This window comes from Manacus candei, unplaced genomic scaffold (genome assembly GCF_025592945.1).
Source record: "Manacus candei isolate 608988 ecotype Guabito, Panama unplaced genomic scaffold, ASM2559294v1 h1tg000019l, whole genome shotgun sequence".
NCBI classification, from domain to species: Eukaryota; Metazoa; Chordata; class Aves; order Passeriformes; family Pipridae; genus Manacus; species Manacus candei.
In genome coordinates, this window is record NW_026138067.1 from 8191423 (window position 1) to 8335601 (window position 144179).

General features: G+C 39.2%; 4 protein-coding genes and 1 long non-coding RNA gene across 10 annotated transcripts; 2 read left to right on the forward strand and 3 right to left on the reverse strand.

The window, feature by feature from the left end:
* Positions 1-15002: 15002 nt before the first annotated feature.
* On the reverse strand, positions 15003-52499 carry NUDCD1 (NudC domain containing 1). Of its 3 annotated transcripts, XM_051785410.1 has the most exons (12): positions 52273-52388; positions 47224-47312; positions 43429-43583; positions 39422-39639; positions 35027-35212; positions 32586-32769; positions 28132-28317; positions 25684-25891; positions 23583-23727; positions 22172-22297; positions 19882-20041; positions 15003-18714 (listed from the first exon to the last, which is right to left on the reverse strand). In XM_051785410.1, exons 4-12 carry the CDS (start codon positions 39452-39454, stop codon positions 18422-18424), a joined length of 1521 nt encoding a protein of 506 aa, XP_051641370.1. In that variant the 5' UTR covers positions 39455-39639; positions 43429-43583; positions 47224-47312; positions 52273-52388; the 3' UTR covers positions 15003-18421. The 3 variants fall into 3 exon arrangements, with proteins under 3 accessions (XP_051641370.1, XP_051641368.1, XP_051641367.1); XM_051785408.1 differs by lacking the exon at positions 39422-39639 and having other exon boundaries at positions 15005-18714; positions 52273-52381; XM_051785407.1 differs by lacking the exons at positions 39422-39639; positions 47224-47312 and having other exon boundaries at positions 15005-18714; positions 52273-52499.
* Positions 52500-52589: 90 nt separating this feature from the next.
* On the forward strand, positions 52590-58395 carry ENY2 (ENY2 transcription and export complex 2 subunit). The gene is made up of 5 exons (XM_051785418.1): positions 52590-52684; positions 53018-53111; positions 54762-54832; positions 57159-57233; positions 58134-58395. Exons 2-5 carry the CDS (start codon positions 53044-53046, stop codon positions 58208-58210), a joined length of 291 nt encoding a protein of 96 aa, XP_051641378.1. The 5' UTR covers positions 52590-52684; positions 53018-53043; the 3' UTR covers positions 58211-58395.
* Positions 58396-63185: 4790 nt separating this feature from the next.
* On the reverse strand, positions 63186-68133 carry LOC127470189 (uncharacterized). 2 transcript variants are annotated; one of them, XR_007904200.1, is made up of 3 exons: positions 67974-68133; positions 65339-65451; positions 63186-63754 (listed from the first exon to the last, which is right to left on the reverse strand). It is a non-coding gene; the product is annotated as an uncharacterized LOC127470189 (long non-coding RNA). The 2 variants fall into 2 exon arrangements; XR_007904201.1 differs by having other exon boundaries at positions 67835-68133.
* Positions 68134-68279: 146 nt separating this feature from the next.
* EBAG9 (estrogen receptor binding site associated antigen 9) lies at positions 68280-88303 on the forward strand. 3 transcript variants are annotated; one of them, XM_051785416.1, is made up of 8 exons: positions 68285-68425; positions 74375-74550; positions 75473-75570; positions 78904-78982; positions 79191-79349; positions 81764-81871; positions 82915-83006; positions 87775-88303. In XM_051785416.1, exons 3-8 carry the CDS (start codon positions 75488-75490, stop codon positions 87893-87895), a joined length of 642 nt encoding a protein of 213 aa, XP_051641376.1. In that variant the 5' UTR covers positions 68285-68425; positions 74375-74550; positions 75473-75487; the 3' UTR covers positions 87896-88303. The 3 variants fall into 3 exon arrangements, with proteins under 3 accessions (XP_051641375.1, XP_051641376.1, XP_051641377.1); XM_051785415.1 differs by lacking the exon at positions 74375-74550 and having other exon boundaries at positions 68280-68425; XM_051785417.1 differs by lacking the exon at positions 74375-74550 and having other exon boundaries at positions 68375-68425; positions 78858-78982.
* A 4391-nt stretch (positions 88304-92694) lies between these two features.
* On the reverse strand, positions 92695-132977 carry SYBU (syntabulin). The gene is made up of 7 exons (XM_051785406.1): positions 132832-132977; positions 132443-132629; positions 118988-119185; positions 99667-99769; positions 97018-97221; positions 95898-96047; positions 92695-94759 (listed from the first exon to the last, which is right to left on the reverse strand). Exons 1-7 carry the CDS (start codon positions 132856-132858, stop codon positions 93658-93660), a joined length of 1971 nt encoding a protein of 656 aa, XP_051641366.1. The 5' UTR covers positions 132859-132977; the 3' UTR covers positions 92695-93657.
* Positions 132978-144179: the final 11202 nt, after the last annotated feature.

Consider the following 144179-nt stretch of genomic DNA (forward strand, 5'->3'; position numbering starts at 1 on the left):
AAATATTTTGGTGCTCGGGAACACTATTCTGCAGGTGATAATTGTATGTAGTGAATAGCAGTGAATTCAGCGGCAGCTCAGGATGGGCTCTGTTCTGCTGCTACCAACACTTAAGCTGTTGCACAGTCTCTGGAGCACATCTAGCCCCTGGCAAGTTACACTTTCACAGGGAAAGGATGGGAGTTAGGCTGGCCTGGCAATATTCCACATAAGAACTTTGTGTGTTGCCACCCCCTTGTTGAAGGTAAAAGAATTTATATGGTACAGGCATGGACCATGTGGTGCCTGTTGGGTCTGAAGCTAGTGAGCAGATGGTGGTCCAGTTCGAGCCTTAGCACAGGCACAGCCACTCTCCCTCGTGGAACTAAATGACTTTACTATTTTTTATTTATGATTTCTCTTCTCCAAAACAAAGTTAAACTTAAAGCAGTTGTTTTGTTCTCTGCCAGCAGCTTCACCCTTTACATCCAGATCTGAAATTGGACTTGTGTTCTAGAAAATTTGGAATTTTATTTTTCATAGAATAAGCGTTTTATACTGTTTTCAGATTGTGCTGTTCACCAGAAGCTAGTAAAAGGACAAGAGAAATGAGCTGTATAGAGCAAAGAAAGAAGACCAACTGGACATGGTTAAAAAGCACTATAGAAGGGTATATGGCGTGTAATTATGGCACTAAATAACTTCAATTTTGTAAGTGCCTTTCTCAAAGATTCTAAGTTTGTGATGAAGTGTTATTTAAGTTCTTTGTACCACCAAATTGAGTAAACACAAGCATATGCTTAGTGACCTCTTTGTGCTTAAAAGCTTTGAGGAATAGCATTGGCTAATTACAAATTTATTTTTAAAATCGTATTCCAGTGTCATTAATCCCCTTGGCTTTCCACTCTGTAGGTCAAGCTCACAACTCCAGTTGCTGCCTCTGGCACAAAAAGCCTACCACTGGTGCCCTGTTTTCTGCCACAGAAAGCACAGAACAACTCCACCTTGATCACACACATCAGCTCTGGAGAACATGACCCCTTCCTGAGATCCCTCACTGCACACAGGGAAGCATCACCACTGCCTACATGGAGACAGCACCTTTGCAGACAATGCCTCCCCCTTCCTCCCACTCTCCCATGTTGGTGTCATGAGCATGCTACAGTGTACCTGGATAAAACAGGAGTTGTGACCCTACCAGCAATGGCAGCACCATTTGTCACATGCCTATAGCAAGCGATAGATGAACTCTGTCTTTTGTTAAAATTTAAGACTAAATCTGGAAATGGGCGTTATTTTCTCCCTTTACCCCTGTAATAAGACATGTCAAACTTTTCAAGGCTGATGGAATCTTAGTCCTAAACACTAATCTCATTCTGGGGACAATAAGAGAAGACACTGGAATGAATTTTCCCACTTAATGAGAGATGTCTGAAGTCAGATTTTTCTGATTATGATTTCAGTAAAATAGCTGGACTTCTGTCAGTATTTCAGAAATCTAATCTCTATGACTGTGCCAGAAGCAGCAAGTCTACATGAGTGTATTAGATGCACAGTAGGGGAACAAAAGACTGCATCGAAAAATATCTCAAATGGGAAATAAATGCTTTTAATTCCTTCTATTTCAATACTCAAAAGACACTCTTTGAAGGGATATCTCTCAGTAAACCAAGTGAACACACTGGATATGTAGGACACTTGCCATCAGTGAGGTAGCTAAAAGTAAATTTATATTGTATATCTGGTAAGGCTATTCACTAAAATATGTGTTTATTAATAGTGGGTGTAATCCACATTGGCATCAGTAATAGAAATGAACAACAGGTAATCTCTGAAGCAGGGATTCAATCTCCAGACTTTTGAGTGAAGATGTTTTTCTCTCTAGTCTGTTCAGAAGGATTTATTTTTTATTTTTCCCCCAAAGGAAGCTAACTCATTCATCCTTTCCTTTTTGCTCTAGGCCACTTATCATCCCTAACTGTGCTGTTCATGCTGCAAACCCCGTTTGATGGTTTGTGGCTAGGAGGGAGTTGAAGTTTGATTTTTGACTTAATTTTGTTCCCTTTGTTCACTAACACAAAACAGTGAAACTCTTCGGGCACATAAACCTAGCACAAGTCCCCACAAGCCAAGTGTCCCTTCTGCTCTCCAGAATATCCTCTTTGTGGAGCTACTTACATTTGACAGGTACATGTAAATCATATGCCTCAGTTTCATGAATGATGCTACCCTCTCGATTTTGGCATCAGTAAGGACATTGCAAGGACACTGTCCTGTGATCTGTGCTCTCTATCACTATGGTTGTAAGAATCAGTGAGTCTTTGTGGGAATACCCATGCAAAAATGTCTTTGAGCATTTATTTCCATGCATGCTACTCTGATGTTTTGTAATCTGGTTATCTCAGTCTCTGAGAAGCTCATGGTCTTGGCTGCACTTATTGCCACAGCACAGGCAGAGAGAGGCTGAGATTGTGTCTGTGATGAAGGCACAACACATTTATAACCAGATACACAGGCAGCTTGCAGCAAGTTGCTCACATCCCTCGGTCCCATGGCACAGGGCAGAGCCTGCTGCTGAGGCATTGACACAGCTCCCCATGGTGGGGTGCCCTATCTGTGCAAAGATTCTGAAGAAATCAGCTTCTTGGAGAGTTTTCCTGATGCCAAATGAGGAGTTGTATTTGGATGCAAATTCTTCTTGCAGTTAAAATTTCCAATCATCTCAGTGTCTTTGGATTATTTCCAACAGAAAATTTCTCCCAGTTTGTTCATTCATTTTCAGGACAGTTTCCACTACTTAGAGAGGCTGTATAGAGCATTTCTTGATGTCCTGTGTTCTATTTAACTTATTTTCTTCAGTTGTTTAATTGTTGTTTGCCCAATAACATGTCTGGAACAGGCTAGTATATCAATTGCAAAGTGTATAGCTAAATAACAGATGCTTTGCATTAACAGGGACTGTGTTTTTATGAGGTTTGAGTACTTAAAGTTTGCAAAGCTCCCTTGGGAAAGAAGTAGTAGAAAACTGATCAACAGTACAGCCACCCTGCTGCTTGTTTCCCCAGGTAACAAGTCTGCAAAAGAGAAATGAGGACTGAGGGGGAAAGGGGTAAATTTTCTTATTAATTAAATTATAAACCACTGTAGTGGTCGAAGTGCTGTGTTACTGTGGCATCTTTTGCAGAATGACTAAGGGGTTTGAAACCTAATTTTTGTGACATGAAGAGAGAATATCACATGAATCATTCCCTGCCAGCAGAAGCAGGAGCTGTACCAAACTAATCCATCATTGCTCCAATCTTTAGAACGTCATTTTCATAGTCCCTCTTTTGAGGAAATTATTTGAAAATTAATTAAAATTAATTAAAATTAAAAAAGGGCAGAAACACCTTCTGCTTCTACATCTGTTACCATGAATCCCACCAGTAAACAGGAGTAGGTCAAAAATTGGTTTAAGATTTTTTTTAAGTTTCGGAAGTTGGTTGAAACAGGCAGTATTAATTACTGTCTCTTGTAGAACAGCATTTGTAGAACAGAATTTGCCTTTTGGAATGAGTAGTTTCAGAAATGCAAAGTACTGGAGCAAGGGAAACAACAAGATTGCAATACGCTATATGTCCTTTAATAATACCACATGAAACTGAAGGATAAAGTTTGGTAAGAAATATTTTTAATCTGAATTTTATATCAAGAACATGGTTCAGAATTTGCAAACTGAGGAGATGAGTGTCTGGACCTAACTCCCCAAGATCTTAAAGATGCCAGAATCCTTCACAACATGTACCACTTCCATCTCCCTTCAGCTTCCTCCTTTCAGCAGCCACTGCTTCTCGAATAGCACAGCATGAGGACTAGTCAAGGAGCATCCTTGATTATACATAGACTGTTTCTATTGCAGGTTCTTTCACATCAGAGAAACAGCAGATACACTCTGAACAAAACATCTGTATAATTCAGAAATTGCTTTCAAGTAACACATTTTAGCATCTCCCTGATATAGCACCAAATGGGCCAGAGCATGTCAGGTCTCTTGAGAAGAAGAAATAAGCCTCCATTTCTGTTGTTTTCAGATCAAATATTTGCTTTAAGTTTGCTACAAATATAATCTTTCTGTATTAAAACTAGAAACTCTTCCTAATGGATGAGTAATCAAAGCTGCAAAATGCTTATATTTGGGTAGCTAATCAGAGCTGCAGAGTGCCTGGTTGCTTAGAGCTAGACATGCTTTCATGTTCAACAAAATAATTAAAATGGAATGTTTTTCTGTGCAAAATGAGATACTCAGGGCCTAATTTGCAAAATATTTAAGTATTAGCAGCTTGAATCCTCTAACAAGATAAAGAGGAAGAACCAAAGAGCTTTGTAAGTACCTAGGCTTTGAATTAGGATTTGTTTTCTGCCAGTAGAAGTTTAACTTTTCAAAGTAATCAAAGCTGGGGGAAGATGTCTCTTAAAAAGTGCCCGTGTGTCTCAGAGATTCCATCTGTTTCAGCTAGGAAAGATTAAAAAAAAAATTCACGCAATCAGGTGCACTGCTTCAGTCACAGTAAATATCAAAGTAGACTTGGCAATTTTTGTCACCAATGCCTGGTTCTTGTGGGCGTGCTTTTCAGTTTTGGGCCCTTTGCAAGACTCATTTTTCATCACTGGGAGGTTCTGCTATAGACTGGGCCATAAAATCGTCTTCCTTTTGGAGTTTGAGAATACGTGACTCCAGAGTGACTTCCCTCTGATTCTCCAGCTCAAAGTACAAGGATTTTGACTGACATGTTCAGATCCAAAAATAAAGTGAAAATTAAAGACAGAAGCAGATACTCAAAATATTTGAATCCCAATTCTACATATGGAAATTTATACATCTACAATTTAAAATTTTCATAGAATCTCGACAACTTCATAGGTTGCATGGAGGCAAATTCTACTGGGGTACAGAGCTAAAATACCCAAACTGGAGGCAATTGCTATTCAGACACAGGAATTTCAGGCAAGTTCTTTTGGCAGAATTGCATATAGCCTAACCAAGCATTGTCAAAGCCAAATTTATGGAGCTTGAGACACAAGAAGGGGGAGTAAAACACTCACATATGTGGCAGAATCCCCACAGACGTCAATGGAACAAGGACTTTCCTCATTTCAGTGTCACCTTACTTTCACTGGAGTGAGAGTGACAGGCTTTACAGATTTATGAATGAACACCAATGTAGAATTTACAACTGTGAATGAAAATTTTAATCAAATGCATTTGTAAACGTTCCTCTATAGAAAACTCTACTTTGCAACAGTTCAGTACTTTCAAAAGACAAAAATTTCCTATCACCTCTGGATATGTCAAGGCAGCCCTCTGATTTGTAGTTGCCCTGTGACTCTTAGTCACTTCAGACACAAAACAGGGTCACAGGCAGGGTGGATGAGCGTGGGGGAGGAGACCTTTAAAGCAGTTCGATGCATCATCCAAGTCCTGTAGGAGAAAGCAGACAACATCCAGAACTGAACTGAGGAAAAACAGATATGAACAGCAGGGGAGGAAAAAAACCCAAACAAAACCACCAACAGGCATCTGGGTCAGGACCTGAAAAGGCAGAAATTTAATTAATTTCAGACCTGGATAATTAGCTAGATTTTTAGCCATGATAATTTAGAGTGTAATTTGTGATGTCTTCCTGTCATCACTGCTGAAAGTGAGCCTGAACAAACCCACTCTCTCTCAGAAAATAAAAGCAAGCCATCTGAATGAACAAAGAGCACTCAGGTGCTGCAGTGTTTCCTCTTTAGCCAAGCACTAATCAAAGCAGAGGTACTCTTGTTTTCTACTCCTTATCTCATCTGAAAATCCTCCTGCATTTCAGATGTACCAGCACATACAGAATTCCATCTGTATGATGGTGTTTCTGCCCATGTAAGTTATTCACCTGCCTCAGGGTATCCTATCAAATGTTGAGTTTCTAAGATTTCCACATACAGGCTGATCCAAGGCCAGTTAGAGCTAATATGCACCATCATCCTGTTTAAAAACTTTCCTCCAGTATAGGTCCATATTGTCCAGGAGCCCAGTATCCTTTTCATCCTCATGCACTTTCATGCTGTCTCTGCAATTCAGTCGGGCTCCAGACTGGCACAGACTGTGCCTGTTTGTTTTTAAGTATTTAGCTAATGATATACACATGTTTGGAACAAATTGTTCCACAGGTATTAAGAACAGAGAAATAATTTCTGTTTCATAGAAATTTCTTTGAGGGACTTTCTGGCACTGGAATGAAAGAAAAGTAGCTATGACTGATGCCTTTGCCTAAGCTGTGGCATTTCTAGGATTTCTTTCTTCTTCCTAGCAGCTTACTTTATTAAAAGTTATAAAAATCTTATTTTGCAGAGTTCTTCATGTCTCTGATGAACTGGGTAGAAATCAGTCAACATAGAAAACCAGGCAAAAAATAAACTATTTTTTCATTTAGTTAGAGTGTACATCTTTCAATTTAGCTGAGAGCATAATCAAGCTGAAAGCATCTTTACATTTGATGAAAAGATATTTATCTCCCAAAAATTAAGTGAGTGACAATTGTAAATGGCACTTGAAAGCTACGACATATCAAAGGATTAAAGATTTATGTCATAGTGAATGAATGGCTTGTGTACAACACACTAGATGTAGTCTTTGTGTCACCGAGAATACCACAGAAAACACACCAATTTCCTTCTGGGGATAAAAAGATGAAAAAAAGAGAGAGAGGATAAACCAGGCTGCTGAGATTCACCTTTTTTGATGTAGCAAAAATAAAAAAACTGTCAACTTGAGTCCTTCCAAGAGTCACAGAAAAAAAGGTAATAGGTTTTATTACTACAGAGGTGATAATTCTAGGATATGAAAGATCTCCTATGTTTTGTCCTCATTCTCAGGTTTGGATCGATCTTTTTTCCCTTTTCCCCTCCAGTCTTTCTAGTAGCCCACTGCAGGTGCCAGCCTCCTCAGGCAGACAAAAAGCGAGCTCTCATGGGCTGTTTTGCTGCCAGTAAAGACATATGAAAACCACAAAAAATTATGTCTCAGTTTTGAGTGTCTTCAATATTGTGTTATGCTGTGGCAGCAGAAAGGGAATATTCTCTACTAACAGAGAATTATCCCTTGGAATGAATCCACACCTGAAGGTCTCTGAGTGAGGGTCTCAGAGTGCAGGATAGAGCTGGGAGGAACTTCCCTGACTCCACAGCAAATGGCAGCAGGGACAGGTCCATGCACAGAACCCAACACACTGAAAAGGAGAGCTTTCCAGAATAAGCATTTTCAGATTTAAAAAAAAATGCACACCAAAAAAAAGGTCTAAGAGCGCTGTCAACTCATCTCAAAACAAACCTTTGCTGTGAGTTTCCAGGGCTTTCTAGAAGAACACAACAATCTTTTTTCAGCTACTTAACTGAGGAGCTATTATAAAGAAACACCTAAAACTCAACTGGAGAACCAATTGGAATAAAGAGTCTCCAGCCTCCATTCATGGCATAAGTTTTAGCACATCTTCAGTTATGGTGGAGCTGAGTATTCACCAGAAGAACAACTGCTTCACTAAGAAATGTTTCATACTGTAAATCAAATGCTTTTAAAAATATAATTTATTGAGAAAGCAGACCACTAATTTATTTCTCAAACATTTTGCAAACAGCCCTTCATCTTTCTTTCATACACACCCGCAGTGAGGAACTCCAGAACTCATTTGTTAATGATACTGACCTATATCCAGTTCCTTATTTCTCCTTTGGCCTCATCCTAGAAAGACTGACTGTAAATGAGTAAGTATGAATCCTTTCCAGGAAGGAGAAATCCTAGCAGCTGCAAAGTGCCATAAACTGGCATGAGACACTGTGCTAGGTGTGTCCGAGTCAACACATGTCAGGGAACAGGCAACCCATGCATGCATTTCTCCATCTAACTCACAAGCACCTTCACATTGTTCATCTCAGTCAATGCCAGAGCAGACTGAAAAAAGCAAGTTTTAGCATTTCCCCTTGGGATAACTTTTTAATCCTGCATCAATAACATTTGAGCCCAAGGGAAAATCCAGCCCAACACAATTTAGCATGAGAGCTATGGCCTAATAAAACTGGTGCCACCCCTGCCACCAGAGAAGACCTGTCGTGGTTTCACATACCTGTTTTTTAAACCTAAAATGAGAAGAAAAATAACAAGCTCTGCCAAGTAAGACACCGATTTCATATTTATCAGAAGACACCATAAATAAATGCCTCTGCATAAATAAGAATCACTAGATCCTCTAGTTTAAACTGCCAATTGGAAAACAGTGTGAGGCTGTAGCTCATCCTACATATTAATCCTCAGTAAGTGGTAGCTAAGCATTTCTATTTGTATATACAGCTGAGTGTACAGAGTATCTTACAAATACATGGATCGTAAACAGCTCATGATGTTAAGGTCTGAACTTGCCAATATTTACTTTTTGGCATGCAAGTGAAAACCAGACAAAGCCCCAGAAGCAAAAAGAAGTGACATCCATATAGAGAATATGAACTGAACCGAGTAGTTGATGATTTATGTCATATCCTTACCAGAAACATCTTTCTACCCATATTGAATCTTGACCTATGTTTTCACACTGTTACCCTGAAGGCTTCTAGGGATTTTGAGCCTTTACAGTTTGTTGAGGAGACTACTGAGTTATTGAGTTCCTGGGCTTCGGCATCAACAAAGCAGTTCAAAAAATTAATCTGTCTAGTAATGTCACAGGCAGACAAATTAAAGTTGCAGCAGTGAAGAAGCTGTTTCAGCATCCCTATGCTCATTTAAACTTTTATTAACTCACCAAAGCCCCTTGAATTTTGATGGCATCACATCAAACTGTGGGATTTTTTTCCCTTGACTTGCTGCCATCCCTGTTCGATGATTTGCAAGAAGTGGCTGCCCTTTGGCTGAAGCTAGACACATCCTTCTCTCTTGATTACAGTGAAATTCAGAACTCTGTGTAGATCCACGCTGTGACACTCAGCCTGACTAGGAACTCCTCAGCCCACCATTCATGTTTCTAAACAGCTAGAATGGTTATTAAAAAAAGAAAAAAAAACCAAACAAATCAAAACCAACCAACCAACCAAAACAAGAAAACCACAAACAAACACGAAAACCTCAGAAGATGGCATCTGGACAGAATGACCACAGAGTATGTTTTTGTAGACAGGACAACTAAGAACTTGATGTAAAAGAATATAGGCAGAGAAGGAAGTTATAATGGATATGCACAGCTATTTCATCTGCAGATAAATGCATCCTGTATCCCCCTCCCCAAGAAAAACAAAATAAATTAAAATGCCAGATGATGTACATAGGTAAAAAAGTGCTTGTGAACAGAAGTTATTGACAGTCACATCAGCAGAGGGTTTGAGCAATGGTTTGAGACTAGAACACATTCTTCATATTCACCACTCAGACACACACAAGTCTATGGGGCCAAATGGGACCTGGCAGAAGTGCTCAGCAAGTCATTTTCCATCATTTACCAGCAGTCCTGGAGAACCAGGGAGGTCCCAGTTGACTGGAGGTTGGCAAATTGACACCCATAGATAAGAAGGGGCAGAAGGAGGACTCGGGGAACTACAGACCTGTCAGCCCGACCTCAGTGGTGGGGAAGGCCATGGAGCAGATCATCTTGAGTGCCATCACATGGCACATGCAGGACAACCAAGGGATCAGACCCAGCCAGAGTGTGTTTGTGAAAGACAGGTCCTGCTTGGCTAATCTGATCTCCTGTGACAGGGTGATCTGCTTAGTAGATGAGGGAAAGGCTGTGGATGTCGTCTACATGGAATTTAGCAGCCTTTTGACACCACTTCCCATAGCGTTCCCCTGGAAAAACAGGCTGCTCATGCCTTGGACTTGCTGGAGACACTGAATGCTGATGATTGTCAGTCAATTAAGATCTGATTACATTTCCTTATAAGTTTAGTGATACCACTCTCCACTCTCACATGAATATGATGTGATTTTTAACATTCCTTCAGAGTAGACCTAAACAAACAATGCAATGCACTATTGGTGTTTACCATGCCTGTTTGTTTTCTTTCCAGGAAAGCACAACATTAAGAAGTCCAGTTCACGTGGGGTTTGGACACAAAGGCCTTGCAAAGTCTTAGTTGAAGTGCAAAGACCTCACTACGGAGGAGCTTTGCTGGGCTGTTTGTTTCTGCTGGGGGGATAGCTGAAATATTCTCCATACAGCTCTCACCCTCGTGCTGTAACAGTTTCAACATATTCCCCCAGGGAGAATATTATCCCCAACAACAAAGTAAAACGTCCCTCATAAGATGGATATGTGTCCTGAAGAAAGAACTCCAAATATGTTTGCTTTGAACTTACCTTTGTGCAGTTTCCAGTGCATTTTTTTCCTGATAAAAGTTTGTGTTTTTGACAAAAACACAGGAGAAAGGAAGGAATCTTGTATAAAAACCTTTATGGTTTTTATGAAAGGGGAAAGCATGTATTTTGAGTAAAAGTGACTGATGTGTCTAAAGGATTTTTTTAATTACTCTGATTCAGTACTTAAACATGTTAATATTGATTTAATAAAATATTTTTACAGGGTAAGACAAAAAAATTGTAAACATAGGAAACATACTTTGCAGCTACAGGGCAGCACAAATATATAAAGATAAACAAGCTCATTTTAATCTTACTTGTATTTCAGTCTTAGCTGAAGCTCAGACCTTTTTGGTAAGTCGTTTTTAAGGACTTCTTCTCTGAATTTTTAAACTTGGTGCTGGCTTAGCGTTTTTTTTTTTAAATGTTTATTGATTCAGCTGGTTTCTTAAAGCACAAGCATGAGAACATGTGAACCCCAGCAGGCCCATATATATCATTGCTTAGAGTATTAATTTTCCTAAGCAGTACAGCCATTTGTAACCCACTACCATATGGCTGTCTTCTCTCCTCATCTTCTGTGCACATTTTCATATATATAAATACATATGATACTCAATTTATTTAAAATATATGCTTATTTTTCTCTGAATAATTTCCTCAGTTGGCAGCAATCATATACCCTGTTTCCACTCAAGTATTTTAATGTGAAAAAATCAAAACATTTTAAAAAACAACACACCTTCCTTGGCCTGACTTTTGAAAATTTCTCTGAATCTGGGCTCTGTGCTGCCATCACAGGAACTCTAACCCACACCACATCTGAAGGCACAAAAGTTTCCTCCATAAAAATGAAGACAGAATAACCAACTGAAAATGAAATACTAATGAGAACAGCTAATTATCTCCAGTTCTGAATTCATGTTCTCATATGTTAATCTACAAGTCTGTGAATAATTCCACTAGAAAATTTGAGTTCTGGGAAGTCATTAATTATAAACATTAAACAACCTGAAGTCAAAATCATGTAACTGATTTGTCATGGTATAAATTGCATTTGATATAGAAATGTATCTCCAAGAATCTAATGTGTGCTCTTTCCTTCCAAAGTAGTTAGCAAATCAGTTAGCAAGTTAACTTACTTCTGCTATCATAGAAAATAGATTTGTGATGTCGAGTAACTGAGTAAGAGCACCAAAATCTGCATGGACACATCGGATGGGTTCACACGGTGAAACATTGTGCTAACTAGCCCACAGCTCCCCCTTTGGGTATCTGAGACCTTCCAGTATGTTGAATCACATGGACTTCAGAGACTGCAGCCATGCAAACAGATACAGTGGACCCGGTAAAAATAAGCTGACCTCACTTTTCCCCCACTTCCCAATGGAACAGCTAGCAGTTTAAGCAACTTGCACACTAATTTTTCTCTGAAACACAACTGAGTCAGTCACAGGTACACTGCTGTGCCCATGGCATTAAGACACACCAGGATCAAACTTTGAGGATTATTGCATCTGTTTTTTACAGCACAGGACAAAGATTTCTAAAAACAGAAAGAAAAAGGTATTTGTGTACTTCCCAGAAAAAACAGTGAAACAACAATAAAGCAACCTGAGTTTTAGGTGTTTTGGGGTGTTTTTTATATGGTTTTTGTTTCTTTGCTTGTTCAAGGGTTTTTTTTTTGTTCATTTGTTTTATGAGAAAACTGTGAAAAGGCAGATTTTATCAGATGTCACGTTGGATTCAAAGAGGTTCAGAACTGTGCTGCTAACAGTAGCAAATACTTTTTGCTTAAATATCTTGTTAACTACTATCCTTGTGAATTTTTCAAACAGCAGCAACCATCTGGAGCTGCATCAGGCAAGAAACAGCACAAAAGGAGTGACTCCAATCATGCCAGCATCCTGGCAGTTTTGCTGATGACTTATCCTTGCCAAATCCATAAAAATGGCAACAGAGCAAGACTTGATCACAAACGTTCTCTTTCTGATTGATCCAACTGCTTTGAATGCAGTGTAAGATTTTAAAAGGGAGCCTGTGTATATCATATCTTGCCTAAGCAGGCTTATTCTCCTGTGAAGACAGGTAGAGAACGTTGGGGTTGTACAGCCTGGAGAAGAGACGGTTCCTGGGAGACTTTACAGCATCTTCCAGTACCTAAAAGGGGCCTAAAAGAAAGTTGGAGAGGGACTTTTACAAGGGCATGTACCTATAGGACAAGGGCTTTAAACTGAGAGTTGGTTTAGATTAGATAATAAGAAGAAATTCTTTACTGTGAGGGTAGTGAAGCACTAGGACAAGTTGCCCAGAGAATTTGTGGATGTTGGTCCAGTGAAGTTGGTCCAGTGAAAGGTGTCCCTGCCCGTGGCAGGAGTGTTGTAACTGCATGATTCTTAAGGTCCTTTCCAACCCAAACCATTCTATGATTCTATGATGATTCTGGACAGATTCCCATATTTTTACTCTTTTTAGAATCTGACATTGCAAATCACAAAAATGCCTTCAAAGCATCAGTTTTTATTTTTCTTTAGATGGTCACCAGCCCTTGATCAAATCAAGAGCCTGAGTTCCTAGTCTCTTTTTGACTAGATGTATCCATCTTGTACCTCATGCCTGCATGTTAGATAGTCCACATGCAAGTCTAATTCAGTTACTCAGAACATTCTCATAAATTGTTAAAACTAAAATTACCATAAGGTACTCTATATTTATTAGAGGGGAATACATGAAACAGGGAGAACTAATAGCTTCAAAGAGAAAAATCATTAAAGGCCAATCAGCTCCAATTTTCGTGCCTGAAGTGACTGAATTAGTATTCAGTGGATCTTATTTCTTCTCCCGCTAAACATCACTTGTTTTGATAAAAATAAATGCTTATTATTCCTGCATCATTTCTGCCAACTTGAGTCTTCTACTCAGTACTTGGCCTCTGAGCTGTTTAAGTTTGGGTATAATGAAATATTGAGATATATCATATTTAATCCTCAGCAGAAAGAAAACACCACAAGATTGATGTTTTCACATAAAGCAGTTACTATGACGTTGCAATATATTTATGTCAGACTTACAGGTGTTTGCATTTTGATGTGGGGCAACACGCACAGGAAAACCTAAACAGTAAAAAAGATAAACCAAAACCATTGCAATGCAGATTCCAAGGGCCTTTGAACTAATAATCAGCATTTATTCACATTCGAGAACTTATTCCCAAGTGTAAATCCATGTTTTAGAATACAGCAAAGTATTTATATTTAAGCTTCACAACAGAGTCATGAACAGGTTAATAAAGAATCTGTGCTTTGCTGTCAGTAATGTTAAAAGATTCTCCTCTCTGGAAGTGTGTGCATATACAGATGTAGATGAAAATACCAATGAACATACACACACAACTCTGGCACATTCAGAATGTAATTAATAGATTAAGAAATGTATTAGTGGAATACACTAGTAGTTAGGGTCTATTCATCATAGCATAATGACGAATTATGTGACAGTCTAAAATGATTAATTTTTAAAAAAATTATGTTCCCCTGTTGTTCTTGACAATTCTTTGCAACTGCCAATTGATTTGTCAAATCATACTGAAATATAAAGGATATTTTGCCTAGAGCACTAGATTAGTAAAGATTACAACAAGTATTTTCCAGGTCTGCTTCTGAAATTGTTAATTATATCTATCATCATACTTTGATACTCAGCTACCACTTCATGATAAATATCTTTATGTAAAAAAAAGTAATTTTTTCAGGGGTAGTTTAAACCTTTTATAAAGCAAAAAAAAAAAAATATTACTCCAGCAAATACTTCTCCAAGCAAAAGGGACTAAGCTTTGAGTTTGAAATGCTTGCAATAGTCTTTGAGGTAGAAGAGCCAAGCATCAGCTAAGCCTTTTGGTCAAGACCAGTTATCTTTTGACCTTGCTGATCTTTATCCATAGCACAGATAAAAACGGGGAGGAGAAACAAATCCCACCAGACTTCCAGAAATGTGTTACAAATGGCACATAGGACTGGTAGCACAAATTTTTAAACCGAAATTAATGTGTGATTGACTGCAGGCTTCAAGTTCATCTGGGCTGCATAATGAGAAGTGAAAGCAAATCGACAGAAGGCAAGGAAATTACAAAGTTCTAGCGGTGCATTATTGAAACAAAGTACAGAAAACTGAAATAAAATATAAGCTTCAACCTTATTTCTACTCTCACAGGGTCGACTGCTTCATTAATGAAGAGCCACTTTCTGACACAGGACATACACACAGATCAAATCCTTCTTCTTTAGTTTCCTGCAAAAAAGGAAGTGCTGAGGTGGGGGAGAGGAAGGAAGGGCAGATCTCCCTCTTCCACCTAGAAGGGTTTGCCCAGATCATTTGGGTCTTGCACACAAAAAAAGACACAGGATAAGAGGTGCAATGTGCACTTTAAAACAAGAATATACCTGAATACTTATCAACCCCCTCCAGTAACTACCTCTGTAAATTTGTATGTTGGCAGAAATTAAACATTAACAAGATTTCACAGAGATAAGTGAGGAGTGCAATAGTGCCACAGTCCTGCAGCAGACACCCTTTAGAACTTTGCCCTAACAGAAAGCTCCTTAACGTAAGTCTTACTTTAAGGATTTATTTCTATTTTTCTATTTTATTTCAGTAGCATAGGAAGGATACAGATTTGAAATTAACATAAATCCTTTAAAATAATTAAAAACTCCTTTATTAATAAATTTTACATTTTTTCCATTTATTTAAAGTTGTAGAAGAATACATGATACATTTCAAACATGCAGCCAAGGAAAGCACTGAAAAAGAATACTAAAAGCAAATAATGCAAATCTGTAATAGCCAAATAATTTCTCAGAAATTCTGTAAACAGATTGTGACTGAGACCTCTCTGGAAGAACTGTCTCTTAAAATGTAAGATTTCAAGAAATAAAATCCTAGAAAAATTGAAGCATGATTCTCAGTTCTCAGACCATTTATTTTAAAAATCCACATTCTATACTTTGTATAAGCCTGCTCAGGATATGCTGAATAAATGAGCCTTAAATGTTAATGAACGCAGAAATGGAAATACTGATAGTGAGTGCATCCCAGTGGCTTGCAGCCATTTAGTTATTACTGAATGGTTTGGGTTGGAAGGGACCTTAAAGACCATCTAGTTCCAACCCCCCTGCCATGGGCAGGGATACCTTCCACTAGACCAGGTTGCTCAAAGCCCCACCAGCCTGGCCTTGAACAATTCAAGGGAGAAGGCAGCCACAGTTGCACTGGGCAACCTGTTCCAGTGACTCATCATTCTCAAGGTAAAGCATTTCTTCCAATCCTAATCTAAACCTACCCTCTTTCAGTTTAAAGCCATTCTTCCTTGTCCTATTACTACATGTCCCTGTCCAAAGTCCCTCCCCAACTCTCTTGCAGGCCCCCTTTAGGTACTATAAGTTCTCCCCAGAGCTTTCTCTTCTCCAGGTTGAATAACCCCAAGTCCCACAGGCTGTCTTCATAGCAGAGGTGCTCCGGCTTTCTGATCATCTTCATGTCCCTCCTCTGGACTCGTTCTGACAGGTCCACATCTTCCTTATGTTGAGGACCCAGAGCTGAACACAGCACTCCAGGTGGGGTTTCACCAGGGCAGCTGGTTTCACATTTTCACCTGGTTTCACCAGGGCAGAATCACCTCCCTCGACCTGCTGGTCATGGTTCCTGTGATGCAGCCCAGGACGTTTGGCTCTCTGGTCTGTAAGCACACATTGCCAGCTCATGTCCAGCCTCTCACCCACCAACACCCCCAAGTCCTTCTCTCCAGGGCTGCTCTCAATCCATTTCCTGCCCACCCTGCTTTTGTGCTTGGGATTGCCCTGTAACAGCATGCCAGGTTCCTCAAGATAACAAATCTTTTAAATAATAAAATATCCTTAACTCTCATAGAAAGCAAAATAAGAGAGTATTTAATACATCCCTTTTGAGAACACCATGATTGCAAACAGATGAGTAACATGGAAAAAGGGATGTTCAGTTATTTCCAGAGTAAACAAGAACTCCCTTGAAATGGACACATATTTGGGCAGAATGTGAGTTTTAGTCATTACATATTGTAATATAGCCTCTGAAGAGGTAACCATTTTATTTGTTTCCACTGTTGCCTGAGACAGCAGAGCATGTTTCCAGATATCTACCTCACAGCAAGATGAATTTGACAAAGCTAAAATTCTCATCTATATTGAAGCTTCCTGCAGTAGACCCAAGGTGACAAAATCATGTTGCCTATGAATCCTTCACTCCTCCACTTCCCAAATATCATGTTCTTAACTCCGTGTTCACAATGATTAAATCTCAGGTTACTAAGTAATATTCATATACATGTAAAAGCACTTACTTTATGCTGCAAAGTAATAAGCTATATCAAATCTTTTCTACAGGACCTCTGCAGGAATTCTACCACCTTGTTTGACATTATTGCCCAACAATTAAAATTTAGATGCAAACCAGTCATGAAATGGTAATACATTCACTGAGCCTTTTGAAAAAGCATTTCCAAGATAGTTTTAAAAGAGCAAGGAAAAACTTTTCAATATTAGATATACGACATAATCCTGCTGTAAGGAGAAGGAAAATCAGGTTCCTTGGAAAGTTTCTGCAAGGGTTTTTGCAAGGTACAACTGCTTGCCTCCCTCTTAAATTCTCACTCATTATTTAATCAGTTCACCAATACAAGTCTGGAGAATTTACAGGAGAGTAAAAACAATCACAACTAAACCAACACTTATTTTTCTCTCAATACTCTTAACAGAGTTCTGAAATGATATCAGAAGAGAGATGCAAACTAGAAGGCCACTTGTATTTGTGACTCTCTCAGTACTTTGGTACCACAGATAACAGCAGCTTTCCTGCCAGTACACAATATATTAGGTATTCTTCGTTATGGAGTTTTAAGCAAACTATGAAAAAAACCCCAATCCAGGGTGAAGCTGTCACAACTGACCCTTTGGTTTAAATGTATTGACAATGTCAATTTAAAGAAAAAAGAAAATAAACCCAAAAATCTTCAGACACAACTATTCAACTCAACCACAGCCCTTTGTTAAACCAAAGCATCCTCACTGGCCTGAGTACTCTTATGTTGCAAATATACCACACCTGGACTTGAGCATCACAGACAGAATGGTTGAGTAATAACACAGCATTTACAGTGGGATCAGAGGCAGAAGTAGCACTTCTGAGTTTCCCATCCCAGGTTACAATACCAGTGCTTTTTACAATATTGGTGCTTTTTCTGTCATCCATTTTCTCATTGTAAATGAGTCACTTGAGATGAAGTACAAAGTCAAATGAAAATGGCACAACTGAGAGTATAACCAGACCTTAACTAATAGCATTCAATGTGTATCTACCAGCTATACATTGACCCTTACTTTGCTTCTGGAAAAAGCTACTAGAAGGTATTCTAGTGTCTCTTAAAATATGAACAGATTGCACTGCAAGCATAAGTAAGTCCCAAATCAAAAATCTAAAATGTGCATATGCCATGAAATTGCTCCACTTAAGTACCTGTATAAGACACGTAACACTCCATTAATTTCATTCACATTTTACTCAATACTGCTGAATGTCAAGATATCAAAAGTTTTTGGTCAAGAGTATTTGGATTGGGGATTTTTTTTTTAATGATACATTCTACTTTGCACATCATACGCTTGTAACTCTTTATCTGACTACTTTTGTCTTAGGTAAACAGTGGTATTTAAAAACAGAAGTGAATTCTCAAAATTCAGAATTATGGCAAACAAAGTCATTTGGAACAAACAATGCATAAATCTATTCACATGTGTAGTAGCAGCCTCTGACAACTGCTTTGACAAAGCTGTTGATGCAGAAGACACTTTCCCATAGCTCTGAAAAAGCTTATTTCAGTGGCAGCAAAGTCGAAAAACTTTGTCGCTATCTTACAGACATATTCTAATGAAAAAGTTTGATTCCCCTGTAAAACATCCCCTTTTTGAATTTCAGCAAATTGCATTGAACTTGTGAGATCATCTACCTATCCAGTTCTACAACAAATTGTTAACACAAACTACAGCAGAGCACACTGAATAATTAATTTCCAGAGTTCACCTTTATTAAAAACAAGGTTTTTGTTGTGAGAACAAATAATCTCTCATTTGTAGCTTGAAAGCCTAAGATAGGATCATTTGATTCCAGGGTTGCTACTAGCTGCTTAGCAACCTGTCCTACTTGTCTTCCCTCCTTCCTGTTGTAGAGAACTGTGGCCAGAGGAGTCGGCTGACGATAGATGAAAACTCGTCGCAAGCACTCGCAAAGAGCAGCGTAGGAGTAATCTGGAGCACAAGCCATGAACTTCTTGTCTTGCTTTGATGCTTGGACATAACCTGTGTGGCCCAAAACCAAGCAGAAGGGAAAAGTAATATATGGGTTTTGGGAGTGCTTTAACTGGTCGATACAAAACCAAGCTTAACTTAAAAAATAATATGCAATTAGTAACAAGAAAAAGAAGATATATGTTCTTATTACATAAGGTAACAGTTTCTGGAGGGATGCATTAACCAGTTTAATGCCAATATACAATTCTTCTGTACACCATCTTAACTGGTGTTTTTTATACATATGTATGTACAATTAGATAGAAGCCCCACAAGGTCTTTCATTTTCTCAGCAGGATCATAAGGCACAGATATGGCCCATAAGGGCAATCTTCACCCAATATTAGCAGAATAACTCTTTTCTCTCCCTTCATCTCCCAGTGTGTAATTACATCTAAAAATTAAGATTTCTGAGCCTCTCTAATCTCGAACAGACACTTAAAACCTGTTTTCTATTTAAAACTGACTGAAAAAAATTAGTTACTTTTCAACACACTGTAATTTCTGTTAATATTCACTCAGAAGGAGAAAAATCTTCCTTTTTCTCTTTCATTACAGGACTCTATTAGCAAACAGACTTATTTCAGACTGATTTCTTTTCACACTTTTGTAAAGAGGTTTGAGACACAATCTTTGCCAAATGATCTACCATCTTTCTGGAAGGTTATTTGCTTCACTCCCATTGAACAATGCATGGCAATGGTTATGACATGGGACAATGAGACAACAAAAATCTAGAGGTCTCTTATTAAAACATCTTACCTTAAGTTCACATATACCTAGACACATAATCAATTAACTGCAGCTATCTCCTGGATGTTTTCTGTGTGGGTGTTAATGTGGTGATTGTGCTTTTCAAGTCTCTAATTCAAGTTCACTTATCCAAGGAACTCTCCTTTTAACTGTGCAGTACTGTGCTTGCATCCTGTACATGGTCTGAAAAGGCTTATTTTCCTTCCAGAGCATAAGCATTTTATTTCTATGCTCTCTTATGTCTAAAACTAAGCTACCACGCTGCTATCAGCAAAATTATAGTAACTTCCAATTCAGATTTAAGTAAGAGAAATATCAACCATACTAAATATCAACTATTTAGTATGGTTACTTTTAGTAACCATACTAAAAGCATTCAGATAGAAAAGTTTCAGGTGTGTGGCACAGAACTTAATTTCCTACCTAAAGCATTAAAAGTTGCAATGTGTTCCCACATGTTCTCTGGTTGGTCAGAGTGAGGTTGCCAGAGAAGAGCATCAACATCGTGTCTCAGGCAGAAGCATGGCATTTCTCTGGGATTCACAACAACTGAGAAAAGATACTGGTTGCTTCCAAGATTAATCTGAAAACAAAACAAATATTGATTCAAAGCATAAAAAGCAGATTCTGTTACACATCTGCTAAAGTTAGATGATCAATGTTTTCATGTCTGCTAGTTGACAAAATGTTTGAATACATTATGCTGCATCCCCACTGGTCAATAGCTCAATACATCACAGATACCTAACACATTTCAAACAGATGCAATTAAGTTCCTTGGGATACTATTTAGAGAAACATTACGTCTAGTATACAAGCAAATGGGAATGTGTTTTGTGCAGAAATGGTTTTCTAGGATAGAGGATCCTAACCTGCAACTTCTAATGTTAGGAAAAGATTCTCTCTAAGTAATCATGTCTGGTTTTCTGCAAAGCCAACAGGGTAAAAGCTGGTAAGCACTGAAACAAGAATTAGTCAGAATACAAAACTAGAAAATGTCAACATTTTTAATTTAGTTACAATCAAATAATTACTAAATATCAGATTGGCACACTTGTCAATAAATATGTTTGTAGGAGTTGTGGGTGAAAAGCTGTACCAGCCACATTTGTGAAGGAACAGGCCCCTGAAATGCTTACAAAAAAACCCCCAAACAACTTGAAAGAAGAACTAAATAAAAATGAAAATACATTTCTGTAAGCTGAAAAATATACTGAAATACTCATATTCCTACACACTCCAACAAGGACCAAAACCACAAGTTCACATAGATGAAGTTGAAACAAAAATTTCCTATCCACAGTAACTGTCCTTTGTCCATAATGCTTGACACACATTAACCTTTGAATTACTTTTATGCCACCCATTTTAGGAACTCTTTACAAACATTTTGTGGAGTTCAAACTTGCACCATAATCTCTTGCTGCCCACTAGAAAGCAACCTTTCTTGATGCCATGATCTCATGTTCCTCCTGATCTGGGAAATGTCTCTTGGACACAATCTTACCCTTCAGAGTGAGAAGCAGTAGTTTAGGCTCAGTTATTCAGGACTGTATCCAGTTTGGGCTTGAAAACCTCAGGGATAGAAGCTGCACAACTTACTAGGCAACCCAAACCATGCTACAACAATAGTTGTTTTTCCTTTTATTCAGTTTGAACCTCTTATTTCTACTTATGCCTGATGTGTTTGGTGTATCACTGAATAGCTGAAATCCCTTTGAAATGAGTTTCTGTAAAATATCCTCCTACCAGTAACAGATTTTATCTACCGACAAATGTCTGTCTATCACACTGTATCCACAAAACAGACTATTTTTTTGGTGGAGCCATGTATCTGTACTGCCAGAGAAAAAAAGACAAGAGATTAAAAAAAAAAATCAAGGAAGAAAAAAAAGAACCAAACAAAACACCAAGCTCTCTAAGATACAGACTTCAGACTTCTTCTCTAGCTTTTTCAGAGGAAACAGAAAATTATGAACTGAATCAAATCTTATCCTGTAACTATGATATGTTTGTACAAAACAGGTTATCCTACATGTACTTTGTGTGACACAGGGTAGTGATGGGGTGCAAAACCAATGTTTATTACAAGCTTAATAGAAACATCTTGAAAAAAACCCCAAACAACCACGAGACAATGAGTTGATCTGTAATGTTTTTGTAAGATTTTGCTGTTTCCCACTCTAGCCGGATGACCAGATCAGGTTCTCATTTTACTGTTAGTCAAGGTTGCTTACAGCCCAGATCAAGCCTATTATTAAAGCATTTTGACTACAATCTGTTATTTTCACTGTGATTGACAAAGAAGTATCATAAAGTGATCTATGTTCCACCTTCTTAGTAAAAAGGGTCCACTTTCTACCAGGCTATCTGAAAAATTACTAAGAAAATTGCAAACTAAGCCATCTAGAGAATATTATGCCACTGAAAAAGACCCTTTTCTTATAATTATTTTGACATAACTTTGCTTTTTCAAATGGCTGACTTGTGAAAGTATATATATTTTTAAATCAGAACAAAAGGAGCCTTGTTTTTATATTAAAATGACACTGAAAGACACATCTGGGTGGACAATTTCTGTTGCTACTGTGATATGATGTTATGGAAGAAATGTATGTGTTTTCAAGAGTTTGCAATTTTTGTACCGATAATAGAATTCAACTTGCATATAAAAATGTTTTAAAGTATTTCTGTAGTAACTTGCAGTACTTACTATATGAGTAACTTTCAAGGTATCACCATCAAATCTGCACAAGCTTGCGCCATCTTCAAGGAAAGCATCACATTCTTCTAATTCCTGAGCATTACAAGGTGGTTTTTCCTTTTCAGGGTTTGGATTCTGAAATAAAGACAATGGACTACACTGAAAATCCAAACTATAGAAAAAAAAAATATAAATCTCTTTACATAACAACAACAACAAAAAAATCAATAGAACTGGAAGAATCATTTGCCTATCCATACATACTGAAAGATTAAGCTATTATGAAATTATTCAAAATTAATAGAACCGTTTCTGATGTGGAGGACAGCATGAGTGGTAGGTATAATAAAATCCATTTCAGTTTGAGGAAAGGCACATAAGCAACTAAAACATGGTCAATAAATTCCCTTCTCTAAGTAGCAAAAGTATACAACCCTGAAAAGCTATGTACATTTAGTAAATGTACACCAGTGTAAGCTTGTTTCAGCCTGTTATTGAAAATGCTATTAAAAAATGGATTAATTAATTTTGTGAGGAGCTCTCAATACATGTTTCCTTTTAGCTTTGCTAATAAAAAATTTAATTTATTTAAATATGTTTAATGTTTTTTAAATTAATGAAAACTACAATAAAAAAATCATTTTAACCTCAGTATGGGGTATAAAAGAAAAGATATTTGAAGTTCCCAAAGAATCTATAGTCAAAAGATATACTACAATATTTTACTCACAAATAGTGAGGGAGAGAGGAGAGGAATCAATTTGAAGTACTAAACAGAATTTAGTAACACTTTTCAGCCTTATTTAAAAAAAGTAATAATCCAAAACTGATACATCAAGAACCACAAGGAATCACACTTCAAAAATTTTAGATGAGTTGCCATTTTCTAATTAAACCAAAGGGGAAGTATCAAGCAAACAGCACTTAAAAATTACATTTTATTTTGTTTTAAGTAGACTTCCTGCATAACAATAATGCCAGAAAGTTCATGAGTCATGTTTTTAAACATGTCATTTACGCTCACAGTATGTACAGTATCCCTAAAGTATTGCTAACCTATTGATAAACAAGAAACAGACAGTCTCCAAAATCAAATTAACTGCTTTAAAACAAATGGTCACATCCTAAATGGTGGGAACAAAGTTTATTTTCAATGTTAAATCAGGCTTCTGTTTGGTGCACAGACACTATCATGGAAGCTAAATTGAGTCTCATATGAAGATGATATTACTGTTGAAAATACATTCACAACTCTAGTCCCATTTGTTTGTTAAGAGTTTCAATTAAAAATGAAGGTAGTTAGGAGTCTGAATAGTAAGTGAACTAATGAACCAGGTCAATGAACTGCAAATTAGGATATCAAGAAAAGACAACATGCAAATGTACAAGAATTTTGAATGCTTTATTTTCAACTCTTTACCATTACTTCAGAAGTCAGATGCATCAGGCTTTCAGCTATTTCGGAGCATTGGGAAGGGTCCATAATGAATTCCCCTCTTGTGTCACCAACTATTAACTCTGGCCACCGGGATCCCTCATTTTTCTTAATTAAAGAAATTTCCAAACTAAAATGCAAAGAGAATACAAAGAGTAGTACATGAAAACACTATATCCATTTGTCAGATTAGTAAAAAAATCCTCTAGATTAGAGCACTTCTCTTCAAGCTGAATTAATAATGAAAATCACAGAAACCATTAGCATTCAAATTATAAAACAAACCATTCTAAGAAAAAATATTCTAAAGAAAAACAGACCAAGGATTGATTTCTAAAAGCCTAAGCACAAACCTCAGGGTTTTCAATGTAAATGCAGTTTCCCCTGAAGCAGACTCATTAAAATATTTCATATACAGCAGGAGATCACTTGTAAAGCAATTTTTTCAAATACTGCCAGACTTTTACTATAGTTGTTTATTTGAAACATAAGTAGTGGTTCCTAGGGCTACTTAAGTGTGGACATCTAGGACAAAAATATTTGTTTTAATAGACTTCAGAAATACTACAACAGTTAATTATATATACTATCTAAAATAATGTCTCAGAAGAAGTAAGATTTCTGTAACATAAAAAACCCCAACAGAATAATCATTTCTCAACAGAGAATAATCATTAAATTATTAGGAATAACTAATTAACTAAATGCAAAATTAGACACTTAGCCCGATGCACCAACACAGCAATTCCATTTAAATACTCTCTTAGACAAACACATAGATATAACCATAAAATTAAAGTTAGTTCTATTACACTCAATTTTTAGATACACTTACAGGGTCTCCAGCAAAAACAGCTATAGTGTTTCTGACAGAAAACCTTTTAAGTTACTAACTACTGTATCATAGCAACAACTATTTGGTGAACTCTGAATCAGCTTCTGAAGCAATTTCATTGGTATTAGAAATAGTACACTTTTACAGAAGACATTTGGAGCAAGTTTTAGACTTCTAATCAACAGATTTATAGTGGCACTTCAGTATAAACATTAAGAACCGAGTGCAACTAATTACACTGAAATATGGAATTACTATTTCTCATTAAAGTAAGCCTGAGATTCATGCAATATCACTCACTCAACTGAATAAAAAAATTGAGTTACTCAGTTATTTTTCAGCATGATACCTAATAACCAACAAACATGAAGTCATGAAGTTTAATATACAGTATTAGTATAATCTATATACAAACATATAATTCTTCTGGAGAATTACTGTTTTTTACATTTAACCTTTTGGGGACCTGATCTTGACACAAATGGTGGCCTTTGCTGTAGATAAACTGGTGATGTACATGTTTCTCCTTGAGTTCATTATAAGAGTGTGAATATCTCCCTGAGTTAGCCTGACCAGCGTGGTGAGTGAATATATGGCTCAGTCCAGGCAGAGTGTGAAAACTAGACAACTCACAAAACAAAAATCTGACTGTTTTAGGGAGATCTGAATTTTTCTCCCCCATTATTTCATATTTTTATTTCAGAAAGAAAACTAAAATTTACTTCTCAAATAAAAGTATGAATATTTCTATTTGTGGTCTACAGCATATTAGGTTCACACAGATTCATTTTCTATAATGTACATAATGTATAATTGATTAGGAAAGTATAATAAGGAAATTATAAGTCAAACCTAAAGAATTTCTGTTACATTATTACTAAAAGAGCTTGTTTGTGGAAAGTTGAAGTAAAAAGAGAAATTATTAACACAAACAATGAGATACATTCAAGTTGACTCTGCTTACAAATCTATGTTTAACATTTTGGTGTTTGAGTGTTTTGGTTGGCTTTTTTTTTCCTGGCAAGTTAACTGTAAAAGGAGGGTGTGGTGGGGGATTACTTTACAATTAGATAAAAAAACAGTATTGTGAGACAGCATTGCAAAAGACAGTGAACTGTTTTCAGCAGAGGAAACAGATTCTTGCAAGAAGGGACATTGGGTGTAGCATTAAAAGAGCCCATTCCCAGAGAATACGGTATAAACTCTGAAATCAGTTCCTACCAACAGGAAAACTAAAATCATATACAATACCTTTTGCTCTCTCTAATTATCCAGGTGCAGCTTTCATGGTCCACAGATGAATAGAGTTTTCCTTCCATTAAAGGAGGCTGGTCTCTCAGTGTAACACATATGTTATCAGGAGAAAAATGTACTTTTATGTCATCTTTAGTGATGTCTTGAGGCAGATGAACTGTTACGGTCACATCATCTTCGGTCTGCTGCCAGTAATAAAGAGGGTCTACAATTGGAAACATGCAGGAAAATACAAACTAGATTATAAGGATACAAGGATTACTGGACCCCACAGCATACAATGCTGGGACATATGAAATTTTGTGAAAGAGTGGAAATTAACTTTTACTCTGAACAATTTACACAAAATATATTCTGATCATAAAATGAAGAAACACTTTTTTAGCAATCAAGTTTGTCTGTGTCCTTCATTTGGAAAGTAATTTATATTCATGTCTATACTCAAATATGCTGGTAGAGTTATACAATGGACATTAACTATTACTCTTAAGTTTACTGAAGCATGACAAAATTGATAGCCAAAATGTACTTAAATACACTGAAACATTAATGATTAATAATCTGGTTGAAGAGACATCAGGTACAGTGGTACTTCTAAGCTACTGAATGTTCAGAACTATATGCCATTCAGAGATGTGAACATGTTTTCTTACATATTTTGCCAGAGGTTATGCTGACTATTTAACAGAAATGATTTTGGAAGACCAAGTAGTCTTAATCTGCCTCAGCTAATGGAGATGAAATAAAACTGCCTGTCCAGAAGTAGCGATTGACTTTTTCTACTTGGTCTAAAATCTGTCTGATATCTTTCTTTACTATTAAACTACTAGAAGAAGTGGCCTTTTAAGGGAAATGTTTATACAAAAGGAAGGCTATGGCAACATGACTGGTTGGTCACAGTTGGTCACAGAAAATACAAATACAGATGAATACATTTTCTAAAGAGTAATCTTGTATGAGTGACCTTTCTATTTGGAGAAAAAGTACAGTACTGGCTCCCTTTGGAAGCTCTCAAGTTGTCACAACACGACATGAGGTTTTATTGATTTAAGCTTCATATCAGTAACTGTGACACTGGAAGGACTCTTGCTCTGTTGCCCACTGCCACGAGTTTCCTGTTTGCAATGGATCAGTCACAGGTGCTACAATTATACTTCCCAGAAGCTATTAGTATCTGAGACATGACAGCCTTCAGAATTCTGAACATTGACACAGATTGTATCTATATTAAAAGTCTTTTATGCCTGCAATTTTATATAACCATGCAACTAAAATTAGAGTCTACCTTAGGTCTAGCAAAAGACAAATTCTCTCTTAGAGAGGTATTAGACTTTTCTCTAAACTAGGAGTTCAGGTTGCAGTACTTTCTTTACCATTAGATTTTTGTGCCACGGGAAGTTTTCTAAAGGTATTGATGCAAAGAGTATTTCACACATTACAGATTTCTGGGTAACACTCTATGTGCACAAACATGCATAAAATGAGCTATGTTAAGAGCCATATAATACTCTTTACTGTGTTTTTTTATTCATATTTAGCCCACAACTCAAGCCCTTAAAATCCTTAAAGCACTGAACTAGCTAATGCAGGTGACACCTGCATAGATATTGCATTATGGTGCTCAATCCACTGAAGAACTCCTTTGCCTCAAATTTATATGTACAGACTATTCCTAATACAATTATGTGTACAACGTTATGTTTATCTCAGTTTGCAATGTCAACACATTCCAGAAATTTGATCTTTTTGTACTGTGTTCCAAAGGACTTGTTCATTAACAAATGCTTCATATTCAAAAGCAAAAATAAAACCTGAAATAATACTATGTAACTACATACAACATAAGTCATACTTAAGAATAAACAACTTTATTAATAAGTTTTTAGATATTTAGTTTTATTTTGATTGCAAAGAAAATAAAGTATGAATGCCTTTTGTTGAAATTATTTTTTTCTGAACCGCTTTCCCACTGAAGGAAATCTTTTACAGGATTCTCATTCTTTGAAAAGGAAAAGGTTTTTTAAAATTATTACTTAAATTTTAGGCTGGAGTAAATTATATATCAAAAAGCTTTCTTAGGAACAACAATTTGAGGGGGTCAATGCCCTCCTCCCATCCAGGAAGACTGGTTTCCTAATTTGAGTACTTCAGCCAGATGCATAAATTTAGGTGTTACCAATCCAACTACTATCAAATACTTAGTATAGTTCTGTTTCCAAAATAGCCTCTTTCTTAAGACAGAAAAATTGTGTCTCCTATCCAAAAAAGCACCTCATATAGGTTTAAGCAAAAAACAAACAAACAGAAGAAGTAGCCAATCTGTCTAGAAGACAGATACTAAAACAAACATTTATAGCTAGAGTTTCCAAACAAATGCTAAACTGACAAGATATTTTCTAAGCCAAAGAAGAGAGCAGCCTACATAACTTGCCAGATAAGTCTTACCTTTCTTTTCATTTAATATTTTTGGATCATCATTTTCTTCTAATTTGTCACTTTCACTTTCCATAAATTTGAATGGTTTGTGGGAAACAATCATTAGACCATCTCCACTTTGCTCTATTGCTGCATAATGGGGGACTGATTTTCCTTGTAAAACTCTCCTTTTAATGATTTCATATTTATGAACACCTATTAAAAAAAAAAAAAGTGGTAATATTTTTCTGGAAGACAAATATCACATCACACTCAAAAACACTGTGCAAATCTACTGCTTAAATCAGAGGACCGTATTTTAAAAGAAAATTTCTATTTCCCAATAAGTTTGTTAAATATTGGATCATTCTAAGATTGCCTTTTTTATTTATGATGTCTTTGTTGATCACAGCTAGCCCAGCACAGTCTCTGTACAAACAAGTTTTCCAAATAATTTTCAAGCTGCTGTAAAAACCTGAGAAACAATGAAATAGCTAGTGGTAATATTTTACTCATATGGAAAATGCCCATACTCCTCAACTCTTTTAAGGCACTGCTCCCTAAAAGGGAGGTCCCACATGTCAGCTACTGGCATCAAGGACCACATCACTCCCTACTGTGCTCTAAAACACATGGGTACTCCTGACTCCAAACACCAGTAAAGTCACAGGTTCTAGCACGTTTGTTCTTTTTCCATCAGAATCTTACTGCCCACAGTCTTCATGAACAACTTGATAAAATTGTCACAGGTGATAAAATCATCCCCAGGAATTGTTTAGTTTTTCACATTCCTGCTTCATCTCTTCATTAAAAGAAATCATTGCACTTGTAGTTACGACTTTACTTGCAAGAAATTGGGAAATCATTAGATTTCCCAATCAGCAGATACATTAGACAAGACCAGAGATTATGATGGTAAAAATCCTCTATGTCCCCCTAGCTCTCCAAAATGGGTTCCTGTTTGACCTCAGTGTTAAACTTAGAGAAACATCAAAGTCATAGGAGAACATAGATAATAATCACAAAATTACAGAATTGGCTGAGTTGGAGGGGACCCACAAGGATAATCAAATCGAAGTCTTAGCCCTACACAGGACCATCCATCCCCAAGAATCACACTATATGCCTGAGAGTATCATCCAGATGCTTCTTGCACTCTGTCAGGCTTGGTGCTGTGACCACTTCCCTGAGGAGCCTGTTCCAGCTCCCAGCCACCCTCTGGGTGAAGAACCTTTTTCTAATACTGAACCTTAACCTCCTCTGACACAACTTCAGGCTATTCCCTCAGGTACTGTCAATGGTCACCACAGAAAAGTGATCAGTGTCTGCCCCTCTTCCTCACAAAGAAGTTGTAGACTGAGGTCTCCTCTCAGTCTCCTCCAGGCTGAACAGACCAAGTGACCTCAGCCCTTCCTCAGCCTGCTTCCCATCAAGGCCTTTCACCATCTTCGTTGCTCTCCTTTGGATGCTGATGAATAACCCAGGTATAATTTAAATCCTCTCAATTGGTTACCTTCTTTGCTAAGAAAGAAGTGGATTAAAGGTTAGTAACTGGACTATAATGTAACTCCAGTACTTAATGGCGTTAATTAAAGCACCACTCTTTTTCTTAGAAGCTTTGGTTGGACTGGAGGCAGGGCAGCATTAACTGAAGAGATTCAACCATTCTAATTAGAGACAGAGTAAGACATTCATATAATTAGAAGACTCCAAGCAAGAGGGTAACATGCTTTATAACATTAAAAAATTACTTTGGCTTAGATATATAACCAAAAGGAGCATGTTTTTGTTGCAGTGGGCGGTTAGCCACGCTGTGAATAAGCTGTTTTTAATTGACAGAATCTAATCATGCACTGAAACATAACAAATTAGTTTGTACGTCTCTCCTACAGCATTTGCTCACTGGTTAAAAGGCATTAAAATATCACAACTTACCGTTGTGTGACAAAACCTTTGTAGAGTATTTTTAATCAAACATCAGAACTTCAAAAAGTTTTAAGTAAGTCTTTATGATCTTTCTGGTAAGTTTATACTGAATGATTTTTCTTGTAGAGAAGGTCAGAAGAAAGCTAATGCCATATTTTCTTAGCCTGATAAAGCAGCAAGGTGGTTCTTCATTTCAAGCTTTTACAGTGAGGATTCCTAAAACATTGGTTAGCTGAAGAAAATAACAAAGTTTGAAAGGGTATACCTTTGTTACAGTCCTCTGAGGTACTACACAAGATGTGAACAGACCTAACCACTCCCTCCATTCTGATTTATTTTCATACTTCAATTTTTTATGTTCTTAGGTAATACAATAGTGGTGGGTGTGATTACTTTGTCTGGCCAAGCAGACATGGCAGAGACTCTCACAGTTTTTAGTGCCAAGAGACATAACTATGTTTTAAGGCTTTGCTTTGATGAATCACAGATTTTGGCAATTTGAGAAATGGCTTGTTGATTAACTACTTACTCTTACTACAATATGATTTGATGAACTGCACCCACAGGCAAAGTTTCAAGAAAAGTTAAGCATAGCAATTGACTACGGATGAAAGAGGATGAAAAGAATTTTAATTCCTCAAAACAGTTTTGTCTTTGAGACTGGTTCATACATCAGTCTGATTTTTGAGTTGTTTATTTAAATTAACTCAAAACTTACTTTTCTCTTCAGTTTGCTTTGAATCTTGTTATTTACATCTCTACTGACAATAATCTCAAAAATTTTATCTGTTTCTTGGAAATGCTGGAAAACTGGTAAAACTTTTTGAAAGATTTTTAAGTCCACGTCTATGGATTCCATGACTATTTGTCATAAGTTATAAACCCCACATTGTTAAAAAGAATTTGTTCATGAAAATGTACAGTATTAGACAACATAATAAAAATTTGTGTTACTGCTTTCACTAAGCAACAGTCTTAGTTTAGACTGACCGTGTTACTGATTTAGTTTGCCTTCTAAGTTATAACCAGTAATGTTCAGAGGTTTCTTTTTCTTGTTGAGCTGGTCACAAAAGCATAAGGCAGTCAGTCCCATGTGGTTTTCTGTCTCTCTGAGATATATTGGCATCACCCAAGATTTCAATAGCAGAAAACATATATAAAGTCACTGAGGGCAACACAGCTGATGAAAGGGCTGGAAGGAATATCCTATGAAGAGTGGGTGAGGACTTCAGGCTTGTCTAGTTCACAGAAAATGAGGCTGACGGGCCACCTCATTGCTCTCTACAGCCTTCCTAAGGAGGAGAGCTCTTCCTTCCTCCTTCCTAAGTGGAGAGCTCTTCTTCCTGGTATCCAGTGACAGGACGTGTGGGAATGGTTCAAAGCTGCACCAGATGAAGTTCAGACTGGGCATTAGGAAGCACTTCTTTAATGAGAGGGTGTTTAAACACTGCAATAGGCTCCCTAGAGAGGTAGTTGAAGTCCCAAGTCTGTCTGTTGATGCCCCAAGAGGCATTTGAACAATGCCCTTGACAACATGCTTTTGATCATCTGTGAATTGGTCAGGCAGTTGGACTAGATGATTGTTGTAGGTCACTTCCAACTGAAATATTCTATTCTATTCTATTCTATTCTATTCTATTCTATTCCTACAATATATGTAGGAGATTGAGTAACATTTGACTATTAAGACCACAGGATGCAATCAACTGCTTTAGTTCAAGTATTTAAGGATCTTGTTTCTATCGGTATCAAAATTATACTTCTTGGAAGGTAATGAGCAAGACCATATCACAGTCTTGCCAAGAAGGTATATTAATTTAATCCATGCATCTTTCAATCAGACAGTGAAGCATGGGGTCTTGCATCCTTTATGTAAATCATGATATTAATGTATGTATATAAGGTCATATTGAACATGAAAAGTACCATTTGCCAAACTTTATTAGGATAATATATTAATAGGTATTAATACACTAACTAATATGTTTTTAATGTGTAGCTCTAAAATTAACGTAATAACTTCATACTTTTATTGCAGGAAAACTTAGAATATGCAGCATTTATTTTTTTATGTTACAGTTGTTATATTTATCTCATACTAATTCCAATCCCACTATGTCGTTAATTGGAAGCTACAAGAACACCAAGAAAATCCATAACCAAAGACACATATCCAGCTGTACAACATTTTGAAAAGTAAAACAGAGATTAGTTAGGACTAGTTTTGTATAACCTCAATTTTACAAGACCAAGCTAAAACAAAATTTCATTTCATAACATCAAAGTAAAGTTCTATCTTGTTTTTTAATTATCTTCACCACACATACATAAAACTTTACTTCTTCCTGCTTTCCAAATGTCTATCAGAATTTAGGCCTACAACCAATAGCTTGATCCCAAAATGTAAGAAAAAATTACCTATGTAAAATCTAAATTGAACTTTTGGGGAAAAGAAATATCAGCAGTTGTGGAAAAGCAACTTCTAAGACAAAAAATAAAAGCACAATTTTTATTTTTTTAAACATTAATCACCAGTAATATAAACTTAAAACACTTACCCTCTTTGCTTATCTCTGCAATCGTAACCCATTCCAAGGTAACATGAAATCCACTTCCTTTTGTGTCCAATTCATCTTTTTCTACCCTAAGCAGCAGCACAGCTAGTGAATTTGTATCAGATTTTACAAATGAAACACTGTGTGCTATAATAAATGGACTCCCTAGTTCTTCATTAAACATAATCTAGAAGACAAAAATGTAGAAAAAAGTCAGACAGTTAAACCTGGAAGCCCTGATCTTTCACAGGAAGCAGTGAAACGTTTCAGTGAATATCAAATTAGTAGCATTTTGCCTCCCACAAACCTCTCTGCCAATATGAATCCATGAATGTCACACATTTCTGGCTCCTCCTTCTGTGACTGTCAAAATACTATTTTCAAATTTTTTTAGTTATTATTGTTTATATTATACAATCATTATAAGGGTATATTAAGCAAAGCACAAAGATCCCCAAACCCATCTGCATTTTGGCTGTTTACTACCACATATGTGGAGGTACAACTGATCCATATGGATCCTGAGCACAACGGGATCCATAAACACTGTCTATCAACTGGGGAAACAGTCTCACACTCAAGATGAAAATGGAGGCATTTCCCCAAGGCCCTCACTGCTTCTCTAGACACCCCAACATTCTGAAAATCTTCGTAGACCTTGACATGTGCAAACATGAAGATAAAAAGGTCCAGTGCATCACTGCCAGAGTTTAATTATCAAAGATAAGGGGAGGAGGAGTCTCTTTATTTGGCTACTATCTTTTGCAAGGAGATTCCATTTTCCTTATTTATGAAGTACTATGAAGGAGGGTAAAAAAGAAAAACCTATAATGAAATTAAGAAGCTGGGGTTAGAATTCTTTTCATTTTTATTTATATATACAGATAGGAAAAGTCCATCCAATATCTGATAGGCCAAGTAGATAAGTATTACTGCCATATTGAAAGGCTAATAAGCACCACTGTGAACATGAAATAATTAAACACAGAAGGACTCCACATTTTGTAGCACAAGATATTTAGCATTTGGTACGTATAACAGGAAGTTTTAATTCTAGAAACTATGTATTTCAGCTTTTCTCAAAAAAGTATCCATTCAGAAAAACCACTGGGTGCTCTACATATTCAGGAAATCAATTTAAACGATGACAGAACCTCAACTTATAAAGCTCATGTTTTTGTTACACTGACAACTCCAATGTAACTTGTAACTCCAACGTATCAGCATTCTCATACAGAACAGAATAAAAACCAGTTGGTATTTATTACCAAGCATCCAAAGAACAGGATGACCAATTTCCTTTACTGAACTCTCAAAAAGTGTAGGGAAAGGAGCTAATCCATCATCCTGAACTCTTCCACTTCACTATACACACCTATATTTCTGCCAATAGTAGAACATCCTTGATTACTTAGGAAACTTCCCCCTAATTAAGAAAATAGATGCAAAGTGCAGGCACTTCATAACATATTCGTCTTTCATGAACAAAGAGGAGTGCACCACTGAACAGGAGATTCACAGTTTCAGGTAGGAATGTAACTTATATTTGTTGTGTCCAAGGAGGATAACTAATACCATTATTAATGTAGAGATTACTTTGACATGGATAAAAATAAAATGCTACTTATCAAGACTCCTTAAAAGAATTAATTATGTAAATAATTTAATCATAAGAAACATAAAATTTAACATACAATCAACAATTTTAAATAAAAATTTTAAGCACCAATTATTTTCCAGAGCTAAGTACACATTATGAAGAACGAGCCCTACAAGAGAGGTGGAAATAATATTGCTTAAACACTATACCTACTTTTAAAGTAACCCTCAGGGTTACTTATCAAAGCTTCTAATCGGCACTTTTGTTCAAGTTTTATTCTAGTCTTTGTGGCTGTATTTTTAAAATGGGGTAAATTAAATGGTGAGTATTTCAAGCACAGTTTCATCCACTGAGAAAAACATCATGCAGACCAGAAACCTCGTAACTTAAAAATGAATGTAGTTTTTAGCTTGGTTGAGAATAATTTCAAACTTAAAAAAAAAATATATTATTCCACAGGCCAATGGAAAGACTAAAAAATAAGAGGTGAAAAGTGGGGGGAGAATCCCAGACAGACACATACGAATGGAGAAAGGAAAGGAGAAATGTTTTTCAGAAAAAGTTTAGCTAGATAAGCACCTAACCACCTTTTAGAAACACTCACTTTTACTTAGATTCCTCTTTAGTCAAAAGGCTGTTCCCTTTCAAAAACTTGAATTTCAGGTATTTTGTTTATAAAGAAATCATTTAGTAACTTAGAACACATTTCTGTATCAGTGACACAGAGTTATGATTTAAAACTTAATTCTTCAGACATTACATACATGCAATTCTCATAAGAAATGTGACAATAAGAATTACTTGGTAGACATACAACTCCTAAATATGTTATTGCAGGACTCACCTCCCACTTTTCAGATGCACTGTTTCCACGTTTGCCTGATTTAATTAGATACAGTCTTCCTGTACCGTCAGAAAGGGTCACCTGTGTGGGGGATGAGAAGTGTATCGAGGCACAAAGGCGATTATCACACGCAGTCAAGTCTGAAGGCAGCCTGAAAACTTCTCTTGGTTTTTGTAGAGCTGTGTCCTATAAACAAACAGTCATGAACTAAGAGTCGGTGAGGTATTTATTAGTTTCAGTTAATATTACAGACAAACTAAGAATACCAAAATCTCAGCAGCAACGTACCAGCTTCTTTGTGCCATTAAGCATTTCTAGAAAGAAGTGGCTAGCAAGGGTAATTCCCACACATGTGGAAAAGGTGGTGGAATTTCAATAAATTGGTTTCTGTGAGTGTTCCCTAATTGATATTTCAGCACTCTTTTTTTTCTTTCTATTTTACAGCATTAATTATATTTTGCATTAAATCAAGGCTTTTCATTTCTTCTCCCCTAGCATTCCCATATAATTAATCACTTACCTCATATAATTCTAGTCCCAGTAAAAATGTGGAGACTTAAAAATAAATTAACTTGGGAAAGAGTGGTTGGAAAGCAGCCCAGTGGAAAAAGACATGGAGGTGCTGGTCTACAGCTGCTGAACATAAGCCAGCAGTCTGCTCAGGTGGCCAAGAAGGCCAATGACATCCTGACCTGTATCAGAAATAGTGTGGCCAGTAGGACCAGGGCAGTGATTGTCTCCCTGTACTCAGCACAGGCGAGGCTGTGTCTCAAATCCTGTGTTCAGTTTTGGGCCCCTCACTACAAGAAACAAGTCTGAAGTGCTGGACCACATTCAGCAAAGAACAACAGAGCTGGTGAAGGTTCTGGAGCACAAGTCTTACAAGGAGCAGCTGAAGGAGGTGGGGGTGTTTAGTCTAGAGAAAAGGGGGCTTAGGGGAGACCCTACTGGTCTCCACAACTACCTGAAAGGATGCTGCAGCCAGGTGCGGGTCAGTCTTTTCTCCCAAGTAATAAGTGACAGGACAAGAGGAAGTGGCCTCAAGTTGCGCCAGCAGAGGTTTAGATTGAGTATTAGGAAAAACTTCCTCACCAAAAGGGTTGTCAAGCATTGGAACAGGCTGCCCAGGGAAGTTCGTGGAGTCATCATCCCTGGAGGTATTTAAAAGACATGTGGATGTGGCACTTAGGGACATGCTTTAGTGGTGGAGTTGGCAGTGCTTGGTGATTCGCTGGACTCTATACTAAAAGTGATTTTCAACCAAAACAATTCTGTGATTCTACTACTCATCAGGATAACTTTATTTAGCATTCTCTTGCAGTGGCACACTGCAATCTTTCTTAAGCAAAACCAGAGATAGTTTTTGAGCATGAATAAACAGACACTATAGTGAACAAATTCCACAGATGACGTGATTCTCCAGTGAACAATAAAGATATGCAGATTTTTAAGAAATTATACATACCACTGTATTTAAAAAAAAACCCAAAAACCAGTATTTCCTTCTGTATTTTCCTATCTTTACACAAAACAGCCTGATTCAATAATAGTGCAAAATGAATGCTAGATAACCAATTTCATCTTTATTTCCAGTAATTGTTCTCAGAAGTCCTGCTTTAGTCTTGTGATGTGTTCTTAATTTCCTGCTAATTCTAACAGAAAAAATGGCTTTCCTGCTGAAAATTTGATTTCCAACTATTTTCATTAAGTACAGCAGTATGTCTTCCAGGGTATCTTTTAGGGATTATTCTTTATCTTGTGCCTTCACTCTCACATACAGCTCCTTCTCTGCTGAGTAAGGCTCTGTAACTCTGCTCATTATTTGGTTCAAGGAATGCCAGCAATGTCACTGCCTTCTCAGGACTAAGATTTACCTACTTTTTTGTGTTGAAGTAATCTCTGAATACCTAAGAGGCTTGTTGAGGAAAAAAACCTGACAAAGTCTCTATGATTTGAAAAGAACTTGGCATCACAGTTTAAAAAAAACAGTCAAGACATCCTTAATCAGCAATACAGCTTGATCTGCTACTCATGACGTTCATCAGGCTGCAGTATTAAGAGCACAAATAAAATATTCTCACAGAAAAATATAAGAAGTAAACTGAAGATTCAGTAACATCACAGTCACATCTCTACAATCTTTCAAATAAATGAAATAGAACTTAATTGCTTGAAGTTTTTCAACTGAACTAATCAGCTGTTAAATAAAATGAGCTGGCAGTCTGTCTCAAGTGGGGTCCCTCAAGGATTGATACCAGGCCGCACACTGTTGAACATCTTCATAAATTATCTGGATGATGGGATTGAAAGCATCCTCACCACATCTGATGATGATGCAAAACCAGGTGGTGACATAGACATGTTATAAGGGAGAGCCATCTGGCACAGAGAGCCAGTCAGCCTGGAGGAGTGGGATAGCAAGAACACTGCGAAGATAAGCAAAGACAAGTGCAAGGTCCTGCACCTGGATTGAAGAGCCCAGTACAGGCCAGGATCTGTGTGGGCACACCAGGAGAAGTTTCATCTAGACATAAAAGAATTTTTTTAGAACAAGAACAATCTGTGACTGGAACAACCTCATCAGGGACATGGTAGAATCTCCCTCACTGGAGGTTTTCAAGATGTAACTGAACAGGGTGCTAGATAATCTCATCTAGGCTCCTTTTGCCAGGAAATCTATGATCTTTTGAGATCCCTTCCAGTCTGGGTTGTTCTATAACTCTAAAATAAACTCCACACCATATTCAGCACCTTGTCCCTTTCACTGATTCATAGACTTCAGGATCTGATTTGAAGACATCAAATAGGTCTTCCAGTGATAAGAAAACAAAGGAATTCTTGTTGTGTCTTTTCTATATCTTAGACGAACATTTCTCACCAAGTTATTGTCCTTTCCCCTCATCTCATAGACAGTTTTATATATATATATATATATATGTATATGTATCATAAACGAAACAAAATTAGATGCAATGCGTTTCATACATATTTTACAAGCTAGTGTACCACTTGTATTTGAACAAATAAAGTCAACTCTGGAGAAAAAAACAACTGCCTGATTGGCCTTTAAACATCAATATTTCCCTTTATAAATCCAATTTATCTTTTTAATCCAACAACAAATAGACTATGTTGAGAACATAACTAGTGGTCATAGAGCTAACTAAACTATTTTCTGTTTTATTTCACTAGGCTAATTTCCAGTCAGTTGATCTACAACTATTTTTGAAGCTCCACAAATCAGAAACCTCTGTTTAACAAGGAAATTCTTCCCTTGTTACTAAAATCTGCATTAGTGTCACAAAAAAAAAATGTATTTAAGTAGAAGTATATTTGTAAAAACAGAAAAACAGAATTTGAAAAATATTACAGGGACAGTTTTGAAGATATTTACAAGTATGCAAAAGGAAGCACAAACAGAAGAATATTTTTGTATTGAAAACCTGGGGGGGAAACAAGTAATTACTTTTGCCACACAAAATATGTCTTAGTCTCAGGCTCATCCTTAATTTAATAAGGCAAGAGACTAAGAAATAGCAGTGAAAACATAACAAACTAAATTCAGCTGCAAACTGGCTAATCATCTTCTGTCTCTCTATTTTCTCTCAAACTATCAGTAGCTTGGGTGGGGGAATAATCTGTATACATATCTACTTCTTGCAAAAGAAACTCACTTATTCTGCTCTGTGAAATAAGCAGTGAAAAATACACATACAAATCACCATCTCTAAAAGAGTACTTTGCACTTGGGCACGTGCATATGATACAGAAAGAGCACACTTGTGAATGCAAAGCACACCATGGTCTCACTTGTTGAGAATCCAGCATTCGAGGGGATTTCAAATCCTTCACACTTTCCAGATGTTAGTAACATCAGACGTGCATTTAACACATGTTCAAAGGTAAGCAAGAGAAATTGGATTTGGGTAAGTACCATTTTAATAAGCAACAGGAAAAAAAGACCAGATGACAAGCAGATAGCCTGCTTGCCTTTTGGGCCTACTTGAATTCATATTAGAGATTACTGTGTGCTACATAAAGGTTATGAAACCTGCAATGGAAAATATGCAAATTTGATTTTTAATTATTTGAAGCATTCAGGGTCTGTTTGTAGATTCAGTTGTATCATTACACCCCTTGAACTATTCTAATGATTTTAACACATTCAGTAGGGGAGAATAAAAGAATTAAAATGAAAAAAAAAGCAAAGAGACCAAACCCACAACCCAAAAAATATCACACAAACACTAGATATCAAGAATTTTGGCTTACTCATATTTTACTTAATTTTTAGATTTCACTGAAAGGAGTCTTTTCTACAATGAAGTTGTTCCATGGTAACTAGCAATGACTACTGAGCCTAGGAAAAAAAGGTCATAATCCCATGTATCTTACCATGAAAATAAGAAGCAGCATTCCTCTTGACATTGATTTACAGGGCTATATTATATAACATTACAGAAGACCACATGTTTGTTAGCCTTCAAGTGAATCTTAACAGTAAGCTTCAAAGAGTTTTGGATGCAATTAGAAAAAGAATTATCTACTCCTTTGTCTTCAAAGCTCACATCAGATTTATCAGCACTGAGCGGGAATTTCAGAACTCAATAGATCTGAAAAAATGAAAAATAATCTTCACTACAAAGCCTTTCTCTCAATAGGCAAGAAAGGAAATGCTCTTATTCACAACCTTTTTGTACAATAATTTAACCCTAGGCATTTATTAGAACAGTTTTTAATCTCATTCTGATGATGAAAAGGATGGTCTTCCTTGAAGCTGAAACAAAACCTGCCCTCAAAACCCTTCTGTGTCAGATTTACTTTGTAACTTACTGTTTCTTTGTTTACCAGCTTGTTAACTGGTGTTAATAGTAATTCCCTGCTTCAGAAGTACGAGGGGATAATGATGTTCTATAGTCATGCATTTTACTAGCAAGAACTGGCTAAAACAACTTCTGCAATTTTAGCAGAAGTCAGGTTTACTCACTGCAATTAGGTTTAAATGGCAGCAACACGGTTTCTTTAAGAAAAAACTAGGTACAGCTTCTTGTCAGACTCAGTTTTTCATCTCTCTTCAATTCCTACAAAGATTCTTCCTTTGTTTAACTATTTTTCACTCCCCAGTCTCTCTCTTACCTTTTGCATTGGCCTTCAATTCTCGCTTTGCCCACCTCTATACTGCTTGACAGTGCACTCTGCTTCCTTTTGGCCTCTGTTGTTCCATTCATCTATTCCAGATTTCATCTGGATGCCTTTGCTATTACAACTACCCCTTTGCTTTAAGTAGTTCATTTGCCTCACCTGCCTATGACACTAATCCTGATTTTGAGCCTTTGAAGAAGCCCAGGTTTCAAGTCTGTGTAGAAATTCTGACAAATGGTTCCTCCACAGGCAAAGTCAGGCAGACCAAGCCAGGCTGTGCACGTACAAGAGGCAAAATGTAAGATACAGGCTTAGGAAGTCCCTCTACTGTTCCTGACTCCCCCATGCCAGGTCCCATTTTTGTAAGCATGTCTTACCTTCATAATTAAGTAGCGACATTTTACTTAGTTTCTTTGGCATGCCTGTAAGACTTAAATTTTTTAAGTTGCATTAAGAAATTGTATTGTTCCAAAGACACAAAAAGTTTGTCATGCTGTCCTGGTTTTGGCTGGGATAGAGGTAGTTTTCATACTAATGCTTTGTTCTGGATCTAGTATGAGAATAATGTTGATAACACACTCATGTTTTGGTTGTTGCTAAGCAGTGCTTTCCCCAAGTCAAAGACTTTTCAGTTTCCCATGCTCTGCCCATGAGGAGGTACACAAGAAACGGAGACAACATGGCCAGGACAGCTGACCCCAACTGGCCAAAGGGATATTCCCTACCATATGGCATAATGTTCAGCATATAAACCCAGGGGAACTGTCCAGCAGGGACCAATTGCTGCTCAGGGATGGGCTGGGCATTGGTAGCAAGTGGGGAGCAACTGTACTGTTCATCACTTGTTTTTCCTTGGGGTTTATTTCTCTTGTTTTGCTACCATCCTTTTCATTATTATTTTTGTTGTTATTATTATTATTAAATTTTACTTTATCTAAATTGCTAAACTGTTCTTATCTCAACCCACGGATTTTACCTTTCTGGTTCTCCTTCCCATCCTACTGGGAATGGAAGAGGGGAAGTAAGCAAGCAGCTTCATGGTGCTTAGTTTTCAGCTGGGGTTAAAGCATGATACTTAGTGTACAAACATGTGATATTGCATAAAGGATTTAAAATGAAAATGAATTTTCCAAGGAAAAGACAGGGAATGAGAAAAGACAAAATATACCAAAAAAGAAAGGAAAAATAAAAAATATAAGTCATATGGCAATACCCACAAAATAGCAATAACAAATACAAAACTTTATATGAAAAATCAAAATACCTAGGTATTTGACACATCTCTCTAACTGTGAAAAACTGTCCATACCCTGCACTCTGAATAACAAAGAGACAAGTATTTAAAACCCTGAAACAGAACACTAAAAAATTTTGTTATTCTTTACCTTATCTGCTTCCTTATTCTGACTTATTTTAAACAGAATTCCCACACTGTGTCTGGTGCCACTAACAGTTGTTCTGAATTGAAGCTAACTGAAAGTTATGGAAACAGTATTCCACAGCTAATTCTTCTTGGAATTCAAAAAGATGACAAAAAGATGATTCAAAAAATATAGACATCACTAAGGGTTTTAATTAAGCATGAAAAGAGTTCCTGGCACAATTTCTTGATTTGATTATTTGGAAAAAAAAAGAAACAAAGTTGTCTTTGCAAGAAGAGCTTAAGGTCAAGAAACCAAATCCAAGTATTTAACTGCTAGAGGAGAAAACTTTGAGTATTTTCCAGCTATATTCAAGTACTACAAACAACAAGCAAACAAAGTTGAGTCAGATGCAAAAAAACGCCCAATCAAAAAAACCCAGCTCAGTAATCCTGTCACTACTCTACCCATTGGGTCTTTAAAGCAAAGTATCAATCAATGCTTCTTATTGAATGAAAGAAGTCCAACAGCTGTAACAGCAGAATGTTAAAGCTATTATACAGCATTTCCAGCCAAATTAGGATAACAACTTCCTCAAGCTGGTATAAAAAAACCCCACCTGAATACTCATCAACCAACACTGAAAAACTGCTCATGTTGATCACTTTTCTTTTTTCAATTATGTGTGATTTTGAGCAAGCAGCAAGGTATTATAAACACTTTTTGCCTTCACAGATGACATCTTTCTAAACACCTAAGTTGCAAGGATAATTCATGCTTTATGGATAACCAACACACAGTTATATTAGAATCAAAGTTGCAACAAAAATAAGAAATAAAACTGGAAATAATGTGTTAGCCTATGTGTTCTTTCACTCTGGATTTAGGATGAACTTGTTAGCCTTTTCAATCTTCTGTTTTAACGAAGACTGAAATTAATTTTAATTGTAAGCTATACTTGGCCAAAACCAATCTTACTTGTAATATACATTTGACTAATATATGACCAGGCACATTTGTAATGCGACACCTTGTTGATGTTTCTGAACACATATTCCTTTTTATACATATGCAAACATGTTTCCTTTGCAAAACAGCACTGTACTGTGTATTAGGACACAAGAGAGTGCCTATTTATTTCACAGTTTAATCAGTTTTATTTCCCAGTTCAGGTGGAACTGAAACTTGTGACAAGACATTAATCAAGTGCCATTATCTTGAAATTGGTTCTGAGGAAGAATATTTCTTATGTCAATTTACTGCCTGTTGCAAAATCCTTTATCTGCTAAGAAATAATTTTACACACACAGTGCCCTCCTAATAAAGGAATGTAGTGGGTGTCTGTGTTGTGCAGGCAGGGGGGGCCTGCAGAGGTGGCCTCAGTGGGGAGGGGCCAGGGCTGTCCCATGCCACATACAGCCACTTCCAACTGGCTCCACAGGAGTCACCATCGGGCACAGTTGAGCCTGTCAGCCAAGACAGTGGTGGGGAGCAGAGGTTTGCCTGCAGCTATCCCCCTGCAGCCCACAGAAAACAAAAGTGAGGCAGATATTCACAAACCTCTGTGTCTTATTTTCTCCCCATCTTGTTGAACATGGGGAGTGAAAGATTGTCTGGGCGGATATCCAGCAGCAAGCCAAGGTTAACCAACCTCAAGGATAAAACACAAAAAATGAGATTGTGACAAGCCACTGTTCACAGAAGGCTTTCCCTGGCAAGTTCCTTTCTTTTAGATGTTCCTACTAGGAATCCAGATGAGTTCAAAAGATTTGGAAGAAGTCCTAGAAGATTATTTTGCCTCAGTAAGAGTCCGCCAAAGGTCCCAACTGCTTCTATATTCTATGAAAAGCAAAGGAACTTTTCAAATTCAATGATTTAAAAAAAAAAGTTTATTCTTACCAGAGTCACTGACAGATTCATAATCCTTCCAAACTGATCAACATAGTAGACATTATCCTGGTACCAGGAATCAAGGTGAAGATAATTATACATGCCAAAAGCACGCATGTGGTCAAGGGTATATTGATCATCATGAAGTTGCACTTCTGCTACAGCTGGAGGGAAAAGAAAAAGACTATTTTAACAATTACTTATTTACAAATTAATAATTTAAAATTCAAACTAATAATTTAAAAATAATGATTCCATTTTCATTCCATAGGTCTGCTTTATTTAAAAAAAAAATACATTACATATACATAGTTTAAAATTTCACCATAAAGTTGGAAAGAAAGTAATCCACCCTGAAGGCCACTGTAGTCATTGGCTTTGATCGTGTAACACCTCCTCCCATTTACAGTGGTCTATTGTGGTGGCTTCACCCTGGCTGGATGCCAGATGCCCTCTGAAGCCATTCTGTCATTTCCCTCCTCAGCTGGACAGGGAAAGGAAAATATAACATAAGGCTCATGGATGAAGATGAACACAGGGAGGGATCACTCACCTATTACTGTCACAGGCAAAACATACTCAACCTGAGGAAATTAGTTTAATTTACTGCCAATCAGAGCAGGATAATGAGAAATAAAACCAAAACAGGAGACAGTCCTTCACAAGCTTCTCTAATGTGAGTCCTTCCCACAGGCTGTAGTTCTTCACAAACTGCTCCAGAGTGGGTCCCTTCCACAGGACCCTCAGGAACAGACTGCACCAGCGTGGGTGCCCCATGGGGTCACAGGTCCTGCCAGCAAACCTGTCCCAGCATGGGCTCCTGTCCCCCTGAGTTCACAGGTCCTGCCAGGAGCCTGCTCCACACGGACTTTCCGTGGCATCACAGCCTCCTTTGAGTGCATCCACCTGCTCCAGCATGGGGTTCTCCACAGGCTGCAGATGCATCTCTGTTCCACTATGGACCCCCATGGGCTGCAGGGGCAGCCTCACCATGGTCTGCACCACAGGCTGCAGAGGGATCTCTGCGCTGGCACCTGGAGTGCCTCCTCCCCACTCCTTCTTCACTGACCTTGGGATGTGCAGAATTGTTTCTCTCACAGTCTCGTTTCTCTGTCTGGCTGTGGTTGTTCTTGTACAGCAATTTTTACCCTTCTCAAACAGATTATGCCAGAGGTGCTACCACCATGGCTGATGGGCTCATCCTTGGCCAGCAGTGGGTCCATCCTGGAGCTGGCATTGGCTGTGCTGGACATGGGGGAGCTTCCAGCAGCTTCTCACAGAAGCCACCCCTTGTAGCCCCCCTGCTACCAAAACCTTGCCATGCAAACCCAATACACCTATCCTGTCTCTTACCAGCATGTATTGAATTACAGTTTATCAATAACCCTCACAAGATGAAACACACATGCAACAACAATGTAAAACCAACTTCTAAGTTTGTACATGGTTTGTACAGTAAGGGAAAAAAAATTCTGCTCTACAGTAACTCCAGAAAATAGCAAGCAAAAGAAATATAACTACATATAACTACATGGCTTTCATAGTCTTAATTTCTGAATGAAGTTATGAACATTTGCAAAGCAAAAGATTAAAACAATAAAAATCAGTATTAATTCATGGTAATTAAAAAAAATAACAACAACAAAAAAAAATCAAAGCCAAAACCCTTCTATGTCTCTAGTACTCCCACTGAGGCTGAAATCTTCAGGAATGTTCAACATAACGTCAAAATTTCAGGCTAAGTTTTTCTAATTGAAAGAGGTTGCAAAGAATGGCTGTTCACTAGAACAGTACCTTCTCAAGGCAGGAAGTATGCCACCTACAGTCATCCACCTGAGCAAGATTTTTCCAAACAGAAAACCTCTACTCAACTAACAATAATCAAAACTAGGTTATCTTTCAAAGACTAATCAGGTTTTTATTTAAATTATCTGCAGCTCTTTTTTTCCTATTCCCTATCTATGCAGAGATCAAGCAGCTGTAGTCCCAACATCTTAAAATACATTAGCAGAGGTCTAGTCCATCCTTCTGCAAATAATAGATAGACCAGAACTCCATTTCACTCTCCACTAGTTATCCCAGGATCCTTAGCTTTCCTGCAGAAAACTTATCTTGAACTTCACACAACAAGCAAAATTCTTTAGAAAGTTATAAGTAAACTCTCTCAGTCCATGATGATTAGCACTCAAGCCCAGAGAATGGGGAAAGCACCTCAAGGTTAATTCCTTTCATAGCAACAGTTCACAGTTATTTTAGTTCCTAATCATCCAACTTCTGTTTTCTTCTCTTTTCTGCTGAAAAACAGAGCAAGGAAATATTTCCAGCATTTCACTTCCATCTCACCCCATAAGAGGGACCACTCACAACTCTGTGCAGCAGCACTCATCTTAGATTTCTTAGACTCTTCTATAGCACCCACTTAAAACCTACCGAAGCAGAAGTAGTTTACTCTGCTCTGTCAGAACACCAATTACTGCAAAGAGCTGTTCATTTGGCAGTGCCACTGCACAGCTATCACAAACCCAACAATCAGACAGTCACTAAATGGCTCAGAATTGACCCCATTAGAGACACTGGCTATTAACATAAAAGTGGTTTCAGGAAACTATGCAAGATTATACTGCCTGATTAATAAAAAATCCAGTCATACTATACAAAATGCTTTCAAAGTGACAGTATAATTAGCAATTAGTCTCCTAATCACTGTTGATATTTGCAAACCAGCAGTATTAATTCCACTCAGCTCAAATCATTATTCATATTCACCACACAGGAGGGATTTCCGTACTTTTGCAATTAATAAATTACTGTTCCACAAGCTATGGCCCTTCAAAACAAGCTAGGATATCAACAAAGGAGTGAGAAGAAAATACACCTGTCATAATAGCAAAGACTGCTACCCATTCCCATTTCTATTTTAACTAATTAGAATATTTTACAGTAAATTACATTGTAAAAAAAACTTAGAAGAATATATTGTGAAAGTGCATTTTAAAGCTGTTTATATAATCAAGCTTTATTATAAGCTATTTTTCCCAACAGGACAAGAGATGACAAGACATGAACATTCTGTAAACAATTAAAGACCAAAAGAAATATAATGCAGGATAATTATTTACAGTGAAATCAAGCACATGTCATCTACTTCGTGCATAGCTACATTAACTGATCTTCTGAAATTAGAATACACATGCACAAACACAAAGATTTTTAGCATAAAAATCCTAAAATTGTAAGGCTTCCTTTCACCACTTCTCCCTCCCCACTTCCCTAGATATGTTGCTCTTGTCAGAACTGCAACTAAAACACATACAAATAGTAAAAACAGTCCAAATTAGATGAATGTATAACTTTTCACAAAAATTATGGGAACAATATACTATTGATTAGCTGATTGTAATGTTATGAACTTTATAAAAGCTGGAAGAACATGAATAAATTCTCTGTCCTTGAGTTTTCCAGCCTGTAGTCCTAATAAGCCCTGAATAATAAGGGGGGGGGGGTCAGGAACAGGAGATCCAAATCCCTTGTATTATTGCAACATGTAATTAATTCCACATAAACACAAGTCAGAGACTATACAATTTGTAGGTGATTTTAAACCAGGAAATCAATCAAAGGTATACTGTCCTGTCATGAAACATTTCAAATGAGGTTATCAACTGCTTTCAGGATGTATCACACATATATGTTCCATATATGTCAAGATGAAGCAATTAAAGAACCTATTCCATCCTCCATGAATTGAAACCCATATTGTGATCAAGTGAAATCTGTGCACAGCTGCCATCTGCTATCACATACCATGTGCTCAGATAGCTTATATAGGAGATTCTACACTAGGATGAAGTTCTTTCCTTCCTTTTTACAGCCTTCAAGGTTTCTTGATGGTCCTTGGAAAAAAGAAGAGAAAACCAACAGAGCTGAGTGAAAAAAAAGTAAAGGACAAAAGAAAGAAGAAATGAAGACTTTTACTTAGATTCAGAGAAAGATAAGTTAATATAAATGGAAAAGAATAAATACTTCAATCAGATCATCACCTTATTCAGTCTCACAGTTACACAGTTTTGCAGGTTTTTATTTGGTTTTCAGTCAGGATTTTTTACTGATTTGTTGTTGCTTCATTTGGGGGGACGGTTGTTTGATTTGTTTTAGGGTTTTTGTTTGGGTTTTTGGGGTGGGAGTTTTTTGTTGTTTATTTGCTTTTTAAGAGTCAGACTAATTAATTCAGTAGCTTCAGCTGTTTGGGTTCAATTAAGAAGCAGCAGTCAAAGGCAGCTATTCAACAGAATGATACATGGCCTCTTTCAAATTTCTGATAAATACACTAATAACTAACAACTGCACTGCTAAAACCCAGAAACATTGATTCATACTGTGTCACACCAGAAAAAAAAGAAAATATACAAAATATACAAATTAAATCTCAGCTTTCAATATTATTTCCCAACACCCCTAGTTTGGTGGGATATTTTGGACCAGTACAAAGAAAAACACAATTTGAGAAAAGTAGCATGGTTATCTTGAGTTCCATGCTTTAAAAAGTCATTTGATTCAAAATAGTTCAAAGATAATTAAGCAAAGATTTTCACTCACAATGCCTTTACTTAAAAGCAAAAGCACTAAATACAAAGCAATTCAAAACAATCAACAGAAGTAGTAACATATCCCTAACCTAACTGCTATAATAAAGTCCCTAACTGGATATTATAATCATTATTGCTCTGCAGAGCAAAAAAAAAAAAAAAACAAAACAAAACAACTCTGAATGAAGAATGCTATCAACAAACTTATACTTTAAATGAATAGAAAAATCTTACATTTGCCATCAGACACATCCCCCACCACAGGCCCTCCATTTTTAGATGTTTTACTGAATACACCAAAGGAACTTTACAATACAGCCAAAGATGCAAAGTAATTATATCAGCATATTTTGTGGCATCAAATATATGCTTGCATGTCATGCCTTGTTTTGCAGTGCCACCCAGCGGAAGCAATTTTGTATTTCATACATGCTGATCTACTGGTGGAAAAGATAATTTATTTTCTAGTATCAGCATTCAAAGATCCTTCTAACCCTGCATTAATGCTTTCTTTTTTAATTTAAAAAAATATTTTTTTATTGTTAATGTCAGTGTCATCTCATTGCTGTTGTTGAATAAAAGTACAAGGCTCATTTAATCTACTGTAATAAGTATGTTAATAGAAAAAAACAAAACCAGACCTGTCTAATGAACAGGTAGCTTGCTGAAAACAAGCAGGGGCTGACTGACACCATGTAATGAACTGGTTTTGCCTGATGAAGTTATTTACACAGGTGTGAATTCAACAAGATCCAAAAACTAGCAAGGTATTTGTTAAAGTATCGCTGTAGCAATGCCTCGATTTAAAAGCTGACTTGTGCCAGCTGCAAGAATCATTTTCTTTAACAGCAGTTCCAAGGCAGAACCTGCCTCTACATTTATTTTTTCCCCTCAAGAAATGAAAGTACAACAAAACAGATACACACATGCCTGAGACACAAACCTTTATGAACTACAGCTGTAAATGTCTGCAAGAGCTCACAATTTCATACTATTTCCCATACATTAAGACTTTTTTCTACATTTAATTTTTCAAATGAAAATGGAAAATGAAAATATCCAAGTGTTTGAAACATATCAGTGCCTTTTGCTCCATAAAACTTCATTACAAAGCTCAATGCAAATAAAATGTTTGAAAATAAGTTATGGAAATAAACTAAAAAAAAGTAAGGAGAAAGATAGACAAAATTTAGGATGAGGAGTTAGGAATTAAAGGCACAATAGTGTGAGACTCATTACTAGTTGAAATATGTTACCAGGATGAGAGATGAGATAAGAAATGACTGTGAAAGTTTAGAATTAACTAGGGCAGAAGGGGTAGGAGTAAGGAAGAAATAAAAGAACATGCAAATCATAGTATTTAAAGGGGAAGGAAAGGTATCAGAATTCCCCCATTCTTCTTCTCTGTGACCATACATTTTAAGAAATTCACTAGAAAATTCCCTTGTACCACAGATCAAATAAATAAATAATTTTTAAAAATTTATTTTGGTGTCAGTTGCACATCTGACAACAGCAAATTCCTGGCAACCACAGTTTGACAGCTGAAGGCAAATTAGAACTGAATACTAAGTTGAACACAATGGTCAGAAAACGAAGCTCACTGTTGTCCACATGAACATGACAATCACCACAAGTTGTCACACAGTACCACATTCTGCTATCTACCTGCTCCAGTGGTAGAACCCTGCATCAATTCCATATGGCAATTTTTTTTATTTTATTTTATACCTAGCAGTGAAATTAATAAAAATAGATAAACATAAAAACACAGATACAAATATTGACAAAAAAGATTGATACTCTAAAACTTAATATGTAAGTTTGTAATAACATTGCATAAATACTTCAACTACAGCTGAGATAAAACTCAGTTTTACTTAAGAAGGAGCACCTATTTCTATTTATTGTCATGTATTTCAATTACTCTAAACCTCACATATTCCTCTTACTGCCATAAAATTTGGGATGCCACACAGGCAGAACTTCAAATCTCAGGTCATTTGAGACAAGCACTCACAAAGTATTTTCCTGGAAAACAAACAAAAAACTCAACAGCCTTTTTAGATTAATCTTCCAGCCTTTTAACATTAATCTTCCAGATTCTACTACCATATTTGTTCAAACAGTTGTGAGTTAAATCAGAAATAATCATGCTGATAGAGTTCCTAAACATTTGACATTTCTTTTAGCTTTTGTATTCAGTCTCACTTTGAGGAAATCAAATCAAACTTTTCACACAGTGACAATTATTAATTTAATAACCCACAAACTACCAAGTTCTTCATCATGTTCCAGAGGCTTTGAATCTGCTCACAAATGTGCTGGAAAGTAGAAATTCTTGGTCTTCTCACACAATATTAGTTTCTTCTCACATGCCATAATTTGAAAAAGTCACAGCCTCCACATCATTCATGGTCTCTACAACTCAGCCCTTTGCTCCTGTACAACATAAACCCCAAGTTTTGGAAGGAAACCCTCAATTTAACACATGTGTAGACCACTGACACCGGGAAATAAAAAGTTCAGGTACAGAACACCTCTGCACTGTGAAGAAACTGCCTTGAAAGAAGCAGAAAAAAACCATCAAGGAGAAAGAGGCAGCTTGAAGGCCTAAGAGCAGGCCGAAAACAAAACATCTAGAAGACAGCTATAAGGTCTGATATACTTCCTGCTACTAATTTCCAAACACAACAACAGCAAAACCTTTCCACTGTCCAGAGGACCTGTATCTGTACTTATATATACATACACACACAGAGAACAGAATAAGTCAGTTAATGTCAATGAGTCTGTAGGACAGATAAGTAAGTTAGACTGAAATGAGTCAGGGGTTTTGTGTTGTGAGAAATGGGGAAAGAAAATACAGTCACACATACCAATTCTCTATCACACCAGTTACTGTAACTATTATTTAAAATGTCTGAATGAACAAGAACTGTGTAGATCCGCCTGTCCATCAGCAACTCCATCATTTGTGTATTATAATGAAAACCTGTAATCCTCACACTTTAGAACAGGTGCACAACTGACTAGCCAAGAACCACAGGGCTTGTTTGATCATAGGCAGAACATCAAATAAGGGACAAACTAAAAGACTGCACCTACGCTATGCCATTGCCACCTTTGACACAACTGTAGCACACCTCCACACAACTACATTTGGACTCTTTTGAAAGGTGACACCTAAATCAGTCTTACAGTAAAATTGTCAAAATATGTAATAAAAAAGTTACTCATTAGATTTTCCACTCCCAGCATAGACAGTACCACCTCGTTCCCTTGTCCTTCAATACACAATTTACCTACAACTTCCATCTTACTGCTGACAATTCAGTGTGGCAAACATACTTTTCCGGTCCACTTCTGATACAATGTATTCAACACAGCTAAAGTAACAAATAATGGGTAACTCTGTAGACAGGTATATTGTCCAGTAAATATATAGAGACAGCAATTAGTATATTACAGTCTCAGCATTATTAAAAAAAAAAAAAAATAACTAATTCATCCACCTTACAAAAGACTTAAATTTCACGAATCAATAAACGCAGAGTGTTGAGAGATTTCAAGGGGCATGTTGCAGGCACATATTCAACAGGACTTAGCACTAATGTACTCCTCAGTGAATTAGCCTATTAATGGAGCAGCATCTAAAATACTGGTGATGCTTGGCAGAGAAAGCAGAGAATGTATAGCCTGAGGATCCACCTCTGAACTGTGGGCAGAGCAAGAAAGAAAAACAGCTAATTTGCTGAAGTTCGTATGATATTAATTTCACGTGCATTTATCTAAATTCCACATTCTCCGTTCACACTCCACCCTGAACTACCTCAAGTGGTTATCAGCCTCAGCTCGTCTGCACAACCCAAGATCAGATTTAGCACAAGGCTTTCCTCACCCATTTCGAAACTAGCCCAAACTTCCAGAGGCAGGGAGCTGCGAGGCAAAGATCTGACAGAGACCTCGGCCCACCATGAACCCACCCGAGGCTGAGGAGGAGAACGGACACCACTGCCAAACCGCAGCCACTTATACCGAGAGCAGCCGATCGGTCCCTTGAGCCCCCACGGGGCTCCAGCGGGCCGGGCTGTCCCAGCTCCAGGCACCTGCACCCAGGGCCGCTGCCGGGCCGCGCCGCACCGCCGAGGGGACGAAGGGAAAGGCGGGCGGATCCGGCCTCCTGCGCTGCCCAAGGGATGCCCGGCAGGATCAGCCCCCGGCGGGATCAGCCCCGCGCCGCGCCCGCCCCGCACCCGCTGCTCACCCGCGTCCAGCCCCAGCTGGTAGCAGGCCAGCGGCTCCAGCGACAGCTTGTACCCCTCGAACTTGGGGTCCAGGAGCAGGCGCTTTGCCTGCAGAGAGCAGTGAGCGGCGCCCGCCATCCCGCGGGTTTGGGAAAACTTCGGGAAGCGCCGCCAACTCCGCGGCCCGCGGGGAACGCGCGGGAGCCGCCGCCGAGCTCCACGGGAAGGGGGTGCGCGGGAGCCGCGGGGCACACTGGGAGTCGTAGTTCGGGCACGGCGGCGGCCGCCAGCCCGTGGCGCGCCGGGAGCTGTAGTCGCCGAGACCGAACTACATTTCCCGGCGGTGCCCGCGCGGCAGGGGCGAGTGGCCCGTCGTGCGTGCGGCCCGGCCGCTCCGCCTCCTGCGGTCCCGGAGCGGCGGCGCTGCGGAGGGTGAGGGGGGAGCGCTCCGGCACCGGGCCCTGCCCCGCTCCGATCCGGGGCGCTGCGCTCTGCGGGGGCGCCGCCAGTCGGGAGAGGCACCGGGAGGGCGGGCCGGACTGCGGGGAGGCCCGGCGAGGGGGGGCCGCGCCCGCGCGGGCGGCCCGGTGGGCTGGGGCAGCCGTGGGGGCTCCAGGCTATGAGCTGGCCACACGCCGGCGATCCGGTCATTGCCCGCGGGGTGTCAGTGCGCACAGCGCGGCGTGTCATTCTGCCTCGGTGGCTTCTTTGTGTTGTGGGAGTGACACCAGCGCTTGTCGAAACTCTCCTCTGCTCTCTGTGCAGGTTTGTGGAAAACCCAGATTTCCAAAATGAATAAAGATGCCCAGATGAGAGCAACCATTAACCAAAAGCTGATAGAAACCGGAGAGCGGGAACGGTAAGTTGGCGTCCTACTCCGTGCCCGTGAGAGGCTTTAAATACATCAAACATGAGCTACACCTAGAAGTAGAGATTAAGTAAACTTAACTCTAAATTCTTCAAGTGCCTGCACGTGAAAGTTTTAGGTATTATATAAAACCATTTTAAAAATGCCTTTTGAACAGTTTCATTTTAGTTTTACACTTGAAAAGAGATACTGGGGAAGTAAAGGATGGGGTAGTTGGCTTATGAACACTTATTCTGATATTTTTTGTTGAAATACCCTTGGTTCATATAAAAATCACCACTGTTATTTCCTGATTAAGAAATTGAGACAAAACTTTTTGCTTTTAAAAAGAAATACATGGTAGAACACATAAAACAGCACTCGTGCAAGTCGTTGTAGAGATCTCGATAAAGACAAACAAGCAAATTGGGCAATGTAATGTGGCAGCCAGTTCTTGGCCTTTTGTTATCTCTTCCCTCTGTTTTATTTGCATTGCATTTACATATCATTAGCATGCTTATGACATTTCCCTCATTGTTTCACTGTGCTTGTAACCCCATGCACCAAAAGCTCCATTTGCTTCATTTTCAAAGGCTTGTATGAGGAGTTTTTTCCTGGGTCATGGTGTAGCCCTGTACCTGGTGTAACCTTTTGCAGCCTGACGTGGTATCTGTGCTCCACTTCTCTCCTGTTTGTGACCATCCCCTTGTAGATTGCACAGAGCTTCAGCAGAGCAAGCAATTTCTTGAAATGATATTGGAACCTATTTTATCCTAATTTAAGAGTAAGAAGAGTTTTAACAGAATGTCAAAAGCTGTATTATAAACTGGCTTTGTCAGAGCTGTACTGTGATCAGAGGCAGAGCACTTGGAATTTCTTTAATTAAGAAATATCCAGAAGCAGTCCATTTCACCTGTGTTGTTACTCTGCTTTTTGTCATCATTTCATCTGCCCTCTACACAATTCACTGAATAAAAGGGATTAGACCTGCACAGTTCAGCATCTTGCTGCAATCCTTTCATTTATAAAACTGGAGTTTTGCCAAGAGCTATTTAGGATGATACAAGATAAGCAGGATTGCTAACTGATGGAATAAAGGGTAAAGATATTAAAGCTTATTTTATCATATTTATTTTCATTTTCCCTTCGGATTTTTAATACTAATTTACACTTTTTTAGCTTGCTTTCAATATTTTTTTTGGTATATGGAGGTAATGTGTAACTGGGGAGAGAAGCCTGCAGTTGGAGACAGTCATGCAGAATTCTCTTTTCAGAAGGCGGAGGGAAGGTTTTACTTATTTTGAAGACTTGGTTTCAAGTGAAATACTCCCAACTTTGAAAGTTAGCATACATCTGCTACGAGAGTAGACTCAGGCAGTTCAAATGATCCAGGGGCTTCTACTCCTTTGCTGTGGCTGCAGCATCAACGCTGCCTGAAGAAATTCTGTGAATTAGCTCCTGAGCCACCAAGTCCCCATAGTCTAATGGGGTAAACTGAAATTGGTACTCATTTGGTTTAGGATTCATGTGCTGTTCAGCCATTTCTGCTGCTGGTCTGGGAGTTCTTGGGTGGTAACTGTAGGCTTAACTTTCACGCTGAAGCATATTTAAGCTGTCAGGAGTGTTTGCTGTTCCTAACAAGTTTGTATATTGTCTTAACAGCCTTAAAGAGTTGCTGAGAGCCAAATTAATTGAATGCGGCTGGAAGGATCAGTTGAAGGCACATTGCAAAGGTAACTGTGGTCAAGTAATTAGTATCCTTTGTAGTCAACTGAGATGAAGGCTGCACTGCCTAACAGTCAATTTAAACGAGACCTGGGAAAGAGGAAAGTATCCCTGGCAGTTAGTTTTCCATGCAAGAAAGTGCTTTACTATCTTGGCAAAAAAAATCTTGGAAGAATTCTGATCTGAACCTTATTAAGCTTCTGAGACAAGGGTAGGAATTGATTCCCTAAATATTGTTTTGAGAGACATGACTTCATTACTACAGGAGAATAAAAAACAAGATAAAGGAGAATTGAGCAAATACAGTGGTTTGCAGCTTAGAAACTCTGAACTTACAGAACTTGCAACTTACAGAACTTTGTCCACACATGGGATAGAAATAAGTGCATTTGGACTCTTTCTGAATACAATTCTTGAAAATAAGGTGATCTGCTTAGAGGAGCAAAACAAGCAGATGAACTTCTAAATACCAAAATCTTTAGTTTTGAGTTAAGTGTTTAGCATTACTACAATTTACTGATTTGTAAATCATATGAAACTGTTATAAATACTATTTAAGCATCCAGGAATATTACCATGGGATGAAATTTCCTTAAAGCAAATAACAAATCCCTTGAGATTTCACTTTAATTCTGATTTGGTCTATTGTGCCTGGAAACTCAATATTCCATTACAAAGTTGTTTGTTTTTTTCTGTAGGGCTGGGTGTGTTAAATTGTTTTCATAGGTTCAGCAGAGAAGGCTGAAATTATTCATGCTTGCAGTCGTCTGGCTGATGCCATTGCCAGAGATTATCCATTTCAATAGTACAGATAATGAAAGGGATGTTTATTTGCCTTCTCAACTATATGCTTTACACTCTGCTATAGTAAAGAAATGTAAAATTATTTGGCTTACATTAGTACTTTGAACTGTAACTGCAGCTGCTGAGACTGGAAAAATATAAGTTAATTTGTCTGCTTTGAGAGCCTAATAACCTCCAAAAGAAAGGACAGAGAGACATGGAGCTCCTGGAGTGGGTCCAGCAGAGGGTGACAAAGATGATTAAGGGATTGGAGCATCTCTCTCATGACAAAAGACTGAGTGAGCTGGGCCTGTTCAGCCTGGAGAAGAGATAACTCAGAGGGGACCTCATCAATATTTATAAGTATCTGAAGGGACGGTCTCAAGAGCCAGGTTTTTCTTGGTGATGCCAAGCAATAGGACAAGAGGCAATGGGCAGAAACTGAGGCACAGGAAGTTCCACCTGAACACAAGAAAGAACTTCTTTCCTGTGCAGGTGACCGTGCACTGGAACAGATTGCCCAGAGAGGTTGTGGAGTCACCTTTACCTGTGCCGTGTGCTCGAGGATGGCCCTGCTTGACCAGGGAGGCTGGACCAGATGACCCGCTGTGGTCCCTTCCAACCTTAAACATTCTATTATTGGGGAAGGTTGTTTTGTTTTGGTGTTTGTTTGGTTTTTTTTAGCTTGTTCTGGAGCTTCTTGCCATTATGGATTAGGACCAATAATTGAGCAATCCAGGATTGCTGAAATCAGGGAGTTCAGCCAAAAAAAGCAGTTTACAAATAGTTCATGTGATGTCAGTTCAGAAAACATTTAGTGTCTTGGGGACAAACAATCCTATGTATTGACATACAGTTAAAAACATGTATGTTTAAATAATATTTTAGGTTCATGCTACTGAATTGAGATTACTTCTCAGCTTTGACTTCTGCATTCTTCACTAGAGTGCAAGACACTATAAGTAGACAATTGTTTAAATACAGATGTGTATTAATCATACACTATATCTTAATCATCACATTTATTTTGCTATAGTTGTATTCCTTTCTTCCAGAGATACTTTTTGACTTTGCTGAAATATAGAGACATGTTGTTTAAACAAGACAGGAAGAATAGTAAGGATTTACTGTCCGTGCTCTCCCTTTTTGTATGTTCCAAAGTCTTTTTCCAGTTGCATCTTTCTCGCTATTATGTAAATAATGTGTTCTAAGAGATAAACAGCCAACTTGTGCTACAACACTCCAGTAATAGCCACATCTGGTAATGCTCAGATGAGATAAAACTTTGTAATGTTTCCTTTTGAAATATGAGCTGAACAAGATGCATCAGAAGAGACAAGTTCCCATCCGTAAACCTGTGGCATGAGTGAGAAACTAATCCACTGTAAAATGCAGTAGGTACTGAGTTAATAACCTACATTTAGGTAATTTGCTACTTCATATTCTCTGATGACATATGCATGCAGGTTTTATATTCTAATCACTGGCACAGGTTTTGTCTTCTAATGAATGGATTAAAAGACTTAAAATATTGGTCTTGGTCTTCCCCAGATGTCATTAAAGAGAAAGGATTAGAGCATGTTACTGTTGATGATTTGGTGGCAGAAATCACTCCTAAAGGCAGAGGTAAGAAAATGCATACATGGATATGGTAGTACATCGATAAACATACCTGCCTCTATTTCATTAATGTTTTGAAAGCAACATTATCAACTTGCCTGTGTTGGATTCAAGGAAAAATGTTAGTAGCCTAATTTTAACAACAAATAAAACATGTGAATATGTATTGTGTAACAGTCATTCAAAATCTATAATGAGCTGTGTGTGTAGACTACTTTGCAGGTTACATTATTTAGTCATGTCTGTATTCATCTTTATAATTGACTTAATGGTCCCAAGAAGAGTTGGAGTATGCAGCACAGATGTTTTAAAATTCATGATCCTTTGAGATGGAAAATCTGGACTAACAGTTTAGTGTAATGGGAATGGGAAGAGTAAAGGGCACAGCATACAGATAGAGGAAAAAGTGGAATCACTTAAGTCTTCTTTATATTGTTCCTCTTGGGCTCCCTAATAAACTTTGATGTTAGTGGGAGAAACATCATTCAGTTTTAAATAAAAATAGGCTTTCAAAATAACTTGCTGGAGACCTTTACTCTGAGGTCATGGCTGAGATTTTTGGTTTTAAATTTGTGAAGAAAAAAGGTGGGATAATCACACTTGTGGTGGTTATATCCTGTTTACTATTCAATAATCCTTTCCCTCAAACTTTCCTATTTTCTGGACTATGACTAGGCAAAAAAACCTACCAGTAACAACAGTGTTCTCAATAGACCTCAATTTTAGCCTATTTTTGATGGGAAAAATACAGATGTGCTATGTGAAAATCAAGTAGTTTCAATTACTCAGTGTATTAACAGAACTGTGAGAACAAAAAAGGGATCGATGTCACTGTTATGAGAGTTCGGTATTGGCATATGTTTTGTTTTGTCTTTTTGACTTTCTGCCTTCTTATTTGTGTTTCAGCGTTGGTACCAGACAGTGTAAAGAAAGAACTCTTGCAAAGAATAAGAACCTTCCTTGCTCAGCATGCCAGTCTTTAACTTTGACCTTCATCTGCGTTACAACGCTTCTGTTTCTGTATTGCATCAGTCGCATCTGGATTGGAATGCAGTTTACATACTTAAAGATGGAAAACCATTAATTTTTTTTGTATGACAAATTGAAATTTCTTTGCACTGCATTGATTTCTTAAACTTGGTGTTATTTTAATAAAAAATTTTGTGGACTCGTGGCTCTAAGGCTCTTCTCTCTGTGAGTGCACTGTAATACGGTGTCACCTGTTCCAATTTTTAACAATCTGTAATTTTATACATTTGTGAAACCTTGCTCAGATTTTCAAAAAAGAAACAAAGTTAATAAGTATGGTGACCATGAATGTGAAAGGGGGTAAAAATTGTGGGAAATGGAATATGACATACTGTTGAGCACATCCTTTCTGATGAAGAAGTTAAGACTACATGAAAGTGGTGGTGGTGTGCCTCTTGGTAACATTTTTCTAGAGAAGGAGTTGTTTGAAGGCTCTGACTTGTGTTACAAATATTTACTTGGAAATTCATGAGGTTGAATTCTTAAAAAAAAAAGCAGTTTTATCTTGCATCAATAATTCTCTTCTTTTCACATTTACTTTAATTAAAGAGTCAGTATTCTAATCCACAACAACTACAGTTTTCTAGCTTTTCCCATATTACTGGTAATTTTTATTTATTGGATCTTTGGGGCCTTCTGAAATTGAAGTATAATTCAGTAATTTGCCAGCATAAGTCTCTTAACATGATGGATTTTAAATTCTTTGAGGTGTTTGATTGACTATGAACTGGAGGAGAAGTATAAGCAGAAACTGAATGAGGAATTGGATACTGTTGTGTCTCGGTGGCTACTGTGAAAAATTAATTGACCCAACATAAATATTCATGCTCCTAACTCGAATACTCTAAACCCTGCCATTTAGAAAGTCATTCCTGTGGCAGTGAGCTGTGCCCGTTCCGTGGTCGCTGTGAGTCCCAGCCGAGGAGCCGCTCGGGGGCACCCGCGCCCCACTCATGGGGAGGGCGGCGGCTGCTCCCCCTTCACTCTCCAGTCCCTCCCAGTCCCGCGGCTTTCGGAGAGAACAGAAACTGCTGTGGTACAAAGCCAAGTGTGTGCTGCCCACGCTGGAACCGAGCGGTGCTAAGCCGAGAGCATCACCTGGGCTGGGGCGAAACAGCAGCGGCAGGATGTCCGTGCCAGGCTGAGAGCGCTACAGTCTGCTCAAACCGGGGAATAGCTGGGAGAGAAGAGTCTGGCAACAGCCAAAGGTGAAATTTGGCACTAGACAGGAGTCTGTGTAAACAGGGCAATATCAACATCAATAAGACAGGATGTAATTGGTTATGAATACCTTTTGTCTACTCAAAAGTGTAATATCACAGGACCCAGGATCAGCAATCTGCTGAAGATATTCCTCCTGACAACCTAGGCTGTATTGTTTTAAATCTGTCTTCATGTCAGTTTGTGCATACTTGCTGCATGTCACTGTCTCCATGCTGATAAATAATGGTGAGTGTCAGATATAAGAAAGTTCTTTCTTCCACTTAAAGGTCCACCTTGTTTTTGAAAAAGTTTTTTTACATTCAATTATGTGTCATGGATTAACCCCAGCTGGCAACTTGGCCCCACACAACTGCTTGCTCACTCCCCCCTCGGTGGGATGGGGCAAAGAATCAGAAGAGTAAATGAGAACACCCATGGATTGACATAAAGACAGTTAAACAGGTAAGGCAAAAGCCATGCACATGAACAAAGTAAAACAAGGAATTAATTCGCAACTTCCTGTTGGCAGTCAGGTGTTCAGCCATCTCCAGGAATGTGGGGCTCCTAAGTTATTTTGGAAGACAAATGCCATCACTCCAAACATCCCCCCCCCCTTCCTTATTCCCCCAGCTTTATGTGTTGAGCTTGTCATCATATGATCTGGGATGTTCCTGTGGGCAGTTGGGGTCAGCTGTCTCAGCTGTGTCCCCTCTCAGCTCCTTGTGCACCCCCAGCCCCCTTGCTGGTGGGGTGGGGTGAGAAGGAGAAAAGGCCTTGGCTTTGTGTAAGCTCTGCTCAGGGAAAACAAAACCACCCCTATATTAACACTGTATTCAGCACGAATCCAAAATACAGCCCCATAATAGCTACTATGAAGAAAATTAATTCTATCCCAGCCAAAACCAGCACAGTATGTTAATTCAGTTTTTGACTGCAACTTCATTTGCTACAAGTATGTTCTGTCTGAATTGCATATATGTAAATTTTTTCTGAGTTCTTCATTCTACACTTGATTTGCCCAATACTAGTAATTGATGGAGTACAGAATGTTTCTGCACATGATCTAGCAAAATATATGCTAGCTGAGTGTGTTTTATATATGTCAAAGCGATAAAATACCATCTGTAGTCTTGTTCTTAGAGGTCTTTGCTGATGTAATATATTGCACAGGATTTTTAAAGTCTGCTTGATGAATGACTGCAGCATGTCATGGACACACAGCAACTTGCTTCAGAGTTTCCACTTGATTTCCTTCACTGTGGTGGGAGAGGCTGAGATTTAAGGTATTCATACAGTGAACTGTGGAAGGCTTGTTGTCTGATTAGTAAACATTTGAGATTCCACCTAGAACATGACAGTTCGAGTGCAATTGCTGTAAGTGCAGTGTAGTTCTCTGCAGGCAACTCATTCTTGGCACAGAATGAAGACTCAACGCTGTATAAATTTTCAGAAAATTGTGCTGACCAATCTGAAGTTAAAGGTTTGACAAATAGCTCTTTCACTGGCTTCCAAAAATAAGCTGTAAAGCTCTGCCCAGAGCGGCTTTAAATGCAAAAGCGTTCAGAGACCCAGAAGGAAGGGGAGAGAGTGACTGCCTTCCAGAGATACACCAGTGGCTCCTGTCTCAGGTAACACTGGCTGCTCTCTGATACAAGCAGCCCAATGCTGTGTGTTCCCCACATGAGTTCTGTCAATAACACCAGAGCAGCCTCCATTCAGTAGGTAGGCAAAAAACGTCGGACAACATGCGCAGACCCAAATTACACTGGACTGTGCTGGTCAGAGGTATCTTGATGGATCTTCTAAGAATGAAGTCAGATTGGGAGTGATATCAGCAATGGGAGATGGTTTCTTTTTACCTGCAGGTTTATTCTCAGATGCATAGGGTAGCTTGTTCTGCAAACTGTTCTCTGCAGAGCCTCAGTTTCTACTCATTTGGTTGAGTGTTGAAAACAGTAACATTCAGGAGTCCGTCAGAACATTGTCCTGATGAGGTTTTTTTTTCAACACACTGAAAAATAAGACGGTCTATGTTGTTAAAGGTTCCATACCTGTAGCATATACAGACAGATGCATTAACTGATTTTTCTTCAAAATTTCAGCATTTTCAATGTCACTAAATACATCGGTTCCTTACAGAGGCAGACAGCACACAGAACTAGATAGCCAAGAAGTGACAACTCAGAACTGATGTGAATTACCTTGGCTGTGGCTATATACTTCTTTTAGCTGGCAGCCCAGTGTATATACACTCTAGTAGCTGATTTAGCCCAGTCTTTCTGTAGACAAGTCTGCAAAAAAATAAAACCAGTTTGTAAATAGACAATGAAAAAATGGGTTGGATAACAGCTAGAGTAAATCGTTACAGCTCTGGATGCACATTAATCCAAATTCTATGTGACAGTGAATTGAATAGTTCTACTGCTGTCAATGAAAGGCCAATAGAAAAAAGTTAGCTTAGCCTCTCCCTTGGTTAGGCCCTGAGGGGTATGAAGTGCACAATGAACTGAAATTGGTTAGATTCTTAGTACTCCCATGAGTACTTCTCCATATTGACATAGTCCAGTCAAAAAATGTTACAAACCAGTGACATCACCAAGAAATTCTGCTGGCATGTCAAACTTACATTCACTTCTTAGACAGGTCATTGTGATTTTTCCACCACAAGTTTTACAGTTGTTTTATTGGGGTTTATTTCTCTCCTTTTTTCCCCCCATTGTTCTTCATTCTTGTTTACTGCTGTAACATTTCAGTATGGACCTTTACCACTTGGAGAACAAGTACATCTGAAATCTGCTCAAATCCAGTAAGAGTCCATTCATGCCATTGCAAAATATTTGCTGCTTCTCATTTCTCTCTGGAGAGTCCTTTGGGGTGGCAGCTCTGCACCACCTTGCCCATGTCCTCATCTTATGGAATATGTTTAATTGTAGTGGCACCTTGAGAGTTTGGCTTTAACTTACTTAGTGATTGAGTTTTCATTGGAGCAATGAAAATATCCAGTCCTTCTATCTGCTGTATTTCTTTGGCTTTATTTAAATTTCTAAGTATTTGCAATTGAAATCAGAGTTGTGTTCTACTTGGCCTGTTTTTTCTCAGCTATTCAGTTTCTAAAAGAAACAGCTGTGGCTGCAGAGCCAAATGCATAATGACTGGAGCTCAAGATGAGGAAAAATAAATTCCTTTCCTCATAAATAATTTATACTTCACCACTTTAGTGTAATAAATTGGTTAATCAGCATTCTGCTTGGAATGACAAAAGGCCTAATCACACTTCAGTGTATTTCATATTTACCATGGTGCTTTCCACCTGAACAGTACTATTCTTAAAAATGTTCTTTTGCTTACCTTATGACTAGTGACGTGATTTAGTAGCAGATCATAAAAAATTTCTAATAAATCCCTGCTGATTCCTCTTTGTTGAAGTCACTAGGAAAGGGGTATCCATCCTTTAAATCATTGATCCTGAGGTAAGGTATAAAGTTGCTGCTGATAAAATCTGACAAGGGCAGAGCAACCTGGCCTCTTCTGCTGGCTGGCTCTGATCCACTGCCTGTGTACAAAGTCAGCGTAGTGTTGGGCTTTCTCATCTAGTGCACAGGGCAAAAGCAATACAATTCCCTGGAAAGCAATGACACTGGAAATCATAGTGAAAAAACATCTGTTTCCGTAGGATCTTTTATACAAATGAGCAGAGATAACATTGATCTTAGCTTTGCACGCTGCATTGGTGAGTCTGACACTCACAATGTACAACTCACAATTTTGAAAGAAAGAAGGAAAAAAAGGAATACTGCAAGAGAAAAGAAGTTATTGAGGGCTAACACTGCTAGTTAAGCTTTAAAAATCTCCCAGTGTTACTCTATTGAAAAGAAAGCTGATACAAAATATGGTTGTGATGTGTCATAATCTCCTCAGGGAGACAAAAAGAAACAAAGGGCACTTTAATCTAACAGAGAATGGCATAAAGAGTAGCTGGAAATAGAAGCCAGACAGATTCAAATTTAAAAGTACAGCTGTTTAATTACTAGGACAAACCATGAAGAAATATGGTGGATCCTTCATTTTTCAGTGCTTTCCTGAGTACAACATGTCTTTATGGAAGAACTTTCTGGAAATACAGTACTCGCCAATGCATGTTCCCTGCAGCTGGCAGCAGTTGCTCAGTTTCTTCCAGCAGAGAAAGGAAAACCAAAATACTTTCCATAAGGAGAAATGTTGCTTTAGTTGAACACAAGCAGAAGTTGTTGGCCTCAGTACCAGTGCAGGTGGGTGGAACGCAATGCCCTCGGAAGCTACGATGAAAGAAACAGTAACAGTTAAGCATTACAAAATCTTGTTTTGTAACTTGGATTGGAAAACTACAGCTAATGTTTGTTAACTTTTTCACGCACATTTCATTCTGAGATAAGATTCTGCCCAAATCCTGGATCAATTTGCTAACATTTGAGTTGTTCAAATTACATTTCAAAATGCCTGTTGACATATATTTTGCAGGAGGTGTTTCATCAAATAGTCAATGGACAGAAGAGGATTGTTCTTCCTTTGTTGAATAAAGATCAGAAAGAGTGTGATCTAAGCCCCGTTTCTGCCTACTGACTGCTGTAATGATAAAGATAACTTAAAATGCTTCTTCACCATCATACAGTGAACAGAAAAACTTGATAATGAAGGAGAAAATGTATTTCTTTCCCTTCATCATACCTTGTCTTTGACTGCTGTCTCCTCTAGGCTGTATATACATGAGGTTACAGAGCTATAATCAAAACGAGTTTCTGGTTTTTCCCCCCATCAAAACTGGGATCTAGATTTCCCAATCCAAATTTTACTGAGACAACAAAATTTGTTTGAGGCTGGCATTGATTTCAGTCAGATTTTGGGAACTCAACACTTCCAGTGGCCACTTGGTCTTGATACGTAGGTGTATGTATAAAAACACAAGTTTCGAAGTTTTGGGGCTATCACATAGGTCTTTTTTGCTGAATTGATTTGTTTTAAAATGGGAAAAGGGAGAATTTTTTTCTATTAAATTCTTTTCCTAACTTTAGAATAATTATTTTGAAATTAGACAATAAGATCTGGCAAAGAGCATGAATAAAAGAAACTCATGTTTTACCAATAAGTAGAAATTCTTCTAACTAATGCTGAGGTATGAAGAAACAAAGAACAGTTTCATTATTCTGTCCCCTCAAAAAACAAACATACAAAACAACAACAACAACAAAATTAAAAAGAAAATTTTTTGCCTTCCTAAACGCATTTGCCAACAAAACTTCACGACCTTACCTTTCCATACTATTCACTCTCGTTTCCCTAAATGCAAATCATATACATGCAGGCACGAACACACAAGCATATCCATGTGGATAACTATTTTTATAAAGCTACATGCTAGATACTCAAGTATTTAGAGAATTTGAATTCAAATGCTAACACGATGCCTAAGATGCAGCTTCTAATAACTTGAACTTACATTTTTTTTTTTCCTTGCTAAGAAACACAAGAAAGGTGTGTGAGTCAAGCAAGATTACTTAATATCTACATACAACAGGATGGAAAGGAAGATTTCCTATTTAGTAATGAAGTGATAAATTAGCTGTATAAAAAAGAGGTCCCATTATCCTCTCCCTAATTTATAGTTGAGAAATATGAGGAATATTGCAGGGACAGGGAAAACTGGGTTCTGGCACATAATCACAGCATTCTGTATATTAACTGACTAACACTAAGTACAGAAACACCCTGGGAAGGAGAAGCCAATGCTGTCAACAGAGAGAAGGACCCAAATAATATCCCCGGGAAATTTCTCAGCATCAGGTTAAAATCACACATTCTTCATCACCTCTAAGTTCTTTACAGCACTGAACAAACCAACCAACCTGTTTCAACCTGAGGCGGGTATTCTTCTAGGTTGACTGGGAGTTCTGCCCCACAAAAGGTCCTGTCAGCTGTCTGGGCTCCAGCATGAAGGTCAGTGTTTCACAGAGAGATGCTTAAAGGAAGCAGGATGCTGAATCATTCTCAGGGGAGCAACAAAATTGCCCACTCCATCAGAGGACCAAACCTGCACAGTCTCCTCTGAGCTCAGGGAGATCTAGGCAGTCACTGCTGCTCTTTGGGCTCTCTTGGCCACTGCTCCCAAAAAAACTACTTGGGGTATGCTCCTTTTCAGTTTTGAACATGATTTTTTATATATTATATGCTTGATAAGAGTCGGTTGAATTTTCCTACAAAGGCCTCTCACCAAGATCATTGGCCTGGAAATTTCCCCTACAAGGCACATCAAGCCTTAGTGGGAATAAGGGAAGGAATTTAAAGTATGCTGGCAGACACAGCAGAGAGTAGAGTTTCAGCCAGGAAGACCTTTAGAGTGAAAAGAGGCTTTCATGAATACTTGACTACTTACTTGGGAAAGGGGTCATATTTTCTACAGGCTAGGCCACATACTTGCCTAGACTTAGTCAAACTCTTTGGACAGTGCTTAGATATTACCCAAAATAGGCGCTTAGAAATACTACATAGAAATGGAAAATGTATCTAACAGTGGAACTGCCTCTTCTCATCTAGAATTTCAATATGACAAAATTTCAAAGAGCAGAATATGAATTTGTATCAGCTGTATAGAAAATTACTTCTGAATTTTGTAGTAAGAACCTGTAATTTTTCTGTGGTTAGAACTACGAAAACCCTACTTTGACAAGAATCAAACACTTGTTAAAGGTAAAATTTCTTCTGGAAATGTGAAACTTGAGGTACTACACAATTCAACAGGACTGTAATTGAGGAAAGGTACCCTTAGTTAAAAAACTATTTGTAGCTTTAATAAAAGACTTAACAGCAAGAGAGCACACAAGTAAATGAAGTGCATATCCCGTAGGAGGGAGAATTCATATTGAAAGAGAATGTATCCCTTTTACAGACAGAATGAGGTTATTAAATAGAAACATGAATGTATCAGGATGATGGAACCATCAGCCTCTGAAATGATGGAAATTGCTTTAGATATAAAAGAAATGACACTAACAAATTTGCAAATTGTCAGATAATGTGGTTCAATATGTTTATGCCTTAATATCTCTAAAACAAAAGCATTAATTTAAAAAGAATAGTTCCCTCAAAAGCTTGATTAGTTTACTGTAGCAGAACTGCGTTTGATGTGGCAATGAAATATCTAAGATTTCAGAGGATCTCTTTAGGAAAATTAATTGATCCAAAGGAATCCAAGTTTAAAACTTCAGAGCTGAGGGTTAATGAAATTTTTAAACAAAGAAGTATTTATTCCTGTGAACATTTCTTTTATAAATGATGTTTATATTATTACTAATTTTGAAATTGCATAATTATGTTTTTAAGAAGGCAATTATTTTTCATTAGTGGTCTGCCAATTTCCAGGATTTTTCATTGATGCAACAGCCACACATAGGTCTGTTGTGCACTTGGGAGGATGGTGTGGGTGAACCACTCCGGCAGTTTTTATATTAAGTGTGGGTGTTTATACGCATATGTTAAAATACTTTCTTCTCACTGTGTCATATTCCCTTTTGAGTATATAGACAGTAATGACACAACCTGAATGCATTCCCAAAAGAAATCGAACTGGCTATCGTCATAACCTAACCTTTCCCAGTGTGTCATGCTAGCAGTTTTGCTTTTCTGTGTGACTGCAGATGAAGATTATTTTCTAGTTTCAGCTTTAGAAAGAAAGCTATACTGAGAGGTATAACTCTGCTACACAAATGCTTTTGAAATGGTCTTAAAACCAGAGTTTCTCTTACTGAAGGCAGGTTCTGCAGGCGTAAGCGTTTCAATCCCACATGAGTAACACCGTAGAAGTGCTTGAGCTTGGCCACAACTGTGCCCTGACTCGCTAAGGACTCTACTGATCTTGGACCAGCACACTGACTCTTGGCTCGTCCTCAGATCTGCTCATCACCAGAATCCTGCCCTGCAGGCTGGACTCTGAACTGCCTCCAGACTGCCCTGCCCCCATCCCGGCTGACGAGGTCTTTGCCCCACAGCCAGCCATATCCTGCTTGGCTCCGTGCCCCTTTGGGGCCTGTTTCCTGATGAAGGGTTGGGGAAATGCAGTCACAGTGTCTGTCAGGACGTGGGACTGTATGATACCAGTGCCTTCTCACAAGAGCCATCCCCCTATCACCCATCTCCTCACTGCCAGAACCCACGGTACAGAGAACAGCAGCAGGCTGGCTGACTGTACTAGCAGAAGAGGAAGGGTTTAAGGGAAGATGCTTAAACAGTGCAAAGAGAGCTGGGCATCATGGCTTGGAGTTGAAGGGAAATTATACTAGTGCTGCCCTAGAATTGACTAGGTTTCCCTGTCAGAAGGGGACAAAACCTCCCTTTACCTCACGTACCGAATGAAACAGAAGCGGAGGCTTCGAGAGCTCTGGAAAATCTTACGTTAGATCACTTAACCAGCCCGTTAGATCACTTAACACGGACAAGCACTTCTCGAATCACCTCGGTGAACTAACTGGGACACTGAGGCCGCACCTGTCAGCGGCGTTTGTATTTCAGTAGCAACCAGATTTACAGCTCAGCATCCCGACGACCACACGGGAACCTTTACTGCCACGTGTGCAGCACCTTGAGTCCGCTAAAGCACAATGTCTTTTAATCGCAGTTCCTCCAAGGGACAGAGACGCGGGTGTGACTCCCCAGTGGCCCGGCGGCCGCTGTGCCGAGCCGCGGGGGAGAGGCGGGCGCGGTGAGGCCTCCGGGGGCAGCGCGGCCCGGCCGCGCTCCGGGATCGGGACCGGGAGAAGCGGCGCGGCCGGAAGGGGCGGGAGCGTCTCCCGGGTGACGGGGCCGAGATGGCGGCGCGCGAGGCGGCGGCGGAGCGGCGCGCGCCCGGCTGTGGATGAGGGGCGGCCGGAGGCTGCGGGAGCGGCCGCCTCGGCCCCTGGAGCCCCGCGCTCTGCGGCGAGGCCTCCCCGCCGGGGCAGGTGAGCGGGGAGGGTCGGTCTCGGTCCTGCGCCGCCGGGCGCCGCTTCCGCCTTGCCGGGCAGGGGCCCGGCCTGCGCGCCCTCGCGCCGCGGGGCAGAGCCGCCCTCGCGCTTCTGCCGGGCAGCGCCCCGGCCCCGCAGCGCCGGGCCCGCCGCCTCTGCCCCGCTGGGCCGGGCCCCGTCCGAGGCGGAGAGGGGGGAATCTCACGGACTGGGAAGAACGTGGAGCGGCGGGCGAGCAGATAGGCAGCGTTTGGGGAACTGGGAGGCTTGGCACCCTGTGTCAAAGGGCGGGGGGCGCATGTCCTGTCGGAGCTGGCAGTGGGACGGCGCTGCTTGGGGTTACTTGGTCTGAAACTCTTCATTGTTCACGCTGGCCGGCAGGTTTCATAAAAGGTGATGTGAAGGTTTCTTAGCACACTTACAAAGTCTTGAGAATCTCTAGCAGATCACAGAAAAATTAAGTGCTACCATCTGGGTATAGTGCTTTCTCCAATAACACCAGAGCCTGGCCTGGTCAGGAGAACGGTGGGCACTATTCCGTGGTCGTGAATTCACAGCGTAAGTGCCTTAGTTGCACTAACTAGAAACGTGACTTTCATTTAATGAGAAATAGCATAGCTTGCTGCTTTATAGCTCTCTGGCAATACAGATGTGCACTGCAGAAGTTTCTTGTAGGTCGTCTTGTAGTGTACATTCATTGTAAATAGCTGGTTCTTGCTCAGACAGCATGCATTGCAAGGTAATTTTGTGGTAGTAACAATGAGAATGTGTTAATTTGTTGTCTTTGGCGTTCCATGTAGTTACTGAAAACTTAAGTCCAGGGTGACAGATAATGACTGGAACAGAACTGGGGTCTCTTGAACTGTGGTTCTGTGTCTGAGAACTTTTTCAATGTTGTGAAGTGATTTACATGAGTTAGTGCATTATGTAAAAGACTTGTTGCAGAAGTTGTAGTGTAGTATCATGGGACTGTGTTACTTCAATCTCTGTTCTGCGTGGTTTTCAGAAGACAGCAGCATATATAGGTAAGGAATTGTCAAAGAATGACTCTGATCAGTCAGTGGACATAAACTTTCTATTTTAACTAATGTTGCCTTGAAGAGTAGAACTTATTCTAATTCAGAACAGAAGGCTTCAAGAGTCCACATTAACAAGATTCGAGCTATATTCAGTTTCTTGGAGAGGAAGGGGTGAGATGTGGTGGTATTACTATGGTAGTTTTATGGCTCTAGGAGTGACATGTTTAAAAAAGAGCTGAAACTCTGTATGTTTTCTATCAGAGTGTTGGGTGTCTAGGAATAACTTAGGAACTGCCTGCAGTCACAAATTTTTGCTGCCTTTAGTTAGAGAGACAAAATATTGTCTTGAATTTTGGTATCTTCTCCAGCTCTTAATAGTCTTGAAATCTCTTCCTGGATTTGAGCACCTTGGATGACTTTACCTGTGATTTATAGGCGTGAGCTGTCTTTCATCACAGCTACCTCAACTGCCTAGTTAGGATGCTTGCACTGAAAGTTGGAACTTTATTGCTGAAACAACAGTACCTATTACAGAGATATAATTAGATAAAGGAGATGCCTTCTAATCTTCCCTTTGGGTTCTGCTCCTTTGTTTAATGGCATGATAGCATGGCTTCGAGGTTCAGTCATGCTGTTTATCTACCCATTTATCAAAATCGGTGGTCAAGACTGTGGTAAGTTCTTTTTCCACCACGTTCAGTGTTCCTAATATTATGTTTCTATATAAAGAGATGAAAAAACAAGCAAACAACCAAAGAAAAACAAACACAGAAATCAACCAAGAAGAGGGAATTTGAACCTCTGATTAGGCTACAGAATCATGGTGGCTGTCTTTGAAATGCAGGATGCTGGTTGTGTCTTTTAGTACTTGACTGACTGCTGTTCCTGAATCATTATGTTGCTGTTTTCAAAATACAGAATGTCTTTGTAGCTCTTGTAAGGTACATGATTTGCAGGAGGATTTGCGTGCTTGAAAACAGGGTTTTTAGCTCTATCTACTAATTTTCATGAAATTCTATCTCCCTATAAACCTGCTTGCTCATCATCAGATTGACGTGGCCACTCTACTTTTGTAAAATTTCATACAAAATAAACTTTTAAGAAATCCTGTCCTTGCCACTGAAACCTTGCTAGGTTTCTATCAGCTGTTCTAGTGAAAACATAAAAGCACCACTTAACCAGTATGGAGTTTTGGTGCTGACAAATGTAAACACTCAAGGCCATGTTAATCTTTTGTACTAGGAAATGAACTTCTCCTTTTACTTTAGAAGGTTGCAGCTTTTTATGTAAATATGTACGTGGAGGGGAACCTTTCAGTTTCAGACAAGTTATTTTTAATCTTGATTTAGAAACCATACTTTGGCTATTTATCTAGCTGTGTTTATTATGGGTTAAAGTCACTGATTCCAAAGTGTCTTCGTGTTTTCATTCTAGAGTCACAGATGAGCTGATGTGAAAGAAAATGTAATCAATTCACAAGGCATGAGTAATTCAAGGCAGAAGTTGTCTTTCAAAGATGATATCTAAAGTAAGCTGCACAAATCAGTTGGCATGGTAGAGGAACAAAGGAGAGCAGGATAGGTGCTGTGTAATGAGTATTTTGGCATCTTTTTCACTGACAGTAGTAGACGAGTCCATTAGGAGAAAAAAAGTTTCTAAAGCAATTTTAGTGCCACAAAGTGACTTTATTTTAGAATTAAATTTTGTCTGTTGAAATACTATTTAAGTGGTATTTGTGTGTACAGTTAGATATGAAAGAGGAAGTGCTTCTCCAGGTGACAGTGTGCTCATTGTGCAGTGATGGTGAGTGAGAGCCTTGCTCACTGAACCATAGTTGACTAACCATCTGAGGATGGACTGTGCTGGCCACTTCTAGTGAAATCAGAGGTGCCAGGAGTTCTAATGAGGCCACTGCTGCAAGCTGAAAGCACTGTAAAAATGTTTCTGTTCAATAAACTTATGAACTTTCCTTCCCTTCATTCTGTTTCCTTTATGGATCCATAAAATGTATAAGTTGCCTCATTCCTCTGGCTTGGCTCTAAAGTGTTTAACATCTTGCTGCTGCTATCCTTTAATCCTTTCTGTGTTCATCTTTATGTGAGCAGCTGCTGTGACTTTTTACCAGTGGAAGGCAGGATGAGCTGCACAAGTCAAACTCCATCGAAATTTGACATCTGTTACAAAATTGTTGAGTTGACCACTAGTATTAATTTAATTAGGATTCATGTCTTGATTTACTTGCTTATTTATGTTTGTTGTAAGGAAAGTTCATTTCACAGTAAGTCTGATAAATGTAACACATTAGAAGCAATTTCAATAGTGGGAGAAGGAAATCTCTATCCTGTTTTATAAATTGGAAGCTGAGGCATGAGGTGTGATTTGCAGAAGGTTGCATCAGGCTAACAGACAAATCCTGTCAGATTTTCTGGATTTTAGTCCAGTGTTTCACCTTTGCCTCTATCTGTTAAGAAATGTGTTAGGATTCTTGCTGCAGCACTGCCAGTTAGTACTCTGTCTCTGTCTTCCTGTGTCATAGTTGACTGCTGAGGCAGTTGTAGTTCCTTTTGGGATTGTTTATCAAGGAAAGGCTTAAAAGAAAAGGAAGACAGAATGTTGTGGCCCTACCATTCATGAGAAAGGGAAGATACATGGCTGTGCTTCTTTCCAGTGTCTGAGAAGGATGGACAAGAAAAGAATGAAAAGCTTGTTTCACATAACAAGTTTAGTGTAACAGTATCAGGTGAATAAGACTTGCAGTGAACTGAGGAAAATTAGGGTTCTGTGTACATCTCTATTCATACAGCTACTTCAGAGTATTGCTTACCTTTGAGAAATTTAATTACCTTAAAAAAAAAATCCCAAACACAAAAAACTCCAACCCCAAAAGCCACCAAAGAAAACTCAAAACCTTTAACTTTTCGGGTAGTGCTGTCCTTAGAGCAACAATGCACATGTTTCAAGTGCAGTTTCAGACACAGGGGACAATGCTTGACCTGTCCTTATCTTGAGACAATAATTGGGTCAAGACTGTGTTTTAAACAGCTTTTAGCATGTTGCTAAAATTAATGCAAATATACTGCTTCATATCTTAATTAGCAGTATAAAAACTAATGTAATATCACTATGGTTACATGATAGCATATTGTTGCCAAAACTCTGGTTGTGCATCTGACAATTTCTAGTTTACAGAGCTTAATTGGGAAGACTGTAGTCATCACTTGGAGAAGAGGTAGACAAAACAGTGCCTACTGTCTTGAATCATAGAATCATTAAGGCTGGCAAAGACCTCCAAGACCATCAGGTTCCACCCTTGAAGGGCCTAGTTCTGCCACAGTTGAAGTGAAATGCAGCTCTAACACAAATATGTTAAGTGACTGTGTGTGTCTTATCGTAACTCTGAAATCTTTGTGTGACACGTGGAAAGTGGAGAGGCACTAGTTATCTGGTTGTTGTGGGGAATGACAATACCTGTTGAACCCTGCCAAACAGGCATGCTGGTGATATTGGATGTAGTCACTCATCTATAGGAATGACCTGGGAAATGGATTAAAATGGATTAACTTCTGGTGGCTAATTCTTGTCAGCATTGGATTTCACAAACCTGCAAGCCAGACTTCTTGTGGATTCTGTTGGGTTTTTTTCAGTTGTTTAGCTTTATATTGAGAATAAATCTAAAATAGAGTATGCAGTTTAATAATAGAAAAAATAGGGATGAGTTGAAAAACTGGGCTTATAAATATGTATGCATACATATATACATATACGTATATATATGTATATATATATATATGTCATTGACACACCTGAAGGTTTTTTTGGTTTTAGTTTTGCAGTTAGCAACATTCCTACTCCCTTGACTTGCAGCATAAGTAATATTGAGTCTGCAGAGGTTTTTGAGTAATGGTTTCTTCCTAAAACAACCTTTTCAATCAATAGTTTGGGTGGTTTTTTTTTTTTAATTAAGCATCTATCTGTACTGTTCACTGTGATAGTTAAGTAGTCTGAACAGGGAAAGATGGCTTTACAATTTCAAATATTGAGTACTATTCTATGCCTTTTCTCCTGCCCTCCAAACTGGTAGAAAAGTGAATTCTGCTAGAGTGGAGTGAGCTTCTAAACAAGCTTCCTTTCAGAAAAGGTCTTCCTTTATTTTCATTTCAGCAGGTCACCTGCTCTTCATGCTAGGTAGATAGCTTCTAGTTCTCTCTTCTAAAAATAGTGTTTTCTTTCACCAATTCAGTGTTAGTTTACAATAATTTCTACCCGTAGAATAGAAAAATTTCCATCTAATTACTATCCACTCTGCTTTCATTAACTTCTGTTATTTCTGAATCCTTCAAATTCTTGACTGATGCATTCTTTGTCATCTAGATATTGTCAACATTGCTCATTGTGAAAGGTAAGGAAGTGCTTGAGCATGATATGAAATGATGGTCCAGTCTTTTAAACTAAAAGTTAAATGTCTTGGATGATATCTGTTCTTGCTTCTTTGTGGGAAGTCTGGCTGCTTCCTATTTCAGTCAGATGAAGAGCCAACCCACTACTGTATCAGGTTCTCTGTGTTTTAAAGTCTCCCATGAAATGAAATAAGACAACAGTACTGTTGAAGTAGAGTTGACACGTCTCCTATGAGGCCTTTCTCCTGAGCTACAGCTTGGCAGTGTGGTCTGTAATTTGGTGGTTACTTACTGACTTGACCTTCAACTTCACAGTAAAAGGACCTGTTTGTTTAAGAGCCACCCAGTATGATTTTTCAGTAGCAGAAATTCCTATTGTGGACTATATGTGAAGCAATATTTCCAGTACTATAATTACTGCAGTGTTTAATAGTAGTTACATTATGTAGCAAATGAGCACCAATAAAAATAAATCTATGCTCCGTGAAGCTCACAAATCCCATTATGTACCTTTTTAATAAAATCCTCAGGACAGTATTGGAGCAGCCTACCTAATGATCCACCTTCCTGACTCTTCCTAACTTAAAGCCTGGAGTATAAAAAGTGATTTAAATGCCATAGCATATTTGAAATCAAGCTGTCCTTCCATGGAATACTCATGGCCTGAGGAAAATGTCACAGGGCTGCCTTCTCTTCTCACCAGGAGGTATGTTAAATTTGCAACAGAAAATGTTGTTACAAGTGTAGATGTACATAATGAAAAGCTATTTGTGAAGCCTAACCTCTTATTCTTTACTCTGACACGTTCACCTGTAGAAGAGAGGAAAGGGATCCTTGAATTGCATCAGATTATTCTGAGTCAGTCTGTACCTATTGGAGGTGATCTGTTGGAATGATGTGGTATACTGAGTATAAATTCTCTAGATTATGAAATTGTCACTGAAAAATAGCTACCAACAGGAGTGGCCTCAGCCAAAGATTTTTTTTCTGGGCTGAGTTTGCTATCATGATCCAGTCTGGCATATAAAAACCAATAGATCTGGGGTCAACTGGTGCTATAGTGCACACAAATGAACAGTCTTTCTTTGATGATGATTTTTCAGTGACACTGATTCTAAAATAAACATTGTCTATTCTCATCATACATTTCTCTCAAAATTAAAAGTAAATTTAAACAGCCAATTTTGGGTTTCGACTTAATGGCTAAATTTATAATTTGTATATGCAAGACATACTCAAGCAAGCATGAGGTTCTGTCTGATGCTTATTCTGTTCTCCTTTCATTGCCAGTGTTCAGTGTGACTGGCAGTGTCTGAAACAGGTCAGCTGTGCCATCACTGCAACTGGTTGCCTGCATTCCCCTTTAAAAATGTCTTTAGCTATGACTTTCTCTATGATTACGTGCTGTCTCTTTAAAGGCCATATATATTAGATACCTTGTATTATTTACATCAGTGAAATGCTCTGATAGTAGGCAGGTAGCATCTTTGTTCCAGGTACCTCCTCTCTTTTCTTGCATTAGTACAGTTTCACAGAATGCTCCTTGCTTAGCAGCAACTAAGGTAGTTGGCTTTAAGAACTGTATAAAGATGTATAATCCTCTGCATCTAACTTTTTTTCTTTTGCAGGAAGGGTTTCTCACCATGGCCATAACACAGTTTCGACTCTTTAAAGTCTGTACTTGCCTGGCAGCAGTGCTTTCTTTCGTTAAAAAGTTAATATGCAGGTAAACATGTCTTATTTAATTTGGTTGCATTTTCTTTTTCAACTACAGGTTCTTACACTTCTTTCCTTCTCCCAGCACCCACCCACCAATTTCCCCAGTTCTGATTTTACTAACTGCAAAACAATCAAGACAGATGAAAACTAAGTCAGAGTAATTCTTTAATTTGCATATTCCTTCAGAGTTCCAAAAGTCTGTGTAGTGCGTTTGTGACTGTATTTTGTTGTATGATAGCTGAATGAGGTTTTCTAAACAACTATGCTAGGGTTTTAAAATTGCCTTTTAAAACTATTCCATGACAAACTAGAAGAAAAACTGTTCAGTTAAGGGCAGCATCCACCCTGTCATCAGGCAGTTGGCTTTCACTATAAATGTAAGCAATTCTTATCCTGCTTTGCCAAAAAACGGTTGCCTGAGACTTCAGATTCTTCTCCCTATTGAAGATTCTTTCAAAAGTTTGGAGGACAGTGATGGAAACTCAGGGAAACTGTTTTTTGGGGGTTTTTTTATGGTGAATAATGACTTATTTTTTGGTTACTCTTGTAAGTCATACGTAGTGTTCTTTTGAGTTGTAGACCTGTGAATGCAGCATTGTAATACTTAGAAACATTGTCAAAACCCTCAAGAGTTACAGTTGTGTGGTAGTAGAGTTCAGTAGTACAGTAGCAGAGCACCTGAGGCAGATCTTGGCACTGTGCTGTCATGAACTACTGTGCTTCTTACCACTCTTGAAGCACGTTGTTTTACATGAACAAATAGCAACCTGGAGAAATGCATTCTCCTCTTGTGTATGATGATGACAACTTTGCCAGTGAGGTTAAAGCATATGCAGAGTATATAGTAGACCAAAAATAACTGTTTATTTCCTCTTCGCCTTTACTTGTTCCAAAAATAAGGGGAAACTCTCAACTTGTTGGTGAATTCACGACAGATCTAGTGAAGCTTTAAAAAGATACATTTTAATGCTTTGTACAACTATATAGATGTCAACGTTAGTCTGTGATTTGAATCCAAAATTAAATTAAGAATACTTCTGTTCAAGTTCTGAAAGAAGTCAAAACACTGAGTTGATAACTTCTATATTATATGGGCTGCTCATTTCTCTAAGTGTTAAGATAGTTTTTGTAAGCTGATAATTGTTTTGTAGATGTAATGACAGTATTTTCATAGTTTTTTCAAATTCTGAATGAACTAAAACCTTGAAATTAACAGCTGAGAAATTGCTTGGGAGTAAAAAAAAGTAGAAAACCTTTTATTTTGTGACTAGTATTTAGTTGAAGGAATGAAAATTTAAAATCTTTCACATAAGCAAGTCAGTGGATCAAATTAATTCAGTTCATTAACTACAGATGTTTCTCCTGTTTACTGTCAGCTGGAAAGTGTAGCTTGATAAATTTTGTGTTTCTGTAATGCATCCCTGCATATGAGTATGCCTGATAACCAGCAAATGTGATTTGATTAAATGTGCATCCTAATTCATTGGATATGAGCTAGTACTTACTTAGATTATACAAGTACCTGTAGAGATTGTGCATCTTCCTAGTAAGCATAGAGCCTACATAGAGCATTAGTCATCTCTTTAATGAAATCTTTTGATAAACGACAACCTGCCTGAATCCAGTTTCCAGGAAATAAAAGGTATAAGTATAAAAAGAGATGAAACGTCCATCTGTTTAAACTCTCTAGTTACTTCCTCCAGCTGAGAAATGTGGATGTTGCTGATTAGTAAGGAGAAACAAAACCAAGAATTCTTGTGGCATTTGATATTCAGAGCAGTGATCAATATCTGTCTAATGATGGTTGTGAAGCAGCTCTTCCTATAAGCATCTTGTTCCCTATGTAGAGGTGGAGATACGTAGCCTTTCCTCAGTACTGCTCTGTGTAGCATATTCTTTCCCATGTTGTATGACAAAAGCTTTCCTCCTACCTTCACCCTTGTTAGTGTAATGATTTTGACTAGATGAATGTTTGTTACAAGACATTCCATTGCTGGAATCTTCTAGTTCATATAAACAGAGAAATACACGTAAGTGCAAAGCGATGGCTTAGAATAGTTCTAAAGATATGTATGTTGTACAGGTCTGAAGGTGGATGCTTCCAAGCTTGAGTTTCCTTTAGAGATGTCACCGAAGTCTAGTCAATCAGAAGTCTCTACCAGAAATCTCTAATGTGTTTGAGGAAACAGTGTTTTTGCTTTCCTTTACCCTTAAACTCTGTTGCTTTGCAGCTTAAAGGAATAGTTTGTAAAGGGACTAGAGTGAATTATATTAAAGCTTGAGAATTTGATGATAGCACCTGATCTTTCCTAAGGAGGAATCTATTGGGCCTAAAGTAGAAAAAGTACATCTAGTCACTTATCAGCATACAGAGAGGTGATATTACAAGCAATTCAGCTAGTCTGAGTAGATGGTAGTATGTTCTATAATACTAAAATTAATGGATAGAAACTACAAATTGAAGTTTCCCAGTTTTATTCTCGTCAGTAGTAAGAACCAAAACTTAACTTTTCCAAGCTGAATAAGGTCAATTACATGTCTCTTTTGCTACAGGAGCTTAAACTCCTTGGGGAAAACATGATTGTAAGCCATAATTTCATTCTTTTGTGTTGTAAGGTTTTAAAATATAGTGAATGTCAGCTAAGAATATTTTAGTTATTATTTTGATGTTTGAATACGGTCATTAAGTAAATATCTAGGTGGTTTATCTGCAATGAATTAGTGTTTGTTTTCAATTAAAATTATTTGATATAGTTGCTGAAATGCATTGAAACAGTATTGTTTTAGTAGAAGCATGAATTGAACAAAAGCTGTTGACTTGCATAATCTTGTATGACCTCTGTTTAGATTTTGAAGAAGAAAGGACTTTAGAAGGGCTTTCAAATCAAACAACCCAGAAAGCGATTTGCTAGACACAGCTTAACATCCAAGACAAATAGAAAAATTTCTCAGTGTACAGCAGAAATAGTTCTTTGACAAATGTGTATCGCTAGTGCTTGCTTTATAAACACTGACAATGTAAAAATTGTAACTGACTTATGCAAATAATTGAGTTAGTTTGTCCATTTTCATATTTCTCAGAAGTATGTCTCCTCTTCCACTGCAGTTAGAACAATAAATTGCACTTTGAAATTCATGTGAACACCACTTTAAATTCATGATAAAATTCCTTTGCTTAGCGGACTTTTACAGGCAGTAGTTAATACTAAGGTAGTTGAAGCACTAAATGTTTTAGCCATGACTATTTTCAGTAGTGCTGTTCTCAGACTTCCTTTTTGTTTTTTTTAAACTTAGTGCTCATGTTTTCAGAGCTTGGAGGAATCCTACATTTTTCTTTCAGGTCTGGAAGAGGGAGAAAGTTAAGTGGAGACCAAATAACTTTGCCAACCACAGTGGATTATTCATCTGTTCCTAAACAGGTAATTGTTAAAGTGGTAGGTGATTTAATAGATAATCTCTTAACAGAGTGATTATAGCAGTCCTACAACAGCATTGGTATATTTCCAAGAAAGATATAATACTATTACATATGCTGTATAATATTAAGTATATATATCTTAGCAAGATATAAAAAGACAAGTTTTTACTTGCAGATAGTATTAACTTGTACCATATACTTCTATTCAGCCTGAAGTAGAAGACTGGTCTTCATGGGATGAAGATGCACCTACCAGTGTGAAGATTGAAGGTGGAAATGGTAATGTGGCTGCTCAGCAAAATCCTTTGGAACAAATGGAACCTGATTATTTCAAAGATATGACACCAACTATAAGAAAAACTCAAAAAGTAAGTATTGCACTTTCAACTATACTTATGAAGGGTTTTCCTTGCTTTAAAGTAGGCTGTAAGTAAATCAACTTATAGAATGTACTTGTTAGTAAAATTAAGCTGACCTGTTGAAAGGAGAACAGATGCTTGTGTGTAGTCTAACATGTCCAGTTAAAAATGCTGACTTTGAGATTTTAACAAATGTGATGCTATTTCATGTTTACATCTTTAGTCTTAATGTTATTGGAAACTTAGGAATAATTTCATAGTCTGAAGGTTCTGGGAAGTATAGTGTGAGAACTCTCTAATAGTGGAACACTGCACTAAGATGCTTATGCTCATACCCTTCCATTATTTGAACAGAGACATTCCATGTCCTAGTCTACTGAAGTCTGAGGGAGCAGCACTGCAGTTTCAGAAAACAATGGTTACTTCTTTAATGAAGTTATATTGGGAGGCTGGAATTAGGGGACTGGTATTTCAAAATAGCTTGCTCTTCAAATATTGGTTTTTATTATGGAGACAAGACAGAAGGTCATATCTACAGGAGCATCAACACTGTAAATAGATGCTGATTAAACTTCTGGTAATTACAAGTTTTGTTTCTATGTGCAAATCTTTCAGCTGGTTACTTACAGGTCTTTGAGTCAGTTGGAAAACCTCACAACAAAGGCTGTCAAGTACTGGAACAGGTTTCTAGAGAGGTTTTGCAGGCTCAGTCTCTGAAAGTTTTCAAGCCCTAAGTGGATAAGCCCAGATGACTTTCATCAGCCTCTGAGCTGACAGTGCTTTGAGGAGGAGGTTGGATTACAGACCTTCTGAGGCACCCTCCAACCTGAATCTTCCTGTGGTCCTCCTATGAACTGGAGGTGATACTGGTGTCAGTTTTCCGTACGTTCAGGATCTGCAGTATTCTGCAAACTAAATTCTTCTAATGAATGATTTTGATCTCCCAAAATCTGAGGGGCAGAGGAGAACTGAGGAGATTTCTCCTTTATATCTACAGACATTTTTTGCCTAATAGAATGACCTTCAGGTTCAGAACAAAACTGGAGAAGAGTCCATGCTGTTTGAGTACTGTATACTGGGTTTATTTTAAGTGTATCTTGGGATGACTGCATGCACTGTAAAGAATATTCCTGTTAACTTGGCCTACTTACTTAGATATGAATTTATGTTTTTATTTCCATCATATGTTGCCTCAATATAAACCCCAAGATTTGAGGTAGAATCTACTCGTGTTGCCACTCATCTACACTCACCTATTTGGAAATGGAACTTCAGTCAAATAACAGAGTCTGTCATTGCTAAATAACACTGTCTAGTCCTGTTTCCTTTCTTGCATTGATACTAGCATTTGTACAGTCAGTGGAACTGTGAATCTGCCTCATTGGGAAAAAGCAGAGACTTAAAGTGGGCAAAATGAGGTAACTTTATGACTTGAGGTCAAGACAAGGGAGGGAAACGTGATCTTAGCAACCATGTTAAATTTCATAGAATCATAGAATCAGGCGAGATGGAAAAGACTCTGAGATCATCAAGTCCAACCCTTGATCCACTACCACCATGGTTACTAGACCATGGCACTAAGTGCCACATGCAGTCTCTTCTTAAAAACCTCCAGGGATGGAGAATCCACCACCTCCCTGGGCAGCCCCTTCCAATGCCTGATTACCCTCTCTGTAAAGAATTTCTTCCTAATATCTAACCTAAACCTCCCCTGGCAGAGCTTAAGACCGTACCCTCTTGTGTTACTGATAGCTGCCTGGGAGAAGAGACCAACTCCCACCTGGCTACAACCTCCTTTTGGATAGTTGTAGAGAGTGATGAGGTCTCCCCTGAACCTCCTCTTCTCCAGGCTAAATTTGCTAATACACCTTTTAGGAGAAGCACTAGTGCATGTTTTTCAGCCAAACCAGTCCAGTATGGAGCTTTACTAGATGGTATGATAGAGAATTACTTTGCAGCTATTGAAACTGTCTGCACAGATATGCTGTGAAAGTAGCTGAGAGAGCTCACACTGCAGTGCAGTGCGGCAGTGCAGACAGCACTACCCTCAAGGGTAGTATCTTACAGTGATCTATCACAGAAGCAGGATTTCTCCAAGGAATATGTCATGTAGTTGGCAGCTTTTATGAGTTCTAGGAGATATTTGATCTGTAATTCTTTGTGCCCGTTCTCTGTCTTGATACAGTCATAGGTTTCCATGTGACTAAAGAAGGAGCTAATGTAGGGAGGGGGAGTTCTTGTCTTTTGCATTTAGCATCTTTCACTTATCAGTTCATTTAGCTGTACAGCTTCCAGGACCTGACCAGGTTTGAGACACAGTGTGGTGGTGTGTACCTTCACAGGCACAGAGTTAAATGATCACCAAGGAATCTGTGTCGTGCTTTGATTTACTACTTTTTGTTCCTGTTTTTGAATATTTTCAGATAGTTATTAAAAAACGAGAGCCTTTAAATTTTGGGATTCCAGAGGGAAACACAGGATTCTCTAGCAGATTAGCAGCTACACAAGATATTCCTTTTATTCACCAGTCTGTAAGTATGCTCTAAGTATTGATCTTGTATTTCATGGTTAAATGACTGTTCTGTAGGGGAAGGAATAGTCTGTCTAAGGTATGCTTTGTGGGGAGTAAGACGAATACTTGTGGAATAATGTAAATTGTTTTAAAATTGAGTCTTTGATTCAAAGAATGAAGTAGTTAGTCTAGTTTTAACTAATATATTCTACTGAGAAACTCGACAGAGAAAAAGGTAAGAAACTTCCATACACTTCTCTGCTTGCAAATCTGCTAAAGCAATGACCTATAGGGCTTTTTTGGTTCTACCTAGTAAGTTACTAACAAAAGAGTGGATGGCTTTTTTGAAAGCCTCCTGTGTTGCCTTTATTTTATTATCTTGGACCCAGTTTTAACTTTCTACTTTTCCCTTTCTGTAGGGATTGTATTCTAACAGTCTCCTAATTTTTGCTTTTTAGCCTTTGAAAACATAGTCTAGTTACCTATCAGCATGACCATTTAGCAGGAGATGCTTTCCCTCCCTTGCCCTTTGCTGTCTTTAACAGTGCTTCTGCTTTAATTAGCAAAGTGCAAAAAGGGTCTAGGCAGGAAGCCGTACAGGATGGTTGTACCACCTCCCTGCACTGTCCATAATGAAAATAGTTCAGGAAAGGACTTCTAGTGAGTAAAAGCATCACTCAGCTGATATTGGGCATACTAACATATGGATATACATGTTGGTTTGTCCATGCGGCTTCCAGAAATCTTTTACACTATCTACTTATTTAGTCTGCTCAATTTATCTTCCTCTTCCCAAAAATGCACTCCAGTACTTCCTTCCTGCCTTTGTCCAAAAACCCCTTTGACAACTGGAAAACCTCACTATTAGAGCAGGAAAAAAGGCAATAATAGACAATTAATAGACAATAAGTTGAGAAGCACTGCCATATCTTAAATACTTCTGTAAATCTTAAGCACTAAGGTTAAAAATAGATATTAAGGAAACTTTCCTGTCTCTACATCCAGGAACCACACCGATGTTTTTTCTTTTTCCATGTGCTTAGAGCTTCTCTTTTGTTTCAGCCTGAACTGGGAGACTTGGATACTTGGCAAGAAAATACTAATGCCTGGGAAGAAGAGGAAGATGCTGCCTGGCAGGCAGAAGAAGTTCTCAGGTAAGTGAAATTGATGTGACACATGTGAAAGAATCACATTCGTTTGCTTATTTAACACCTTTCTGGTAAGTGCTAAGAATTGTTAAACACTTCTTAATACAAATTATTTTTGTGCATCTAATCTCTAAGTAACTGGCAGTTGGCAGAGGACATTTTGGATTTAATCAGTTTAGTGGATGAGATAGTAGGGGAAATCCAAGAATCACTGGAACATCAGAACAACACATTAACACATACACATGCACATGCGCACTAAAAACCAGCCCAATGATGCCTCACCAATCCCAGTGACTTACTATGTGCAAATAACAGGTTTCAACTTGGTTAAGTAAAATACCCCTTGATGTCCTTATAAAAAGGATCATAATCATGTGCTTAAAGTAAAAGTAGTTCAGGATAAAAGACGAAGTACTAAGTATATTCTTGGAATCCCTATAAGAGCTATGCTTTTCTAGCCAACTTAACTAAACTAGCTGATAAGGCTGAATGTCAAAGTCTTGCACAAAGTTAGAGTGAATACTTCATCTGTTCTGTCTATGTTCTTTTTTCCCTTTTAAGAACACATAGAAGGAGTATGGAGGTTAAAGAGGTGCAAACTGAGTCTAAGTTAATCACACACAATGATTTCACTTTGCAGTGACTTAGGGTTTTATCAAACTTTTATTGGTTGCTTCATCATCAGGTAACCAGCCTCAGATAGCTGCAGCTTCCTAGACTGTTCTCATTTTACTCACAATATCACAAGTACATGGCTTCAGTGGTCCAGTAGTGATAATAAAGTGAAGTAAAGACGTGATATATTAAAAAAATCATTCTAGAACTGTGAATCTTTAAAGGAAAAAAGATAATTTCTGGAAAAAAAATTCCAATCAACTATTTATTTCAGTGTTTTGAAAAACTTACTTTTTTCAGTCTGTGGAATGAGGGAATTCACCAGCACACTTTCAATGCAATATTCTTAATTGTTTCTGTTTAATGTCTCTGTTAGCCTTGCTCTGCAGCAGCTTAACATGTGAGAAAAAGATTGTACTGCAAATATTTTTGTAAACTTAAGCATTTATGTGTACGTTCTGGTCAATATATGGTTTTTTTTTTAACTTCAGTACTGTTTCAGTCTTGTGTTTTGGTAATACATAACAGAAGTACAAGCTTTGTGATATGAGTGATGTGTCTTTGGGCTGGTTTTGTTCCAAGGATAGTAGTTTTTCCCATAAAAAATAACAATAGGCTCAGTAAGATCTTTAATCTCTGAAGTGCAGTCTACTGGGGCTTAAATGAACGACAAAAAAATGCTGCTCTTTTTGAGCTGAGAAGTAAAACAACTACTTTTGCTAACTGCAGAGGCTGCATAGTACTTTACTTAACCCTTGCCACATTTCATTACAGATGTTTTTAGGACTCTCAAAAGTAGCATTCAAATTTTCAGAAACAGAGGCTTGTCCTATACAAATTAACTACTAAAATGATCTGGTGCATGTATATGCCAGTTTGGTGTGTAAAATTTGTGCAGTGGATATTTCCAGGATGGTCAAAGGTATATTGTCTGCCAGCTGTCAGGTTTGTGCTCTAGAATACTTAGGAAGAGAGATCTCTTATGTGGCAATAGCAGTGGGATTTTCCCTAAACCTTCATTTTTCAAAGTGTCATGTTATTTGGTTGAAGCTATTATAAAGATTTCAGCCCATCTTTACTATTGAAAGGCTTCAGCTCAAGTTATTAATTTTGATGAAATTCCTTCCTGGCCCCACTAAAAAGTATCAAACTTTACTTTTTATAGAAGGGATTTGCATGTGTCTAAATATTTCCAGTAGCTAGAACATGATTGGAACTGTAGCTGTCTCTATGGCATACCACTTGGTTACCTCAGTACAACTGGTCATTGTGTAAGCTGTATCCCAGCTGTGTGAAGTAAAACCTTTGTTTTATTCATGACATGCAAATGGCAATGTTTATCTGTAAATGAGCGAAGTGCCGGCTGATTTTTAGCAAGATTGATAGGAAATACCTGCTGGGTTTACACTTTCTCTTTCAGTAGACATCTGTGATATATTTAACATCTGATATTAATGTAGAACTTTAGTATAGTACTTGACAGGCCTGGCTCTGTTTTTGACGGACTGTAATAAGGAAGTGGTATGGAGTCTCCTCTTAATGCTGGTCTGCAAAATGATCTGAAGATTCCACGGCCTCCCTGGTGACTCAGTGCACAAGGATAACAGTTGAAAGAAGCGTGTGTAAGATGCTACTAAATGGAGGAGAGAGTCCTCCTAACATTCCAGAGTGTTAGTGCTGACTGTACTCCAGTGGTGCTTTTTGAGAATAAAATGAGTGTGCAGAAAAAGCGAAGGTCTCCCTCAGCTAGCTGTGTCTGGGTACCTGTTGGTGCTCAGTTAGCAGAGAAGACTGTATCCTGTGGCCTCTCTGGTGACTCAGTGCATAAACATAACAGTTGAAATAAGCATGCACAGTAAGCCAAATGCTCTCTGCAAAGCATGCAGAAAGGCAGTGCTGAGGATTAGGCTACTAGTGCCTGAGAACTTCCTGTAGTCTCTTTTTTTCCCCACTATCCAGCAGGTTCTGGGCTGGGATACATAAAAATTTTCCAGTGATGGATGAATCAGTGTAGCAGATGATAAACTGGATTTTCAGTTATTTTAGTTAGTTGGAATTTGTCTGCAAATTTTAGATACCTATCTACAACTTAAAACTTTCTATTACCAATGAAGACTTTTTCCCAGTGTGAACAGTTAAGCTCGTGCATTTTTAGTTTATAGTAGCTATTTGTTTGTGTTTTCGGGTGACCCGTTGCTCTGTCCGAGGTGACATGAAAGGTCTTTCTCATTTGGGTGTAACCGAATACAATTTCTTGGCCCGTAGAGGGCGCGGAGGCGCCGCTGTGTCATCACAGGGAAAGAAACCGGAGCTGCCGTGATCAGTGGCATTGCTTAATGCACACCTCATGTGGCTTTTTGAAACTACTGTCTCTACATATTTGCTGCACAAAGCACTTCTTCCCCTCTGCATCAGTTCAGAGGTGTGGGGAATGTAAGAAAATTTGCTACTGTAAAGTGACAAATATTATTACTCTGCGTATGCTCGACTGACAGCACTGTCAACTGTCCAGCTTTCAGGTAGAAGGTAAATAGTGGGTGATAACCTCAAAAACCCCAAAACTTTTGAGTTACTGTTAACTTGGGAGGTAGATCCTGATGTGAATGACTATTTTCATTCTTCCATGACTGACAGCAGAGCAGCTTAGTAGAGTATAGGAAAACTTCTAGCCATTAATAATCAATCAAGGGAAACAAGGTATTAAATAAGTGCAGTCTGTCTCCTGTTCAATACAAAGATAATATGTAGACTTTGTACCGCAAATATTTCCAAGTTTTGTGTGCCCAGTTTGTCCATAGTTGGAATCTACCAGAGAAGGTTGCTTCAGGTGATGATACTTTTTAACTCTATATGTTTTACACACCTAAGTGGATGTGCTCAGGTAATGTAGATACATTTAAATTTAACTCCCTCATCAATTAGAATTCTTTATTCTCTTTTAATAAGCAGTTCTTTATTCTTACTAAAACTGTGTTAAATTTCACCTTTTCAAGTTAATGAAGCTTCATTTTTAAAGTCCTCTTGCAAGCAATTTAGGATGTTTTTCCATATCTAATAAACTGAATCCAAAGCAGGAGTGACCTACTTAGATAATACAGGAGAGAGCTCCAATGTGTCACTTGGAGTATGGATCCAGTTGTTGGTCCTGCACCACTCAGTAATATGTTCTAGCTGAAGCAGGGGAATAAAATGAGTGAATTTTTCCTGTGTTCTTTCTTTCTTTGCTGTAGTCAGCTATGTATTTGTTGAAATTGCAAGACAGATTCTTTGAGCTAAGAGAGTGATGTCTGGAGTTTTATAACAATTATAATAATGCTAAAAGGATACCCAACTGAAGACTTACTATTTTTTTTTATTTCCATAAAGACTATTGTTTATATTTGTAGCAGACAATAGTGTACAATACAGATCCTCAACTCCTGATGGGGAGTATTGGAAGATACCATCTCATCTGATCATGACAAAAATGTTCGCAGTACTTGCATTACAAAAGGGGTCACTACTGATGCTTCTACTGAGGGAAAGGGGGGACACAAGTCACTGTTCTAGACAAGTCAAAGTGATTTGGTCTGAATTTGAAAAGATGGGTGCTCTTGCTACTGAAAGCATTACATAGATTTTTATTTTTTGCATTAGCCCTTATAACTGTCCTAAACTCTCACTGATTCACTTTGAGAATTTAGTGGCTTTTAGATTACTAAATAATTGAACAAATATTACTGCCTAAGACCAAATTGGATGAGGTTGGATATTAGAAAAAGGTTTTCACCCAGAGGGTGGTTGGGCACTGGAACAGGCTCCTCAGGAAAGTGGTCACAGCACCAAGCCTGACAGAGTTCAAGAAGCTTTTGGACAATACTCTCAGACACAGGGTGTAAGTCTTGGTGGTGTCCTGTGCAGGGCCAGGAGCTGGACTTTGGTGATCCTTGTGGGTCCCTTCCAACTCAGGGTATTTTATGATTTTAGGTTAATTTGAAAAGAGTTGTTCAGCACCATAAAAGAGTAATTCTTCTGAGCCTAACAACAGTAGACTGAAGCTCTGTTTTTATTAGTTATAATAAACTATGTATTGACAGGAACTTAAGGTATGAAGTCCTTATCCATAATGAAAATTGGATTCCTGTTATTTAGCAATTCATGTTTTCTTTAATTGCAGACAACAGAAGATAGCAGAAAGGGAAAAAAGAGCAGCAGAACAACAGCGAAAGAAAATGGAGAAAGAGGCACAAAGGCTAATGAAAAAGGAACAAAACAAAATTGGTGTGAAACTGTCCTAACAGAAACCAAGCATCACTGGCAGTGCTGGTGAAAAGAAAATTTCAACTCTACAACATACATATGGGTATTGATTTAACTATTTATAGGACTTCAGCGCAGTGCTTGGTTTCAGTGCATTCTTCAGATCATCTTGGAAGCCAGGACTTTCCCAAAATATCTTGAACTACTAGTACATGGTTCTTAAAGGAGAAAAACCCCGCAGAAAATCATGCCTTGATGGAATGTTTCCTGCAATAGTTCTATTCCAGCACCATTCCTTGGAGCAAAAGTGATTGACAAGGATGTTGATTGAAAAACACTTAATGAACAGCTCAAGCCTAGGGAAAAGAATGTAAATATTGAGTGGTGGGAAATCTACTGTATTGTCTGTGCTTACCTGAAACATGTAATTAAACAGTTTTAAAGAACCCTTTGCTTCCTACCTGATAAAAGGTGTCTGCTTTTACCTTTTTATCAATGTATTTATAAACATTTCAGAGTTTTTCATGGGAGATCATATTGACCTGTGCAGGAGAAAATAACTTGTTATGGATGGCCTGCAACTCAAATTGTGCTCCTGGTAGGTTATGCAACAGTAGAGCACAAGTTACAGCTGAATACTAAAAGTGGATTTCTTGTCACTGTCACTTGCAGCTTCCTGTGCTCCCTTGTTCATTTACATGTGACAGTGCAATGGCTACCAGCAGTGGCATCAATACACAAGAGTGGTGCACCTTTTTTATAAAGGCTGATGTTGTGAATGTAAGGGAGTGTTTTAAACACTTACTTGTGTTGGTAAATTTGTATTTCTGGCAGAAATTCTTATACTTCCTACAGTTAAGGAAAAAAATCTTCACCCCTTACACTCACTGCATAGGTAGTGTAGTTGAGAAAAAGAATCATGTCCTGCTGTTAAAAATGCTAGTGTGAAAGTTCAATTACAAGCACTTCAAATTCCATTTTTTTGTACACTTACTGTATGTATTTACAGTGGAATTCCCAGGTAAAGTATGCATGGTAAATGTGCAGCAGAAGGCAACAGTGCTTTAGTGAAGAAGAGAAGTTTAATGTCTGCTGGAAAGAAGTGTGTAGGAGGAGGGGGGTCTGTATACTGCTTGTGTCCAGCCCAGTACTTTGGTGGATACCTTTTCCACTGTTGTGCAGATACTATTATCCTGAATTCATGGGTTGTATGGATTACTTACCTTGTGATAGAGGAGTGAAGTTAGCACATTCTGTGCCTGAGAATTTTTTCCTGTGCCTACAGGGAACAGTGAAGTTCTAAGAGAATGGGAAGTATAGGGGGCCATGTGACTAGATCTTACCTGCCTAGACAAATAGAATTTTTAACTAAGTTGCAGTGGGTTCTGGCACAAGTTTTGCTTAAGAAATAAGTGATTGAGAAAACAAGATAGTAAGAATTACTTTTAATGGCCTCAGTCATGGAGAAAAGTTCTCAAAAATGTTTCATATGCTTGTCATGTAGCTTTAAATCTTGCACAAGTCGAGTGATTTGACAGCAATTTTCAGATGTTAAATTTTAGAATATATTTAGAAGGCAACACTGCTGTGCGTATTTTCTGCACAAGTGTTCTGGCTGGAGTAGAATGAGTTACTTCAGTGCAGACTAAACAGCAGTATGGCAAATAAATCTGCTCCCACTACACACCTCCAAAGTATTTGATAGTGGATAGATGAGGAAGTTTATGAATAAACTTCAGTAACAATCTGTGTTTGTCCTTTTAAGACCACTGAAGAAGCAAGGAGGTACCAGTCATAATTCTTTCACTATTGCTGACACAGGGCAAGAAAACTGACTTATCTGCTGCCTGTTTAAGGTGACATGTGTTGGAAGCTGCATCTCATTTTTAAAAAAATAGCGCTGTTTTTGAGACAATGTAAAGTAGACGCAAATCAATACTATTTATTAAAAATAACAACAGAGGGGCTAGTTAATAAGTTGCAAACAAAACCTCTGAATACATCATGTAAGCACATCTGACTTTTGAGCCTTCAGCCGTTTTAAAAACCTTTGGGTGCTGCCACCTTCCTGCATGTCAGTCCTCCTGCATTGCTTTTCCCTTCTGCTGTTACTGCTTTGCTGTTCTTCTGTCTACTTTCCCATACTTAAGCATAGCTGCTCTAGAGAGTCCTCCCATCTCTGCTCTGTGCTGACATGAGGGAGGGCACTGCTCTCAGAGGAAGTCTCTTCCACGGTAACAACCCATGCGTTGTTATCTGTTTCATCTTTTTCCTGTACTCTCTCTTCTTTCCTTCCTATATCTTGATTTTTATCCTCAACAAATATGAGAATACTTTTGGTAAACTTATTGTGAGGCTGCTGTGCTGTCTTTTCCATTGGTTTGGTTTCCTTGAGGGATCCTGTACACCCACTATGTACACTTGTTTTCTTTCCCTCCTGCTGCCATAGGTTCTTCCTTTTCTCTCACTTTCCACCTACCCATTCTATGATTCTGTGAAGGGTACAGGTGAATCTCTGGTGGTGAGGGGGTTACTGCTTGAGTCTCAGCTTTCAGCAGCTTAGGGGCATGTTGGGTACCTCTTGAGGTGCATATTAAAGAAAGGCTTTTTTTGTTCCTGGGTTAGAAAGAAAATGTTTATTGGGACTACAAATAGGCGTCCCTTCAGCCTGGGAAGGAGCTGACTTGGTTCCTGTGCTATAAGCCTGAATTCAATAACATCTGCTATTTTACCCTTAACCTGTGTGCTGCATGTCCTCCCCACCTGCACATTTTGAGACAAGACTTCTGGTGCGAACAGGTGTGGGTGTGAGCATCTTCTGAACTCAGAAAAAAGGATGGGAGTTTTTATTGAAGTGCTTGGAGGCTGATGTCCTCTCCTAGCTACTCTGTACAACACCAGCGGGATCCAGGTGAGACATCACTAAGACTAAAGTGTAATATTAGAGGGGAAAAAATTAGGATGGTGTGTTTTTAACAATTGGCGTATCCTCTATGGATTGTGGAACAAAGCTCAGTTTTTCCCTGAAGTCTGAGACTGGAGCATTTATTATGGTACTTTAGGCCTCTTCTTACAAAGGGCTCCTTGAGCTGTCTACATCCCTGAAGCCGGAGGAGGAAAGGTGGAGGTTTGGATGCGAGCTGAATTTTGGATAGAGATCAGAGCAAGGACTTTTTACCAGGAATGTCACCTCTTGCTGAGTGCAGTTAAATGCCTTATGAGAGCTGAGCAGACTGAAAGATATTTAAAGACGGGAAGAAGCTTTGATGTTATGTTGGTGTTAGTCTTATGTCTTAAACAGCGCATTTAAAAACACTTAAAAACATTACTGCTAAATGTAGCCTGCCCAAAACATGGTTTGAAATTAGTTTGGCCTATTGACATTTTTAAGTGTAGGTTTGTGCTGCTTTGTTGCCTCTTGCTGCAAAAGAAGCCCACGTAGTTGCAGGTGAATGCATCTCCTAGAACTGAAGATTACTTTTTCCTCTGAATTATGCTCCATTTCACTATCCCTCAAAGTGAAGATCACTTAAACAATAGTGGCAGTAAAAGAGAAATCCAACATTGTAACATCACGTATAAAATACTGCTCTCTTGGCCTTGCACAGACATACTTCGAAGTAGGAATAATAAGGCACTTTCTGTAATATGTTTCAGTCCCAAGAGGAGATATCTAGGAATTAAAAAATTCCATGGTTGTGTAAAATTTACATTAATCCCTCTAACTATTAATTTTGACTCTAAGTCCATATAATTTAAAAGCTTTTGAAAGTGACCTTTGAGCAGTATCCATTGCAGCAGTGTCACAAGGCAAGCCAGCTGGCTGCAGGCACCCAAGATGGGAGAGCACGGAAGAGAAAGTTACGGCAAAGCAAGCACGATGCTCTCATGTCCATCTCTGTGAACTCTTGGGGACTGACTATTTACATCAAATTATCTGTTAGATTTCTCTTAATTAATGTAATGCTTAATTAAGCCTCTGGAATCTCTGTTGCAAACACATAATAATTCACAACCCAGGCATCACAGGGACATGAAAGGTGCCCAAGTTGCCTGTGTAAGTGTCAGTGCATATCACCCTCTTGAGTGTTGCAAATGCTCCCTGTACACTGGCCAATTAATTATATTCCTCCTTTTTGAATTACTCCTAACTCCCTTCCCAAAAGCTGCAGAGCAATGTACAGCAGTGTCAGGCTTCACTGGACCCCTTCTGCTCTGGGTTGCACAGGGAAATACTACCCTTGTTTTGCTGAAGGGGAAAATGGGAGGCCAGTGAGGTTTAAATAGCCAGAGGTGCTGTTGAAAACTTGGCTGGAGCGAGAGAAAGCGCACTGTTTCATCTGTTGGGTAGTGTTCCCCTCCTCTGATCTATCCACAGATCTCAGGTTTTGGACATGGAGAATAGTTTGATGGTCACAGTGTGCACACTGAGACTGCATGACTGTCAGCTGGGTTAAATGAGGCCTCCTGGACCTTTGTTAAATGCCAGAAAGACTGATATTGTCCTGGGATTGCCGCAATGAGAAGTTCCAGGTTTCTGGCTGATCGCATTGGGTTAAAGATTAGGTCACATCTGTGAATGCAGCCTCGGGTGGCAGAGGGTATGGTGTGTGCATCTACAGACCGACTGGAGCCTTTCATGAGCCTGGCTGAGTGCTTACACTTGGAGCTGTACTCAGGTTTCCTCAGTCTAACTGTTTCACTGTTACAGGACCTGATAGAGTACTTCCTCCAGCTCAGGCCGTACCTGACACCTCAGCTTGGATGGGCTTTTTTCTTATATCTTTGCTACAGTAAAACTCTCACACGTTTGACATTTCTATCATGCTTTACTTAATTTTGTGATTATAAAGATAATTTACAATTAAGCAATTAAATAAACAATAAGTTAAAACACAATACATTTATACATAGTATTTCAAAGGGCTCAAAAGACTATCCGGTTCCAATACATTAAGACTTTAAAACAACATTAAGAGTCAAAGTGTATCCACGCCTATACTTATCATTGTAACAAGTGTGAAGACTCCCAACAGTGTACATTTTTTGGTTACAGTCCCTGTATACGCACAAGACCAGTGAAATGCTCAAGCAATTGCACAATTGAGAAGAGCACTGCACAAGACAGGCACAAACGATGTGCTGGAAGCTGCCTGGGGAATACGGGTTTTACCTCTAAGTGGAATTGACACTTGGGACAACAAATGGAAAGCGCTAGCATGCTTTCAGGAGCTCAGGTGTGATACCCTACGGGGAGTGAGTCTCCATGTCACTTACTTTAACACTGTAGTTTCGCAGATGTTTCAGGTTAGTGCTGTCTAGAGAAATACCCCACCCTTCTCTGGCCATTTGTCCCTGTGCACATCTCACGCCATCCTTGAACCAGTGCAAAGTGCTCGTACATTCGCTGAGTGAACCATCCAGAGAAAGTGACTGAGCTTAATGCTAACTCAGCAATCGGACATAAGGAGCACTAGCTATAGCTCCTGATTTCCCTGGTCATGTTCACTGTGCAGATGCACTGGCACAAGAAAGACACCAGCACAGGGGAGGGATCCGTGCCTGGGAGCAGGAGGGGTATTTCTGTAAGCAGCAGTACTGTTAAAAACATCTGTTAAAAACATCTTCATCTTTTTTATTTTGAAACAAGGAACATGTTTTTGAAGTGATTTATAGTGCAAATCAAATAGTCAAAAGCAAAATGATGGACTCTGCCAGAATATACAGTAACTTTTTATAATCTATTTCATCCCTCCTTCTCTCTGCCATAGCCAGTTAGTGCCCAGGGACAGAGTAGACTTTAGGTTTTGATATTGAAGGGTGTTCGGCGTAAAGAGTGCAGGGCCACCAGGCAGCAACCACGAAGCAATGCTCCAATATTGTAAATAGGATCTGTTCCTCCTCTCTGAGTACTCAAAGCCCACACAATAGTTGGTACAACAGGGGCTGCTACAGCCAGAAGATCTCCAAGGAGACTGTTGCTCCAGTATCTCCTCTTTATTCCTGTATTGACATACTCAAAGCCTTCATCATCATGAGGTTCTGTAAAATCAAGTTCTTTCATGAAACGATTTTCATTAACTCCGTGCTCCACCTTTCTGCATGGAGACTCCATGGGAGACAAAAGGATGGCAGAATTGGGATCACTTGGAGTTAAGTCCACTATGATACCAGAATCACTGAAGCTTTCAAGAGAAAATTCACCCAATTCCTTCAGTGAAGAAGGTGGGCTTAGAGGGCAGGTATCTTGAGCTCTGAAGATGTTTTGAATGAGCTGCTCCACATCTAGGCTATATGGCACCACGTCAGTCTGGATGGCCTGCTCCACCATCATGTTGTTGCTTTTCTCTGCCTCCTGGCAGTAAGTTAGTTTTCCGTCCAGAACGATTTCAAGCATTTCTTTAGTTACAGAACCACTGAAGGGAGCAGGATCACTCAACTCAGAGGTTGTGGTGGTCAAACTCTCTCCAGATGAGTCAGTCCCATGAGCTCTGTCTTCACTAAGAAGCAGCTCACTGTCTGCCACTTCCTCCAGAGTTTCTTCCTCTGTGATGAGGCTGTCTGGCACAGTGGCACACAATGCTAATGGCTTCCCCTCTGAGTCGCACGTGTATTCCAGGCACTGCTCATCCCTCACAGAGTGGTTTTGAGCAATCTCCATGCTCTGCAGCAAAGATTCCAGTTTCTTGTTTTGAATGTTTATGTCTATGAAGTATTTCTGAATTTTTTTGTCTTTCTCAGCCAAGCTGTTTTTCATGGTTTCAATAACCTGCTTGAGTTGTTTAATTTCACTTCTTGCTTCCTTTAAGGCGAGCTCTGCCTCCACACGATTGCACTCTTCCTCAATCCAGTCTTCCCTCATCCGTCCCAGTTGAGCTTTAAGCTCTTCTATTTCTGTTTCCCTGTAGCAAAATAAAAATGTTGTAACACTTCTGCTGACTGATCAGTTGAAGTCATCATGAGGCTTCATCACACAGGCATGGCTATGCTGCAGAGATGCTCCAAAAAGGAAGGAAATTCCTCCAGGTGCTATTTGCAGCCACCTCTGAGAGAGCCAGGACATGCTGGTTGATTGCTAATCAGTGTCACTGGCCTTGCCACACAACCAACAGCCTTGTGGGCTGTGCCACATCTCAGACATTTTGAAGCACAGGTGGTCACCTCTAGGTCAGGTGTAACCAGTGCAGTGCTTAACATCTCACCTACTGCCTCGCCCTAGAGGAAATGGGAAACAGCTGCTGGGACTCATCCACCATGCCTGCCAGCAGCTTTTCAGGTACAGCCAGAGCCAATGCTGGCCTCAGACAGCCAGGTGGGGGTCATGGCTGCAGGCATCTGGCTTGCTTTTCCCAGCATGGAGCCAGAGCCTGCTGCAAGCAAGTGGGGTTTAGGGGCCCCTATCTGAGTTGCATCCCTTGCAGATGCTGAGGTGGACCATATGGGATCCTGGGGACTCTGTCTTGGGCCTCCATTCAAACTGCCCTTTGTACCCCCTTGGATTGTCTGTGCTGGAGAGCCAGTTCTCAGAGTGCAGTTTTTGTGAAAGAGACAACATCTGTTGCTGTGCAATGCACATTGCCACTTCTTTGTCAACATCCATACAAAAGGTTATTGTTAAAAATTCAGTATATAAGCAACAAAAATACAAGTGGGCACACTGGTTTGAGTGTGAGGGGAACATTCGCAGTCATATTTCACTGAGAGAGGCAGAACAGGACACTAAGGCAATATATGCTGGCAAGTAGAAACTGTTCTATGTATAAAAGGCCTCAGTGCTAAATCTGGCTTGTAAAAAGTTATCCTTTGAAAATATTCAATTATGAAAGTTCCAAAAAGGGAGAAGAGACAGCTATATTTATAACTAAACTGCTTGGTATGAAACTTGAAACACCTGAAAACAACCTAATCATAATGATCATATTTCAAATTTCTTAATGGAAACTTTATGTGATCAAAAAATGAGTATAAACATTCAGGATTCCCACCCCCAAATGTTCCCAAATAAATCTTTCCGACACTGATTTCTGAAGTGAAGCTTACCTTTCTTTAAGTTTGCTCTCAGATTCTTTCAGCTTGGTTTTCAAATGCCGTACTGCCACTTCTTTCTGCTGCAGAGGAGTCAAATACTGCTCTGGATTTTGTGGTTTAATGCTGTGATTGTCACCACAAGAATTGTATCTCCCTGATCGCCTGAAAAAAACCCCAAACAAACCATCACATAACATCACTCCTACAGTTCTTAAGTCTTCGCAGAAAGAAAAACGTCGCATTGACTGATAAATGCAAAGCTTGACTCATTTAGGGCTTCTCAGTGTCCATACAAGTGACTCCTCTGGCAAATCAAATGACTTGAATGAACAGCAGATCTGAGGCTATAGTGCAAAATGTACTATGTATGTACTTGGCTTCAGTGTCATTACATCAAATAAGACTTTAAAATACCTAGCCATCCCTTCACCCGAAATGGATGGTGTGTCCAAGAGCAGGCAGCTCGGCCCCTGGCAAGGGCACCCAGCTGCAGACACAGCCAGGAGAGGCAGCGCAAGGAGTCCAGCTCTGTACAAGAGTTAAGAAGCTGAGCACGCTGAAACCTACATTCATCCCATCTAGCTTTAGGTGTGTGTCTGACGTGCTTGGCTGTTAAGTTGTCTGATAGAGAGACTGAGGGAAACAGCAGCAGCATGGTGGCAATTTCTTCTCTGCAATACGTGTCACGTGCTCTGGCAGGTATCTGTGCTCTTTCCTGTACAGGAAACTGCACTCCTTAGGGAGGCAGGCTGAATTTTCACCCGGGTGTATCATATTTCCTGTACTACCCCACCCAACTCTCTTCAAAGTGAAAGAACCCTACAGCAAAAGAACCAGTAAATTCTCATGAGAACTGATGACATGAAAACGCATGAAGTAGCCTGCCTTGGAGTGAAAACCAACTGCAAAGGGCTCTGACTTACAGTAAACTTGAATTTTACGGTGGTGAAACAATAAGGCTTTTACATGGTATGGAGCACCCTGTTGACTCTCAAGCCAGCAATAAGAGGAATCACACCTATGCTGAGGAACAAGGTCATCTGCGCAACAACTCCTACAGCTGATCCCACACTACAGTGTAGAGAGGGTAAGTCAGCGCGATGAACACCGGGAGGCTGAAATACAGACTTACCTCATCACTGGGCTGCTGTCGCTTCCTTTGTATGAGCCTGAGTTGCTGCTGCTGGCTGAAGAAGCCCTGTAACTCTGATGGATATTAGCAGGATTCAGATGGGTTTTGCACAGTGTTGACGAAGGGTCCTTTCCATGGGAAGCAGGTGGGCTGGCTCCAGACTTGTAGGACAAGGATCCGTTATTCCGACCATAAGGGCCACGACTGGAAGAGAACCGAAATGGTGAAAGCATTATCCTCATCACAGAACCCATTATATGTCTCATTTTACACACAAAGTTCTCTAAACGCTAAACCAGAGAAATAAGTGAGTGGCCGGAAGGAAATAAAGTCCTGATGTTATCAGACAGTGCATGTTCTTTCACTGACTGGGGTGGTCTCAGTCTGAATTACGTGATCTAGGGAGACCTCAGCCATTTTCACATTTCTCTGTGGACAGCACAGTTCCCAGTGACTCTGTCAGATCATCCATGTTCTCTGAATCTCCTTTAAGTAATGAGAGGCCTGTGGTCTGGACTAATGCCAAAAGAACCACACTTCAGCTTTCCCTGGCCAGGCCTGTGGAGCGGTGCCTGCATGTGGAGGATTGCTGTAAGGCTGCTTTCATGCTCCTCGGCAAGCAGCCTGAGGGATCACAGCGTGCAGTGAAAACAGATTTTGTTTGGGCCACTGTTCTTTTCTGCCTTTGGCATAGTGGGTGCTTCATCTGTCATGGTCAGCTATTCATTCGCTTAGATATCGTTTGAACTCCACAGAGAGCAGGCTGAAATAGTATTAAAATAGACAGTAGGAAACACAGCCTTTTCTTTCTTTCACCCAGTTTTTCTCATACGTATCTACCTTCCTTTTCCCACTCTTTATTAAATAATCTATCAACTGTGTTTGCTTGAAATGAGTTGGTACCCTCACTGCCTGACAGCTGCCCAAGGGCTGGAGCACTCTGAGGGCAGCTTCCTGGGATGCATTACTCTCCTGCCTCCTTGATTTGTCATCTTGCACTACTACACTGCTTCCTTCATTCTCTGTGGAAGTTGTTCTTCTAAATGGTAATTAAAGGGCAGGTTAAAAAAAAAAACCAACAAAACCCCTAAAACAAAAACAAAAACAAAAAACCCCCACAAACCAGAAAAAATTAAATCCATTCAGCGAAAGAGAAGACTTGAACATAAAAATTTAAATACCACAGAACTATGAAGCATCATCTCTTCTTTAAATTGTTTCACTTGGTTTCCCTCCTTCTCTGCAAATGGAACAGTTTATAAGGAACAGATGGTTGAGTGGCTGCTGTGAACCTTCATCACACTGCTGTGGTTTGGGTGATTTTATAATTATTTTACTATGAAATGCAGGACTGTGGTTTGTGACAACACTGAAATGTTTCATAGTGAGTTAAGTCAAACAGTTAAAAAAGAACATATTGCAAAGGAGATATCTCTTTCTACTTAATACAGTGTATCGTCAGCTCTGGTGTGCAGCAGAACTTGCACAGGCTTCACACAGCAATGTATCTGAAGGAGCCTTATTAGAGAGGACTTCTGTCCAATGAAGTAGGTCATTATGCTCTAATTTAAAGTTATATTAAAATGCAAAGTAGTACATGAAATGATAAATAATCTTAGTGAAAGTAAGGTGATTAATCTTACTGAGAGTAAGGTGATTTTAGGGCTTCAGGTTATACTTAGTACCATTTTTTTCCCACAGCCAGTAACTTTAGTTGTTAGATGTAATCTAGAGAGAGCGTAAGTAATGTTTATTTTTCTAGCAGTCTCATGATACAGATAGGAAACCACTCATTAAGCATCATTCTGACAATCTCTGTATGCTGGGGCACATTGCAAACATGAAGACGTCTGTGGGACTCAAGCATACGAGTATCCCGCTGCCGGTCCCAGGCTGCCTGCCAGCTCTTTCACAAAGGGCAGGAAACCAGTCCTGTCAATTTGAACTCTTTCCTCCTACTCCGCAAAATATAACCAGCAGGGATTGCGGGGGCAGAACACAATGTGTGCTGCTCCATCCCAATGCCCCTGTATTCACAAGCTGTCTGAATTTGCCATTCACACACGACAGGGAGAAATCTTACAGAAATCTTTCATGAAAGGTTCATTTAGAAACATGATTTAAAAAAAAAAAAATTGTATATAGTTGTGGTTATCTAAAGGTTGGGCAAGGGTATTTCAGAAAAAAGCCCCAACAACCCAACAAAAAACCATCAAAGGCAATATTGTCTACTTCTTCCTAAAAAAAATGAGATCATGATCTCAAGGGTGTATGCCAAGCTGATAATTTATGACAGAGATAAAACAAAGTGATAAGACCAAAAGGTTTAGATTAACTGGCTACAAGTACTGCTGTTAACTAACATAAACCCAGTTGCTCTCTTCTCCACTGCAGCCAATGCCTTTTCTTCCTTACCAAGTTGTATCTCCTATACTTGTTATGAATACATAAAAAACCCCCAGCAGTCGGCTGATCTGGCATATGGACAATTTTTGTGCACCAAATACAGAATTCTCCTTTCTTATTTCACAGTTCTCATCAGTGTGCTACCCAAGAGCCTAGTCCTATCCTGATTGTTTTAAAATGCAAGACCTTACACAGTAGTCTATCTTCATACTGGCAATATTCAGTAAAAATTGCTTTGCTTACTTGCGAGAAAAAGAAGATCTTTTGCTTCCAGCAGCAGACATATGGACTTCAGGTGCTGAAATACTGCCCGTGCTGCTTGAAGAGCTAAAATCAGCTTCACTGCCTGGAAAGGAAAAGGGAAGAGTAAAAACATGATGGAAATTATAACTCAGATTGTTTTCAAAATAACAGTGAATCACAAGCATCCTTCCTTTGTCTGTTCTGGGTGAATTTCAGAAGTTGCATGGATTTTCAAACATCCCTGAGGACAAGTACTGGATTTGTTCCAGATTTTCAGTATTTCTTCAGAACTGACACTTCAACAAGAACAGAAGAAACATTTGGACACAAAACCCTCACGCTACAGAAGCCATTTTAGGACTTGGATAGGAACACTTGTTGTGACAACCTGTTTGTTTTCTTGCAGCCATCAGTAGAAGAATGAGGCTGTTCACGTGGTTCCTTAAGGAGCACAGTGATTATAAACACACAATTGTAACTGGATATTTCTCATGCTTTAAACCATACAGAAACACTGCTTCCTGCTTCTATTTTGGTTTCTGAGATGACATACACATACATGTATATAAGTACAGATGAGCATAGGCTAACAGGGTATTCATATATGTATGTATACACACGAACAGGTTTCATGTAGTGCAGAAGCATAGTGAGGCAGTTCTAATAACTTTAAAATAATCCAAAACCACATGTAGCTCTCAAGTCCTTCTCAGTTACTAAGTCATCTTTCTGATGACTGATTTTCTATGCATCATGGTTTTTATTTCCCAAGCTCTGGCATATACAAGGAAAACTGCTCTCATTTTGCTAAGGTCAGTAGTAGGTAGATATACTAAGAAAGTCTTACTCTCTGGAGAAAAAAAACAACACCTCAAAGTTAGAAATTTTTTCCAGTCTGTCACTCAAATGGCAAATGTCCTAAGCCATACCCCAGTCTCTTGCTGTAGAGCCACAATAGTGAATGGTGACTTCAGCCGAGGGGATGGAAATAACTTTCCAACATCCTTTAAGCAGCTAATCAGGGGGAGCATCTCTCACCTGCGAATTTCTGGGTGCTGTCCCATGCACAAATATCCCCAGACAGCAGCTGCAAAATTACCATTTTTGCTATCTTTTCCATATAGGGGAGATATAGCTGCAGCTACCACTATCCCCACTGTGGCAGACAGACCTTCAAGTGCTCAATCTCTCTTAAATTCTTCGCAAGCTGATGGTGATGGGCGCACCTTGCACCCCAGAATACCTGGGACTGGGAAAAGGCCTTCAGAGCCTGGCTTCACAGCCTTAAAGAGGCTGAGACAGCCAGCAACCATGCTTACCATCTGGCAAAACTTAGCAACTGGCCCTAGGATCAGGCATGTTTGGATTTAACCCAATACTTTCCCTACCTCATCAGGTCCAAGACCAGCCCCCACTTCTCTGTGCCTCTTCATCAGCCCAGCCAGAATATTCCTCAGCCCAATTTCAAAGTGCTCAGATGCAAAGCTTATCTCTTCAAAAGGGGATCCTGGGGACCCAGCTCTACCACCTCTAACCAGCTCTGTGTCCCGTACAACACCCCCGATAATCAAACCCAAATAGTCACAGCTGTAACCAGATCAGAGCTGCGTACAAATTTGCAAGAGGAGGGAGAGCAGCAAAGCCACTTGGTTTCACAGGGTATTTATATCATGTCTACAGATGCAGATGTCAGTGACCCTCTCCTTGGGGAGGCAAAATGATCATGATGTCCAAAGCTGCAACAGAGTTTTCCTGATAAACAAAACATTCCCATCTACAAGACTAAAGTACACTTCAAATACTATCTCAGTACCACACTACACCCCAAACTACTTTTCCAAACAAGGCCTGAGCAGGTAAACATGTCACATGGATGTCGTACCTCTGGAGTTTAGGTCCCCAAAACATTCCTGCGCTTGCAAGACACCAGCAGCTTTCCCAAGGCAAGTCCTGGCTGCAGCACAGAGAGCAGGAGCCCCAGTCAAGGCTCATCTCTGGGTAAGTAGATCACATCATAATCAGATCTTGCTATCGAAAGCATTTCAAGGTAGCAAGGCTTAACAGTTGCCTCTCCCTGACCTGCCTGGCTTGGAGCACCAAGAGCTGCAGAAGCTGGCACAGCTGATAAGAGCCACCGGAGCCTGAAAACACAACCACACCAACAGCAGAGCTTTCGGAAAGACTGAGCTGCATCTGAGACCAGGAACTGTGTCTGCAAAGCACAAACTAACCTTTCTAGCCCCCGTTCTAATAACAGCTACACACAAGCTTAACACTTAGCATAAGAGACTACTTATGTTTAAAATTAGACATGTGGCTATTTATAGGATCTTTGAGAACATTTTATAAGTTAAAGGGGTCACTGGTAGTAATGATTCCAAGTGTGTAAGTGATGTTCAAGCCAATTTTGTGTGTAGCAGTGCTTGACAGCAATGCTATTAGGAGTCTTTAAAAAACATTTTCTCCCATTTGGTAGACATCTCTGAGCAAAACAACATGGCATCTATCCATAAAACGTCAATTGCAACATATTCTCCTGGGTAACTTCTGTCTAACAAATATTTTAACAAAAAGGTGAAACTCCTTATCTAACAGCAATGTGAGCAGGAGCTGAACATGACCTCTCGTTCCCCTAACGCCATTCTCCAGGCTGAGAGCTCCCTAAGGATGCCTGTTGACTATATTTGTTACTGACAATGCGATTGCAAAAGCCCCAGAACAGCCCACTAATTCAGCATTAGCCATGAAAGAGACTGACATTTCTCAAAACCACATTGCTTTTTCCTAACTGGCCAGAACACTTGTTTAACTCTGACCGGAGACTTTCCTGCTAAGGTCTTACTAACCCTTTCCTGCAAAAGATGCTACAGGTTGAGTCACCAGCTTCGACGGTGTCTCCTTTGGAATTCATTCATACATATTCTTCCGTGCTGCAGCCACCAGTGTCGCAGCGCACAGAGCCTGCCGGCAGCCGAGCCAGCCCGGGATGCGATGCTGGGAAGCCCCTCGCTCCGGCCTCCCCCGCCTGGCAGCGGGCTCCGAGCAGCAGCACGCCCACGCCATGGCAGTGGAGCTGTGTACTGCGCTGTGCAGTGGGAGGGACAACACAAGGATGGCCAACAAAGTACCGTCACATTTTCCAGGATTGCTGCTTGCCGGGAATGAGTATCTGAGAAGCAGGAGTGAAATCTTGTAGTGTCTAGTGCTGTCCCTGCACTTTATTGCCCCATGGGCAGTGGTCCAGAGCTAAGAGTGCGCTTCAGGCAGCATCACGCCTTGTGCTGCCTTTTCGTCTCCTCCTGCCCTGACGGAATCGCGACAGTCACCGAGCTCAGCTGACACGGAGGGACAAGAAGGGAGCTGTGATGAGGCGTGCGGGCAGCGCGGGCCGGCACAGCCCAGGCAGAGGCAGGGAGGGCGATGATGGTGCTGCAGCCGCGTGTGCTCATCTGCGACCACGGCTCAGGGAGCTAATGCTGTCCTGCCGCAGCACAGGAATCCACGGGGAAACCTACTACGAATGCCTCCAGGGCAAATTTCCCCCCTTGCATGTGATGCAATTACAGATTTCGGGGCGGGATGGAGGAGATGCAGAAAGCTCCTTGTGCAAGGGCCAGTACGCCTCCAGCTGGCACTACTGCGTGTTTATCCCACTGGTGCAGGGCAGCCACCACGCCTACGTCTTGGGTGTAGAAAAGCCTCACCTTTAACTCTACCCTCTGCACTGCCTCAGCCATAGTGCAAGGACAACGACACAGTACAGTGACTGTATCACACACTGCATTCACAGCTTTTACAGGTAGAACAGATTAGGTACATCAGGCTTACCAGAACAGTATGCTAGCACAAAAATACCATGTCAAACCTTCTTACACAAGATCACACAACAACCCCACATGAACTCCTGGAGTATGGCATCCCAGTCTTCTATTTCTAGCCATTACAGATGCTTGGAGACTTTGTTCTATGGTCTTCTGGCCACAAAATCTTAAAATTTTGCTTGCACTTTAGCATTTAATGTTTTTCCTTCTGTAAGAATAAAGCTCAGAATTTCTTGTGTGCCTTTTGTTGCCCATTTGCCATCAAAATACTAGATTAAAATTAGGTAAAAAGGAAAAAATTCAAGCAATATCTGTGACAGGAACACTGACAGCTCATCAGCAGAACTGGACTCCCCAAACTCAGAATGCATATGGGCTTATTAAAATTTTGGTTTTTGTGTATGTCTTTCCTATTTGCAACTTCACCATTGCTTCATAGCTGCCAAAGTATATAAACCACAAAGCTTATCTATTTCTGACTCCATAAACATGACCTCTTTATAGGTATATCTGTCTTAAGCAGGTTTTGCGTATAGTCAGGGAAACAGAGCTGTAAATAAAACAGTGCTGACAGATACAGCTTGTCCTCAAAATGTAAAGCACTTAAATTTGCTGAACCTTCTTGCCTTCATAAGCACCTTGTTATACAGCAAAGAGACCAGAATAAGCAAACATTTTCACCACTTTGGTGCAGCTACTAGAGGAATAGGTGGCAAGCTGTCTCCCTAGAGAGCTTTATTTAGAGACCCCAGGGACAGAATTTGGGCCTGATTGCATAAAAAAATTCCCAGAAAAATCATTAGAAGCAGCTGAAAAAGTAGAGTGAATTCAGTTGTAATATCTGCTACTGAAAAGACTTGTATTTGTAAGAGATTTGGTTTAATTTATCTTGAGATATTTAACTTGCAGCTACATCTCTACCTCCAATATTTTACAGCATAAGCAGTATATATCCAGGAAACATTAACACTGCTTTTATTTTTCTATTTAATATGGAGTTGTTCCTGCAAGATTGATTTTGCACACCACAAACAATCTAGGAAAGAAAGCCACATGCATGGATGGATGTAAGAAAAAGAAGCTGTAAAGAAGTGATGAAGTCTTGCTTTAGCATTTCAGGCTTTTCTTCAGATGAAACCCTTAAAAATGATCCATTTCAAAGGCAAGGTCTCTTAGTGGGAAATGCACTGAATTCACACTGTCAAGACCATAGATGGGTTCCAGTCCCTGGCCTTTGACTTAGTACTTATTTTACTTCTATATATGAGGCTCTTATCTTGGATTTAACTATAATATTTCACACCAAACAGTAACTGGGTAAAACCAGATGTAACCTTGGGAGCAAGGAACAGGACACAGCTCTCCTCCATGTGGACTGCTCTAATCTTTGGGTGACAGAAGCTGCTCCCCCACACTCTGCCTCTGCCTCTATGTATTTTCCACTATAATGAGGTCCAGAGTCAGGGGAAGAAGTAGAGGATGCCCAGTAGGTCACATTGGAGGGCACTGAACACAGATCTTTTCCTCAAGTTCTAACTGCTCAGCTCTGGCACAACACAGCTGGAAAAGAGGCAATCAGACGGGATGTGAGGCATAGCTCTTGGTTGGCTCTCTATAAATTGTTCAAACCTTCCGGGTGAGGAGATCCAAGAGCAGACAGAAGACTTTAGGGAAGGACTGCTACACAGATCCTGCTTCCCTGTGTTTGAATCTAAATGTGCTTTTAAAAATTATTATTTATCTTGATTTTTGCTCATCTTTCTTGCTTATGCTTCTTACTTTGGAAGGATTGTTATCAAATAATTAAAATTTATCCCATTAAGCAGTTTTCTGATCTCATCTAAGTACTATAGTTTTGGTAGTAATCTGAGCCACACTAATGCAAATTATAAGCACTGCAGATCTCAACATGAATACAGAATGTGATTTAGTATGCTGTGAAACCACAATCAATCAAGCTCTTCTCTCAAAACACAGTCACTACAAACTAATTACTGATATTGGCTGAGAGCCATCATGCATATTCTGCATATCACTATGATCTGGGCTTGTGTTTTTCCTAATTGTTTTTAATTCATGGATTTGTAGAGCAGCCACAAGCGGATGTTGCAACAGACAAAGAGCATTACAAGTTGGAGTTTTTTGATGCTTTATGTATCTAAAGGAGATTCTTCATATAGAAATCAACCTCACCTAATTATTTTTTTCATGCTTCTATATGCAGTTTGACCCATTCCAACACCACCTTAAAAATGGCTCCCATAAATTTACTCTTCTCAGCCTGAAGTGACCTTTGTTAGGGGGAACATATGCTCATGGAGCAGAAGGGAACAATCTGGAGAACTTATCTTCATGTTCAAACAAAAAGGTTCTTTGTTATCAGAGGTGGAAGGATGCTGCTTTCCTACACCAACCTCAACACAAACATTGAGACTGGAGGTTCAAAAAGTACAGTGAGAGTTGTACATGACACTCAACTTGCATTCAACAGTTTTATAAAATATATTTCTAAATCCACCTAAGGACAAGTATTTTTTATAAGCAAGAATGTAGTGTCACCTTGGGAGATTTTTTATGTACCTGGTAGTACTATTTGGTCTGTTTGAAGGGAAATGGATCGGTTGGTCAGAAGTATTTTTAGAAACTGGAAAATATCATCTCTGGCAGGGATGACTTAGCAGTACACAGAAAGGCAGAAAAGTCCATCACAGACTGGGAAAAGATCCCAGCCCTCCCATCACATGGGTGGCAGAAGTTTAGCAAAGGGCTTTCAGAGGCCCCTTCAACACACATCCTAAATCTGGTTCCCATGCATAAGGAGGAGAGAAGCTGTCTGGGGCACAGCAATGAGCTGCTCAGGCACACGTGCACAGCACATATGCAAATGCATGAAATCACATGCTAAACCCAATTCAACTGAAAACTTTTGCACAGTCACCCTTAATACAAGACATATGGCTTTCATTATAATGTGCATAAAACATTTTAAATCAGTTTGACATGTTTTCAACAGGCAAGAAAAAAACACTGGAAGGATAAATATATCTGGGAGGTAACTGACTAAACAACCCTGCAGTTTCAGAATGAAAAGCAAAATTTGTCATAAGCTAATCAAATATTTACTGATTATAAAAAACTATTAAAGTTCAAGTGTCATCTATAGAAAAGAACAGTAAAACCTAACCCAGTATATTGATTGGTTGCCTAAATTACCTTTTTTACAGTAACAAAGCCAAGGTAGGTCTGAAGGCAATGCATTTCAAGATATGACTGCTGTTATTTGCTGCTTTTTCCCCCCCAACAGCACTCTTACTGTTAAGAAGCACAAATGACAGACAAGAAGTCTGTGCTTTTTCAGCTTATTAATCCTTGTGGGTTTGTGGTCAAACTGTATTCCACCAGCTCTAGCAAACAGTCACAGCCTGCCCAGATTTCAAAAGTCAACAGCTTCCTATTATTTACAGAATTTCAGAAGGGTAGAACACAGACCTGTAATGAAGTGCTTCAGCATGGAAGCAAGACAAGGCTTGTAATATTAATAAAATATGAAACAAGTTTGCCAGATTTTTCTTTTCTTTTAAATACATTTTATGTAACGGTATATCTAAGACACACTGTTAGAAAGTACATTTACTATTTAGTTATGTCACATAAAAGGCTCCTTGGGGAAGTGATGTTCACCTTGCAGTGGCTAGAGACTGGATGTATGAAAGGAGGCCAGGTCTCCAGCTTGCAGGGGAATTGTGGAAGTGGCACTGCCATCTCAACTCAGAAACACAACCTACCAGTCTCAATTAACAAAGCTTCTCAGCTCTGCTAAACTCTTGTTTCTGGGCATGCCTAGAAACAGGTCAGCTTTAAAAGTGCTGAACAGTTTGGTGTCTCTTTCTAAAGACCAGGGTGGGTGTTTCACACTACACCACATAAATCAGGTTCCACACAAAACAAGTTCAAGGAAAGCTCTTTTATGCTGCCTGCTTTGCTGGGGAAAGAAAGGATCCACCTGGGATTTTTAGAGACATGTTTAGCTTTGAAATAAAGGAGGAGGCTGCACGTCATCTCCCCATCACACCTCCAGGAACTGCATCCAGCAATAAGAATTTGATAAAGAGATGCAGTTCTAGTCATTTCAGCTTATCAGGCCTTCTTCTCCAGCTCCTCAGTAAAACCACTCAGTTTGGAATGCATGTCTTCATTAACCCTCCTACATGGGTGATATCCATTTCCCACAGCTCCCACCTCCATCAGGAGAGCCCCACTCAACCCCTGCACACAACACATCTGAGAGAACAAAGCTGTGCCATCTAAAGTTTTGGGATGAGTTGGACAATCTCTATCTAGTTCTTCTTTTGGCTGCTGAGTTTTATTTATGATTATTAATTGTGGTTTCTTTACTGGAACAGGGCCTGGACATGCATTTTTCCTTTCTCCTGGGTTCTTCCCAAGCTCAGAATCATTAACTTCAAGTGAGAACCAAAAGAGAGTGAAGATATCTAAACCACGGCTTTGTCAGGATTTAGATTATCTAGGTACATAAAAGCAAGAGAAATACCACTGCTTAAACCAACCAAGAGTTCAAAATTATGAATATCTGCAAAGACCTAGTAAGTTGTTTATGACTGACCTTCCACTTCAGAGCCCAATCACCACCTACTCACACGATGTCTTTATGGCACAGTGAAATCATATAAGTGAGATTTGCATGACTAAAGGCATTCCCTTAGCTTTCCATGCCTATGTATAAATACAGATATACAAACACAAGGACTATATAGGCCAATTCTCTCAATATTGCTCAAAAAGTATTTAAAGTAATGACTCTGAGGGAAACGAATATTTTAGGTAGTAATTTGGTCACAACAAAACAAAGATCTGAGAACACTGAAACTATTTGAAGTCAAACATGCGCAGAAAATGGAAAACCACTACTTTCTGTTTGAAATGATGCTTTAATTATAAAACTAAGAAATTTCTTTATTATTTTAAAAAGGCAATAAAAACATAAAAAAAAACCTCCCCAAAAATTCAAAATATTTCAGATTGAATATGGTCTTTGTTCAGTCTGAAATGAAGATTTTCTTTAATGTTTTGATTTGGCAGCAACCCTCAAATCAGTTATTTACATGGCTCCTCTTTGAACATAGTAAGATATCAGACAAAAAAGAAAGAGGGAATGTAAGGGAAAATAGAAAAGGAAATAATCTATCAATTCTTGAGTAAACATTGCTCAGAAAACAGTTTAAATCCCAGGATTCTCATTAAAAAGGCATTAATAACATGGAGGAATTCCAAAAAAGGTCAACAATAATGATAACAGGATTACAGGGCACTGTTTATGAAGAGAGATTAAGAGAATGCAATTTGTGCATTCTAAGATAAAAATGAACACTGGCAACATGGTATATCATGGAAGGAGGAATGCAGCAAGAAAACTGTAACAAAAACTGTGTAACAGCAACACAGGCTTCTGGTTGCAATACATGTTATTTTGTGAAAAATTACTTGAAATAAAAAGCCATGGTGAGTGGGAGTTGTGCATAGTAAAAAGTATCTGGAGTAGGTTCAGAATACTTTAACTGGAGAATCAGGAAGCTATTTTAAACATTGGCATAAATAATACAGATTGTAATTTAAAAGCAGAGCACAAAAAACCTCTCCTAAGGGAAGATACATAATGGCCTCTTTTGTATGCACAGTATTTCTTTCCGTGGAGGTGAAGTGGGCTGAAACCCACAGAAAACAGCCAGAAGGAGCAGAAAAATCACTACAGTAAATATAGAAATTGCAAAGCATGTTCTAGCTTGACCTTACACACATTTTAAAATAAATACTTAAGAGTGTGAATAGGATTGGTTTCTCCATTTTGGCTCATATTCTACTCTGGATTAGCAGGAGAGGAAAAAAACCAATGAAAAACCAAACCTGCTTGACCATACAAAAAGGTTTTTTCTAATACTAAAGATCACAGCTATTGCCATCTTCCATACCTCCTTCAAGCCTGACCTCTAAACCCCTGGGTTCTTCTTATGCCAGGCCCTCAGCCGCCTCTTCCTGATGCAGGAGCACGTCCCCACAAGCCCCATGAGACCTTAATCTCTACCAAAAGGCATTTGGATCTAAAAGATGTATTGTCTGGCAGGGATCTCATCCTGTGCAGCATCCCAGGCATTCCCTGCAGAAGTCCCATATCCAAATCCCCTACTCACTCTGATTTGCAGTTAGAGCCGTGGCTCTCTCCTGGACCAAGTGCCAGGCTAAGCTCGAGGCTGCAGGCATCCTCAGGCGAGAATCTCCCTTTAACAGTGGCTGCCCCACTTTCTGTATGTCTGGAGCAGTATCAGGACGATTAATGGGACAGGGAGGGAGAGACAAAGGAGTTACGATGTGCCTGCTGGGAACTTGGCTTCAAACCACCAGTAAAAAAGTAACTAAATTAAAATGGAGCAGCTTCCCTGGGAGCAGACACCCTGCATCCCCTTAGCCTGCCCAGCAGTCCTGTATTAGGGCACTCCTCTTCTTTGTGCTAAAGCCCATCCCCAAAAAGACACACAAGTCTAAAGATAAGTTTCTTTTTCCTTTAATGAACTAAGTAACAGGGACCTTCTCTAATTTATTCATTTATTTTTATTTTGTAACAAAGGAGTTATTATGTAACTGCAGAATATTTGTGTCCAAGATGCTGAATTGCAGGTGGCCTGTGCCACCAGCACACATCTGGGCAGGTCACTATGTAGGACAGGTAGGACTCAGGCTTTCACCTTTTACTTGCCAATTCCTCCTCTGCAACATGCTGGCTTCCTTTTCAGATCCTCCGTTTTTGCTGAGACATCTGGGCACTTGCTGCAGCCTACGAGTCTTCTGAACAAAAAGAGAGATATGCCTAGAGAGGCCACAGCCCAACCACTAATTGCCTATGTCTCTACTAAGCACCATCCAAAATAATTTTTCAAAAGGGGGTGGATTATAAAATTTGTGACACAGAATTAAAATATTGTTTTTCCATGCCACTTTAACAGGAAATGGCAGATTAATGGCAGTTAAATACTGTAAAACGCTTCAAAGTCAAATCATTACTTGTAGCTGTTATTTTGCTTATTCATGATGGAAATAAACATTTGGCTATTTGAACATGTTTTCCACATCAATTCAAGCAAATTTGTTCAAATTCAAAGTTTAAATTGACAATATATATGAATACAAACTAAAAAAGTAGTACTATGCTAATAATTTTAACCTACCTTTCTAAGCATCTTTTGCTGAAAATATTTGTATTCTTGTTATATTCCAGTATTATCTTTCAGAAGTTACTGAGTGCTTGTTTCACTTCAGTGCCATTTAGTTAGCTTATGCCCTAAAAATACTTTATTCCTGTGAATCCATAGTGCAAAATAAGATACAGAATCTCCCTGTGCAGTGCTAGGCAGCTTGGGCAGCAGTCCTCAGAAACAGAACAAATAGAGTGCCTAAGGTTATCAGGGATGAACAGAAGAGGAAGAAGAGAAGACCTATTTGAAGATCCATGCATGACCTTCAAGCACAAAATTTCTCCCACAACTGAATATCTAAGAATGACTTTCCTTTCCATTAAAAAAAAAACAAAAAGAAAGAAAGAACTAAGGAGAACTAAAAGCCACAGAGACTGTGCCTGCTTTCAATAAAGGCTAACAGCAGAATTGTCAGAGATGTGATGAGAACATGGGAGATAGGGGTAGGATTCACCTGACTAAATGTGGATGTCTCCAATGTAGACACTCATGTCCAAGCCAACCTTGGTCCTATTTTTAGTCAACAGAAAGTCAGTCACCATAACCAGTGAATCCTGAAGTAAACGCTTAAATATTTGGCCAGAAAGACCATGCACCAGATTCACTGGTTTCATTTGTTCTACCTCCTTTAAAACACAATAGGACCTTAGTGCAGGAAGAGATAATTATCACTACATTAGAGATCGGGAATTGAGGTCAGATAAATTACAGGCCATCTCTGCTCTATTCAGTTTGGCTAAAGACCGTGAATTCACATCTTCCTCACCTCCAAAACAGTTCATGCAACCCCCAAATGGGAAATGGCAGATTCAACTCTTAAAGCTGTTCCATGTCATTTGAGCAATGGGACCAGTCACTTGGACCAGTCAGCCCCCATCAACAGCCCACAGCTCCTGAAGGTTGTCTAAGGAGATATGTACATTCAAATTTCACCTCTTCTGAATCACAAAAGCCAAGATTTATGCCAGACAGAGAAGCTCCATTGGGATCTACTGGTTGCACCGTGTCTGTTGACCCAACTAGAAGGAAATATTCAAAACTGCCATGAGGACCCAGACATTCTTCAGTATGCTGGGGAGGTTGGGCTTTGCAAATGGCAGATCCCCAGCAGCACCTCCCCCACCGCCATCCCCCAGACCTCCCAGGCTGGCCACCTTCCAGACCTCACAGCACTGACTGCTACAGTCACCAAATCTCCACAGGGTGACACCCCTCTGGGCTCAACTCCAGGACAAAAGCTATGAGGACGGCATGGGCTTGAACTGAGACACAGCATCCTTGCTCCTGGAGGATGAGATATGCATGTGCCTCCCCTCAGAGCACAGCCTGGTCCTCTGGGACCTGTGAAACCAAGGCCTTAATAACTCCCTGTGCTGGCAGGTCAGGTAAGCAAATCTACACAGCACCATAGCAACAGACGTGAAATTAAAGCAGCTCCCACCAGTTAAACATGCAGGAGGGCTCAGTGCATACAGAAACATTTTTGTTTAGAAAAATCAGCAGTAGCTATTTTTTGAGTGCCCAAAATGAAAGGTGAAGAGAAGGAAGACAAGCAAAAGTAACTGAAGAAAAGGAATAGGATTGAAAACTGCAAGAATTGTATTTGTTAGGCTCTGTATTAGAAAAGATCTCAGGAACTTTAGTATCACAAATAAAATTATGAAATGCACATATAAGAAAGGGAGAACAGTGTGATTAAAACTGTACAGGAAATAAATGTTGAATTCATTGGATCTGAGTGTCAGAATGGTTACAGTGGCTGCTATCAGGTGTGAGACAGAAGTGAAGCGTTTGAAGCATGTGCCTACATCTGAGAAAGATGACACATGCTCAAGTGCTTCCTCTCTTTTTATTGGTAAGGTACTGTTTTAAAAAACAGATCAAAAGCCTTCCAGAAGCACAAGTAATTGACCATTGCGTATCTGCTCTTTGCCAAATACCAAGCTGCTTAGAGATCTAATGCTCATATATAAAGCTCTTCTCATCTGGTTTAAATTACTCGGGGAACCTGGGCTTTTGCTCTTCCTCTTTTCACTTGCAAGCTTCTCTGCACCCCTCAGAGAATCTATGCTTTGCAATAAACATGTTCAGATAAAGAGATTCATTATTATTAATTCAAATACTTTAAGGGGAGAACCTATAATTGGTCACAGGCAAGATGTTCCATCATTTTCTATCAACTCACTTCATTTGGTCCATCTTCAGAACATTTTTTTGTTCCATGATCATTTATTTAATGTACACTGAACCTGGTGTATCTCATTTCCTAATTTCAGCATTCTTATGCATGTGACACCAGTCACATATTTAAGTAATTGAATATTCCTAGAAATGGAATTTCCCATCTTCACTAGTCAAGTAAGGTTATGACTGGTTGCAGCATGGGAACATGGGGTACACTGACTAAATACTGCACTTGTAACTGGATTAAATGTTCCATGACATATCCTTGTTCTTAATTATCCCTCCCACAGAAAAGGGGCAGTCTTGGAATGTGGGTTATGAAGTACTGCTATATAAGTCACAGCAGAAAGAGAGACATCAGTCTTCTCATCACTCTCACTTTCGTGAGATTCTGCTTTTAAAATGAAGAATGCCAATATATTTTAGGGATCAGTCAAGCCAGTTTGCTATCTCCAAATATGGGGTTTCCATTTTCTGCTCTTTTTTAGTTTTGGGTTTTTTTAAACAATCAAACAGTATGACTGTGTCAGAATACATAGTACACCACTGGCATTTTTAAAATGGTTTCAACATAATAAGTACTGGCTAGTAGCTATAAAGAACCATAAATTTCTTTGCATGCCATAGGAACTGTTCAAGTTAGCACATTCTGTAATGTGATTTTTGTATTCTGTACTGTTGTTGCTGAACAACAAGGACAACAGTTCTATTATTTTTCCCACTGCTTGCAGAAATTTGGTACAGAGAATGAACAAAAGTCATGAAAATACCAGATACAATATTCTTGGATAAATGCACCAGTAAAACACATCTTTTTAATATTTTATCAGACTTACCAAGGTAAAGTCCTACTTTTGTATCCTTTTGCAATCAGAAAGAAGTTCTTGAGAGTGAAGTTTATTTCCAGAATTACCTCTAAGACAATCCTCTTGCAGAACTTACACACAAACTCATCTGTTTTTCAAGTGAAGCACATACATACATATATATCAGAGCCAGACACTGTTATTCCTTCCCACACTATCATACTGAAATGAGGGAGTGAGTTAACGAAAGAGCTGTAAAATGATACAGCCAGATGTCAGGAATATAACCTAAATCAGAGCCTTTTTGTTTTGTTTTTAAAATAACTGAAGTGACTGCCTTTAGAATACAGACACATGTAGAAATAGAGTGGCAATATGGATAAACTTATCTTCTAATTTTATACTACAGATTAAGTAGTCACTACTCTTAGCTTTAACAGAGGACCTCCAGAAATAAGTTCCTGGACATTTAGTGTCCTGGGAATCTAATCCTCACACACCAGACACTAAACAAAATTTAAAAAATCAAGAAGAGCATTGCATTTTAACAGTTAGATATTTATAATAGATAATCTGCAGCTAACACCTGCATTTTCTCTCTGATATGTTTGGCTTATTTAAGATCTAAGCTTAATATTCCCAATCATCCACGGTAATTTCCCTTGCCTCCTTTTTGATCACTATCAGCTCCAACACTGAATAAAAAAGCACCTGCACCTACTAAATACTAACAACCAGATAAAGCCAATACATTCTGCTTCACCTCTAAAAATCCTAATAGCTCTAAAGCTTTCAAAGATTAATCCGTTCAGACTGGGATATCCTGCCACAAAGCTCATTCATTCATGACTTAATATATTCACTAGGAAAAAGTAGGAAAGATCATTCTGACAACACATGTGGAGTACAACGCTACTTACTTTGCCTTGAAGTAAAATGGCATTTTAAATTAAATAGTGATTCTTAAAAGTTACTTTTTAAATATATTTTCATTTTTATAAACTTACACAGCCAAGAAAGGGTAGGAAAAGCACAAATTGTGCCTTTCAGATCTGGGTGATTCACTATTTAAAGGAAAAAAAGTCTAGCAACACAGGATTACAGAATCGCTGGGAGGTGAAAGGAACCTTTTGAGACCACCTAGTCCAACACCCTGCTCAAGGAAGAGTAGATGAAACAGGCTACCCAGGACCCTATCCAATTGAGTTGGAGACTCCACAACTTCTCTAGGCAATCTGTGCCAGTGTGTGATCACTGTCACAGTACAAAAACTGTTTTCTTGTGTTCAGATTTGATTTCATGTTTTTCAATCTCTGCTCATTGCTTATGGTCCAACAAATGTAGATGCTCTATGTGGTGAAAGCCTCTGAGATTTTCCCACTGGTTGGAACAGAACAAAGTTTTAATGCCTAAACTCTCAATGGTGATCACCCTTCATGAAAAGTAATACATAGCTGTTCGACAGCACTGTAATCCAAAATGTTGCTATTTTAGCCAGATGCAGTAATAGACGGACAGATGTTTTATTAGCAGTGAAAAAAAATAACTTTTTTTGCATAATCTGCTGCTACCTGGAATGGTTATTACTGAACCAAGCTGTGAATGACTGACATCCAGTCCTTACAAGGTTTGGGAGCTGACCTTAACTGTGGCTCAGTTAGGTCTCCTTTCGTGCAGTGGTGCTTACACCTCTACTCTGCAGGGTCCTGAAGGGGTGATAGGGTTTGGAACAGCCTTAATGCTTTTTCTTAAGTCTTAATCATTTCATGTGAAATTTCAGAAGTTCCATGGGCTCTAAGAAACAGCTCCAACAGTAATCTCAGCACATTCAATAAACTGTCCCAAGTGTACCTATAACATCAAAAGCAAGAAAGACCAGACCTTTGTCAGAAATGCTGAACACAGGCAGCTGATCAGGTGCCCTTCTCAAATTCTCGCGCTCACAGAGATTTAAACACAACTCTGTGTTAGTTTAAACATGCAAGGCTTTTAAAAGTTATTGACACAACTACCACTACAGTTTCTCTTCTTCATCCATGTCTTTGAAATCAGTACTTTGCAGCTTGCAGATCCAGACTTTGACTCCTTTCATTAAGTATTGTAATGGAAGTCAAAAAAGATGAGAAAGACTGGTAAAGGAAGCAAAACAGTTCTTGCTGTTCTCAACAGGATGTGGACATGAGCTGCAGGAATTCAAGATGGATCCTTGCAGGAGGACTACACCAAGAATGTGAATATATAGAAGTGTTCATGCTCCTGTTTATACAATTACAAAAACTGTAGGATTCGGCACAGCATTTTGATACAAAACTAAGACTAATGTCAAATAAGTATTTTTGTGCCTTCTTGCAAGGGCATTTTCTGCAACACATTTTGCATTTCTTTTAATATTATATAGGTGAATCACATGCAAAAGAAACAACTTTTAAAATCCAGAAATTTAAAGGCTTGTAACTTTCTCCTGGAGTGGATGTTATATATCATCCTTAATGTTCCTGGCCTGTCCCTCCTTCCCTGGGAAAGCAGGAACCGTTTTAAGCCAAATTCACTTCTGCAGTGCTGTGATTTGGATTTAGTGCACAACAAAAACAATTATCAACCCTCTCAAATCTATAATTTCTCCATGATTATAAATATCTTAGAGGTTTAGCAAGATGCATTCCAGGATTATGTATGGTTCTCTATGCAAACAACATAAATTACGAATGATATCCCAATCTAGCTTGTTAATACTTCAAGAAGTAAGATGACTTAGATCCATATAACAAGACCTTAGGCTGATAGAGAAAAAGAAAAGACCTTGTGTATTTTGAAGTCATAAAAGAAAGATGAAGTGATGAAACTAGAACAGCAGAAAAATATCAGAGCTTGGGAACAGCTTAAAAACATCTCAGGGTTCATTCTCAGTGCTATCCCATTCTGACATTTCCTGAGTTATCTAAATATTTATATATGTATTTCTTCTGACATTCAGCATGTTCCAAGAAAACACTCCTGGAAATGGATAGATTTTCAGCAAAATGATAGACATTTTGAAAGTGCACACTGATTGATGTACTTGCCTACAAAAATGTAGTCTAGGACATGGCAAAAGATAGTGGAAGTCTAGATTTTTGTCTCTCATGTGTGACTTATGCTATGTGGTCATTATCACAAGACATTTCAGATAAGTATGAAATAATCTCCATAAATCAAGAGAGGATTTTGGTAAAGAGAAAATTATGCACAATTCCCTTTATGTATGACAACGTGTATAACACATTGTTGTTATTGTCCTCCTGTATCCCATCTCCCTTCTACTAGTTCACTGTTACTCCTTGCGTTTTGCTACAGGGTGATGCCTCCTCTTTCACAAGGGCTAGATCTTTCCAAGTCACTAGAAATTCATGCCAGAGAAGGTCATGGGGAAAAGACTGGATTCACCTGAAGCCAAAAGATAGCAATGGAAGAGAATCACATTAACCTCTGTGGCCGTCACTGAGGAAAATGAACCCTGGCTGTCCCCTGTCATGCTTTCCATTTCTGAAATGTTCCTCACTTGTGTCAGCTCTCACACTGACTATGACATGATTTTGAAAAACTTTCCACAAAAAAAAGTGTGAGATATTTGGCAGGAGGAACTTAGAAGTACTCTGTAAATTGAACCCAGTTGCTGCTCTGAGAGTTTTAATAGATTTCAGGATCGACACACTTGAAATCTAGAGACAAGTTTTGCAATCTTAGAGATCAATGCAGAGGTACTGATGGGTATATAGTGGCCCACTTACAAGAATATGTAAATACCTAAATTAAGTCTGTTCAAAGATTTGAAATAATGCATTCAATAATATGACTTCTGACTATTACTGCAAAAGGCTAATAATTTGAAGTTTTAAGGCAATTCAAAGATTTGAAATAATGCATTCAATAATATGACTTCTGACTATTACTGCAAAAGGCTAATAATTTGAAGTTTTAAGGCAATTTAAGTGTAAAATTGAAAACAAATAATTTATTGAAAAAGTTGCATAACTCTTTTCCTTGTGTATAGGATTCTCCAGTAGAAACAAACTTTCGCAATTCATTATCCACATTTTGCTAAGCCACGTTCATATTCACAAACAAAACTGTTGTGGTAGCCACGGCTGCAGATTTGACTGTCTTACAACACATTCACTGCATTCTGCCTGCATTAGATTCCTTGATTTTAATGGAACAGAAAACAAACCTTGAAAAAAATATTATCTATCATTCATTATGCACATCAGTAGGAGACTGGGAACACTCAAGTAACATGGTGCTATGAAATGAGCTGAAGAACTTGCAGGGATAGCGGTAAATCAGAATGACCAATCCAGTGAAGAGATTTTGCAATAGATTCTCTACTGTTTCTGGATTAAACATGGTACTGGTAAATCTGAGCTGGTTTTTCATGAAAGTATATAAATTGCTTCCAGAGGTGAAATGACTTGAAACAATATAACCAGGAGGTACCTGAGCCGATAAACCATGTCAGTTCTGCAGCTGGCTCTGTACAGGGCCAGATCTGTCTCCATGATTAATTAAATAACAGCACAAATATCCTGACCATTTGTAATCAAGAGCTGCCTGCACATGAATCACAAAAATATTTTATATCTACTCATTAAAATTACACCAACCAATGGCACACCAACGTATTTAGTCTTGGATGTGTGACAAGCAGGTGCTGATGTAGCTGGTGGTCTGAGGTGGCCCATTAGCCCAAGGCACAGGGAAACACACTCATGATTCAGCCAGTGCAGTATTGGGGCCAAAAACGCCTGAATCCCACATACAGACTGCCCATCCTCTTGCCTTGGTCTGACATGTTGTATCTCCAGAGCTATCACAGCCTGGCAAACTAAACTTTAGGCAGGATCCAACAATAAATCTAAGACTGTCACAAGACTTTTATTTCAGATTAAGAGTCATTTATCTTTGGGAAGTGAAATATGTGTGCAATTACTATGAAACATGGTAAAATCCATTTCAGTTATTTGACATCACCATTAAGCCTCATAAAAGAAAGTGAAGATGTCAATTAATTATATTTCCATGAAAAAGACAATACCAATAGTGTTTTCACATTTTGCAGGTGGCTCCATAGCAAGAACCCAACTATTTTTTTTATTTGCTATCAGCATTAGTGGTATCACAGGCAGCACAATGCCATGTATGTAGACATCTGTAAATGTACCAGTCAATTAGAAAGTGTAATTAAGGAAATGAAAGGAATTATACTCACCGGGCTTTACAAGGCTTGTCTTTGTGTCCTTCTTATATCGAGCCAGCTGTATGTTCCCTTCACTCATTGACCCTGGACTGAATTTCTTCCTGGAGAAATCTCCATCGCTACCAGTGCAAAAACTGATTGGACTTTTTCCAGCATCAGGAGGAGTCTTAACTGGAGATACTGACTGGCTACTAGGACAGCCAGTGTCATCTGAAGAGAAAAGGGAAAACATCAACATTTTTAACTAATAAGTACATTAAAGTTAGCAGAATAAAAGGGAGTGTTTGAACTACAACTCTTTACAGTAAGTGATACACACAACCTTGCCTCTGAAACCTGGTGAGAAGCTACTTGTTTCACCTATTTTGTGAAGAAGACTTGAATAACTTATGGCAGACTAACAGGGCAAGTATTTGTTTTGCTAAGTCTGACAAAATACAAAATCAGGGGCTACCTAATGAAAATTCATATCTAAGATTAATTCCTTTAGCTAGGTTAGGGAACATTATAGCATGAAAATACATGAGACACAAAAATGCACTGGGTAGTGCATGCTGGATGCAGGGCAAGCATGGGCCACATGCTCTCCTTCAAGAAGTGTTCCCCTATCTGAACAACAGACACAAAAGAACAACCTACAGCCCATATGCAAAAGTCAGGAATTTCATTTAACTGGAATTAATAAGGGTTCCTCAAAATTGTCTTTCCTTTAAAAGCAACTGTGAACACAGAACTCTTCCATTCTTGACCAAGTGTCTGTGTGGTACCTAGTTCTGAAGAGAGTGGGTTATACACAGGCTGCTTTTGTTTAAAGCTGAATTCCTCTGAGGGCACACCAACGCTCCAGGGCATCAGCAGCTACCTAGGGAACAGACCCGAGTTCCTGACCTCTGGGGAAACAAACACTCTAGCTCTTAAAAATTGAATGCAAAGTAAAAAGCCTGATTCTAAATGAAATCCACACATCAAACCCCTGCTTCATCTAATCACATCCCCTGTAATCTGGAGTAATCGCGGTTCCTCTAAAAGTCATGGTGGTTAAGTGATACACAACAAAACCAAACATACTACTCTGACTCTCCTGGAAAAATGTAAATGCTTGCTCTTTCCCAGGACAAAATGAAAGCTGTCATCTAAATTATGCAATTGCAATCTTCTCCTGGTGCATTATCTTTACCTAACATGAAACCCAAAGAAGTACCTGCAACTGAGCCAAGTAATTTGCATGACCATATTGCACTTACCACTTCCACCCTTTTCATAATTTAGGTCAAGCTTCATCTTGCACTGAGTTTTGCATGGGCAGATTGATTTAAAATTCAATGTATGACTGCGCATTTATGAGGCGGTCCCATATCTATCTAATACCTCCCTGCCCACCTCCCCTCTGCAGGAAAGAGCAGCTTTTGCTACTGTTAACTACTGCTCCCTCAATACAGTAGAAAAACCTCATCCTTCCATGTGATCCAATTTTCCTTCATGACTGGCCAGTTATTCTACCCCCACCCATCTGTTTCAATGTTCTGCTTCCCATTTCTCCATGTCCTGCCTCCAGTCCTGAGCAAGGCGCACATGGGTGCTGACCCTCCAAAGCAGAGCTTGTAGGAGCAGCCAGCACCCTGAGGTGCTGCATCCCAGGTCTCTGCCAAGTGTCAGGCATGATGCCAAGCCATGGGGCAACCCAGCCTACTGCCAGAATCATTTCCCAAGGCACAAAGGACAGTAAGAATGCAAAGCACCTAATACAGCTTAATCATATTTAATTCTTTCAAATCATCACAATTAAGCCAACAAGCATCTCCTTTTGCCATCTTGCTGCTGCCTTCTGCAACTCAGAATATGTCCCTAGCAAAATAACAGGAAATAGAAGACTGCTAATGAAGTTTTCAGCCCATCCTCACATTCGTCCTGACTGGATTGCCGCCCAAAGGATTTTAGTTTACTTTTTATCCTTTCCAGTCCCATAAACATCACAATATAATTCAATACAGAGAAAAGAGAAGGTGACAATTTCCTCACAGATAGGCACCCATTTCCTTTTCTCCAGGGTTCAGAATCTCTTCTGCAGGCAGACTGAATGCTACCTACAGGGCAGTCGATCAGCATTGCTGAGTGAGCTTCTGAATTGCATTTAACAGCTTCTTTAGCTATGTCCAAAGCATCCTCACTTTAGAAGCATTTAAGCAGCTTCTTTAGCTATCTCCAAAGCATCCTCTCTTTAGAAGCACACAAATATTTGTAATCAAATATACTCAGAAATTAGTGACAGTTTGTGCAGTTTATTTTTAATTTTGACTTTTCCATTCAGATGTTTCTTGTGTTAAAACAAAAAAACCAAACAAAAAAACCCCTGCAACAAACTATTTACTTCATCTCTCCACCAATAAATTTACTGTGATACCTGCACATGTTCTGCAGACCTCACAGATACGTTTTATATGGGAGATTTTATAAACAAGTAACTTCCAAAGCTATAGAGATGCTACCTGGAAGAACCGCAGGGGCTGATAAAACTTTAAACAATGAAAGAAATAACAGTGTTAAGAACTGAGACATTAAAAAACCCAAATGTGTAAAACTAACTGAAATAACGAAATAAGGTAGCTAAAGAATGAATACAAAAATAGCATAAAAAATATTTTATTTTCCACCTGCTGACATTGCCTCTGATATCATACTGGTGACACTGTGCCATCAGATTATGTCATATCTACATATCCTTGTTTTACCCTTAATAACTTCAGCTCAGCTTTCATTTCAATGGGGCACTTTTTAAAGTAACAAATGAGCCTGGCACAAAGAAGAACAGCTCTTCTTTATTCGTATCCCTCGTGACCTTTAGATACACCAAGAACCAGGTGAGCACTCCCACTCCAGCTGCAGTAAATGAATGGTTTTGTTGTACTCCCTCTCCTCTGATCACTTGTTATTTTTTATGTAATGTATATCTTCTACTCCTTCTACTTTGTATTAGCCAGAAACATGAACAAAATTATAAATTTTCTGAAACTAGGGCAAGCTGCAGGGAAACATTTTTGTACGTCAGCCTTTTGAATAATCCAAATGTTTACTACAACAGAAAAGAAGAGCTGCCTACGAAATGCTGGTGCTCACCAACAAAGGCAAGCAAAGCTCTGCTGAACACTGGGGAGATCCACCTCCCACCTGACCCATAACTCACTGTCCTGGCACAAGGAAAAGTCCTGGTGAACAGTGAGGTGCTCTCCAGCTGTTCACATACCTGCACATATCTCTGTCCTTCCCTGCTTCCTTCCTGTCCTCCTATCAAAGCCTTAACAAGTATTTATTTGTATTTAATGCTGTAGGTGAACTCTCCCCCACAGGAGAGCAGCAGACTTCCCTGTAGACCCTGACAGCACATCAAGCTGATTCCCCTCCATCTCACAGCCAGCTTGACATCTGCCCTGCTCACTGCTGCAGTGAGAACCTCTGCTCCTCATCTGTACACAGAACGATGCAACTGCGGCACTGTGGGCTCAGTATTTCCAGCAGACCTGTAGGTTCCTCTAAAACCCTGCTGACAACTCTGATGGAAGGAGGTGAAGACCTCCACCTGCCTGCAAAAGGGACAAGATAAGGAGTCTTTCTCCAAAAATAGGGTAACAGGAGCATATGAGCCCACAATGGGATTCACTTTGTGCTGAAGATACGATATATTTCTAATTTTCAGCAAGGTCAGCTAAGGATTTAGTCCTGTAACTTGGCAGGAATTTTGCCCCAGTAAGGATTTCAGGTCCAGACTTCTCAGGACTACAGGTAAACCTGATTTACCTTCTCAGGCACATGAGCATCAGGAAGACAAAGGAGAGAAAATTGGCAAATAGTGTTGTGAAAGCCTGTACTTCTGATCTTGCCTGAATTATTTACTTGCACAAGAAGGAAAATGACATAAATTTATAACGTACAACTTTCATTGCTTTCTTTCATGGTGTCTTTTTTCCCCAGTGGCTCCTAAGAGCGTTCTGGGAGTAGGCTTTTTCTTTGAACATCAGCTGGATTTCATCACTGAAGTTCTGTGTCCAAGCCCTCTCCCAGATCAGACACGCCTGCCAAGTTTCAAAGCCAAGCATGGGATAGTGTCTCCTCGCACAAACAATCAGGAAAGTTGCTCAGAACACTCTGACATTTGCATGCACTGACTAACTTTTAAATAGCAAAGTCAAAATATAAACAACGGAGTGAAAGGTAATACTATTAACAGCTGACAAATATATTGTTCTTATAGACTTTTAGGCTATATGTTTTGACTTGATGATTTTCTCTGATTTTCTGGGCACAGAGACTTTAGAAGGTTCACTGGAAAATCCTTAGAACATTCTTAAGAAAATTACTGCCTTTTCCTAAAGGCTTCAAGAAACACTGAATATATAACCTCCTTATATAACACATCCAAATAATTAATGATGCTCTCACTGAGGAAGCGCTGACTTCTTTCTGCTTTCACTCTTAGCTGCCAGATCTAGTTAGGCACTCCTGGGAGACTGAACTCTCCAGTTTCTACCTGATCCCTATTCCACTGCCCAACTTTCATTTCCTTCTAGGGTTCTCTTGACCAATGTTCAGGCTGTACATACTCTGAATTTCCACCAAGAAATGTGGATTCCAGAATTAAACATGTGACTCTAATGAAATTTTAAATATTCAGCGTACCAAGACAAAACCAATTTCCTGGTGGTTCCCTTTCCATTCATCCCAGGATCTGTTAGTTGGGGTAGCCACAGCTCTGCCATGATGGTGCACTGCAAGCTGGCTTTTGACAGTGAGGGTACCACCATGGGTATTTCAGAATTTTTCAGGGTAATCTCCCAGCCTGCTTGTCTGCCTCACATTTTTTGACCCCCTACAAATGCTTTGGTCTTCTTTTCATGCTTGGTCTTGTACCACAGAGGTGTTTTATGCAACAATAGAAGTTGCTGGCTGACACCAAAGCTTTCACCTGTAAGTCTCTTTCTGTATTAAACAGAAAGAAAGAGGCTCCCCTGGAGAGTGAGTCATAAGGACAGACTAATTCTGAGTCACTGCCTGGAGGATCTCTCCTCTCTCCATGGACTAGCCCAACCACTGCTCTGACTTGGGCAGCTGAACCAGTGAGGGCTCACTGCCCAGGCAGAAAACAGTGCTAATGGAAGACTCACAGTGTCCTTCTGTAATAACTGGGAAACGCAGTAAAAGTAGCAGATGAAACATAACAGTATAAAATTAGTAGTACACGAAGAAAGACAGAGGTAGAAGCATATTAACTTCCACACCATGAGGGTCTCAACAGGCATAAATCTAACCTCATCACAACACAGAATGGCCCTCTGGAGGCACCTTCATGTGCCCAGCAATCAGCACAGCTTGAGGTAAGAACTGTGAATATTCTCCTCAGCTCCTGATTGTACTAAAACTTTTCAATTTTACTGAAGCAATTCCAATAGGTGATTTCATGTACTCTATAAGGTTAATAATTTGTTACTAACAATTTGTCACCTGCAAAATGACACAGACTGTTGTAAAAAATACTCAATAACTTCACTAAAAGTAGGGTCCTAAAAATACTACTAGATTTGGTCATTCTGATCAGTTCTAAACTCATTTCATGGTTAAGAAACTTATTTTTAAAACCTGTTTGGCTTGGTATTTAAGAAAATGTCTTAGAATATCATGTTCTTCTGAGGCAAGTGTCTTACCAGAAGTCAAACACACCAAAGAAGGGCAGAAGGGCAACCAAAACTATAGCCCTGTCAGGAAAAGAGAGGAGGCCTACTTATACAAAATGCTGCTAAGCAAATTAATTCCACATTTAATCTCAGTGTCTCTGCAGGCAGAACTGGAATTAACTATGCTCCATTTTGCTTGTGAACAAAGGCAGTCTAGCAGCTCCACCACTCCCTGAGGTCACCTACAGAGGCTGTGCAAACTCTTGTCCTTGAAGGGTTTCTAGTCTCAGAGTCTCAGCTCTCACAAAGCCTTGGCTGCTGTGACTTAGTGTTGGAAACAGGCCGGCTTCAAATGGGAGGTTGGATGAAATCGTCTCCAGAGATCCCTACAACCTACATGTTTTTTCTCTACATTTGTAAGATATTCCGCCCTGTTATTCCTCGTTTGTCTTTCAAGCTGGAACTATTGATTTTAATGTTCTAGTCATAAAATCTAACCCAGTAGTCAAGTAAGTAAAATCAAGACTAAACATCTTTGATTTCTTCTGGTGGTTGCTGAGGTTCCCATCATTGACATACAGGCAACTTTCACATCTGTTACTCAGCAGCCCCTTTGACCTTTCTTCTGTCACACCCACAGGCTGACCACTAATGGTCATTGCTGAAAATTTAGCATGAGAGCTGCTCACTGAATTTGGTAAGTGGTCCTCTCTGCTCAATCACAGCATGGCAGGAATGCTGACAGGCTAAGATAATGTAGAAGAGGGGAGAGGAAGGTGAAAAAAGAACAGACCGGCCTGCTCCTACAGCTTGGACATCTTTTACAATGCAGGATTTCCCATAAACATGTCCTTAAAGGTATCTGCTCTCGACATCTAACTGTACAAAAGCTAAGTCATACTGAAGTAGCAAATTATAATTGACTTCAGCAGTAAATCTACTAATATTCCTTCTATTTGAACATTTCCTTAACAGGAGGGCTGATATGAGTTCTGTGAAACCATGTGAAAAAAAGGACTCTATAATTGTTGCTTTCTGGCCCTGTCATTACGTTTATAGCCCCGCTAATGGTATTAGCATTATGAAACAGAAGCATAAGGGCTTACCAGTAAAAATATCAATAAAAATAGTACTGTTACTAGGAGAGCACTGTGGTTGGGAATAGAACAGCTCCTTGTCACAGATAACATTTGGACAAGGGGTTTACGATGAAAAAGGATGAAAAATCTTTTTAAAATTTTTATAGAAAAGGTTTAAGTAAAGGTAAGGTCAGGAAAGAGTCTAAAAAAGAGAAAAAGTAGAGTCTTTTCTATTTGATATGGAGTTTTTTAAGCACTTCAGTAGACCTTACTAACCTTTCCTGAGGACAATAGCCGGAAGCGGAACCACTGCTCCTACCCTTAGTGGGAAAGCATTGACTACATCCAGTATAAGAAGTACTACCCATTTAGTATTAACATTATGTGAAATATATATATATATAGATGAGTTTCTGTGTGTGTGTTTTAATGTGTTTTATTCCATTATGCAGCAAAGGAAGAAATTATAAATATTCTTTCCAATTTTGAAGCCATCATTTTTGAAAATAAAAATTTTCAACAGACCACATAAAAATTTGTACTTGGTCCTCAAATGTTGCAACACTTTATACTCCTTTGTTCCCATACAGCTCTGCCTCCATGGCTGACAACAGCTTATGACTGTGACCCTCACAGCTTCAATATCATCTCATAAGGTTGCACTGTCCACCTTCTAATGGAAGGAAACTGCCTATATTCTATCCATTGTTGGATTATGCATATTTTTTCTTAAACTGTCCTCAAGCCAAGATTGTCACTCAGCATCACCATAGAACCCACTCACTGTAACTGGTGATTCATACATCTCAAAACACTGTTCAAAAATTTCAAGGGTATATATTAACCCTATAAATGCAGGGTTAAAAAATGTCATGTTGAATTCTCTTAAAACATCAAGACTCTCTTTTAGCACAAAACAAATCAAAGACTTCTGATTAAAGTTTCACTCCTCCTACAAGTTGTGATTTTCTTCAGTATGCGTGACATCATTCAACTCAATAGAAAGTTCTATGAAAAGCACTGCAAAAAAAGTATTAGATTACATATTTGTGGTGAAGAAAATACACAATATTATTTAGAATTCAGCCTGTAGTACACAGCAAGCTATGACAAACAGGGTAGTAGGAAGGGTGAGGTGTAGTAGAAAGGGTGACTATTCTCAGGACACCATCCAAAATGTGCCAGAGTGAACAGGAACTGTTCTACTGACGTCGGAAGGCTCTGGCTCAGGTTTTAAAGGTTCACAGTACTGACAGATGCATTAAAAGGTGATAACAAACATTCAAAAGGTCAAATATTTTGGCTTCCAGATGTTGTTCTGTGGCAAGAGGGACAAAAGGATTGTTACTTAGTAAGAGAGAATAAATAGTGATGTTGAAAAAGAAGTAGGGAAATGCAAAAAACTGAGGAACGAGCAGGCTTTGCTCTTTAGTACCTAGACACTTTTCTCATTTCCATGTTTGGAACAGATCTCTGTGCCATGGAAACAGAACTGGCAGCTCAAAATGTAAAGCAATAATAAATTATTGCGTGTAAGCCGACCCAGCAGGAAATTCTCTAGGGAAGCAGCAGTGAGAAAAGGAAGCATGTCACCAGTGTCACCCTCATGCTAAATGTCCATATGTGCATTTTTGAAAGCAGACTTAGTTTCAACATTTTTGTGAATTAATATCACAGTAGTCACTGAACTGCCTTACAGAGTGCAGCAAACAAGCATGCTGGAGAAGACCTCCACTTCAGAAGTCTGAAAAAAAAGCAAATGGACTGTGGAAAAGCATAGCATAAAGGACTGCAGGAAAGAGAAGTTAACTTGCAGTATCACATACTTGAGAACTTTTAAGCATGTCTCTTTGAATCAATAACTCAGACTAAAAATCAAAGGAACTATTTAGGAAAAATACTTCCTCTGATAACCAGAAACATGGCAAATGGAGAACTCACTACTTCCATAATAATACATACACACATACACACAAATAATAGGAGAAATTATTTTCAGTCATTTATACTAACTCCCTGGCCTCAAACTGTTGACTTGTTAAAATACTAAAAATTTGTTTTCCTGTATCTATTTCTATTCAGGAATACATATTTAAGTACACATACTTTAATAGTGTAGCCTCCAAGGCTAGTTGGTTTACAATGCAACCTCCTTCAATGCTCTAACAAAGAAATGATTTACTGGAGTGCAAGAAAGTACAACTTTTTCTTCAGCAACACCTGTTGAAACCCTATTCTTCTTGTCTGTGGCTATCAATATGGGTTCAACATACACATGGACTTCAATAAGCCTGTCTAAAGCCTACATGCTCTTTTTGACATCCTGTGAACTCAGCCCCAGCATGGATCAATAGCAGAGCCAATTGGCAAATTATCTCTGAGTTTGAGGGGACTGTGCACAGGAGCAAGTCAGCAGGGAATGGCAACACTATGATTCCTGCTGCAGCACCCAAACCCCCTGGCTTACAGTGCAGCCACTGTACAGATGCACATTTATTGTGTCACACATGCAAAGGACAAGATTTTAAAAAAATGGTTACACCAGGAAAGAATGAGTTATGAAATAAGGATTGAACAAGAATAAGCATTGAACTAAATCTTGAAATTTTAAAGAAAAAGCAAAAAACAAGCTTCAGCTCTTACTTTTGAAGACTGTGTTGGAGAGTCACAAACATTGAAGTACAGAAATGCTACTGGTTTTCAATAGCCTGTAGGGTTATTCAGTCTAGGTAAAAAGACGATTTACAGGTAAGCCCAAGAAAAGAGGAACTGTTTGCTATGGGCATAAAACAAGTCCTCTGGCTCAAAAATTCTTTTGCTGAAGGAATTCTTATGCTGAAAATGCATAAGTGCTTCCTGAAAATCTCCATCTCAGTCACCAAAGCTTCACTGCAGAAATTCAGGTGACTGGCTTCTGAGAAAAGGTTGAAGGAGAGCTTGGGCATTGTTATAAAGGTAGCACATAACAAATCTTCTTCATAAAGAGGAATTTAAAAGCTGAGTTATTCAGAAACCGATAGTAGAAACAAAATATATCACAGACTAAATTCCTTTTAAAAAGAAAAGCTAAACACACTTACTGAGCTTAGCATGTCCAGGTTGACTTTGAATCAATAAGCAACTGGTTTGGTATCAAATGGATATGTACACCAAAATCAAGGATAATGCCTTGGCCAAAGTTTCACATTTCTTACAAGGCAAACACCGTAACTGGAATGACCAAAGGCCCAGCAGCTGCTCTGCCATGGACCCATCAGCAGATGGCTTGTTTGGGTGCTTTAAATTGTGTTCTCTGCCCGACTGACAAGGTAAGAGCACGCAGCCACTTTGAAGCCAAGTGCAACTTATGAGAAAAACACGCGTGACACGGGCAAATGCTCAGTAGCATTTGAGTCAGACAAAGCTGCTGGGAGAGTGCTTTTTCATCGTTTGACATCATATGAGTCCTGTGGCTGACATCCAAGCCATAGAAGAGAAGTGCTCCCATATCAAATGACAGCCAGGACCCCAGATGCTCTAAGATTTTAAGGAAGGATTGTGCACGGTGAATACTGATACAAAGGCTTAGCTTGCCTACACAACATCCAGACAGCATCCATGTTCACTTGGCAGAAACAAAGAATATTAAAAACATATTTCAGGAATACCACAGAGAAGACTAACAGTCTCACCGTGCTTCATATGGACTTACAAAGCAAAGCTGACATAAAGTCAACTACAAATAATTGACCAACATGGTCAAGTGAGTCTCTGATCCGGTTAAACAAGACAAAGAGGGAGCTGATCATGCAAATTTAAAACCTATCACAGCCAGAACTAACAAGTTCTTCAAAAGGAACTAAGCATTACGAAAACTGTCTCTTTTCTGTTGCCAAGAGGTATTTTTGCTGTTGCCGCCATGCTTGCAGCATTGCCATGGTTCCTAAAATAACATTAATAATACCTAGAGGATCCCCCTACTCCCATTTAGAAAGAAAGAACTCTAAGCCTTCACTTATGAATTGGGACCAATGTAAGCAGACAGGGAAAATGGACAACACCAGAAGCTCTATGGAATCAAGCAGAAAACATATATTTAATGGATGAAGAGAAAAAATAAAATTTCTACTGGGGCAAAAAGAAATCTACTGATATAACTACTTGGTGTCAATAATAATGGAAGAAAGGTAGAGAACAACTTGAAAAGAGAAGGGTAAAGAGGAAAGGAATTATTCCAGGGATCAATTCATACTATCTGCTGCTTATCAAGAACATTTTGGAGTTTAACGCTCCAAAGAAGCTACAAAACAGACATTTATCCAAATGCTCATGAACTTTTTCATACTGCTGCATTATTGCTCATATGATACATCTGGTCCTCTCTTCGACTGTATGACTTGCTAATTTTAAATACCATTTCTGCACATGCCACTTCTCAATTAAGATGAAGCACTAGGACAGGCAGGGTAGAACCTGAGGCCCCTCCACTCACCTCTCCATAAGGCTCTTTGCCATCTCCTCCCCAGAAACAGGAACCAGCAGCCACCTCCTGCTGCTGGTGAATTTCAATCTAAATTAGACATACTATGATAAAGAAGGATCATAAGTGGAAGATAGGGAAGAGATGTCAGAAAATGAGGAAATCAAGTTAGTGACTGTTGTCATACCTGCATCACAGTGAAAATTCCATCAAATCTAACAACTGACAGGCTCTGACATGGAAAGTAGTGCCTTGGCTGATCCTTGGCTGCAGAAGGTCTGAAGACTCACAGCACTATCAAACTGTGTAAGCAGCTTTAGAAGCACAAAGTTATCAGCATGGGGAAAAAAAATCAAACTAAATCAATGCAACATTCATGGAATAATAAAAATTGAATAAAAGAAATAAAAGAGATGAGCAGTTGTGCTTGAGATGCAGGTAAAGAGACCAGCACTGTACTCTCCAATACGTCTGTGAAAGGTGCCCTAAAACTGTCAAGCCATGAGATCAGACACACCCAGACTAATACAACATGCTGCTGGGACTCAAGACAGCTTATATAGTGCAGTGGGACAGCAAGGGTATATGACTCTGGCAGCTACACGTTGAGTAGATCTGAAGAACATGGTACAAACCCAAAAGATGAAAAAAATGTCAATAATCAAGATGAAAGGCTTGTCAACACACAGGGAAAAAAATGGATGAAAAGCAGCCATTTGGGAGAGATCATAAAAAATAATGTATTTCTAGAAAGCTTCAAAAGATTTTATTTCTTTGGAACAGGCAAAAAGGGCTTTTCAAGTAGGTAAGGGGAAGGGATTAAAAAAGCATGGGAAAAAGACTTCAGCATTCTTATAATTCTATGATGTTTGTTTAACACACTGCATTGTTCATTAAACAATAACCAAATAGATCATTCCACTGAGACTGAATTGCAAAATCTGGCAAAGCTAGACTCAAACATGGATATTGTGTTTCTCATCTAGGAAAACTTGTACGCTCTGTTCAATACACTGTTTTTTGCTAAAGGAATTTAAAAAATTATAATAATCTGATCCACTATAGTGAAGACCAAGACAAATATGAGCCTTTTGGTCTGTTCCCAGGAAAATCTCTGGTAAATTAAATACTTTATGAATAAAAAAAAAAAAAGGAACATGCTCTGATATTAACTATTACAAAAGTACTTCTTATTATTCAGATTTTTACTTAGAGGTCTTTACAACCTAAATCTTTCTATGATTCTGTGATTTTCTAAGGTCATCGAGTCCAACCATTAACCAAGCACTTCCAAGTCCACCACTAAAAATGTTATGATCTCCAAAATATGACTATTGTAAACAAATTTTTGACACCCAAATACCTTTAAAATTACCATATGTATATACAGTCCGAGGTGTTCATGATGTGACTCTCAATTTTGTTGTCCGTGTGCATAATGTCGTACATGGTGAAGAGTTTCACTGAATTAAAAAATCACTCACCACTAGTAGGCATCTGAGTCTTTTACTGCTAGTTGAGGCACTTAAATTGTGCTAAACTCCGTAAAGGGCAAATATTTAACATAAAAAAATCTAGTTTTAAGTTGTTTCTCACTTAATGGGATGTACTTATTTTGAAGAGCAAATGACACTTTGGTGGTCTAGATTTGGAGAGTAATAATTTACTTCTGATCTATCACCCAGCCATTGCCCTCTCTGTGGAGAATCCATCATGCCCAACTCTTGTCTGGCAACACACTCACCAGGAGAAGCCTAAATTCTAAAATAAACAAAACTCAATTCAATATGACAGCGAAAACTTCAGCATATCCTGTTCTGATTCATGGAGGTCATCGTCACAAAACCAAAAGGAATTGCAGTCTGACACCCTTAAAAGCAACTCCTCTGTTCTACAGACTCTTGACTTAAGGGCTTTTCAAAATGCCTCAAATCCATGCTCCAGTTTTTAAGGCACATCTCTCTCTTTAAAGCAACTCTTTTGCCGCAATAAAACCGTCAACTTTTTTAGCAGCAGATAGCAGAACTCGAAATGGAAACATCTGGTGTCACTTACGGACATATATTAAAAGAACAGATACTAGATTTCCCTGGAAAAATCAATGGTTGCTCTTCTTCATCTGCAAAGCGGGCTGCTCATCACGGCTCGATACGAGCCCGACACACACAGTCTGCGTCTGGGTATGACAGCGAACCCTCGGGGGTCGGCGCGGTGGGCACACCGTGTCCCCCGGGGACACCGCGTCAGGGGCGTCTCTCTGCGGTACCTGAGCAGAAGCTGTTGCTGCTGATGGTCCTGCCGGAGCGACCGGAGGAACTGGGCGGGTTGAATTCCCGGCTTTCCTCTTCCGAAAAGGGCGATTCGGAAGCTGGGGATACCTTCTGCTGCGGCCGGAGGACCAGGCGGGGGATGCGGCTGCGGGACACCTCCCTTTCCAGCTGCGTCTTCTGCTCCTGCTCGGGAAGGGACACCCCGGCGTCAGGGACCTCTCGGATGTGCCCTCCTCTTTCCATCATCGAGGCAGGGGCAGGCAAATCCCGGCCCCCCCCCCCCCGCCCCCCCAGGGCGGGGGCAAGACGAAATCTGCCTGCCCCTGCCCCTGCCTCTCCTCGCTCCCCTCCGCGAGCGGAGCCCCGTCCCTCCGCGGCTCCTCACCTTGTCGCTCTCCCGCAGGGGCCCCATCGCTCCTCAGTCACGGCGCGGCCGGGAACAGGCACCTGGCATGGACGAGAGGGATGCGCTGAGCCGGGCTCTGCTTTGCTTTGCTGCCGCTGCGGCGCTGGGGGTGGCGGCGCCCGCCCGGCCCCGCCGCTCCCCGCCCCGACACGTGGTGCCGCCGCCGCAGCGCCCGCGGCCGCCGCCGCTCCGCCGCCCCAAGGGCGCCGGGCAGGTGCGGGATGGGGCGGGATGGGGCGCGTCCCCCCGCCCGGGCGGCAGCCGCATCCCCTCGGCACCGCTGTCGGTGGGATGCCCCGGAGGGGACCCCGCTGCCCGCCCGCCGCCTGCCCTCCGCCAGCCCCTGCTGCCGGGCCGGGCCGCGAAAGGCAGAAAGGAACGTAAACATACAGAAATGAGGGCAGGCCGAGTGCGGTCTGTGTGTGCCGTTAAGGTACCAAAGCAGATGCGTAACAGAGGGCAGATGTTACCAGTACAAATACGATGGATGTTATATAAGTAGCAAAATGCGTCGTCAGATTTTCCCTGCTCCTTATTCGTAGAATCACAGAATGTTAAAGGGTTGGAAGGAACCTTAAAGCTCATCTAGTGCCAATGCCCCTGCCACTAGACCAGGTTTTTCAGGTCCTTGCACACTGCAAGGGTTGGGGCATCCACAACCTCCCCAGACAACCTGTTCCAGTGTCTCACCACTCTCACAGTAAAGAATTACTTCCTAAAGTTAAGAATTTCTTCCTATTGTTATTCAATAGGAACATGTAGAAAGAGAAAAACTTACTTGCTTCTCAAACATAAAAATGTACTTGATTCTCAGATAACACATGGCACAGTATATTTAATTATAGTATTTTCTCTCTCACCTTCCATTGAAGTAGTTGTCATGACCCTCCTATTGATTAATGCACATGTAACCTTGTTCATCTGCTCCCCAGAGCATGCATTAGCAGGGCTGCAATCTGGCCTGTATGCATATGCACGCAGTGGTTGAATAGGACTGCTTTTCCACAAAAAGAATGATGAAATTCTTGATGTGAAGTTCATTTGAGGTTCCACATAGATGTGTACTTACAGGACTTAGTGAGCTTGCAGAGGTTATACTTTCAGCAATCGTATTTTTGGGCAAAGATTCCCTCTGCTTCCTACTGTCCTCGTTTCATCTAGGATAGAGTTAATTTCCCCATGGTACCTATAAAGGGCCCCAATTCCTGGTGGGAACTTCTGTTTGCTATTAGAGCATAAATATTAAATACTGTCTCAAAAATAATTAAGAGCAAATGTGCCTTTAATGTGTAGTGCAGAGAACATACTGGTAGTAACAGGAAAGGTGATGAGTTCATCTAGACCTCAAAGAGGAAAGAGGACACTGGTGAGTACTGACACACTGATTGTTGCATATCCAAAGAGTTATAATTACTAATTTATTAACCTGGCATCAGAATTAGATCCATTACTTATGTAGAGCTCCAAGCTATGCTCTGCCAAAAAGATGATACCATCCTCCCCTGGCAGTGTCAAGACATCTATAATTCAGAGAAGTGAGATAGTTACATCTGAAAAAAAATGCTTAAAATTCCTCTATTAAAATATCTATGTGCCTAAAAAATATATTCTAAGCACTGGAATCTACCTTCCTGAGGCACAAAAATGCAGGAAGAATCCTGAACCTTTCCCTACTGCTCCAAGACTGTTTCCATGGAAAATTGCAAATCACATATTTTAATCACACAAATTTGCTCTTCCGTTCAGTAGGCACCAGGGCACTTGAGACCATGGGCTTCTCCTGCGAGCCACCCATGGCACATGTGGGGTGGAAATTTCCCATGTACATTTGCAAAGCTCTTGTACCAGTAGTAAGAGTAAGAAGAAGCTGTGCAGCAGCACTGCCATTGCCATAGTAACTCAACTCCGGAGCTGCTGCTGATGATTCAATTGTCAGAGCCTGTTTTATCTTTTTCCATTTCAAGCTCAAGTTTTTCCCTTGCTAAGAAACAAGATATAAGAAATGAAGTCTTCAGGCTGCCTCAGGGTTCATAATGGGATGTGATTCCCTTTGATCTCCTCTTCTCTTGGCATAGAGATTTATAGCCTTATCATAAATCATAAAACAATCATTAACTTTCAAGCAAACTTTTACTCCCCCTTACAGTCGTGTATCTAATAAATATTGAAACATTAAGTCACTTTTCAGCTTATTAAAATATTTTTACTAGTTAATCGTCAGTACTGGGAGGAACACATACTTGACATGAGCATGTGATACCACTCTTATTCCTCTCTTATGTCTTTTACAAACCAGCAGCATCTCTGTAATACCTATAAAACTAATTTTCATAACCAGTGTGTAATTCTGAACAAATCTATATTTGCTGTGTAAAGAAAAAATGTTATACATTTATGAAGGCCTCAAAAAACCTACAGAACACAGTGTATTCTTTGCCTTTTTCTTGCTTTACTCCCTTCTGAAAAATAACAGCTCTCCAGGAAGCCGCAGAGGGCTGCAGATTCAGCAGGAGTGCCTGGACTCCAGGAGCTGCCAGGGGAAGCTGGGCACTGCGCCAGGCCCTGGGGTTAGACCTTATGCTTTCCTGAAAGGGGAGCAAGGTATATGAAGCAGTTTTTGTTCCAGGCTTTGCTACCAAGATCTTCACTCTGCTGGAGTGCTCTTACAGAAAAAGTTGCAAAGGAGAGAGGATGGAGTGAATTTTAGAGGATCACAGAGTATGTTTTGCTGTCATCTCTGTTCCTGTTTTGCTGCCGCCTCTGAATCTTCTCAGTTGGAGGAGGAATGGGGTTCTGATGCAGCAGAGTTTTGCTGATTTTGGCCAGCAGTTAGCTGTGTCCATCAGCACAGTCAGAAGGAACTCAGTGCATTGCCACTTCCACATCTGAACTGCTAAGAGAAAAGCTTTATCTAATGCTTTTGCAAAGCTTTCTGTGAAATTTAGTTTTCTAAGTTTATTTGTTCTATCTGATGGCACACGGTTTCTAGACATCTGCAAATGCTGCTTTCCAGTTTGCTTTCTTGCAGTATAGTTGTTTTGCTCTTGAGCTGTCAGAATAACAGCAGGAGAGCAGTACAGTAAAGGTCCCAGCATCCTAATTAGGTATCCAAATACCTCTGTTCATAATTGGGCACTTCAGAAGAACAAGCAAAAACCATAACGTACTCAGGACAGAGTTGCTTAGAGCACAGCAGTAGGTACAAGGGTCCCTTTGCACCATTCCACACAAGTGGTTTATTCATGATGCTAGCAGGGACCAAGTCTCAATTTTGACCTTCTCGGTGGTACAGCCTTGCATATGACTTTCTGATTCCATGAATTTTCCTTCTCTTCTGTGCAGTAGTTGAGCTTCAGCAAGAAGGATTTCACTCCTCACTTTTCTTTTGACCAGTCCCTTTACAGAGTGGAAGTAAGCAGGACTTGTAGAAGGTCAGAGGCTGTAGTCATCCCAGGTAGCAAAAGGAGTGCAACATCTACTTCTTGTTTTTGTTTTGTTTGTTTGTTTTTTTTGTTTGTTTTGTTGTTGTTGTTGTTTTTTTCTGTGTGTGTGTGTGTGATAATTAAAAGGCTGAACAAGGATCCTTGCGCTATGTGAATTATTACTCAACAGTCACCTCATGCATCTTTGCTATTTTTATGTTGCCACCGTTTGGTAGTATTACATATACTTGCAAAATTTGACTTTGTGGGGAAGTGGCATGCTTCTGCACCCTGATTTTCACCTGGAGGATGCTGGTCCAAAACCAGTCTGGCTCATTGCTCAGGCCAGGACTTACAAGTTTTTGTATTACTGAAAGCACTCATGGACATTTGGGATAAAAAACAAAGAGATATTTTGTAATCCTATGTTCATTAGAGTTAGATGGCTTTCTTGCAAAGTTATTTTGATTTGGAGAGTTTTGGTGCCTAAATCTCTCTAAATTCAATTTCAAGTGGCTGAATTTTTCTTATTGGTTTGGCACTGGGCTTTTGCAGGTCAGTAAAGTGCAGATAATAATTATACTGATTTAGGACCGTGGGCCATGTTTTGGTTTTGAATCACATCACCCTCTGAGGTCAAAGGAATGCTGAATGAGGCAGAGGCAGAGCTGGGCTCTGTAACCCCAATACTACGTGATTTCATTAACGCAGCACATAGCTGATAATGTTCCTGTCTGACTTAAAGAGCATCGGTACTTTGCCAGCTGAGGCAAGTTTGCTTATCAAATGTGTTGATCCTGTTTTTCTATTCAGATGGGTTGTATAATATCAGCAGATCTGACTCAAATGTTACACAAATGCTAGAAAGAAGATCAGCTGGAGCTAACCATTTTCACTGCAACAGTTTACATTAGAGGTTTTTAGAGAATTACCTGAAAAATTCTGTCATCATCTTTCAGAAATACTGGAAAATGAGGGAAAGATGAGAAGACTATGAATATCATTATAATATATAGAAAAAAGAAAAAGGGAAGCATTGCTTCTTGATCTTGGGCAAAACAATAATATAATTAATTTGGGACCATGGCAACACAAATCAGAGGTCGAAAATATAACTAATAGCTATCAGGATATCTTCATAGGAAGCATATCTTGTAAAAATTGGAGCAAATAGTAACATTTTAAAACATACAGTCAAACTCAAAGAATGTCATCTGGGACAAATAATAAAGCTCTACCATCAGGATGGGAAACTGTTTTGGAAACTAAATACCCATAGTAGCAAATACCTCAATATGTGTTCTTAGACCATGACTGTGGTTAAGAGAACTAGTGTTGAAGAAATGGAATATTGAGCTGAAATAGGGGAGTGATCTTGCCTGTGTGCACAGTATAAGATGCCTGCTGGAACAGTGTGTTCAGTGCTAGTGGGAAAGAGTTCAAGGCAGATCCTATTTTCTGCAAGACATTTATTTAATCTGACTTCTGATAAGAGTTGTGTGATCTGTTTGTACTAAACAGATCTCTGTCAGTACTACTCAATGAAATGTAATCCAGAAAGCAAGCTGAAGCACTGCACACTCTCAGATGTTTGTGTAGCAGCCTATATATGTAGAAAGGATTTGAGCTGACTTGTCTGACTTCAGGCATCTGAAGTTACTGTGTGAAATTATGAGATCTATAAAGCCAGAGTCATGACAAGCAACCTCATTCCATGCCTGTGCCCACACTGGAGATGGAGGTGCAAGGAAGGATCTGTGGCTAGCAACTGCCTGGATTTAAGCTTCTCTCCCCAGGGGTCCCAGAGCTCTGCCAAAACTCATGACTCGGCTCTGCATCCAAACAGTCTGGGAAACATGTGAAATTTGGGTTAAAGTGCAGTTTGGTTCTGCTTTTAAAATAATGTAAACAATTTAAAAAATCTCTCCAGAAACAATTACTAAACTGCCTTACTGTAATAAGCACTCCCATCAAAGGGTGTTAGTTTGTAGATGCGCAGTCTAAGTGGCACAGAAATATTCTCTGTGTTTTAGTCTTCAGCTGTGCCAGAGTTCTAACAGAACAAAATCTGATATTTCTATATAGGTCTAATTTATCTAACTCACGAAATGGTTGTACATAACAGGACATGTATTTTGACAATCTCTAAGATTACCGCTTGATCCAGTCTCAAAGTTTAGGAGTGGCCTTGTTATGATTCCTGAAATCCAACCATCTGAGCTCAATAATGGTATCTTACTGCACCATATGGCTTTTTTATATAATGTAAATTCTGTACAGATTTGCATTAGAGCATGGGATGTGGCTATGGTGAGGTCCTGAAAAAGATGATGGTGTGCAGCTATTTCTGCTTTAGGTTTAGGTTTTGATACAATACTACTGAAACATAAATACTCAAGAGAGATGGCTTGTTCAGAGATGGACATGTACATAATGACTCTACCTAGTTTTGAAAGCTTTTTTGCTTTGAAGCAAATGTTTACTTTTAATTTGACTCAGTGGGTGTGAGCCAAGATTTATTTACACTGGTATGGTGGATCTGATGGACACATTTTTCATGTTAGGTCAGAATGAGTGAGAAAGTAAGTACTGGTGGTACTCAGCAGTTAATTATTTCTGAATGCTGCATCTCCTAGGGTTATCAAGGAAATAATTCAAGTATCTTGCTTTTTTTTTTCCTCAGTACCTTCCATACATTTATATAGTATAAAGCACTTGCATCACAGAGTGGATAGAAAAAGCATTTCATTGAGAATCTGGACTGAAGTACCACTTGGAGAGGCATAGTTGATATATTTAGTTCTATCTGGAAACAAATGTAATTTGTGAAAGGAGTTTTATGGCCTCAAAATGGGTGTCTGAGAAGTATCTGTCCATTTAATTTACAGACCAAATGGGATTTTTCTGTTCTGATGAGTAAAAGATTTATTTCTGAGCTACTTTTATTCTGTTCTTAGTACACAGTTAGAGAAAGTCTGATTTCAAAAGTTTTTCAGTGTGGGAAAGACAAGGGATGCAGTGAAATGTATATAAGAAAGTTTCCCAGGAACTGGGACACCCTTCAAGAGATCTGTAGGTGAGCTCAAAAGTGGTTGAAGATATTTAATATAGTTGAGTATGAGCTCTCACTGACCTGCAATCTAACATGGTTCTTAGGAGCTCTCCCCTTTGAATCAAAGTAGTGCCTTGCCAATTACCACATGCCTCTGGCAAAATGCAAGGATTGGAACCAGTACAAATGTCATCAGTTTATGGGAACACTCACACAGGAGCAACAGGCGAAATGAGAGGCTGTCGTGGTGTAGAAGAAGGTGACATCTAGAACGTCCCCACAGGCTCCACTGTACGAATCAGAAAGCGCTGCATGTGCTGTAGCCAAGTGAGATGTGATATAGGAGGTGACAATCAGTTCTATGTCCCTGGGGGTAATGGGAAAAGGATATCAAGGAGGCAAATGTGACTCAAGGCACTGCTGATCAAAATAGTATGACTTCCCATGCTCCATATATAAAGCACGAATCCATCTAAACTGCAGCTGAAATAAGACAACCAGCATAAACAGTACATAATTGCCAATGTCAATAGCTGTTCAACTTAAGGGAGGAGCAGAAACTGTATTAACAGAACATTGTAATTTGAGCTCAGGATAACTGAATTAAATTTAACTATATTTCACAAAAAATATCAATGATGAATTGTCAAAGCTGAGGCATTTTACCTCAGTCCTCCTGAATGGTAAAAATAAGAACAATGGTTCTCCCACACACATACTAAGTAGACTTTAAAGGCTAAGAATCTTGCAAACTTTTTTATACTAATCATCTTATTATTAAGTGCTGTATTAGTTCTTCTGAGGCTGCATTATTAATAAAATGTGGGATATGCATGTTTTCAGTACAGAGGTTCTGTGTATATTGATGGTTATTCATATATAAAGTAGTTCATGAAGACTTGAATAGCTCTGAAGAGCAACCAGAAACATGTTTTTTATTTATTCAACTGGTGTTATAATAGTTATATTTTGATCTTATTCTTTGAGCCTGGCCTTGCTTCTACCAACTTCATAGTATCAATATATATAAGCCAAGGAGGAGCATATCACAGTTACTTTCATCTTCCTACCCTTGTTCCTTTCTGCTTTAACTGATGTTCTTGCCTAGACACTTACTCAGAACTGTCCTTCCCAGAGACAATCTATAGGAAGGTTTAGAGGATTAATTATGAACAAGGACAAGGTCTTTTGATCTATTTTTTCGGTATCTATTGCAATGTGGTCTTGAAAAGGGCCCTGAAATGCTACTTCATTTAAACAATAGATGGTAATATGAATAGGAGTAAATAGTGCAGCTTAATGCCTTCAACATTAAAAAGATGGTTGGGATGCCAGTTCGGCTACAAATTCTTCCAGTAATCAAACAGATTGTGTAATCCTGGATGGTTTCTAAATCACTAGCATAAGGATCTTGTGTAGTTTGTGTATATGGTTCTTGACAGGTACATTTCTGCTTGATAACATCCCCCACGTGAATGAGTTATATTATTACCATCATCTTGTTCCCTTTCAACAAGAAAATTGTGCTATCTGGGGCAAATGCCACATTTTTTTTAATTTTTTTTTTTATGTAGGTATCTACTTTAGACAATGGCAGTATCACATTTTCCACAACTGTCAGTGAATAACAGTAACACTGCTTTGATACAAAGGCTTGTGAAGTTTCTGAGAACACTGTATATATATAGTACAGAAATTAGAGTGCTCCACTTTCAAGAAAAGATGTGTGTTTGTAGGGTTGCTGAAAAATCTTAATGTTTATAAATGTCAAGAAGAGGAAATGATTTTTTTAATCTTAATTTTGCATCTGATTTGACAATTTTATTTACAATGTAAATTTGTTATTTTATTTCATTTTTGTCTGAAAGAAGACAAGATAAACACGAAAATATTTCCTACTGATCCTGAATATTTCCTACTGATCATGTCAAATATGTTGTTGATTTATAGTCTGTTTATTTAGCTGAAAGAAACAGTTGCAGTCTGAACCATGAATTATGGGCAACAGTGAAGGGCTGCATCAGCCTCCCTTACCTATTTATTGGGACTCAGCTGTGTTTTGCAGGCATTGCCCTTCTCTCTGGACAAGACCTTTGGCTGTAGCCAGGCACGATGGCAAAACTCCTGCTGAGATATGTGTTGGCTCATGCTCTGTTGTTCCAAAGTGGCTGAAGGCGCCCAGCCAGCAATCCCCAGCTGCACATGTCTGACACCCAGTCCCTTGACTCAGTTTAACTGCTAATTGCAACAAATGCCTCCTAGAATTTGAGTGCAGAGGGATCTGTGTAAGTGCAGGGACAGGAAAGAATCCTGCCAGAGCTGATTTCATATCCCATGCCCTGTGGGAGGTGCCCTGGGTACAGTGCCACCTGGCACCAATGGATTTCAGCATTCCCTCCTGCAGCACAAAGCAGTTCTGGGCAAGCTTTAGTACAGCAAAGACTGTAGGATTGGGCTCAAATATTTCTGAAATATGATTCAATCCCACAGTCCTTGTATATCCATAACTACCAGCATAGCTGAAAGGTTATGTCCTACCCTGCAGTTCCTACCTAAATTAAAGGCTAAGTTTTGAAAATCATTTACTGAGAAATTCCTCCAGATACTAAGAGTAACTTAAATTAATACAATTATTGTGCACACACTGATGGTGCAAATTTCAGAAGATTCAAAATCCTTGTTAGTAAAAAATCTGTTATTAAAAATTACCTGCTTTATGGATTTGTTTTCCTGATTTCCTTGTACTTTGTTCTCTTAATCTAGATGTCAAGAGATCAGTGGGCCTTGTAACTGACTTCGGGGTAACAAATACAGGTTCAGTCTCAGTTTCAAAATTGTTCATTTTTCCTTTGGAAAATTGTATCAAATGTGTTTAAGTATATTAAATGGTATATTCCCTTTATTATTCCATACATGTTTGGTTTTTTTTGTCATTTTCATGGACATTTTCTATTTAATACAGATACTTCGTAAGTCATTATGAGAGTATTATTACTGTTTACTGTGGGCTTGAATTGATTTTAAGCAGTCAAGTGCACCCACTCAACCCACTGAAAATATTAGTCTTGAATTTTCATGGAATGTAGATTTAACCCACATCAGCATGATTCCAAAAATGCACGAGCTTAATGCAAGAAGGACTGTCATTCTGTTCATCAGCAGTTATGCACTGGCAAGTCTGCAGGATCTGACCTCAGATCAGTATTAAAATTGTATCACTGATGGAAGATAACTTAAAATCTTCATAAACAATAATTAAATAACACCCAGTGTTATTTTTTGTGGTATCAGTAGAGTTAAAAGAAACATACTTTGAGCCTGAACTCAAGAGACTTGTGACAAAATGAAATATAGCCTGCTGAAACCTACTGTAAGCAAATACCACAAGCTGTGCCAAACAATTATGTTACTTTCACATTAAAAGTAAAACCAAATAGAAAGGACTTGCATATTCCTGTCACCATTGTTTTTAAATGGTATACCCATGAACAAGGCTAGCAGTCATCTGGCAAAAAAGTCAATAAACCATAATCTGCTTATACAAATATCCAATACAGATAGGAGTTTTAAAGACTTGTTTTTTTAATAAGGAAAAAATGGATCCAAATATTAGAACTGCTTTCTAATACCATTTAGGAATATTAGAAACACTTTTGTTATTTCGGAATATAATTTAAATTGCAGTTTAAATACTGGTTGGCTCCTCTGATCCTATATACATCCAGACTATTTTGATACTTTTTGTTTAGAAATGTTATGGTGTAATGCATCTGCTCTTTGCAACAAAGCAGGAAACATAGGATTAGTGTTTAGTTCATGCCTAGTATATTGTAACACTTGTAACTTTATAAATGAATTTTGGTGGACCCCACTGAAGTGGTGAAGTTATATCTACTTAAAACAGCAGGCGTGGAATATGTGTGTAAAACCAACAACTTCTGGTGCACTCTTGCCCAAAAACACTAAGTTTTATTTGCTTGTATAAGAAAAACAGGCAGTCACCTGGTCTGGGATCTCATGCTCCTGGCTCAGGGACATGATGCAAATTCTCATCAGATGCTCCAGTGCTTTTGCAAACAGTCTGTATCTGTGACCTGACCTCAGCCTCCAGAGAAACTCCCTTCTCCACTGTAGCAGATGAAACTGGATGTGACTGGACAATACAGGGCTTGATAACAAGGGGGCATTTTATCTTTAGAGTTTGTCAGAACACACTGGCAACAGTTTTGATTTCAGAGATGAGTTCAATTTTTTTTTTTCGAGGAACTCTTTGTTTTTACCAACTAGGAATCTTCACAAATAGGTTTAGCAATGCTTCAACAGGAACACAAATATTTCAAGGGGTTTACATCTGTATTTTTTAAAATTTTGTATATTGATTTGTTTGTTGCCCCAAATATGTACTGGAATGCATCTTTCCCTTGTACCTCACTAAATTCGTTTTTCACAGACCATCATGAGTCAAAATTATCTACATGTCACTAATCCCATAGTCTAATGTCATCAAAAGTTACTGAATTTGGCCATTTTTTTCTACCATTTAGCAAATCATTCAGTACATTTTCAGGGTTCCCCAATTCATCTTCTCCTAAGTATGTACAATTTCTCATTCCATCTTCTGTCTACTTCAATCTGTAAGAAATATTAGTTCAGGAATCTGAAGTTTGTTTTAATCTAAGATAAGATCATTTGGGGGTTTTAGAAGCAAGTAGGTTTTTTGTGCTTTGTAAGGTGGAAACATGTACTGATGAGGTCTGCTTTCAATAACAGGCAGCTAAAAGCATCAGCAGAGGTGGTATTACTTCTTCCTTCTCCAGTTAGAATCTCATGTTCTGTAGATATAGAGAAAGTAA

Coding starts and splice junctions, on each gene's coding strand:
- NUDCD1 (XM_051785407.1), bottom strand. CDS start 52,390: ATGGCGGGCGCCGCTCACTGCTCTCTGCAGGCAAAGCGCCTGCTCCTG. Junction 32,770..35,026: donor GTGCATCTGAAAAGTGGGAG/GTGAGTCCTGCA, acceptor TTTGTCTTCTAG/ATTATGTTTAATGAAGAACT. Junction 28,318..32,585: donor TGCAGAGATAAGCAAAGAGG/GTAAGTGTTTTA, acceptor TTTTTTTAATAG/GTGTTCATAAATATGAAATC.
- ENY2 (XM_051785418.1), top strand. CDS start 53,044: ATGAATAAAGATGCCCAGATGAGAGCAACCATTAACCAAAAGCTGATA. Junction 54,833..57,158: donor GTTGAAGGCACATTGCAAAG/GTAACTGTGGTC, acceptor GGTCTTCCCCAG/ATGTCATTAAAGAGAAAGGA. Junction 57,234..58,133: donor AATCACTCCTAAAGGCAGAG/GTAAGAAAATGC, acceptor TTTGTGTTTCAG/CGTTGGTACCAGACAGTGTA.
- EBAG9 (XM_051785415.1), top strand. CDS start 75,488: ATGGCCATAACACAGTTTCGACTCTTTAAAGTCTGTACTTGCCTGGCA. Junction 75,571..78,903: donor GTTAAAAAGTTAATATGCAG/GTAAACATGTCT, acceptor TTTTTCTTTCAG/GTCTGGAAGAGGGAGAAAGT. Junction 83,007..87,774: donor CAGGCAGAAGAAGTTCTCAG/GTAAGTGAAATT, acceptor CTTTAATTGCAG/ACAACAGAAGATAGCAGAAA.
- SYBU (XM_051785406.1), bottom strand. CDS start 132,858: ATGGGGCCCCTGCGGGAGAGCGACAAG. Junction 132,630..132,831: donor CCCTGCGGGAGAGCGACAAG/GTGAGGAGCCGC, acceptor CTTCCCGAGCAG/GAGCAGAAGACGCAGCTGGA. Junction 97,222..99,666: donor AGATCTTCTTTTTCTCGCAA/GTAAGCAAAGCA, acceptor GTTCTCTTCCAG/TCGTGGCCCTTATGGTCGGA.